Genomic DNA, 144,179 nt, shown 5'->3' with positions numbered 1-144,179 from the left:
CAAAGGGATGGGAAATGAATGGGATTGAGATGCATGATGTGAATACACAAAGAATAAATAAAAAGAAAGTTAAAAAAGGAGTCCCACAAATCCCCATGCTAATAACCATAACATACACGTAGAGGGCCTGGCACAGACCCACGCAGGTTCTGTGCTTGGCATATCAGTCTCTGTGAGCCCATATGTATTCTGTGTGGTTGATTCAGTGGGTCATGCTCTCCTGGTGTCCTCTATCTCCCCTGACTCCTATAATCTTTCCTACCCTGTGCTGTGGTATTCCCTGAACTCCTAGAAGAGGGACTTGATGGAGACCTCTAATTTAGACTCTCTCCTCATAATGCCTGGTTGTGGGTCTCTGCATTCACTCCCATCTGCTGTTGGAGGGAGCTTCTCTGATGATGACTAGACAGATCACCAATGAATATTCGCAGAATATCATTAGGAATCATTTCATTGATTTTTTCTCTCTGTCTCTCTGTTTTTCTTTTTTTAGACCAGCTGTGTTTGGCTCTACTCTAGGTCTCTGGGCTACCCAGTCTCTTGCTCTTGGTCATCCAAGCAGGGTTGGGCATGCGCTCCCTCTCATTGAGAGGACCTCAAGTTCAATCAGACATTGGTTGGCCACTCCCAATGACCACCATTGCCCCACTAGTTTTTTCAAGCAGGGACAGACTGTAGGCCAAAGGCTTTGTAGCTGGGTTGGTGTCCACATTTTTTTAGTTCTCTGATCATGACCTTACACACCAAAGAGACTAGAATGCAGGAGGGAAGGCTCCCTGCAGGCACCCGCTCAGCCTCCCCGTGTTCAATAATGTAGACATCCTCAGCAATGAGGCCTGTTGTCCATTTGTGAAGACAACCCTCTGTTCTAGTATCAGCCTGGGTTGTTTGGAGATCTTCACAGGACTCCCTCGCCCAACCACTCAAGTGAATGCAACCTAGTTCTACCACTGAGAGCCTTGCCTGACTACAAAAGTCACCCAGATCATACTCTATATCCTCCATTACTGAGAGATCTCACTAGGGTCACCTTCATAGATTACAGGAGGTTTCCACTGTATTAGGTTTCCATACTGCCCCTAAACACCTCCCAACTGCATCATCTCTCCCTGTACTAGTACCCTATATCTCATCTCCCCTGCATCCTTATCCCTCCTGCTCCCATCCCAACCTGCCCCCAGTCCACCTGCAAAATCTATTCTATTACTATTTCTCAGGAAGATTCATGCATCCTATCTAGAGACCTCCTCTTTACCTACCCTCTCTGGGTCTATAGATTGTAGCTTAGTTTTCATTTACTTAACATCTAGTATTCACCCTTGAGTGAATACATATTTGTCTCTCTGGATAAGGGTTAACTTACAATGATTTTTTCTACTTGAATCTATTTCTCTGAAAATTTCATCATGCTATTTTAAAATTCATTTAACAGATGTGTAATATTCCATTGTGTAAACATTCTCTTTATCCATGCATGGGTTGAACAACCTCTAGGTTATTTCCAGTTTTGGGCTATTATGAATAAAGTTGCAATGAACATAATTGAGTGAGTGTCCTTGTGGTAGGAGGAGCGTCCTTTGGGTATATGCCCAAAAGTGGTGTAGTTGGATCTTGAGGTAGATTGAGTCCCAATCTTCTGAAGAACTGCTGTATTGGTTTCCATAGTGACCGCACAGGTCTAGCCTCAATGGAGGAGTGTTCCCCTTGCTCTACATCCTCACCAGCATGAGGTGTCACTTGTGTTATTGAACTTAGTCATTCTGACAGGTATAAGATGAAATCTCAAAGGAATTTGATTTGCATGTTCTTGATGGCCAAGGATGTTGAACATTTCTTTTTTTTTTTTTTTTTTTTTTTTTTTTTTTTTTTTTTTTTTTTTGGTTTTTCGAGACAGGGTTTCTCTGTGGCTTTGGAGCCTGTCCTGGAACTAGCTCTTGTAGACCAGGCTGGTCTCGAACTCACAGAGATCCGCCTGCCTCTGCCTCCCAAGTGCTGGGATTAAAGGCGTGCGCCACCACCGCCCGGCTGATGTTGAACATTTCTATAAAGGTTTCTCAGCCATATGAGATTCCTCTACTGAGGATTCTCTGTTTAGATTTGTACCCCATTTTAAAATTGGATTGTCTGGGGAGTTGGTATGGTATCTAGTTTATATATGTTACTATATGACAGTAATCCTCTCCCTGATATGGAGATGGTAAAAATCTTTTCCCATTCTGTAGGCTTCCTCCTTGTCTGGTGATGGTGATTTTTGCATTAGAGAAGGTTTTCAGTTACATGAGGTCCCATTTATTAAATGTGACCTAGTGCCTGTGCTACCAGAGTCTGTTCAGAAAGTTGCTCCTGTGCCAATATGTTAAAGGCTGTTTACTTTTTTATCCTCTATCAGCTTCGGTGTGTTTGGTTTTATGTGGAGGTCTTTGGTCCACTTGGACTTGAGTTTTATACAGAGTGTTACATATGGATCTATTTACATTCTTCTACATGGAGACATTCAGTTTGACCAGCCCCAGAAGATGCTTTTTTCCCAGTGTGTATTTCTACTTTTTTATCATTAACTAAGATAGGTAGTCTGTGCCCGTGCCTTATGTCAAAATGTTTCTACTGTTGAGCCCTCCAAAAAAAATTGAAAATTTTAAACATATTTAGAATATTTCTTAAGGCAATTAGTTGTCAAACTTTAAAAATACAGCCATAAATACTGGAAATTTCCATTTGCTGAATTAATACATAATGGTATTTTTCTTATCAAGCATCACTGGTGGAAGCAGATATTGCTGAATTCAATGAAAGTAGCCAAATTAAATCAAAAAGCTGTTCATGTAATTTCTAGACACAAATTTTGTGTGGGGGACTCAACAGTAGGAGCAGGTATGTCTCTATCTCTTTTGACTGCTCTTGAGACTCTTTTCTTCCTATGGGGTTACCCTGTCCAGCTTAGTTATGACGACTTTTGCCTTGTCTTATTGTATCTTTATTTGTCATGATTTATTGTTGTCTCTTGGAGGCCTACTCCTTTATATAGGGAAACAGAAGGGGAGTGGATCTAGGGGAGAGGGCAGTGGAGGGTAACTGGAGGAGTGAAGTGAAGGAAAACTGTTCAATATATATCGCATGAGAGAATTTATTTTCTATAAATAAGATTTAGTTTGTGTAAAATATTTGGATTAATATTTTTCATGTAGAAAGAACATATACATTAAGATTTTTATCTTTGGGAAAATCTAATGAGAATTAAATTGATTTGTTGGAATTTGATTTATCTTAGTATTTCAATTTTATATGGAAAATCAGACAATTAATTTAGACTAATGGTTTGTAAGTGGCGGTATTGCTAAGCTTGTGCACAGTGTTATGATGTCAAGGAGAACCAGAGGCTCATGCATTTAATAATTTGATTTATGAATTATTTAAGTAGTTACATTGGAGCTGTCTGAAGGCAACTGAAGCATCTAAGAAAGAAATCAAGTATATTAAACATAAATTCAATTTGAAGTGCTGAAGGTGTTTAACTGTTCAGACAGTTCCAAATATTATCCAAAGTTTTCTTAAAAGTAGCTATTAAAAATCCATGTCTAGTGCTGGAAAGATGACTCAGAGGTTTAAAGTAAGTACTGCTTTTGCAGAGGATGCATTTGGTTCCCAGCACCAAAGTAGGGCAGCTCATAAGTACCTGTAATGCCAGCTCCAAGGGGATCTCACATTCATGGGCACCTGTATTTACATACACACAAGCATACTGAATATTGTAATATTCTGAGAGTATCCAATTGAAAGATTTCCTTTGGGAAATAGAAACTCATGTTGTATAAAAAAAGGAGAACAATTTATTACATTTTCTATATATTTAAGCTATCTGAAAGTTCACAGATTTGTTACTGACTATAAATTTTAAAAGCAAAATTTCTTTAATAATGATCATAAAATGTAAAGAAATGATCAGCTTTTCTAAATACAATGTGTCAAAGAACCAGTTCTTCATTAGTCATTATTGGTTTCATCACTTTTAAGAAGTTTTAGAGTAGGTAGAATATGCTAAAAGGAAGCACTGGTGTAGGTGTCTTAGTTGGGGTTTTTATTGCTGTGAAGAGACACCGTGACAATGACAACTCTTATTAAGGAAACACTTAGCTGGGTGGCTCACTTATCATTTCAGAGCTGCAGTCCCTCGTTCTCATGATGGGGAGAATGGCAGCAGGCAGGAAGACATCGTTCTGGAGCAGCTGAAAGTCCTGCATCTTGATGTGCAGGCCACAGGAAGTTGACTGACTCACTGTGCAGCATTTCAAGCATAGGAAACCTCAAAGTCCACCCCCACAGTGACACACTTCCTCCAACAAAGTCATACCCACTCCAACAAAGCCACATCTCCGAATAGTGCCTCTCCCTGTGATATTATGGGGGCCAATTACATTGAAACTACCACAGTCTCCATCTGCTCACTCCTATGTATATGTTAAATGCAGACTGAGTAGTTGTATGGTCTAGGGAGCACAGATAGTAGGGAGATAACTTTTCTAAAAGTTCAGAATCTATTTATCATGCTATGGCTATTATTGATTGTCAATTTGACTACATCTAGAATTAACTAGAATCCAAAAACGGAGGGCACACCTATGATGGGTTTTACTCAATTTGAAGTAAAAAGATCCACTTCTAAACTGGATCTTTGAAGTAATAAGACACAGGCTTTTGGTCCAGATATTGAGATAGGATGACTCACCTTTAATCTGGGCCACACCTTCTGCTGGAAGGCTATATTAGGATAAGGAATAAGGAAACTGTTGCTTGCCCTGGCCTTGCTTGCAAGTCCATTCCTTCACTGGCATTACAGACTACTTCTTTAGTATTCCAGCATCTACTGAGGATTCAGTCTTGAACTGAGCAGTTACTGGATTCTTGGACTTTCCATTCATATTCAGCCATAGTTAGATTAGCTGGACCAAAGCCTGTAATTATTCTAATAAATTCCATATATGTATAGATATAGATAGATAATCATCCTAATACATATGCAACTCATAACATTTGCTTGTTTTCTGCTGAGATGACCTCTACAATATATAAAGGCATTAAGACTAATAGCAGGGTTTATAGACAAAGAAAATCAACTGCAGATTCCTAAAGGGTAAACTGTCACTAACAGGGCTTACTTAACCACAGAATTCCTTGAGAGCTATCTTTAACTTCATAATCGACATTGCAGTTGCTATATGCCATAAAAATTTTTCACCTTGGCCAGAACTGCTGTTTGTCTGGAAAATAACAAAAAGAAATTCAAGCATGTGATAACAATTAGAAATATTCAATATGAAATTTATAGGCGACTGTCCTAGTTTGATTTTCTGTGACTGTGATAAAATATTCCGACCAAATGTAACTTGTGGAAGAAATGGTTTATTTCTGCTTACAAGTTACAGACCCACTTAGGGGAGCCAGGACAGGTGTGTAAGGCAGGAACATGGAAGCAGAAACCAAAGCAGAGGCCATGGAGGAACACTGCTCGGAGGCTTCTAAGCTCACAGTCCTTATATACCCAGGCCTACTTGCCAAGAGGTTGTATTGCCCACCGTGGGCTGGGCCTTCTTACATCAATTAGCAATCAAGACAATGCACTCACAGACATGTTCACTGGATAATGGGGGGTAGTTTTCAATAAAGGTTCCCTCTTCCCAGCTATGACACGTTGACAGCCTAGGTTAGTCATCACAGATATGCTATAAAAATTAGCTTTTGTGGTATTTTAGCCAGCCACAGCAGTATATACCTGTAATTCCAGTACTTAGGAAATAAAGATGGGATGATTGTGATGAGTTGGCTGTCCCCCTGGACTAAATAGTAAGTACCATGTCAAATTTAGACACAGAGAGGGCACTGTCTCAGAAAAAAAAGAATGAATGAATGAATGAAAAATATTCCTAGTATTCTGCCCAAACTAGGCACCTCATTTCTGGGCCAGCCCTCAACTGATAAGGTAATTGCTATGAGACCAAAACTCCTAATTACTAAGATACAGAGATACAAATGGTAAACAAATGTTATTACTCCCTACGGCCCTATGAAGGAGGAAGTGGGGAGGGAGGGTGTTTTAGTGATTCCAACCCAACCCAGAACTAGAAGTTCCAGGCAAAAATAAAATCTATTTGAAGCCACAAGTAAAGCTGCCAAGTGACAGATTTGTCACACTAAGATCCCACGGAGAGTGTTGTGAGAGGTTAACTCAAGAACTGCCAGATCCAATATGACTACAGAAGCTGCAGTGCAAAGGGAGACCATACAGTCTCGGGGAGTAAACAGGCATGCTACATCCCGAGGGCCGCATCTTAGGAACCAAGAGTAGACCAGAAATGAGGCTTCAATCAGTCCCATCTCAGCTGACGTGTGAGATGACTTCGGGTTCAGTGTTACCTTTTCCATTTGGTAAACTATCTGAAACACAATGGAAGGAAGGTGTTGTGGAGATTTGTATACTGGGTGAAAATGTATTGCTGTGATTGATGAATAAAAAGCTGAATGGCCAATAGCTAGGCAGGAGGTACAGGTGGGACTTCTGGGTACAGGCAGAACTCTGGGAAGTAGAAGGCAGAGTCGCCAGCCAGATGTGGAGAAGCAGCATGAGCGGTATGGAGAGATGAGGTACCAAGCCACGAGACAGAATGTAGGTTAAAATAAATGGGTTAATTTAAGTTATACAAGCTAGTGGGACAAGCCTAAGATAAGGCTGAGTATTCATAATTAATAATAAGTCTCCATGTCATTATTTGGGAGCTGGCTGTACAGAGAAAGACTCACTTCAGGAAGGCTTATTTTGGCTCATGGATTGAGGGTGCCATGCATCATGGTGGCGGGAGCTGACATGCTGACTTCACTGCATCCCCAGTCAGCGAGGAGAGAGAGCTGAATACTGCTTTCCCACTCATTTCCTTTTTCTTCAGTCTCAGACCCCAAGGTGCCAACCACAATCAGGTGGGTCCTCCCACCTCAGTAAGACCTTTTGAGGAACGTACTTACAGACTTGCCCAGAGGTTTGTCACCTAGCTAAATCTAAATCCCATCAAGTGTACAAGGCTAAACAAGAGAGGATTATGATTTCTGACATTAAAAATACTACTAGCTATACCAAAACAAATAAACAACAACAAAAAACCTAACATAATACCGAGATCAAAATAACCAGGAGATCCAGAAAATATAGTTATTGGACACAAATTTAGAAATAGCTAGCATTAATATATTCAGTACATTAAAGGACATATCATGGTCATTTTATCAAAGACATACAAACTACAAGGAAACAAAAACTAAACTTTGAGATGAAAAATACGCAACCAAGTTCAAGAACTCAGCGAACAGGTATAACTATAGGTTAAGTACATTTGAAGCAAATAAGTACATTGTAACATAGATCATACAGAAATCTAGACAGAAGTATGGGAGACATAAAAAAAGGAATATACAAAAGGGTTTAGAGAACACTCAATGGGTAAAAGCATTTGCTACATAAGCATGAGGACCCAAGTTCAAATCCCTAGGACCCACATCAAAACCTGGAGATGACTATAATCCTGGGTGTGGGGACAGGCAGACTCCAGGGGCTCACTGACCTGCCAGTTTAGCTGAAATGATAAGTCTCTGGTTTGGTGAGAGACCTTATCTCGAAGGAATAAGAACAATAAAAGATACTTTACAACTGCCTGTGGCCTCCACATGTATATACATGCATGTACCCACACCCTCATGTGCATGCACCCCCACACACACACACCAAATAAAAGAGACATAAAAGAGCACAAGAAACATGACATAATAAATAGTCTATCAGAGAGAGAGAACTGAGCTCTTAGAGCAGAGGAAGGCCACAGACAGATCGATACTTGGAACAATGACGTCTCAGGTACTTCTCCCAAGTGGTTCTCAGCATGAAGTCGAGAACGCTCTTCTTGTGGTTTTGTCAAAGGAAAGGTGGGGCAATTGTGGGAAATGGCCAGCATGTTCTCCATTGCGTGACCTCCTTCACAGAAGAAATGGCTTTAGCAGAGCACTGTGCTGGGAGGCGGGGGGGGGGGGCATTTCACTCCAGTCCCCTGTGGTTTCTCCAGCTCACATAAAGTGCTGTAGGAAAGAGAGGGACAGCCTCAAAACACACAGATAACAATGAACAGATTGCGATTTAGTCGTAAAGTTATTGCACGCTAGCCATTTCTAACAACTACCAACCACCAACAAAGCTCCTTTATATGAATGCAAGGGGAGAGACACAGACTAAATCTAGAGAAGGTAAACTCAAGAATGACCAAACTCCTAGCCCCTCTAAAAATCTGTTTACCTGCTCTATCACAGAAATACAGCATGTCTGGCTTTAACAACATATGACAAAATATACCAAAAAGCAAGTAAATCAGTGAGAAGAGACAAAACAAACATCAGAGATAGATTTAGATAAGACTCTGAAGTTGAAATCATAAGATAAGTTATTTGAGAAAAGCAGGCAATAGGCAATAACAGATGGGTAGAATCTGGAGGAGCTAAAAGCTCTAAGAACCAGTTATGCTGATAAGCTAGGGATCACAAAACTAATAAAAGAAGAAAAAATTCTACTGACAGACTTATTGGTGTACTGGACATGACCCTTGAGCTTAAAGACAACTGATAAACACTCTCCAAAGTAAATGCAAAGAGAATAAAAAATATACAAGCACTGTGGGACAGTATCAAATTGTGAAAGGTGTGGTTGAATAGAATGTCATATGAAGACGAGGGATTGGAATAGAAGAAGTGGTTAAAATAATATAATCCAGGGGTTATTTCCGAAGTACAGACAGAGATCACATGTCCAGACAGCTCAGAAAACACCAACACTCATTTTATGCTCACTTGACAGGATTTGTGTGTGGCAACCCATCAAGCAGGAAGACAGTTTTACAACTACCATTCACTGACTGATTGGACAGTCTCCCAGGTGCTAGGACCACAGTTGTAAGCCCCACACTGCATTTTAAAAATTATTTATTTTACATGGATGAGTGTTTTGCATGCACGTATGTCTGCTGAGAGATAACACTCTTGTACACTATAAAGATTTGTCACTTGTATTAGTTTAATAAAACACTGATTGACTAGTAACCAGGCAGGAAGTATAAGTGGGGCAACCAGACTGAGAAAATTCTGGGAAGAGGAAAAGCAGAGAGTCAGTCACCAGTAAGTATTGGTGCAGGCTGCTCATTTGTTTCCCAGCCACCCAGACTTCCAAAATAATCACACAGGAAATATAATATTTGCAATACTGTTTGGCCAATAGCTTAAGCATATTGCTAACTAGCTGTTATATCTTTGGTTAAGCCATTTCTATTAATCTGTGTATTGCCATGCAGCTGTGGCTTACTGAGTAAAGTTCCATCCAGCATCCAGCATACAGCATCCAGCATCCAGCATCCGGCATCCAGTATCTGACATCTATCTCCAGCAGGGCTACATGGCTTCTTCCTGACTCTGCCTACTCTCTCTCTCTCTCTCTCTCTCTCTCTCTATATATATATATATAGATAGATAGATAGATAGATAGATATAGATATAGATAGATAGATAGATAGATAGATAGATAGATAGATAGATATAGATATAGATAGATAGATAGATATAGATATAGATATAGATGTATGTATATGTATATATCTTCCAGCCTGGCTATATTCTGTTAAGCCATTGGCCGAAAGCAGCTTCTTTATTAACCAATAAAAGCAACACATAGACAGAGGGGCTTCCCACACCATTTCCCCTTTTGTTTAAATAAAAAGGAAGGTTTTAACTTTAACATAGCAAAATTACATATAATAACAAAATAGTTATCAATCAAGAATTACAGTTACAATATTTGTATCTACTTTATTTTTTATCATAACTAAGAAAAACTATAACTATAGCTACCTATTCTTCAACTCTATCAAAGACTCCAGAAGGATATAATATTACCTAAGTAAACAGGAAGTGCATTGTAAGCAACTTCCAAAAGTCTAAAATTGACAGAGATATCTCACTGCCTAAACAGTCACCCAAAGGTCTTCTGTAACATTGGAGCATCCATCTTCAGCCTACAGGCCCATAATATCCAACAGACCTTTCCATGAAACAGGAAATTTCAAAGACAATTCTGCCTATATTGGCAGTTTATCAGTCACTTTCTTCTGTGTCCTGCAGGATATCTGTCACTCTTTCATGAAGTAGGAACCCACAAAGGACTGTCTCACTTTCTTTAGGCAGCTTCAGCAGTTAGTTATCTGTGGGTCCTGCAAGTCCAATCAAACAGTTCAGGCAAGAGCAGTTTCTTGCCCAAATGGCTAACAAATTCCATAAGGAGTCTCTTTGATGCCCATCATCCTTTTTGAAGTAACTGTTGCTGCCAGGAGCAGATGTGTCTCATTGTCATGAAAAGTCTTATGTTCTCAAATATTTTAAATGCCATATTCTGAAGGTCTCTGGAAGATTTGAAGAATATCTATCCATCTAGAAAACCTAGTTAACATGACTACAAGCTTGACTATCATGGATGACTATCTATTAACATATATTTCTTAATTATACATTACATTCTTTAATGAGCTGTACAAACACAATACCTTAATCAAGAGCAGAAATATACATATAACAAAATTGACCTTAAATCAATAAACCAAGATCCCTACCAATACAAAGTATTCATATCTATAGCAAGACAGATGCAGAGGAAGCAAGATGAGAATGCCTTACTGAGAAAAGATATCAAGTCATGTGGCTAAACATAGACAAGAATTATGAGTTAGTTTAAGTTATAAGAGCTGGTAATAAGCCTGAGCTAGTAGGCTAAACAGAGTTTATAATTAATATTAGGCTCTGTGTGTTTCTTTGGGATTGAATGGTTGCAGGATGGGGTGAACAGAAACATCCATTTACATATGTGTGTACCTGATGCCCACAGATGCCAAAACAGGGTATGCAAGGGCTGGAGTTAATATATGTTTGTGCAGCACCATGTGTGGGCTCATGGGTCTACCTCTACTCCCGGGTTTCATCTTGAGGACAGTTTCTGGCCAGCCAGCTTAACATCCTGTTTGTTCCTGTGCTCCCTCTGCCCCCCTGGTGGTTAGCTATAGTCCATTGTTTACTCCACCTTGGGAATGGTAATTTCCCACCTGCCTGGGAGGTATTCCATTGTGCAACAGGTAGGTATTTAAGGTTTTTCCTAAATTTGAATAAATGGCATTAGGCTGATCTCCTTTTGAATGACCCAGGTCTCCTGTGTGTTCTTTCACTCTCCAGGCCCTTGCCTGTTCCTGCTCGTGAACCATACACGCCAACTGTACCAAGAGTAATGCAGGCGTTACAGTTGGAGGCACATCAGCGAGATCGGTTGTTAAAACCATGTAGGTTCTGAGAATTGAACTAGGGACTTCTAGAAGGGCAGCCAGTGCTCTGAACTGCTGAGAAACTCTTTAACCCCTGCACTTACTTTCTAAAGTGATAGCAAAGAAAGAAAACTGAAGGTGGAGGCAGGGGAGGGGGAAACCAAATGTGGTAACATTATGGATTGATCCCAGTGTTCTCCTTCTGTTTTTAGATGAGTCAAAAGTTCCCTACAGGAGGGGAATTCTGTGAAAGAATAGTATCTTCACAGCACAGAGAGATAGAACTATTATTGGAGCACAGATAAATTTAAGTGGGACTTAAATGTATTCATAGCTTATATGACCCAGTTTTAACTAAAGAAGCCCTTAAAATATGTATAAATGACTTCAAAATGCAACAGGAGCCCAAGTTTGAAAGTGATTTTAGTAAACTGAGCCAGGAAGCCATAGGGCAGCTGAGGTGTACAGTTCTGTTTCCAAGTAAGAACTCTAGGTCTGAGGCAATCTGAGAAGACCAAACAAACATGGTTGAGTGATCAGAGATTCAGCAACATGCTTTTATATCCATTGTCCTCCCTGACTTAATGTACTCAAACAGATAATGAACTGCCTATGGCAGACTTCTGTAATATCTCTTTTTCCTCTATCATAGACATCAAAATTGAGTATCAAAATAAAATTTAAGTTAGGTGTGGTGGGATGTACCTGTAACCCCAGCAGAGTGCCCCAGAGGTACAGGCAAGAGAACGGGAAGTTCAAGTTAAAAAAAACAAAACAAAACAAAAAACAAAACCCTACCCAAATGTAAGTAGAGACTACTCATTTGTTTCCTGGCTGCCAAGACCCAAATAATCACATAGAAACTATATGAGGCTGTGGTCTACCAGTAAAGTTTGAGCTTCTTTCTCCTTTGGCATATACATGGCCTCTCTCTGACTCTGCGTATTCTCTGTCTCTATCTCTGTTCATATTTCCTGCCTGTCTTTACTCTGCCAAGCCAAACAGTAGTAGAGACTCTGCTATTGACCAAAACAGCTTTATTCATCAACCAATAAAAGTAACACATATACAAAAGGATATCCCATATCATCTCCCCTTTTCTGTCTAATTAAAACATAAAGTTTAAAATTTAACATAGTGAAATTATATATACAAAACAGTTATCAAGTAAGAATTATAGTTACAATATTTCTTTGTGAGTGTAAAGTTTATTATCTAATATTTATCTTTTTATCATAACTAAGGAAAACTAAAGACCAGAATGATATATTACCTAAGTTAACAGGAAGTACATTGTAAGCAACTTCCAAAACTGTAGAATTGACAGAGACATCTTGCTGTCTGGACAGTCACTTAAAGTTCTCCTGTAATGTTGGGAAATACATCTTCAGCCTAATGGCCCATAGTATCTGGCAGACTTTTCCATGAGCAAAAAATCTGAAGATCGTTCTGCCTTGTACTGACAAAGCTTATCAGTTGCTTTCTTCTGTGTCCTCCAGAATGTCTGGCAGACTCTTTCATGAAGCTGGAATCCTGAAGGCTTCTCTCATCTTCTTTAGGCAAGTTCAGCAATCATTTTTCTATGGGTCCTGAATGTTCAGTTTATACAGCATACCATCAAAAAGTCTAGGCAAGAGCAGTTCCTTGCCCAAATGGCTAGCCTTGTCATGTTGAAGGTAAATTCCATAACGAGTTTACTCAATGCCCATCAACCTCTCTGTAGTGAAGAGGCAAGAAGGCCTGCTTTTTGCCCCGCCTGGCTCCTGTATGGCTAGCTTTGCACCTGAAATAACACACAAATTGTATTCATTTAAACACTGTCTGGCCCATTTGCTCTAGCCTCTTACTGGCTAACTGTCACATCTTGATTAACCCATTTCTATTAATGGGTGTAGCACCACAAAGTGGTGGCTTACCAGGAAGATTCTAACCTATGTCCATCTTGGGCCAGAGCTTCATGGCAACTGCCTCACTGCCTTCTACCCAGCATCCTGTTCTATTTACTCCATCTACCTAATTTTCTGTCCTATCAAAAAGCCAAGGCAGTTTCTTTATTAACCAATGAAAGTAACACATAGACAGATGACCCACCTAATCATTTCCCCTTTTTCTGTTTAAGCAAAAGGCTTTAACTTTAACATAGTAAAATTACATATAACAAAACAGTTATCAAGCAAGAATTACAGTTACAATATTTATATGTATTTTACCTTTTTTCATAACCAAGGAAAACTATAACTATCTATTCATTCTTCAACTCCATTAAAGACTCCAGGAGGATATAAGCTATAATATTACCTAAATAATCAAGAAGTAAGCAACTTCCAAAACTCTAGAAATGACAGAGACATCTCGGTGCCTGTACAGTCACCCAAAGTTTCTCTGTACCATTGGGGCATCCATCTTCAGCCTTCAGGCCCATAGTATCCAGCAGACTTTTCCATGAAGCAGGAAATTTCAAAGACAGTTCAGTCACTTTCTGCTGTGTCCTGCAGAATGTCTCACAGACTCTTTCATGAATCAGGAACCCCGAAAAACCATGTCACCTTTAGGCAAGTTCAACAGTCCTTTCTCTTTCGGTTGTGTCCAGTTTATGCATCAGTCCAGGCAAGAGCAGTTTCTTGCCCAAATGGTTAACAAACTCCATAAGTAGCCTCTTCAATGCCCATCTTCCTCTTGAAGTATATTGGTGCTGCCAGGAGCAGATGTGTCTCGTTGTCCTGAAAAGCCCCAAGTTATTAAAACATTAAATGCCATATTCTGTAGTCTTGGAAAGATATGAAGAATGTCTATCTAATGGAAATATATCTCTATATAGCCAGAAAATCTAACTAACATGACTACAAGCTTGACTATTATCAATGATTATCCATTAACAACCTATATTTCTTAATTATACATTACATTTTTAAATGAACTACATAATAACAATACCTTAAACAATATCAGAAATACGTTTACATATAACAAAATTGACCTTAAAATCCATACCAATGCAAATTATTCATATCTATATCATATCTCCCTTTAAATATAAAAGAACATTTATAAGCAATATTTGGGAATATGGGCACAGTTTTTTTTTCTCTCCAAACTGCTTTATGCTGAATGGGGGTGCTGTTATTCAGGTCTTTCATGGTATAACCTGTCTGCTAGGTTCATCTCAGTTGGCAGTTGAGCAAAGTAATTTTTTGAGGGTGTTCACAGCAACCTTTCAAGAGGGCATGATCTATCATACCATATTGGAATAGAAGCAATCCACAGAGTCTCATCCTCTGTGAAAACAAAAGAAGAACTTTTCCAAAGCATCATAACCTTAGATCCAAATTTTGAAGTCAAGGTATTTTCAAAAATCTATCTTGGATTAGTTCAGCAGCATTTATAAACAAGTATCTTTTAGCAGCTGTTGCTCCTTCTGCTCACCTCATCGCTACAAATGGCTGCCCAACATGGATAACTGAATCCACTGAAAGCGTGAGAAAGCTTGGGAAAGAATAGAGTAAAGCATGTTTTCTTGGTAGCAGCAATTTCTAGGGTCTGCTCTGCTTGCTAGAGGCAAGCAAGCGTTCTCATCTAAGAGAGGTTTCCTGACTCAGTCTTAGCTGCAAAATCCTGCAGCTCTTTTAAGAGGTCCCACCACGAAGCACTTAAACAGTGTTGATGAAAAGCTTTTTGGTTTTCAGCCATAGCAGGAAAAAAAGCTGCACCATTTTAAAATGCTGATTTTTCTGGGCTGTTCTGCCAGGAAAAACTCTGTCTCTTTCAGGCAGGCAGTCCAACTGACTGTGGTCTATGAGCAGAATGCTGCAGCTTGCTTGCTGACAAGGACCTTGAAACACCAAAGAGTTGTGGTGATAAACACAGCTATAGCCGGTACCTCTGACATGAGGCTGGAAAGCTAAGGAATGGGCTGGATCCAGCTGACAAAGCCATGGCTTTAATCCTTCCTATATTGCTTGGTAAATTAAAGACTCGTGTGGTCAGAAAAAGAGAGATATACAGTAAAGAGAGATTCAAAAACAAAGAAAACTTCTAAATGGTTTATAATGTGTTAAAAATATATGCAGGCTAAAGGTTAAAGTCCTTAAAAGTAAAAAAGAAAGAGAGTAGTAGGGTGTGGTGGTACACACCTTTAATCCCAAAGCTTGGGAGGCAGAGGCAGACAGACTCTGTGAATTCAAGGTGTAGTGGCAGACACCTTTAATTGCAGCCCTTGGGAGGCAGAAGCGAGTGGATCTCTATGAGTTCAAGGACAGCCTGGTCTACAGAGATATTCCAGGACAAAGATATATAGAGAACCTGTCTCAAAAAGTAAAAGCAAAAATAAAAGAAATAGAGGTTAAGATAAAGCTGCAGAAAAATGGAAAATACACAGAGAATCTTGATACTGTATGCTATTATGCTCTCTTTGAATTGTTTGAATGCTGAGGAAGGAGCAACATCTGCTAAAAGATATTTGCTTATAAATGCTGCTGAATTAATCCCAGATAGGTATTTTGAAAATACCTTGACTTCAAAATTGAAGTCAAAAGGTATGTTACTTTGGAGAAGAGATTTTGCTTTTGTTTCCACAGGAAATGAGAGTCTGTGGATTCATTCCGAGATAAGAAAAATCCAGTTTGATCAAGGAAGACCACCTGAGAAATCTCTGGTAGGAACAGATGGCCCAGATGTCAGAGTTCTACATCCAGAACAGGTTCAAGACTGCTGCTTGAGATGATCAAGACTCACAGGATACTCCAGCCAGGACTTGATCATAACTCTAAATTTTCCTTAGGTCCCCATAAGATTATCAGCACCCCTAACCAGCCAGAAGTATCCTGGAATACTATGCCCACATTCCCCAAAAAATGGACTATAGGTATTTTCCTTTGTTTAAAATAAAGGGGGAAGTGGTGTGGGAGAATTGTCTGTATTCTGTCAATCATGTATTTTAATAAAACACTGATTGGCCAGGCAGAAAGTATAGGCGGTTCAACCAGACAGGAAGTAGAGGTGGGGCAATAAAAACAGGAGAATGCTGGAAAGGAGGAAGCCCATTTGCCCAGTCCAGCCCAGACCACCGAAGAGGCAATATGTGACCTGCCCAGCTGAGAAAGGTACCGAGCCGTGTGGCTAGCATAGATAAGAATAATGGGTTAATATAAACTACAAGAGCTAATAAGAAGACTGAGCTAATGGGCCAATCAGTTTTATAACTTATGGAGTTCTCTTTGTGATTTTCTTTGGGACTTGCTGGCTATGGGGTACCGGGAGGGACAGAAACACCAACAAGCAGGTCCCTCATTGTTACACCTCTCTGAAGTAACTGGTACTACCAAAGCAGACATGTCTCATTGTCAAGAAAAGTCTAAGTTCTTAAAACATTTTAAATGCCACATGCTATAGGCCTTTGAAGTGTTGAAGATTATCTAACATATCTCTGTATATCTAGAAAACCTAACATAATTAAAAGTTTGATTATTATAGATGACTACCTATTAATCTGTATTTCTTAACTATACATTACAGTTTTAGTGAACTGTATAAAGATAATACCTTAAACAAGAGTATAAATATACATACAATGAAATTGATATTAAATTTGTATCAATAAACCAAAGTTCATACCAATGTAAAGTATTCATCTCTATATCATATCACCCATATTTGTTTTTTTTTTTTTAGAAATTGACTGTGACCATTAAACATTTATAATCAAATCCCTTAATATAAAAACAAACATTTATAAACAATCATTTTGGGGATTTGAACATAGTTTTCTCCAAACTACTTCATGCTGCCAATTGGGTAAAGTATTTTCAGGGTTCACAGAGACCTTTCAGGGAGTCTTGTTCCATCAAACCACATTAACCTAGAAGGAATCCACAGGTTTTCATATTTTATGAAAACAAAAGCAGAACCTCTTTTCCAAAGTAACATATCCTTAGGCTTAAATTTTGAAATATATATGTTGGTTTAGCTGAGCAGCCCATACAATAAAATGTCTCTCTGAAGTTAAGAATTTCAAAGAAAATACAATAATATACATAATCTAGACTCTCTGAATATATTTTATCTTTATGTAGCTTTTTTCTCTATTACTTTTTAATATTTATTATATTCACTCATTTAATTTGTCTTACTTTTTATATTATTTTTACTGTCTCTTTAAAGACTTTGTTTTTTTTAAACTATTTCTTTCTATAACTTCCTATACCCAATTGAACTGCCTATAAAACTGATGAAGGTAAAGTAGTAACCAGGGTCTTTGACAATGCTCAAGAATATTTGTTAATTAACGGCTGTATTACTACTTTTAAAATACATATTTTAAGGAACAGATTCTGGGGACTAGAAAGACTGCTCAAGGGTTGAGAGCATTGACTGTTCTTCCAAAGGTCTTGCATTCAATTTCTAGCAACCACCAGTGGCTCACAACCATCTCTAATGAAATCCGATGCCCTCTTTTGGCATGAGAAATATATTCTGGGTGGTGGTACACACAATTACTCCCAGCACTTGGGGGGCAGAGGCAGGAGGATCTCTGATTTCAAGGGCAGCCTAGTCTATAGATCGAGTTGCAGAATAGCCAGAACTACATAGAGAAACCCTGTTTGGGGGCTGAGGGTGCGTACAAGATTAAACTACCCACATGATTTTTTTATTTTTTTATTTTATTTTATTTATTTATTTATTTATTTATTTATTTTGGTTTTTCGAGACAGGGTTTCTCTGTGGCTTTGGAGCCTGTCCTGGAACTAGCTCTTGTAGACCAGGCTGGTCTCGAACTCACAGAGATCCGCCTGCCTCTGCCTCCCGAGTGCTGAGATTAAAGGCGTGCGCCACCACCGCCCGGCTCCACATGATTTTTTTAAACAGGATTTCTCTTTGTATTCCCAGCTGCCCTGGAACTCATTCTGCAGAATGTCCTGAAACTCAGAGGACCACTTGCCTCTCTGCCTCCTGAGTCCACCACTACACCAGGCTAAAAATTTCTGATACCTGGATTTTCTCAAAATAAGTCAGGAAACAATAGCTAGGTAGAATAAGGGCGTGGAAAAACTTTATGGGGTTTGCATTGTGGACAACCACAATCCCGTACTTTTTAGCACTGAGGCAGGAGGATCTTGAGCTTAACATCATCTTTGGCTACACAGTCAGAACTATCTTAAAGCAACAAGAACAGAACAAGAAAATAGCAAAGATGGCCCTAATCTAATGACTGAAACTGATTAAATACATAGAGGGGTTATTCTGATGTTTCCTGTACTTTTCTCTGTTTTTATTTGTGTATGGTTCTGTGTGTAAAGAGCATGTGTGTGTGTGTGTGTGTGTGTGTGTGTGTGTGTGTGTGTGTATGTATGTATGTGTGTGTATGTGTGTGTGTGTGTGTGTGTGTATGTGTGTGTGTGTGTGTGTGTGTGTGTGTGTGAGAGAGAGAGAGAGACCATGCTCCTCACTGTGTGCTTGAGAAGGTCAGAGGTTGACTCGGGTGTTGCCAGTAAGACAGTAAGATTTCTCTAAAGGAACAGAACTGACAGAGTGAGTATATTTAATGGGATTTATTAGACTGGCTTGCATGCTTGTTCCCTCTCCCTCTCTCTCTCCCTCTCCCTCTCCCTCTCCCTTTCCCCCCCTCTCTCTCTCCTTCTTACCATCCTCCATGTTTCTTTTCCTCCTTCTTAGTTTTAATCAGCACATAAGTTCTTGACTGGATTGCATGACTGGAAATCAGCATCCCCTTTGGGGGAGTCTTAATAAAACAGCTTAAGAAAGCAATCAATCAGAAGTTGAAAGACAGTTTTCCTAAGGCTTTTTTTTTTAATCAGAAAAGAAAATTATAAATATTGACAGCTGCTTGGAGAAGAAAAGCTGAGATGAGAAAGAAAAATCCACACCGTTTGAATGAAGCCATCATGGAGTGGTGGTCAGCCACAAGGCAAACAAGCAGTCACATGGCATGGAGGAGAGCTTCAGAGAAAGAGTAAAAAGCCTACAGTACCCATGACAGCATAGTTAGGCTCTGGGTAGCATCCAAAAGAAAAACACAGAAGCAAAATAAAGTTGTTCCTGGTAGACCCAGTGAAACCCCGTGGTCACACTAGAGTGGCAGCAGGAATTCTAAGAGGGAAAAGCCCATTATCTACTTGTAGGGATAAGAACCCTCCATGCTCTGTAGTGTCGCTTACAGAGCCAACGCCCCTTAGCCAAGCACTTGGTCTACTCAACTGGATTCACTCTTTAGGGAGCAGACAATGTCTTATCTCCTCCTGGGTGTAGGTTCCATTCTTCTCTGTATATACTGGGCTGGAAGTCACTATGTAGCCTAGGCTGATTTACAGAAATCCTCCTGCCTCAGCCCCCAAATACTGAGATTCCAGGAAAGCTCAGCTTAACTAAAAATTTTCTTTGTAAAGGAAAAGAAATTATGTAGTCAATAAGATTAAAACTGTTTCTGTACCACTGAATTTTTAATTTAAAATTTGAATTATACTAATAGCATATTTTATATCAAGTAAAGCTTTATCTAAAATTTGTCAGTCTTGTGTTTATTTTTGTTATAAATTTTAACTCAACATAATACTTCTATAATTAAGTATTTATATAGCATTTATATAATTAAGTAAATGAACCTCTATATCGCGGAGTGTACATATCCAAATTGCTTTCTGATGAAGTGCACATATATTTAAATAAAAGATGGAGACCAATGCCTTGGGAGTTAGCAAGCTACCTTCATGACTCTATCAACTGACACTGAAACAGACTCTAAACCTACATTTAGATTGCATCTTACCTAGTCAGAATTCTAGTCAATGTGAGGATGTGGAAAAATCTAAATCTTTATTCACTGCTCATGGGAATGTAACCAAGAGCAACCTAGATGGATATCATCAGTATGGCAGTCTCCAGGAAAGCTAAAAATGGAACCACCTTATGACTCAAAAACAACAACACCGGGGGTATTTACCTACAGAGTTTGACATTAGCCTGTTGCTGGGATACCTGAACACTGCTGTTTATTAAAGCAATATCCTCAACAGTTACACTATAGAACCTGGCTAGGTGCACAACAGCAAGGGGAGTGTATAAAGAAAACACTGGAAACGTTACAGCTCTGACGGGAAAGGTATCCTGGCAGTCAGGAACTGAGGAAGACCACAAAGCCACACAGCACAACAAGCCTCACACAAGGGATTTATTGGGAAAGATACAAGAGGGTGGCTGCCCACCCCCAACCCCTGCATTGGGAGAGAAGCATCAAAGAACTGAGTAGGAATCAGGGTTTCTATGGCATTTCTTGGGGTGGGGGGGAGCTGCTGATCTTTCCATGGTGGCCTGAGATTGGTGGGATTCTGTGGCCTGATCTTTGGGTAAGTTTAGGGACTAGCCGGGCTTTGTCTTCTAATCTTGGTTTTTTTTCTCTGTAGGATAGAGCTTAGTCACTTGTATCTCAAGCCTCGATGGGCTCACATACACAATAGAATGCTTTTCAACGGGCTTACATACACAATGGAACACTTTTTTTAACTACGAAAAGGAATGAAGTGATTTTGTAGGAAAATGCATGTCATGTGAGACAATCATATCAAACAATTTTAAACCAGTCATACAAAGATTACATGTTTTCTCTCATTTGTGCCTCTTAGATTTTCCATTATCACATAAAAAGTATTCAAAATGAAAGTAGAAGAGAAATTGTCTATGGAAATAATGGGGACAAACAAGAAGCAGAGAGACATTCTCATACAATATATATCTGCATGAAAAAAAAACTGTTTTCAAAAGGAATAATATTCTAGAGGGCTTTGCTTTATTTTGTATTGGTTTTGACAGGGGCTTGCTATGTTCCTGAAATTGGCCTTGAACTTAGGATCCTTCTGCCTCAGCCTCTTGAGTCACTGGGATTATAGGCACCACTCAGCTCAGCTCTGAGAAAGGTTTTAAGCCAAACACCTCATGAAGAAATTGAATATATAGTTGAAATATAGTGCATGCAATAACAGGCCACAGTCTTTTAGCTTGGTACTTCCCAGGTAAAAGGTGAAAACGGTTATTGGTAGGAGGGATACTGCCTCTGTCTGAAGGCCTGATTCAGAAGAATGGAGAAGTGGTTGGCGAAACAGCTCAGTGGAAACGGCACTTGCTGCCAGGCCCGATGGCCTGACTTAATCCTCAGAGCCCACCCACACTGGGGAAGGAGAAAACTGAATCCTAAAAACTTTCCTCTGACCTCCACATAAGACACATGACAATCATACACACGCTTACACCATGTATGCACACAAAATAAATGTAAGTAAAAGAATTTAAAAAGTACTGAGAAGTGAGTTAATAACAGAATGTCAGGGGAAAAAAAACTGTAGAAATGCTGCTGTCTAATGTCATCAGAAACAGGACCATATAGGACAATAAAACTTCTGGGTTAATTAGGCCAAAGTATCTTTCCTTCTCTCTGATATTCATGGATTATACTTCTGGTGATACCGGCACTAACTAATCTACTGATTGGCATCATAGTCTATTTCTGAGAATAAGGGACATATTGGATTTTTGAACACAAGAGAAAATACAATGTTTCTTAAAAGAGCTTTGACTCAATCATCAGTGAATCTCAATAAATCAGGGTGAAAATAGTTCTCTTCCATCCAGCAAACAAACCACAAAACATCTGTTTTGATTGCATCTTTCCCAGATTGGAAATGTTGACAGCTGCTACATTTGCTATTTTGTGAAACCATTCAACTATTGATTGACCTCTGTTTAACTTTGATGTGGCTTTATATTTCGCTTGGAAAAGGAAAATCAATTTTAGTAACTCCAAGACTGACGTACAGTTAATACATGGAAAAATTTGGGTTATTCTGCAAAGTACTATTTAGAAAAGGGATTAGCCCCAGATAACTGAAAATGAACAACCACCACCACACACAACAAAAGCAAGCACAGCAAAGGTGCTGCATGAGTTATCCTGTTGCAGAATATCTGTTAAACTATGCAAAGATGTGTCTAATTATGTAAAGATGTGTTGCATTTAATTATGTAAAGATGTGTTGCATTTAATTATGTAAAGATGTGTTGCATTTAATTATGTAAAGATGTGTGGCTGTTTTGCCTTGCCTGTCTAAGGCACCTGATGGGTCTAATAAAAAGCTGAATGGTCAAGAGTGAGATAGGAGGAGGTATAGGTGGAACTTCTTAGCAGGGAAAGTAAGTAGGGAGAGAAATTTAAGCTAGAGGTAGAAAGAAAAAGAGACACCAGGGAGATGCCACGAGCCAGACAGACAGACACAGAAGGAGCAGGAAAGTAGGACATACAGAATGAAAAACAGGTAAATAGCCTTGAAACAAAATATAGATGAATAGAAATAAGTTAAACTAAGTTAAAAGAGCTAGTGGGACCAGCCTAAACTAAGGCTGAGCATTCATAATAATACATCTCTGTGTCTTTATTTGGGAACTGGTTGGTGTCCCCCCCAATAAAAATCCAACTACGTTATCTTGGGTCCACCTGTGTTGGAGAAGCCCAGATGAACATCATCTTTTTTGGTGACTCTGCCGCCTCCTCCTACGTTCTCATTTAGTTCAGCACAGGTGGGATAGGTGGGTGGTGGCCAGGCTCACAGCCCCAGTTTAAGGACTCTGTGGTGTCTGTAAATGTAGTAACAGGAGAGAGGAGACAGAGAGCCTGGCTTTGCAGGCAGTTGTTGAAGATGACAGACCCAAAGAAGACACAATGTCTAAACTATCCCGAGGAAGCCTGTGTGCAGCTCAGAGACAGTGTGACTCCACCATGAACTGGTCAAACCTAGTCTAAGATAAGATACTAGAGTCCAAAGCTCTGTTCATTTTCCTACCTGGTTTAACTTTTAAATGCGGTCTCCCTCCCTTGCTGGCAGGGACCCGCCGACCAATCAGAATCCCCATGAGCATTCAAATTAACTGACCACATTTATCCCAAGTGGATGCCTAATCTACATATAGATGGGACTAAATTGGACTATTCCCAGGATCTGAGAATCTCTGTATTAGATGTCCATCCTATCCCTCAAACGAATCTTTATTTTAGCCATCTCTGCCCACATTCCCTCCATTGTTAGTTCCCCTCTCCCATAAATCCCTACTTCATCTTCCTGTTCCAGTCCCTGCCCCATCCATCTATAACTATCTATTCTAATTCCCTTGCCTATCAAGATCTATCTGTCGCCACAAGTTCCTTCCTCTGTAACCCAACCTCTGTCTATGGACTTAAGCTTGGTTATTTTTGACTTTACAGCTAACAGCCACATATGAGCTATTACAAACCATATTTGTCTTTCTGGTCAAGGATACCTTACTCACAATGATGGTTTTCTTTTCTTTTCCTTCCTTCCTTCCTTCCTTCCTTCCTTCCTTCCTTCCTTCCTTCCTTCCTTCCTGCCTCCTCCTCCTCCTCCTCCTCCTTCCTTCCTTCCTTCCTTCCTTCCTTCCTTTTTTGTTTATTTTTCTTTCTTTCTTCCTTTCTTTTTCTTGGGGGGGGGGGGGTTTCGAGAAAGGGTTTCTCTGTGTAACAGCTCTGGCTGTCCTGGAACTCACTTTATTGACCAGGCTGGCCTTTAACTCACAGAGGTACGCCTGTCTCTGCCTCCAAAGTGCTAGAATTAAGTGCATGTGCCACCACTGCCTGGCTTCAATGATGGTTTTCTAGGTCCAGCTACTTATTTACCTGCAAGTTTCATAATTTTTTTTCATGAAATACTACAACAAAACTTTTTTGTAAGTACAAAATACAATATTTTGAATACTTTGAAAAAATACAAAAACTGGTTGTTTCTTTAGCTAATTTTAAAGGAATTAGGAACGAAGGGAAAGTTCTTGTATTGGACATGAAAAACAGAAAAAAATGTCTACACTATTGGCTAGTTGAGCCAAGCTGGTTTTTGTAGTAGGGAGCGTGGGGCCCCTTTGTTCCGTCCTGCCCGGCTAGCTTACACCCGAAATAATCACACAGAAACTGTATTCATTTAAACACTGCCTGGCCCATTATTTCTAGCCTGTTATTGGCTAACTATCACATATTAGTTTAACCCATTTCCATTAATGTGTATCACCACTTGACTGTGGCTTACTGGCATGAGTCTAACCAGCATCTGTCTTGGGCAGGAGAATCATGGCTTCTGCCACTCTGCCCTTCTTCCCAGCATCAAGTTCTGTCTACTCCACTTACCTAAGTGATGCCCTATCAAAAGGCCAAGGCAGTTTTTTTATTCAACCAATGAAAGCAACAATAGACAGAAGAACCTCCTACACCAGGATTTTCTTAATTAACGTCACATATGTCTACACTTGTTTGCTAAAACACAGCAAACAATTCACTTGGAAAGGCTTTAAGGCCTCTCTAAATGTAAATTACATTTTGAGCTTTTGTTCTTCTTCTGTAGTGGTAGGGACTAAACTCCAAGACCTGGGCCACCAGGCAACTTCTCTGCTACTAAACACACCCTTACTTCTGAACATGTGAACAAAATATGCTGGAATATTAAGATTGCCCAGCTTAAGACTTTAAGGTAGTGTATTTTGGTTCTGCACTGCAGTCTTTGGCTTGTGCAGGTCACAGGGTTTTTATTAACTCTTGGCACTGGAGTGAGTTAAAAAATAATACAAACATGCAGGTATTCCAAATATGTGGTTTAGACTCTGATGTGAATAAAATGTATGAGTCTAAAGCACATATTTTATTCAGCTTGATAGTAAATAAAGTAAAGCAGAGTACTCATTTTAAGAATTCTTCCTCATTAACTTTGGTTTTGTCAAGCACCTACATGTTGGCTCACAGTCATCTATGACTGTAGTCCCATGGGATCTAATGCCCTTCTGGTGTACAGACATACATGTATACAAAATACCCATATATATATAAAATAAATAAATACTTTGTGTTTTTTATGCTGATTAATACTCCATTGTGTAAATGTACCACATTTTCTTTATATATTTATCTGCCAAGGGACATCTAGATTGTTTCTGATTTCTGGTTCTTATGAAAACAGTAGCAGTAAACACAGCTGAGCAAATGTTTCTGTGGTGGGAGGAAGGATCCTTTGGGCATATATGCAAGAGTGATATAAATGGATTTTGAGGTAGATCAGTTTACAATTAATGTAGACCTCTGTGTATTTCTTTTGGACTTAATGACAATGGGAACTGGGCAGGACAGAAACCTCAGTCAACAGAATGGTGCCCACATGGACAACTGTATCCACATAAAGCCTGAGGGAGCTTGAGAAGTAATTCTAGACAGAAAAGAATAGAGTAAAGCATGGCTTATTGATAGCAGTACTTTCTCAGATGGGCTCTGCTTGCTAGAGGCAAACGCTCTCATTTAAGAGAGGCTTCCTAACTCAGCATTAGCTGCAAAAACCTGCAGCTCTTTTAAGAGGTCCTGCCACAAAACACTTAAATGGTGTTGATGAAAAGCTGACTGGATACTTTTTGGTGGTGACAGGGACCCTGAAACACCATAGAGTTGTGGCAATAAACAGGGCTCCAGTGAGTACCTCTGCCATGAGGTTGGAATCTCAGAAAGCTAAGGAATGGGCTGGAACCAGCCGTCAAAGTCACAGCTTTAATCCTAGACATATTGCTTATCAAATTAAAGACTCATGTGGTCAGAAAAAGAGAGCTATACAGTAAGGAGAGATTCAAAGATGAAGAAAACCTCTAAACAGTTTACAGTGTGTTAAAAATATATGTAGACTTGGAGAAAAAAAGGATAAAGCCCTTAAGCTAAAAAAAAAAAAACAAAAAAAAAGAAGAAGAAGAAGAAAGAGTAGTTGGATGTGGTGGCACACAACTTTAATCCCAACACTTGGGAGACAGAGGCAGACAGATCTCTGTGAGTTCAAGGTGTGGTAGCACTTACCTTTAATACCAACACTTAAGAGGCAGAGGCAGGCAGGTCTCTGTGAGTTCAAGGACAGCCTGGTTTACAAAGTGAGTTATGAAACAGCCAAAGATACACAGAGAAACCCTGTCTCAAAAAGCCAAAAATTAAAAATAAAAATAAAAGAAATTGAGTTTAAAATAAAGCCATGTAAAGATGCTAAACACACAGAGAATCTGGATACTGTGTATTATTATGTTCTCTTTGAATTGAATGCTGAGGAAGGAGAAAAGGCTGCTAAAAGACATTTGATTATAAATGCTTCTGGATTATATATATATGTATATATATATATATATATATATATATATATATATATATATAAAATGCTTTGACTTTAAAATTTAAGTCAAAAGATATGTTACTTTGGAGAACAGGTTTTGCTTTTGTTTCCACAGGAAATGACAGACTGTGAATTCATTCTGTGTTAAGAAAAATCAGGTTTGACCAAGGAAGACCCCTTGAGAAATCTCCGATAGTGTCTGAGTTCTACATCCTGAACAGTTCAAAGACTGCTGCTTGAGATGATCATGCCTCACAGGATACTCCAGTCACAACTTCATCATAATTCTAAATTTTCTTTAGGTCCCCATAAGATTATCAGTACCCCCAAACAGCATAAAGTAGCATGGAAAACTATACCAACATTTCCCCCCAAAAAATGGACTATAGATATTTTCCTTTGTTTAGAATGTTGGTTACAAGTTGCTATGGATAATGGTTAGGCAAAAAGCTAAACAAAGGATGTTAGATTCAGAGTTCTTGTTTTAAAAAGGGGGGAGGTGTTGTGAGACAACGGTCTTTTAATCTGTCACTTGTACTATTTTTTAATAAAACGCTAATTGGCCAGTAGCTAGGCAGAAAGTACAGGCAGGGTGATGACAATTCAGGGAAGAGTGAAGTTCAGTCTGTAGTAGTGACCCAGATGCAGAGGATGCAAGATGTGACTGCCTTACTGAAAAAGGTACCAAGCCATGTGGCTAACACAGACAAGTACTATGGGCTAATATAAGTTATAAGAGTTAATAAGAAGCCTGAGCTATATATAGTTTATAATTTATATATAGTTATATAGTTTATAATTAATGTAGACCTCTGTGTGTTTCTTTGGGGCTTAAGGACTGCGGGAACTGGGCAGAACACAAACCTCAGTCAACAGAAGATCAATTCCCATCTTCCTGAGAACCTGCCAAATCCTAGCACTTGGTGGCAGAGGCAGGTGAATCCTTGAGGCCAGTGTGGTCTACAGAGTAAGTTCCAGGACAACCAGTGGTATGTAGAGAGACCCTGTCTCAAAAGAGCAAAAACAAAAACACTGATTTTCATAATGGCTCAACAAGTTTGCATTCCCACCAGCAATGGAGGAGTGACACATCCTCACCAGCACAGGCTGTCACTTGTTTTACAGATTGTAGCCATCTTACAGGTTTAAGATGAAATCTTAAAGTAATTTTGATTTGCATTTCCCTGATGGCTAATGATGTTGAACATTTCTTTAAGAGTTTCTTAGCCATTTGAAGTTCTTCTTCTGAGAATTCTTTGTTTAGATGTGTACCCCATTTTTATATTGGGCTCTTTGGGTTTCTATATCTAGTTTATTGAGTTCTTTATATATTTTGGCTATTAGCCCTCTATCATATATGTAGTTGGCAAAAACATTTTTCCATTTCCTAATATATATCTAAATGAAATTGCCAAGTAATTGGGGAGGCAGAGCCCCACATGGCCATCTCTTGTCATCAAATGAAACTTCCAATACTGTCATTGTGGTATATCTAATTGAGCTGATGCCTAAACAACCCATGCTTTGGCAACACCATAGTTTACTTTCCACAAACTGAGAGCAAGGCCCCATTGCTTAGGACAACACCTACACAACCTATTGAACCTATGGAGGTGCTGAGCTGGGGCCTACATAGAGCCTTCATCACTTTGTGTTGGTGTCTTGTTATAAAGATGCTCTGCAGACTACCAAAAGTGAAGCATAAACATCAACCCAACCACAAACCCTTTGATCTACCATAGTGTCCTGCCTTCAAGATATGCTAGGACAATGGTCACACAAAGCTTATGGAAATAACCAACCCATATCTGATTTGACTTAAGGCCCACTCCATGAGATGTAACCCACACCTTAAATGAGCAAAAACCAGAAACTTGGTAGCTCAGGGACCTAGGGCAAAACCAAATACTACTGGTATAGAAAAGAAAAATCACTGTAGCAATACAATAACTGCTGATTCCATTCTGCCAGACTCACGGATCAGTGCCCTGCTCAGACATCCTCAGAGAAACTTCCTGTTGCAGGAGACGGGAACAAACACAGAGACCCACAGCTGGCTGTGGTTGTGCTATGGTTGGATCTTGCTGGTCTGACACTGGGCCAGGCTGGAGGGCAGTGTCAGCAGTCACTAAGAGAAACCACGAGGTCTAAAGGGGTCCAGCTCTGTGTGAGTCTCATAAGGGTTCCATTCATAAAGCCAGGAGTGAGTGGATTATGCAGAGAGTGAGAGACCTTGGAAAGCTTGCTCCTAATGGGATGTCTGTATCAAATCTCTCCCTTCAGGGCTCAGGGAACCCTGTGGAAGAGGAAGTAGAAAGAGTGTAAGAGTCAGAGGAGAGGGAGGACACCAAGGAAACAAGGTCCTCCAAGTCTACGTGATCGAAGCTCCTATGACGTCACCGAGACTGAGGCAGCGTGCACAGAACCTGCACAGATCTGCACCAGGTCCTTCTGGTTCCTTGGGAGAACATGTAAATTGAAGCTCATTAATATTAAGCAGCAGTATTTTTTTTTTTATTTTCAGCCACTTTATCCACATTTCAAGTTCTCAGGAGTTAAGTGTGGCTGGTGGGTTTTTCCTTGACCAATAACAGGTATAGGCTAAATCCATACATGCAGAGATTTCAATGGGCAGTGCTAGCTCAGAATATCCTCCTCAGAAAATGGTTCATTCAAATAGGCCATTTGTTTCTACAGTGAAGAGGTGCTCACGTTTAGCACTGAAAAATTCATTTTGTATGTACTTTTTCTTCACGACATTTGGTCAGCAGTGTTAGTTTCTGGAGTTTCCAATAAATACCATGTAACTGTTTCCCACTGGAGTACAGAGCAATCTAGAAGTAAGATTCAGGAGCGTGTGAATGGGGGAATTGCCTTAATTATTGGTAAAACTGCATAGAGCTAGTACACAGATTCGTAATTCCAGTTACTCAGGATGCTGAAGCAGGAGGACAGCAAGTCTGAGCCACCCTGAGTGATCTATCGGGACCCTGCTTCACATGAGAAGGTGGACCATGCTGAAGTTGTTCTCTTGCCTTCATATGCATCTTCTCTGAACACACAGACAAGAACACACACGTATGTACACACAAGAGAATGAACAGGAGGAGGAAGAGACAATCACCATGATTTGATTAGAAAACATGATTTTTAGATCTACAGCAAAATGGCCTTTTTGAGATTAGCCAGACTTCTCTACCTAGTCATCCTACTAGTTAGAATTTTTAAGATTCCTCTGAAGAAATATTTAAAATCTTTTCCGGCTATGTAATCTTGTAAAACTAATTAAAGCTAACTAAGCCTTCTTAAGTTTCAGCTTCCTTATTCATAAAATAGAGATAATAGTTCTATCTAGCTAATATTTGTGGAGAGTAGACTTTTTTTGGTGGTTTTTCAAGACAGGTTTTTCTTTGTAGCTTTGGAGCTTGCCCTGGAACTAACTCTTGTAGACCAGGCTGGCCTCAAACTCACAGAGATCCACCTGCCTCTGCTTTCCAAGTGCTGGGATTAAAGGCGTGCGCCATCACCGCCCCGCTTGAGAGAAGTAAACTTAATGCAATGCTTAGAACAGTGGTGGGCACACAGAAGACTGCTGTCACATACTTGCACTCGTTAGTGTCATATTACATAATGGAGGGGACCTGCAAGGACACAGCTTAAGGAGTGCCCACACGTACCTGGCCAACACGCTCAATTGTTGCTCAAGCTCACCGGATGAGTCATGTGCCACTCTATGGGGTGTTAGAGGAGAGCAGGAAGTTAGCGAGTTACTCCTTTTTTTGAAGTTTAGTGCGTGTGTGTGTGTGTGTGTGTGTGTGTGTGTGTGTGTACATGCATGGAAGTGCTCTCGGATGTCACAGGAGGCCATCAGATCCCCTGGAGCTGGAGTCACAGATAGCTGTGAGCTGCCTGGAGTGGGGTGATAGAAGCTGGGCTCTGGCTCTCTGAAAGGGAAGCAAGCACGCTTAGCCTGTGAGCCTTCAGTGAGTTACTGCTCAGTTTTAGGAACAGAGTGGTAACCTTTCTGTGAAAACATGAGATGGGAACTGATTGAGAGCCACCACCATGTAAGGTTTTCAGAGACCTTTATGGAAAGACAAAAGGAACCTAGTGTTGTAATCTGCTGGCCTGGTCTAACCCCTGGGTACCTGACCCCTTTGAGAGACAAGCACCCACTCCCAACCTCCCCCCTTCCTTTCAGTGAAGCAAGCAAATCTCCTGCCTTCTCTTCAGTCCCTCCCTCCCTCCCTCCCTTTCTTCCTCCCTCCCTCCCTCCCTCCCTCCCTCTCCCCCTCTCTTTCTTTCTCTCCTCTCTGTCAGCCCTTCTTCTGAAGAGGCAGATTCTGCCTCTTTCTTTTCTCTTCCCATTCCTTCCCCCTCCATAACCCACTAAATAAACACAACACCCAAGTTCTTTCTGCATGGTATATCTGTCTGTCTCTCACCCTCAGTGGTCTTCCACCCACCTAGGCCAAGGCCTCGGGTACCACTGGTGGAACTGCTGCCCCTTGTGGCACCAGCCTCAGGCCTGTGTCCTTGCCAGGGGGGCTGCGACTAGACCCGGAAGGAGTTGAGCTTTCAGTTCCTGGGAACTTGGCTTTTCCTCCTGAAGACACTGGAGTTCTCAGTCCCAGGACTGCTGTGTGCCCAGTCTGCAATGGTCTTGAGAGGCCTGTGCTCCCTTTTGTGCGCATTGCTTGACCAGCCTGCTGACTCTGATGTCACCCCGCTGTTGAGAGCTTTCCACTGTCCCTTCTCTCCCCTGGAAATAGTATACTAGTAAGCTAGTGTACAACCTTCTCATCACAAACTTCCCTATCTTCTTATTCCCCGACCCTCCCTGTAGAAGGAGCCCTCCATTCCTTCTACAGATTGGCGCTCCAACATGGTGACTAAATACACGTAAAAACCTGAAAAAGCTTTAAATAAAGGAGAGAGAGAGTTTAACACAGCTTTTTGCTGTTTGCTAGGACGTGCCGTAGAGAGATTTCCTGTTTTGGCAATAGCGGCAGAGAAAAAGCTGAGTCATTTTAAAATGCGGCTTTCTGGTGCTGTGCCGCCAGTGCAAACTCTGGCTTTAAAGCATTTCAATTGCTTTTAAGGGACTGGATGCTTGTGTGCCTGCTTGGGATCAGAAAGAAAGTACTCTGAGACCAGGCCAATGGCTCCCTGCTCCCTGCCTGCACCTGGGCAGACAGCAAAATCAGGCTTAGGTGAGCGGGAGAGCATGGCGGATTTCTGCCGCCATACAGAGAGATGTTTTCAGACTGCGCAGTGCTCTGCATGTCAGATTTGGCTGTAACTTGGAAGAAAAGAATCTCTGTACCGCACGCTCAGTCTCAGAATTAATCTGCTGAGTGCGGTTCTAATGTCGACTGCTGTGTGCCTGGAACTGTGTGCGGCTCAGGGGCACCAAATGACTGAGGCAGGAGGGGCTTTGGCTCTTCTCCGCCATGCTGAATTGTACTGATCTCAAGCAGGATCTATCGTAATTACCATAATAACAGTGCAGTTAAGGTTTAGACTTGGTTGGAAACTTGCGGTACCGTATTACCTCTACATGGCGCAACTTAAGTTTTTAAGAAGTGGTTAACATTTTAAGAAATGCTCCTGGATAGTAAAAAATTACAGATTCACAATAGGAAAGATTCAGACATAGAAGGCCTTTAAATGGCTCACAATGTTAGATGAATATACGTAGGCTTGAGAGAGAGAAAAAATAAATATATAGAGAATAAAGTTAATGCCTTAAAAACGGGTAAAGTCTTTAAAGACACAGAATAAAGTAAGTGATAGAGTAAGAATAAGCCACGTAAAAATGGAAAATTCACAGAGAGTCTGGATGATGTATTTTATTGTGTTTTCTTTGAAATTTTTGACTGTAAAGGAGCTAAATACAGAGAGACATTTCATTATATGGGCTGCCAGTCTAGACCAGAATGGACATCTTAACGGTATGACTTCAAGATTTGGATCTAAGAACATGATGCTTTGGAAAAGAGTTTCTTCTTTTGTTTTCACAGAGGACGAGACTCTGTGGATTGCTTCTATCCCAATATGGTATGATAGACTACGCCCTCCTGAAAGGTTGCTGTGAACATCTTCAAAAAATTACTTCACTCAACTGCCAACTGAGAGGAACCTAGCACACAGGTTACACCATGAAAGACCTAAATAACAGCGCCCCCATTCAGCAGGAAGCAGTTTGGAGAGAAATAACTGCGCCCATTTTCCCAAATATTGTTTATAAATGTTCTTTTACATTTAAAGGGAAATATGATATAGAGATGAATAATTTGCAATGGTATGGATTTTAAGGTCAATTTGTTATATGTATATGTATTTCTGATCTTGATTAAGCTATTTGTGTAGTTCATTTTAAAAACTGTAATGTATAATTAGGAAATATAGGTTGTTAATGGATAATCATTGATAATAGTTAAGCTTGTAGTCATGTTATTAGATTTTCTAGATATGTAGAGATATATTTCAGTTAGATAGACATTCTTCATATCTTTCAAAGACTACAGAACATGGCATTTAATGTTTTAATAACTTAGGGTTTTCATGACAATGAGACACATCTGATCCTGGCAATACCAATCTACTTTGAGAGGAAGATGGGCATTGAAGAGGCTCCTTATGGAGTTTGATAGCCATTTGGGCAAGAAACTGCTCTTGCCTGGACTGTTGCATAAACTGGACACAAAGAACCCGCAGAGAGAGGACTGCTGAACTTGACTAAAGGTGAGATGTTCCTTCTGGGTTCCTGATTCATTAAAGAGTCTGCGAGACATTCTGCAGGACACAGCAGAAAGTGACTGAACTGTCTTTGGAATTTCCTGCTTCATGGAAAAGTCTGCTGGACACTATGGGCCTGAAGGCTGAAGATGGATGCCCCAACGGTACAGAGAAACTTTGGGTGACTGTCCAGGCAGCAAGTTGTCTCTCATTTCTAGAGTTTGAAAGCTGCATATTTCTTGTTTACTTAGGTAATATTATATCCTTCTGGAGTCTTTGATGGAGTTGAAGAATAAGGTAGTTATAGTTTTCCTTAGTTATGATAAAAGATAAAATAGATATAAATATTGTAACTGTAATTATTGCTTGATAACTCTTGTTACATGTAATTTTACTATGTTAAAGTTAAAGCCTTTCTTTTTTGTTTAAACAGAAAAAGGGGAAATGATGGAGGAGTGTCTATGTGTTACTTTCATTATTAATAAAGATACTGCCTTGGCCCTTTAAGAGAACAGAAAATTAGGTAGGCGGAATAGACAGAACAGAATTCTGGGAAAGAGTTGGGGAGATGCTTCAGGCAGTCGCCATAGTGAGTCGCCATGATTCTCCTCTCTGAGATGGACGCAGGTTAAGATCTCTCCTGGTAAGTGACCACCTCGTGGTGCTACACAGATTACTAAATATGGGTTAAAGGAAGTTGTGAGAATTAACCAATAAGAGGCTACAGATAATGGGCCAAGCAGTGTTTAAAAGAATACAGTTTCCGTGTAATTATTTTGGGTAAAGCTAGCCGGGTGGCTGGACACAGCCCTCCATTCCTTCTACACTCCCAATGAGGAGCCTGTGGTGACTGAGTCTGCCAACCTAGTTAAATTGCTCAAGATATCGCCCTCAATATGCGCAGAGGCCATCCCCCAGGTCATCCTAAAGTCTGTGGACAGTAAACACTAATGATCACGGCCAGTAAACTGCTTGGGGAAAAAACACTGACACTTGTGCTTCACTTTCCCCTACTCTACTATTTTGTGTCAAAAATCAGAATTTGACTTCACCTTAGTGATGGAGTCCATCCAAGTACAAACAGTGACACCGCCAAGACATCCCACAGCCTGTTCTTAGCATTAGGTGACAAGGATTAGTGAACGTCTCATGGGCATTAATGACAGCATAGGCTTCAATCTGAACTGCACACATGTCTACTCATGTCCCTATACACAGTGAAATGGACAGGAAGCAATCAGTGTCATCGCCAAATGTTTCTGACTTCAGAAACAATGGAAATTGAAACCAGATCACATGAAACGTCTAGCTATGAACTCAGACATGGACTTGTTCATGCTCTTGCACTTTTGAGATTAAATGCTTGATGCAAATGAAGTATTACTAGAACCCGCAAATACACAGGGAGTCTGGAACCTCAACCTTTTTTTTATCTCCTCCTTGAGGGGTTCCTGAAACATTCCACTGCGTTCATTGAGGCCTGTCCTTGTGGCATCTGTGGGAAACACAGGCTGTCCTGCACTGACATGAATGAGCCGGCACAAAACGACTGACGCCAGCCATCTAAGGACCCTAAGAGCAATCCGTGAAGGAATCGGTTATAGACTGTTTTGGGCAGAATGACTTTTTTGGGGGGGGATTTTGTATAAAAATGACCTTGGGGTCAGAAGCCTTTACTTTTCCAGCCTGCCTGTGTGTGTTTGTCTGAAGGTCTGGTGCCTATTTCCTCGAGCCTGTGTGCCAGCCTGTGTGTGCCATGCCTGCCTGTGCGGAGCATGTGTGCTGACATGTGCATAGGTTCCTTCAGGAGGCTCCTGCCTAGGTGTCAGTTGTGCTGGTGAAGAAAATATGTTTTATCTGTCCAAGGCTCCTCACAATTTCTTCAACCTCTCTGCCTCCCTTGCCTCTAGTCCCTTCCTGGACACTACGGATACCACTCCCTATGTAAAACTGAAAAAGACACCATGAATTCTGGGAGCGCATGAGCTTTTTTATTTACTTAGTCACAGCCTTCCCAGTGTCTAGGTTACACTCCAAAAGGATTTGTTGATTTGCTGACTGAATGACTAAATAGCAGGCAGAGAAAACAAATGGCTCAGAGCAAATCCTTCAGCATACTTGTGAGGCTGGGACTTTGTACATAGTGACTGACTAGAAGGCAGTGGACTCACTGTCAGAATAGGGACCAAAGGAGAAACATGAGCCAGAGATGCTAAACACTTTGGACGTGGAAGTTCGAGGAGCTTATAGCTAACCAAGTAGGTGTGTTAGCCATCAGGAAGACTTTCAGAGCTCTGCTCTCCTCACCGTGTGGGCATCGTCTTCCTTACTGGACAATGATTCTCGCTAGCCTAGATCTTACTGCTCAGAGCTACGCTCCCTGGCAAGTGAGCACAAGGTCTGCCTATATCTTCCTCAGAGAAGTCATTAATGTGTATGATACCAAACATGACTGCCAGTTTTTTCTTTCTCTCTCTTCCTTTTTACTTCCTTCATTTTCTCTATTATTCTTCTCTTTCATTCTTTCTTTCTTCCTTTCTTTCTTTCTTTCTTCCTTTCTTTCTCATCTAGTTTGTTTTTTTATTATTTTTAAGTGGGTTTCAGGGATGGCACTTGGGCCTTTATGCTTGCATGAGCAAGTCCTTTATTGATTGAGCTACTTCCCTAGCCCTGGTTTTTGGTTTTGAAGTAGGTGCTTACCAACGCTACAACAACAACCAGCCTTAAACTCCCTAGGATGCTCCTGCCCTCTTAAACTTCTCCTTAGGATGCTCCTGCCCTCTTAAACTCCTCCCTAGGATGCTCCTGCCCTCTTAAACTCCTCCCTGGGATGCTCCTACTTTATTCTCCTGGTGAATGCTGGGATTACAGGCTGGAGCCTCCACATGAAATTAAAAGGCAGATTTAAGGCAGAAGGTCTGGGGCAAGGCACAAGGTTCTAGCAGTGTTCTGGGACAAGTGCCAACCTCCTTCTACATTTTGAACAGCAACATACACAGTACAGGGAAATGGCCTTTAAAACTAGTTAGGGTTGTTTTGCCTGTGTTTGTTTTCTTTATAATGTAACTTTTCAGTCTAAGCAGTATAGAAAGAATGGCATATCTGATAAACTGTTTTCCTAAATTTTATTTTCACATATTAAAAAATGTGTCATTTTGAAACAGGGTTTGGTCTTTGACCTGTAATTCAACACAAGAAAAAAATCTCTTCTCTAAATTTTACTGTCAGGTACTCAGACTCTAAAAAGTTAGCGTTAGCCTTCGGGCTAAGCACTTCAGGCTAAGTTTAGCAGCTATTAGGAATAATGCAGCAGGCAGGAAGGTTCCGGAAGTACTGGAGGTAAATTCAGGACATTTTGAAACAGTCAAGCACCTAGAAAAAGTACTAATTGTGAAAGAGTGACCTATTTCAAAGACAGGCACAGGTACAGATAGCTACTCTTATACTAAAACCCAGACTGTCCCCACCTCAGAAACTAAAGAGGTGTTTTTTCCCCCAGCAATAGTGGCTTTCTTAGATTTTGCTTTATTAATTTAATGTGAATGGCTGACTGTGGTCTGCTCTCAGGTGTTATCTATGAGCCATCGTTCTTACTGTGATTGTCTAATAACATTTTGTTTCTCTTTCAGTCTTCTATTCAAAAGTCTTTCAGGGGTTGGAAAGAAGGCATAGTGGGTAAACTCCCTCGTTGTCAGGCCTGTTGAGTTGAGTCCAATGCCCAGAATCCACACTGGAAGAAGAGAATGGGTTCTTTCACATTTTCCTCTGCCCTCCATAGGCACCTGCCCGCATACATGTACATGCACACACAACACAGACATTTTTAAAATGCCAGGCATGGTAGTTCATGCCTTTAATTTCAGCACTTCGGAGGTAGAGGCAAGCAGATCTCTGTGAGTTTAAGACCAACCTGGTCTACAGAACAAGTTTCAGAATAGCCACGATTGTTACACAGAGAAATCCTGTCTTATAAGGCCCCCCCCAAAAAAAGATCTTCATAATATTTGTTATAATGTGGACAAGATGTTCTTAGATTCATGAGACTTCATTCTTAAGCAGAAAGGAGACAATAAAGAATAATAAATATAATAAATAATATATAATCTTATATGTATAACTTGAAGATAAGTACGATTTGGTAGAAAATACTGAGCAATAATTTAGGCTCATTTATGACTGATACTTGAGTAGTAAGGCTGAAAGACGAGTCATCTCTTCTGGAATGTTCCATTTACCTGGATAAATTGAGTAACCAATTCTTGTTATTATGCAGAGAAGAGATAGCAGCAAAGAAAAAATTTGGTCATATGTGGAGAATAAATCTGCTAGGCTGAAGGGCTTCCCAACCAGAAACCATGGGGCACAACATGGAGCCGGGGAAGTGGAAGATGAAAATAAGAGAAGTAGCATCTAGATCACATAGAGCCTGAAACCCAAGCTGGGCATTCAGATTTAAAAAAAAAAAAAATGTTAGTGCAAATATCTAGGACTTGAAGCGGGAAACTGTTTGATTCTTTTCAATCCCTCCTTGTTAAATTATCCCAGATTAACATAGCCATGGATCTCTTTAAAGGTCTATCTCACCTCCAAATTCGTGGAAAAGCAGTCTGCAATACTGGGTGGGTGTTGGGAGGTCCTGGGGCTCCCCAACTATCCTGGGGGCCAACTCTTCACTTGGTTTCCATTTCCGTCTAAGATGATCACAGGCACTGATAGGAACTCACCCGTTTTCCCCTGGTCTGCCAAGATGGACAGTATAAGGCTGGGTGCTCAGCTCAGCGGTAGAGTAAATGAGTAAGCAACTATTTGAGGTCCTGCGGTCACTCTCCAGCACTGCGCAGGACACTGGTAGGCCAGAAAGGCACAAGCAGTCAGATGTGTGAGCTAAGGATTAGCCAAGTCCCCACCGGGAGACCACGCCCAGGTTCTTTGATCCTCTCTCCCTTTTCTTACTTTTGAATTTGATGGGGTCAGTTACAAAACGGTGGCTTCACAGAGACAAGTTGAAGCTGTTCTTCGAAGGGTAAAGAAAACTGCATCTTTGAAGAAGAGGTCTTGTTTTCTGGAAATCCCTGAGGTTAGCAATGTCAAAGTGATCTGTAACAAGGATCTTCACAGATGTCTGAGCCAGGTTTCTGGCTCCCATGAATCTTCCCGTCACAGTATTTCCCGAACTGAATATTTCTTCTCTAGTCTCAGTTTCCCCATCTCTGCATTTCTCTGTCACAGTATGCGCATCTACAGTCCCTTCCTCTACTACACGTATGAGTATCTTGCTTTGCTCCTTATCTTTCCAACTGAACCATGAATTCATCATCTTGTGTCATCTCCTATGTTTACATTCCTTCTGCCGTTCTCAGTCGGCTGTGCTGTTTTTCCTCAGACTCAGGTTCACACATTCATTAGCCTTTTCCAGCTTCTCCAGTTTTCTAAACAATACCAACTTTGTTTGTTTGTTGTTTCTGAGACAGGGTTTCTGTGTAGCTTTGGAGCCTGTCCTGGAAGTAGCTCTTGTAGACCAGGCTGGTCTCGAACTCACAGAGATCTGCCCGCCTCTGCCTCCCAAGTGGTGGGATTAAAAGCGTGTGCCACCACTGCTGGGCTGATGATACCAACTTCTTTGTTCTTTCCTAGGTCACAGATTTTACAGCACCTTGTTGCAGTATTAATATTTTGAATTGCCATTTACTCTACCTTCTTTACTTAAACCCTAGTTTAGACCGCCAATATCTAATTTCTGAAAAAATGACATTTTTTTCTGTCTAGAGAGTTATTCTGAGTAAAATTTTCCTTCTAAAATTCAGCTGTATATATCTTCAATATTAATCATTATCAATGATTTATCTTATTCATAAATCCATGTTTTGATGAACCTTGAAGGAATTTCTGCACACTGAATGCATGTTAGATAAGTCATTCTTCTCCGTTCAACCATATTTAATGTTCCATAGGCTAAGTGAGATAGTATTTTTGTCTGTATTTTACAGATAAGAAAACTGAGATTTAGTTACAACAGGCTGCATATTTTAAGAAAAAAATGGTAGAAGGAACACAGCCTACCAGTCATCACTTCCCATTGTTGTGCTCCTGAATCTTCGATGCCGTACTTCAATTATCTCCTAGAGATTTCCTTCTGCTTTGAAATTTTCTATTGGACTGTAAACACTTTACTATACAGGGATGCCTGGGTTCCATCTTCCTTTAATTTAACTGAGGGTCTACTATGGAACGCCCCAAGAAATTGTCAGTAAATAATACATAAAATTTTACATAGTCTTCCATAATATGCATGTCTAGTAAGTTGTTACAATATTGTTATTGACGCATCAGATTGAGACCCTCATGTTTCTCATGCCTCACAATCTGACCAGAAGGCACTAGGTTTGAAGGCTACATCCTACCCTTTCTTTGAAGCGGCATTCAGTATGATAAAGACATTACCATAACATAAACAGAAAGATCCCTTCGCTGCTGCTGTTGTCCTTTTAGTGTCCTGAAGAAAGAAAAGGAAAATAGTTGTGTTTTTTTCTTTCTTTTATGGTGAGAATGTAAATGTGTTTTTCATGCTCATTTAACTTTCAAGAAATCACTAAGAGTGTCTTTTCAAGACTCCCTGGCGAAGATTCTTATGTACAGAAACTAGTACTTGGTTCATACCTATGCCTGGAAATCCTAGCTTTAGCGCGAGTTCATGAGAAGCAGAGGTGGAACCCGGCGGTCTTAGGACCTCGCGGAAGCCAAGCTGTCTAAATTCTTGCACCCTCCAGCTCCCGGAACCCGCCTCTCGTCGCGTGACGTCACCCGCCTTCCGGAAGTTCTGCGCCTGCGCCGGGGGCGTGACCATCCCCTCCGCGTGCAGTTACCTGAGAGACGCGCGAGTTTTGGTGCCGCCGCCGCTGCCGTCGCTGTCGCCGCAGCCCCCGCCTCGGAGGCGAGTGCGTCTGCCAAGGAGGCCCGCGCGGCGTCATGGAGGTGGTGGAGGCCGCCGCGCAGCTGCAGACGCTCAAGTTCGGCAGCTCCGGCCAGGGGCCTGCGGCACCGGCGGCACCGGGGGCACCTGAGGAGCCCCGGGAAGCCGAGCAGGCGGAGCGGGCCCCGCCGGCAGGGGAGCAGCCGCCAGCCCGGAGCGCCGACGCCGACGGAAACCCGCCGCAGCTCGACCGGCCGCCCCTAAGCGAGGCCTGCGTCACCGGCCCGGACGCCGCGGAGCCGCCGCCAGCCCTGCAGGCCTTGGACTCATCGGATTCGGACTCGGATTCGGACAGGTCGAGTGCACGCGCGCCCCGGGGCTGCCGGGACCGGGGGCAGGGGCCTAGGTCATGGTCGGCGCGCGCGCTCTCCGGGGCGGCGCTGCTGGTGCTGGGTGCGCACGTGCGCTCCGGGATCCGGTACCCGGCTGGCAGCATCGCCTTCCCAGGGGTGTCCGCAGTTACAGGAGTTCCCACGTCCTTCCCCGCCTTGACAGTCCTCCAAGGCACAAGTAGAGGGAATAACCTGTTCACCGTGTAGAAAACCCGGTGTTTGTAGATTGTTTTCATAACATCCAAGCTTAGCATGTACTTCAGAGTTATGACCTGAATTTTGTTTCAGTTTGAAATTGCCACTTCTTTTTTTTTTTTTTTTTTTTTTCCACCGAGTCCACTTTTTTCAAATCTTAAGAGTTAGCGGTCAGGAAAAGGATTGCTGTATGTTTCAAAGTTGACTTCTCCTCCAGGAAGGGTCTCATGGAGGCTAGACTGGTCTCACACTGTAGCCTGCGAGGATGACGGTGAACTCCTGCCTCCTCCCAAGTGCAGGGTTGTACATGCGCCCACCACCTTGCTCCTCTCACAGCCGCTTGATAATGTTAAAATTTGCGCACCAGTTTCTTGGTATTTGGGGCTCTATGCTTTCCAGAGAAATTTACTCCATGTGCTCTTCTTGGTGGAAGAAAATCCAAAATATAGAATGTTTTCCAAATACCTTGACCACATGATGAGGGAGGGGGTTCTGAGAGGTGGACAAGGTAGGCACATGATGGGGAGATGTGGCATTTTTAGAAAAACCACTGACTGAGACCAGGTAGAATGGTTTCTGTTATGCCCAAATCCGTGGGGTCCCCACAAAAGCCAACAAGGAGACCGAATCCCATATGTAAAAGCAAAGAGCCTTTATTTTAATCAGGTCCAAAGTATTGGAATAACTGGAGAGCCCCGAGTTCAATTAGAATAGGGTTTTTATAGTAGTAGAGGTGGGGGTGAGGGGGGTCTCTGAGGTTTAGAGCCCCTGATTGGCTGACATTTGTCTGGGGGTGTCCTGTTGAGGTGCGCTGGCAGGTGTCTATCTACAGCTCTTGGAATGCCAGGCTTTTCCTTTGAATGGTCTGCTCTTGGTTGGGGGTCGGGCAATCTTGGCCTGTGGTTCCTCCTGCAGCCAGGCCTGGTCTCAGGGTAAACTGTTGAGACCCTAGACTCCATTTAAATTCATCCATGGCCAGAGTCCCAGGTAATAATGGTTGGAAGTAAAGAATTTCCTTTGGGTGACCTGCCCAGATTTAGATTATCATGGCTGGCCCCCACATTCCACAGTTTCCATTTGAGGGAGAGGTGCTAAAAGTTGAGGAGGGAGCTGAGCTGGTATGAAGAGCTTGGGACAGTTGAAGTTCTAAGATGGTGGTCATCTTGTAATGAGAGCCTGTGCTGCCGGGAAACTGATCAGCAGCCAGACTTGAAGAGAAGCATGGCAGAGCTTAGTGCTGGGAAATGGTTTCTGATCTTTTGTGGCAGAGGGTTCAAATGTTTGAAGAAATGAAAAAAAATTGAAAAAAAATGCAACTCTTTACCTGTGTGCTAGGTAGATAATGGTTTGTTTTTTTACTTTTTTGTTTTTGTTTTTCAAGACGGTTTTCTCTGTATATTCTTGGCTGTCCTGGAATACTATTTGTAGACCAGGCTGACCTTAAACTCGGAGATTTGCCTGCCTCTGCTGGGATTAAAGGCATGCACCACCAGCTGCCCAGCCTAAATAATATTTTTTACCAGAACATTGACGTCAAGTTTTTGGTAATTGTGTGACATTTTCCGAGGAGGCATGAGCAGACGTGTCTTGATCCCAGGTAGTACACCAGTAACAGGCCAAAGAAACAGTTCCACCCAGGTCTAGTTTAGTGAGACATTGTATTTACAGGAGCAAAGGCAGCTGTCTCATGGTAAAGCCCATGCCACCTCGGTGACAAAAGCTGTGTTCCTGGAGCTTCTTGCTGTGGCAGCAGCTCTAGAATCTCTACCCAGCAGTTTACTGCTCTTATAGCTTTAGGGAAAGGGAGGTTTTTACTAGTTTCTTGAATCTTCTAGAACCAAAGAAGTTTTTAGAGTTAATGGTCACCATGGCAACTTGGAAGAATCCCAAAGTGATGATTGAAAATAAACTCATTGAATTAAGTGGTCTCATAGGTTACTCAGACAGGTGCTTTACCTAGACTTACCATTAGTCACTGATTGTCACATGCATAATTGTAGTCATAGAGATTTATAACATGTGACACTCTTAGCCCAGAGAGGGTCCATATGTCTTTATAGTATATATCCAATGTCAAAAATGGCCTCTTTCCACAACTGTTCTTCATCCCACTGGATTTTAAAATGGACGGAATAAACCCAGTGTAGAGGCACACCTTTAATCCTAGGGAGACAGGCAGGAGGATCTTTTGTTCAAGGTCGGCCTGGTCTATGGCGTGAGTTCCAAGACAGCCAGAGCTACAAAGAGAAACCCTGTCTCAAACAATAAAAACAAAGTCATTTTGAAATGTTAATTTTTGAATTAGACAAGCAAGAGGAAGTAAATTGTTTCCTACTTGAAACAAGATTTTATTTTAATTATGATGATACTTGACCAGGTTTTCAACTTTGCCTCTATAGTGAAACGGATTCGGATAGTTCAAGCTCCTCCTCTTCATCCTCATCTTCATCTTCTTCCTGTGTATCACTTCCTCCAGTGCTGTCAGATGGAGAGGAAGATATACAAGGTGAAAAGGAAAACAAGAATTTTCCTCTTAAAACAAAAGATGAGTTGCTGCTTAATGTAAGTGCTTGGGATTGTTACTTATTGATTGCTTATATTTGTTATTTCTATTATTTATTCTGATTGCTCCATAAACTTAGTGCCTCTTCTCAGCTTTTTGTGTGGACTTCTGCCATGCTTTCACAAAGAGTCATACGGAAAATTTCCAAGATTACTGCTAACCCTGACACTTGATACTTAACTCGTACTCTTATAGAGGCATTGCCTTCACTTTCATGACTTCTATGTATTCTTTTCTCTTTTTTTTTTTTTTTGAGGGGGTGGGTTTTTTGTTTTTTTGGGGGGGGTTGTTTGATTTTTTTTGTTTTGTTTTGGTTGGTTGGTTGGTTTTTGTTTTTTTAAGGCAGGGTTTCTCTGTAGTTTTGGAGCCTGTCCTGGAACTAGCACTTGTATACCAGGCTGGCCTCAAACTCACAGAGATCCACCTATTTCTGGCTCCCAAGTGCTGAGATTAAAGGTGTGTGCCACCACCGCCCAGCGACTTCTATGTTTTCAAGTCTTTAGAAGACTTCCCAGGCTGGACACAGGTCAGTAAGTTTTAGGCCCCTTGCTTAGCATGCATGGAAAAACCTGGGACCTGTGTTCATTCTCAACACTACAGAAATATGAGAAAAATGACCTTTGTCAATTGGTGGGCTTCTTTCATTTGTTTATTGCTGTTCTATGCACAGATCAGAAACTTTCTTCCATAGTTGTTGAAACCTTTTTAATTGATTGCTTTTAGAGTGGTAGAAACAAAATTCACTGGCTTTAATGGATTTTAAGCTTTTTAGGATACTTAATCACTTGAAACCTTGTATCATTTAAAAAAAAATTCTGTAAGATAAGGGGACCAGTTGCATTCAAACCACCACACTGATCATCTCTCAAGTTCTCATTATAAAACCAACAAATTTTAGAAATTTATCCATTTCCATATTTTATTTGCCATATTGAGTCTGGATTTCTTAACATTGGTAGTCCTTTGAAATTTATTGCCAAATCTTACTGTATTTTGGTGGGGGGGTGTTTTTCTAAATAGAATCCCCAGCATTCATGAGAAATCTGATAGTCTTTGGCCAGACAGATCAGGAGCCATATTTGAGGACTGGGTTCATAACTGATTTTGCTTCTTTCTGGTATTCAGTGAAGTAATTGACTCTCGTGATAGGTTCATAGTCATCAGTAGTGATGATTACAAAATGAACCTGTGTGAATAGATGTCTTCATTCGTTCTTTTAAGTAATTGTAACACATCTGTAACATGCCAGGTACTTCAAACAAAACCAGTCAGTGTGCTGTTGAAGTGTGTGTGTTTGGCTCAAAAGAAAATTGCATTTTTTGGAAAGTGCATTGTTGTCGTTTAAAACTCAGAACAATGACTGAAGTCCTTTTTATGCTTTTTCTAAGGGATGTTTTGGGAAAGATAGAAAAAGCAATTCCAGGTTCTTTTATGTTTATTGGTGTTTTGTCTTCAAGTATGTCTGTGTGAAGGTGTCAGAAGCCTCAGACCTCGAATTACTGACAGATGTGAGCTGCCATGTGGGTGCTGGGAATTGAATCTTAGTTTTTTGGAAGAACAGCCACCTAGCCGTCTCTCCATCCTGTATTTATTTGGGTTTTTGAGACAGGGTTTCTCTGCATAGCCCTAGCTGTTCTGGAACTTATTATGTAGACCAGACTGGTTTCAAACTCATATAGATCCGCCTGCCTCTGCCTCCCTAGTGCTGGAATTAAAGGTGGACCCCATTACATACAGCAATTTTTAATTTTAAAGTTAATGGATTCATGGTTAGATATAATTTGTTTTTATATTAACAGTATTAGGGAAACAACACTACCGTTTTGTTCCTAGAGATAGTAGAGACATTGTAATTTCTCTGGTTTTTCCTAAAGTCCTTACTCTGGAAGGATCTATTATGACTCAAAGGATTCATTAAGTTCAGGACATAAGAGTAGCTTGGAAAAAGGGAGAGGGAGAAAGGGGGGGGGGTAGCTCGATCCTGAATTCCAAGGATAGTATATGACCTCCGTGTCCATCCTGCTCTGCATTTGTGTTGCTTTTTAAGGGTGGCCAACGATATGCATTTTTATATGAAGGATTTAGCCTGCAACCTCTATCTTGTTACACAGCCTTGAACAAACAGTGGAGCCAATGGGATGCATATTGAATTTGTTTGAGTCAGAGCCTCATGGTCATTCCTGTAGTCTGTAGGTGGTGAGAATGTGTGGGAAGTGAAAGCTTGAAAAGCACCTGGACTAGTGGTGATGATAGTGGGGGTGCCCGTGAGCCAGTTGGCAAGAGGGGGTGCGAATGTGTATTTTGGGGAGGGTGGGGATAGGGTTATTGTGCCATGTGGGATGGTTTTTCTGACAAAAAGGGATGCTGACCATTTGGACTATCAGTATTAACTGATAGAGGCAAGATCTTGGAAGTGAGTGTGGTGCCTGGCTTAAAGTCAAACTCAGTATAGTGAGAAGAAAAGATTCGGGTATCAGGACAACAAAAAGATTTAATGTAAACTTTAGATGGAAAGTGATGGGAGCTAAGGCAGCTGTTAGGTCATTATTTTGCATCTCTCTTGAATACTTCAGGTTCAGTGAATGTCATGTGATTTTTGTCCTTCCATACTGATTTCCCAGGTTCACCTCTGGATTGAACTTCTTTCTGGCTTTATGAACTTCTCTGTCCCTGTCTCTAAATACAGCATTTTCTTGCAGATAACCCTTGAACTAGCTAGTGTTTTATTTCCTTCTTTTGGGACAGTACTATTAGGGTTTTGTTTTGTTTTACTTTGTTTATTAAATAACAGTTCATTCTTCTGGGAAGTGTCCCCTCTTTATTACCACTAATTCTATGAGCTATGGGCTGTTTTGTTAAAACCTTGAATGAGTCACTTGTACTCTTAGGCAATGTTAATTGCATGTCTTAGTGTGAAGCTGCTGGATATATGCAGTTTACTTATAAATTTAATACCTAATGAGATTCTGAAGAAAATCGGTTGCTTTTGCTAAATGCTCTAAACTGTTAATGGCAGCTTTCAGTTTGTGTAGGTCTTAGGGATATCTGGATGATGGACATGCCTTCTTTCTTGCAGTGTCATGTCCTATGTGCTCTTTATGTATTTCATCCTTTAGGGGTGTTCTCTTCAGATGTGCAGAGAGCTTACTCTTTACTTTCTGTTAGTCTGCTTTTAAGCAAGAATGTTTTTTTTTAATTTTTTTATGATTTATTTAACTTTATTTTTTATGTGCATTGGTGTGAAGGTGTCAGATCCCCTGGAACTGGATTTTCAGACAGTTGTGAGCTGCCATGTGGGTGCTGGGAATTGAACCTGAGTCCTCGGGAAGAGCAGTCAGCGCTCTTAACCATTGAGCCATCTCTCCAGCCCCTTAAGCAAGAATGTTGCCTCTGACTCAGTCTTCTTAAGTCTTGCTATTGTTTGAAAACTTGAATGCTGTGTTCTGGCTATAGTTTGAACATTTACTGTGGAAATCTGAAATGTGAAACTTTTGAGTATCGACATGAACTTTTGTTTTATCCACAAAATTATTTAAAATATTGTATAAGATTACATTCAGTTAGTGTGTATAAGGTATGCATTAAACAAATGAATTTCACATTTAGGCTTTAGTTCCATCCCCAGGATATCTCATTATGTGTATGCAATTTGTCAAATCAGAAAGCCAGGGTGTTTCTGTGCCAGGAGTTTCTTGTGAGGGACACTGAGTATTTACTTTGTGGCTTATTAGTTACAGATATCTGGGAATTACAGTGAAGTAGTTTGGAAATTATTCTTCCAAAAGTAAACTTTATTGGGCAGTTTTGGTTTGCTTTGTTTTGTTTTGTTTTTTGATTATAGCCAAATCTTATCACTCAAAGAAAATTAAAAGGAAGCCATGCGTAGTAGTACATGCTTGAATCCCAAAAGTCAGCATGAATTGTATAGATACTGTCTCAAAAACAGAAAAGGGGGGGGGGGTTGTTGGTCAAAGGAACAGGGAAAGCGAGATTAATAATGAGCCATAGAGGAACTGAAAAAGGAGTCCAGTTGGCTCTCTTGATGATGTATCAGTTACAGACTGATGTGTGATTTAATGAATTGCATTTCTTCAGCGTAAACCTTTGAGTGCTGAGCGGTTTCTGTAGAGCCTGCATGACGTAGAGCGCCATGTACACTGCAGCCTTGGAGTTATGTTGAGCCATCGTCTTGTGCTTTGCTGAACTGGAAAATTAGATGCCTTTTGAAAAATTTCTCAGAAACTTATGCTCAGAGTTCTGTTGCAGGAGCTCCCCCTTTTAAGTCAGCGGCTATTGGCTGAAGGAGCGGAAGGAGCTCCTGCAACTGAATTCTTCGTTAAAATAAAACAAATGTCATTGAAAATTTGAATTTTTAAAAACATTAGGGATGGCGATGTTCCAATCTATGAACTAGAAACAAGCTTTATAAATTATTGCTTATTTTCTTGTCCAAAAACCTGAAAGACTTTCACATTTTAAAATTGTGATTTTGGTGCTCATTGGTATAAAAGGTGAACAATGCTCAGTAGGGATAATCATGTGTATTTATGCTTGTGATACAGTATGACCAAGAAAGTGTTAATTGCTGCTCATGAGAAATTTAACTTTCTCATCAAGACTGCCTTTGTTTAAAAAAAGAAAAAAGAAAGAGTGGGTTGAGGACACTTACTCATCTAATATGCTAATGCAGACACATTCAAAACACCACGTGAAGGGAAGAAATACCCAGGCTACTTCAGGTGGGTAGAAGCTTCACTGGAATATTTCATACCTGCTTCATGTCCCAGTTCCTGTGATACTGTTATACTATAGTGTTCACCAATCATTATTAATTGAATATGTTGTTTCTCAAGGACTGATTTATTTGTCATTTTGTCCTAAATATAGGGGAAGGTTCTTTTTTAAGTTTAAGCTTTTTATGACTGGGTAGATTTGAGATTTACTACATTCTAACCTGGATACTAATGAAACTTAACACAATGCCTGGTGTTTAAGTAGTATTTTATACACTTAGAGTAAGATGTAGTTTTTATTAGTATTTGATGTTATACAATACTCAGAATGTTTTTGAGAGGCTTTTGTCTTTCACTATACAAATGATTGCGTAAAGCCCATATGCAGCATAATGCTCCCTGCTAAAGCACCTGCCTTCACACCCACAGGGTTCTGGGTTCCATCTAGCACCATGTACAGTTATTCAAGGTAGTGAATGAATGATTTGTTACGCTTCAAATGAAGATTTTATGCACTGGAGTAGGCATACATTTCCAGTGCATCTTCTTCTGTATGAATATAATCACACAGACCCATTCCATGGTCTTGTTTTCCTGGTAGACTTGAATAAGGAAGTTTGTCTAGCTGAAGTGTGGGAATAGTGACAGAACGCCAGGGGAGCGCCCTGTGTAGCAGGACTGTGGAGCAAGGAGGTGAAGATCACTTGAACTTGCCCAAGGAACAGTGGCTCTGTCACAGTCCAGTTGCACGCTCAAGAGTCAGTAGGAACTCAGAAGATGACAGTTTTGTTCATTTGTCGTACACAAGGCTAATGTTCGTTCTAAGCTAAACCTTTTTTGGCCTTTAAATGTTTCAGAGACATAAACTGTTGCATGCAGTTATTTGACAGTGCCTTTTCTCTTAGTTTTATGTGAGTTTTAGATAAACTAAATATATAATCCTGAAGTAGCAGTGTTTAAGAGTTTAAGATTTTTTTATACTGAAGTATAATTTTAATTCAGTTTTGTATTTCAGTCTTTTGCAGAGTTTTTAATGAAGTCTGGGCTTGTAGGTTTTGTTTGCTTGCTTGCTTGTTTGCTTGATTTTTGTTTGTTTTTGAGACGGGGTCTGACTATGTAGCCCTGCCTAGCCTTAAACTCTGTAGACTGGGCTGGCCTTGAATTCACAGAGATCTGCTGCCTCTCCCTGAGATTAAAGGTGTGTGCCACCATGCCCACACTTTTTTTTTCGTTTTTTTTCTTTTTTTTTTTATTAAAAATTTCCATCTCCTCCCCTCCTCCTCCCCCTTCCCTCCCCTCCCTTCCACCCATACCCCCACTCCGCCCCTCTCCAAGCCAAAGAGCCATCAGGGTTCCCTTCACTATGTTAAGTCCAAGGTCCTCCCAGGTCCCCCTAAGTCCAGGAAGGTGAGCAACCAAACTGACAAGGCTCACAGTGAGCCCGTCCTGCTGTAGAGTTCATGTTCATTGCCGTTGTCCTTGGTTTCTCAGTCCTCCTCCACCGTCAGCCACATTCAGAGAGTCCGGTTTGGTCCCCTGTTCCATCAGTCCCATTCCAACTGGACTTGGTGGTCTCCCGTTAGATCTGTCCCACTGTCTCAATGGGTAAACGCACTCCTCCCGGTCCTGACTTCCTTGCTCATGATCTCCCTCCTTTTGCTCCTCATCAGGACCTTGGTAGCTCAATCCGGTGCTTCTATGTGGGGCTCTGTCATTTTCTCCATCCAATGCCAGGTGAAGGTTCTATGGTGATATGCAAGATATTCATGAGTATGGCAATAGGATCTGGACATTTCTGGCACCCTCTCCTCAGATGCCCAAGGAACTAGCTGGGGCGTCTTCCTGGACACCTGGGAACACCTCTAGAGTCAAGTCTCTGCCAACCCTAGAATGGCTCCCTTAATTAGGATATATAATTCCTTGTTCCCATATCCACCCTTCCTATATCCCAACCATCCTATTTCCCCAAGCTCTTCCCATCCTCCACTTGACACTTTTCTTTCCGCGTCCCCCCATCCTCTCATCCCACCCCACCCCCAAGTTCCCATTTTTTTGTCCGGCAATCTTACTTCCAATATCCAGGAGGATAACTATATGTTTTTCTTTGGATTCACCTTCTTATATATCTTCTCTAGGATTTTTTTTACGAATTATAGGCTCGATGTCCTTTATTTATGGCTAGAAACCAATTATGAGTGAGTACATCCCATGTTCATCTTTTTGGGCCTGGGTTACCTCAGTCAGGATGGTGTTTTCTATTTCCATCCGTTTGCATGCAAAATTCAAGATGTCATTGTTTTTTACCGCCGAGTAGTACTCTAATATGTATATATTCCACACTTTCTTCATCCATTCTTCCACTGAAAGGTATCTAGGCTGTTTCCAGGTTCTGGCTGTTACAAATAATGTTGCTATAAACATAGTTGAACAAATGCTATTGTAATATGATTGGGCATCTCTTGGGTAAATTCCCAAGAATGGGATTGCTGGGTCCTGGATTAGGTTGATCCCAAATTTCCTGAGAAACCTCCACACTGCATTCCAAAGCGGTTGCACAAGTTTGCATTCCCACCAGCAGTGGATGAGTGTACCCCTTACTCCACATCCTCTCCAGCAAAGGCTATCATTGGTGTTTTTGATTTTAGCCAATCTGACAGGTGTAAGATGGTATCTCAATGTTGTTTTGATTTGCATTTCCCTGATTACTAAGGAGGTTGAGCATGCCCTTAAGTGTCTTTTGGCCATTCGAACTTCTTCTGTTGAGAATTCTCTGTTCAGTTCAGTGCCCCATTTTTTAATTGGGTTCATTAGCATTTTAAAGTCTAGTCTCTTGAGTTCCTTATATATTTGGGAGATCAGACCTTTGTCTGTTGCAGGGTTGGTGAAGATCTTTTCCCAGTTAGTAGGCTGCCTTTTTGTCTTAGTGACAGTGTCCTTTGCTTTACAGAAGCTGCTCAGCTTCAGGAGGTCCCATTTATTCAATGTTGCCCTTAATGTCTGTGCTGCTGGGGCTATACGTAGGAAGCGGTCTCCTGTGCCCAAATGTTGTAGAGTACTTCCCACTTTCTCCTCTATCAGGTTCAGTGTGTTCAGATTGATATTGAGGTCTTTAATCCATTTGGACTTGAGTTTCGTGCATGGTGATAGACACGGATCTACTTTCATTCTTCTACAGGTTGACATCCAGTTATGCCAGCACCATTTGTTGAAGATGCTTTCTTTCTTCCATTGTGTGCTTTTAGCTCCTTTATCAAAAATCAGGTGTTCATAGGTTTGTGGGTTAAGATCTGGTTCTTCTATTCGTTTCCATTGGTCGACTTCTCTATTTTTATGCCAATACCAAGCTGTTTTCAATACTGTAGCTCTGTAATAGAGTTTGAAGTCAGGGATGGTAATGCTTCCAGAAGTTCCTTTATTGTATAAGATTGTTTTGGCTATCCTGGGTTTCTTGTTCTTCCATATAAAGTTGATTATTGTCCTCTCAAGATCTGTGAAGAATTTTGATGGGATTTTTAAGGGGATTGCATTAAATCTATAGATTGCCTTTGGTAGTATTGCCATTTTTACTATGTTGATCCTCCCAATCCAAGAGCAAGGGAGATCCTTCCATTTTTTGGTATCCTCTTCAATTTCTTTCTTCAAAGACTTAAAGTTCTTGTCAAATAGGTCTTTTACTTCCTTAGTTAGAGTTACCCCAAGATATTTTATGCTATTTGTGGCTATCGTGAAAGGTGACGCTTCTCTGATTTCCTTCTCTGCTTTCTTATCCTTTGTATATAGGAGGGCAACTGATTTTTTGGAGTTGATCTTGTATCCCGCCACGATACTAAAGTAGTTTATCAGCTGTAGGAGTTCTTTGGTGGAGTTTTTTGGGTCGCTTATGTACACTATCATATCATCTGCAAATAACGAAAGTTTAACTTCTTCCTTTCCAGTTCAATCCCCTTGATCCCCTGTGTTGTCTTATTGCTATTGCTAGAACTTCAAGCACTATAATGAAGAGATAAGGAGAGAGTGGACAGCATTGTTGTGTTCCTGAATTTAGTGGGATGGCCTTGAGTTTCTCTCCATTTAATTTGATGTTAGCTGTCGGCTTGCTGTAAATAGCCTTTATTATATTTAGGAATGACCCTTGTACCCCTAATCTCTCCAAGACCTTTATCATAAAGGGGTGTTGAATTTTGTCAAATGCTTTTTCTGCATCTAATGAGATGATCATATGGTTTTTTTCCTTCAGTTTATTTATATGATGGATTACATTGATAGATTTTCGTATGTTGAACCAGCCCTGCATCTCTGGGATGAAGCCTACTTGATCATAGTGGATAATTTTTCTAATGTGTTCTTGGATTCTGTTTGCCAGTATTTTATTGAGAATTTTTGCATCGATGTTCATGAGTGAGATTGGCATGTAATTCTCTTTCTTGGTTGAGTCTTTGTGTGGTTTAGGTATCAGGGTAATTGTAGCTTCATAAAAGGAATTTGGCAATGACTGTTCTGTTTCTATATTATGAAATACCTTAAGGAGTATAGGTATTAGGTCTTCTTGGAAGTTCTGGTAGAATTCTGCATTGAAACCATCTGGTCCTGGGCTTTTTTGGTAGGGAGGTTTCTGATAACAGTTTCTAATTCTTCGCAACTAACAGGACTATTTAGATTGCTCACCTGGTCCTGGTTTAACTTTGGTATATGGTACTTATCTAAAAAAGTGTCCATTTCTTTTACATTTTCCAATTTTGTGGCATACAGGCTTTTGTAGTAAGATCTAATGATTCTCTGAATTTCCTCTGTGTCTGTGGTTACGTCCCCTTTTTCATTTCTGATCGTATTAATTTGCGTGTTCTCCCTCTGCCGTTTGATTAGTTTGGCTAGGGGTTTGTCAGTCTTGTTGATTTTCTCCAAGAACCAGCTTTTGGTTTCATTGATTCTTTGGATTGTTTTCTGTGTTTCTATTTTGTTGACTTCTGCCCTCAGTTTGATAATTTCCAGTCTTCTGCTCGTCCTAGGTGAGTCTGCTTCTTTCTTTTCTAGAGCTTTCAGGTGTGCTGTTAAGTCTCCAATGTGTGCTTTCTCCGTTTTTTTTAAGTGGGCACTTAGTGCTATGAATTTTCCTCTTAGCACTGCTTTCATAGTGTCCCATAAGTTTGAGTATGTTGTGTCTTTATTTTCATTAAATTCAAGGAAGACTTTAATTTCTTTCTTTATTTCTTCCTTGACCCAGGTGTGGTTCAGTAGTTGACTATTCAGTTTCCATGAGTTTGTAGGCTTTCTGGGGGTGGCATTGTTGTTGAATTCTAATTTTAATCCATGGTGATCCTATAAGACACAGGTGGTTATTAATATGTTTTTGTAACTGTGGAAGTTTGCTTTGTTGCCGAGTATGTGGTCAATTTTGGAAAAGGTTCCATGAGCCGCAGAGAAGAAGGTATATTCTTTCCTGTTTGGGTGGAATGTTCTATAAATGTCTGTTAAGTCCATTTGGTTCATTACCTCTATTAAGTCTCTTAATTCTCTGTTAGGTTTCTGTCGAATTGGCCTGTCTATTGGTGAGAGAGGAGTGTTGAAGTCTCCCACTATCAGTGTGTTTGGTTTGATTGCTGCCTTGAGTTCTAGTAATGTTTCTTTTACATAAATGGGTGCTTTTGTATTAGGGGCATAGATATTCAGGATTGAGACTTCATTCTGATAGATTTTTCCTGTAATGAGTATAAAGTGTCCCTTTCCATCTCTTCTGATTGATTTTAGTTTGAAGTCAACTTTGTTAGAAATTAGTTGGCCACACCCGCTTGTTTCTTAGGTCCATTTGCTTGATAAACCTTTTCCCAACCCTTTACTCTGAGTAGATGTCTGTCTTTGTGGTTGAGGTGTGTTTCTTGTAAACAGCAGAATGTTGGATCCTGTTTTTGTATCCAATCTCTTAGCCTGTGCCTTTGTATAGGTGAATTGAGTCCATTGATATTAAGTGATATTAATGACCAGTGGATGTTAATTCCGGTTGTCATTTTTTATTTGGTAGTAGAGATTGTGTGTTTCCTTTCTTTGCGATGTGCTGGTGAAGGGTCGCTAGATGTCTGAGTTATTTTGGGCAATGCTGGACTCCTTTGTTTGTGAATTTCCTTCTATTACTTTCTGTAAGGTTGGATTTGGGGCTACGTATTGTTTAAATTTGTTTTTATCCTGGAATATTTTGTTTTTTCCATTTATAGTGAATGAAAGCTTGGCTGGGTATAGTAATCTGGGCTTGCATCCATGGTCTCTTAGTTTCTGCAAAACATCTATCCAGGACCTTCTGGCTTTCATGGTTTCCATAGAGAAGTCAGGTGTTAGTCTGATAGGTTTACCCTTATATGTTACTTGGCCTTTTTCCTTTGCAGCTCTTAATATTCTTTCTTTATTCTGTATGTTTTGTGTTTTGATTATATGGCGAGGGGATGATTTTTTTTGATCCAGTCTATTTGAACCTTAATAGGAATATCTTTCTTTAGGTTTGGGAAGTTTTCTTCTATAATTTTATTAAATATATTTTCTGGACCATTGAGCTGTAACTCTTCTCCTTCTATGCCTATTATTCTTAGGTTTGGTCTTTTTATTGTGTCCCAGATTTCCTGAATGTTTTGTGATGAGAATTTGTTGGATTTGCTGTTTTCTTTGATCAGTGCGTTTATTTTCTCTATGGTATCTTCAGAATCTGAGATTCTTCTATCTTGTATTCTGTTGGTTATGCTTGTTTCTGTAGTCTCTGTTCGTTTACATAGATTTTCCATATCCATCTGGCCCTCGGGTTGTGTTTTCTTCCTTGCCTCCATTTCAGTTTTCAAGTCTTGCACTGTTTCCATTATCTGTTTGATTGTTTTTTCTTGGTTTCCTAGGATATCATTTACGGATTTACTCAATTCTTCAAACTTTTTGTTATTCTTCTCGTCCATTTCCTTATGGGAGTTTTTCACCTCCTGTTTAAGGGACTCTATTACTTTCATAAAGTCAATTTTTTTCTACTTCTTCTTGATTAGTGTGTTCAAGTCCTCCTGTTATAAGTTCGCTGGGTTGTTTTTCAAATTGTTGGAGGAATTCTTGCATTGGCGCCTGCCCATTTCTTTCCCTGAATAATCCCCTTTGGGTCTTCTTTTAGAAGTTCAATTCACCCCAATGAATTCGATTCACTCACCCCAATGAATGATGGATCTTCTGGTAAACAGTCAGGTCTCCTTGCTGGCCAAGAGGCTCACTGACAAAGGGCCTACCTTGCTCCAGGCAGGCTATTGGAGCAGGGGACCTCCCACTGGCCTGGGTGCACTCAGTTCTAGGTCCCTGGCACCCAAACAGGCAGAGCTGTGGGATTTTTTGGCCCCAAAGACGGGAGGATGAAGCGGCAGGGGGGGGGGGGGGGGGGCCAGTGCAAGCTGGGAAGGGACAGGAAGTGAGAGGCAGTATCTGGGGAGAATAACCCCTGCTGGAAGAGCAGAAAGTGTGTGTGTGGGGGCGGGGGAGGGTTGGGGAATGTCGGTGGTCCCTCTCCAGGCAGCTGCGCGGTTCAGGCACTCACTCACTGCAATCCATGCCCACTCTTGAGCTTTGGTTTTGTTGACAGTCATTTTAGAGAAAAATAGGACGAAAACATAATCATTGGAAAAGGAAAACTAAAAGATATTTCCAAGAATCATTGACTTTCTTAGTTATTACTATTTAATATGCTGAGCTGAGACTGGTTTGTATCATATAAAAATAATGAATGAGGGCACGAATGGTACAATACAGAAATGGCTGAATTCTACAGAAATCTTGAGCTTCTCCTGGAGACGTTGAAAGATAATAAATGAAATATTAAATTGTCCATAGTGGACACAAACTGTAAGGACCTAATCCATTCTTTTTCCAATATGTTTCACCAGATATAGGAAAAATAAAATTTCAGTCATGGCTCTCAGGACTCCAGAGATTGGATCCTACTTTACAACTATATCTGAAAAGTGAAGGCTCACCTAATAGTATCAGGTAATTGTTGTCCGTGTGCATGCATTCTTTTGGGTATTGAGAGGAAAGTGGTTACATAATTTATCCAACTTTCCCGGCTTTTCTCTCTTCTGCCCAAACTAGTACCAGAAGGGATTGGCTTCTGTTTGGAATGTTTGCTCCTTTTTCCCATAACCCTCTCTGCTTTTACTCCATTTTTGTGAGTAAAACACAAGTAAGGGTCTAGATAATTTTGCCTTTTTTTTTCCTTTTCCAGTAGTAAACCTTAAAAACAGCTAGAAAAGTCAAAGCCATTGTAGAGGATGAGTGTTATCTTCTCGGGGCATGCTTTTGGGACTAGCTCCTTCCAGTTTTGTTCTTGAAGTTTTGTTTTCAATAGGGCACATTTTGAATGTTGTGTGTTGCTCGTTCATTGTCTTGTTGAAGAGCTACACCTTGTGTAACCGGATGTTCCTTAGAGAATCAGAAAACAATGTTCTAACATCTGTTGTTTCAGAGTGTTGTTAGGGTCTGATTTGATTTGCTGTGGGACAGCCTCATTGTTTAGGTTTGGCTAGCCTGGAACCTTTAGTTGTAGACCATGCTGAGCTAGAACTCACAAGAGAACCGCCTGCCTCTGCCTCCTAAGTTATTAATGGCAGGTATCATCACACTGTCCCCGAGTCTTATAATTTTCTTATGACTTGCTTATAAGTAATTTATCAGAAAGTCATAGCAATTTTGTTCCATTCTAGTATGTAGTCTCCAAATTCATTATGCTGCTGCTTTGATGATGACTCCTCAGCATGTTGTAAGATTTGTGCTAAACTTTTGCTCAGTTTCTGCATTGCTCATGGAAAAACACTGGTGAGAGGAGACTTTCCTGAGAATCTGTTAAGTGATAAGATTAATAGCAAAGTGCCTAGCCATGTTGACATCTGTTAGCTAATACTCCTACTTAACTTTTGAATACTAGTAGATTATTTTGTTGTGATGAAGGATCTACGTTGCATGTCAGCTTTCTTAAATTGTGTTGGTATCACCTTTGCCTCAGAAAGCCCTTTGATTAGCTGGGGAGTATGTAGGAAATAAATGACTTGAATTTATTATGTTGAATTTTAGTCATTCCTTTACCAGAAGTGCCTGGTGTATTGTATGTTCAGGTAGCCTTTTGACTGACAATGTCAGTCTTTACTTATCCTTTATTATCAAATACAGAAAGAAGGATTGTGTCTAAGGAAAATATTTTTACTATTCTTTAATTTTGAGGCAGTGGACATTTTATAACATGCTTTAGGTAAGTGACAGCATAACTTTTTAATTGCAAATAATGTACATTTAAAACAAGTTTTTTAAAGTATGGTTTAATCAACAAATCTTGATTTCACAAGTGGATTATTTAGGTTAGTATTATGACATTTCATTAATGTTAGGTACATGCTATTGTGATGTAACTTTAGATTTTTACCTGTGTTAGTGGCTGGAAGTAAACCCATGTTAATGCCTGTGTATGTGCCTTGCAGTTGTGGACTCTTTCTGTGTGAGAAAGTAAAGTGAAATTGTGCAGAAGACTGCGTTGATGAAATTGTCTGTCAATGTCATCTTAACACTAAAGCCGTCATACATCTTAAATGTAGTCAATCTGACTTGAGATTGGCTCATAATTAAATTTAAGTTTAATCAGTTATATTTAAACTTAACCACATATGGTTAGTTTCTTTCTATTTGGGTATGCAAAATGAAAGGTTTGTTTATAGTTGTTCCACAGTGGATGTAGGGCAATATCAGCTCATTTAATTTTCCTAATCTGCAGTTAAGTACCCTTCTTTCTTTTTACTGTCCTGGGATTTTGTTCATTACTTGAAGATCATTCTACCTTGTTTCCCTTTCATTATTTCTGTATTATCTATTGCAGAGATCCTTTCCAAATATTTAAATTGCGTCTGTAATCAAAATAGCCGTACCCATCAGTGTGTATTCCAGTTTGGTTTTCCCTTATTATTGACATTTGTGTATTTTTATTTCTTGGCACTGTATACCTTTTTACCACCTACAAAAAAAATAAATAAAATGATTCTTCTCTGTTTCCTTTAATGAGGATAATATGCCTCTGAGGAGATTTACGTATTATCTGCCCAGGGCAGCTGCTATGTTACCAGGGAAGCCAGGCATTAATTTAATTGTAGTAATGCTTGCTACTGCAAGCTAGAGGTATCTATGCATCATTTTTGGCAGTCAGGTTTTCTAAGCAGCTTTATTTTATTTTGAGGTGGTTTGGTTCAGGTGTTTTTCCTTTCTTAAGGGTTGTATATTAAATTATATATTCATTTTCTGACTTTTCCTGTGACTAGAATGAACCTTGACTTCTGAGATCTTTTCTTAGCTTGGAGTGGTAATATGGATCAGTTCATTTAATTAATTTCTAGTGAATGTGCTAGGCATCATTCTGTGTGCTCCAGCTGGGTCCTACTTACTGGGTTTGTGTTCTCATTAGGAGTGTGATAAATGGAATATTAGTATGTTTTGAAGGAGGAAAAGGAATAGAGTAACTTGGTAAAGAATAACTAGCCTTGGTAGTGGTGTTCTTTAGGTCCAGTAGTTAGGGAAGAGATGGTGGCCCTTGGACAGGGTCTTAATAGTGCTCTATTTGATATGGCAATCCAAAGAACTTCCTGTTAAATTCTCTAAGTGATCTATCCCAAACTACCTTTTCAAAGTTCAGCTTTCTTAAACCACTAAGAATTTTCATGGAAAGAATATCTGTTGGATGAAATCTAGCTGATAGAACTTGAGATATTCTTTTTCTCTTTTCTGTCTCCTACTCTGTTTATTTGAAGGAAATTAGCATCCATCTTCCCTTGATTTTTGTCTTAAAAGTGTCTGCCATTCTGAAAGTGACTTTGAACAGCTTAATTTGGCTAACTTCCAAAGGCATATTTTGTAATAAGTTCACATTGGAATCTTGTGGTGCTAGTTCCATTACTTACCTCTTGCACTTTGTGTACAATATTTAGTTCATTGTGTATGCTCTGTGTTCTGTCGAGTATTGAGAATAGAGACTTTATTTACAGAACTATATAGGTAGGTGTTCTGCTGTCTATAAAGGGTTCACTGGCTCTGTTACTTACTCCACCACTGGGGAGGGAGGGTTTGACTACAGGTCTGGAACTTATAGACCAGTCAGTGTAGCTAAAACTGTGAGCTTTATTGAATATAAAAATATTCAATTCAGTTTATATTTCATAAAACAAGGTGAGAATGATAAAAAACAATTTCAGTCCCTGGCTTCTATAGATACCTGCACACACACACACACACACACACACACACACACACACACACACACACATATAAGCGAATTAATGCATGAATAAAAGTAATTTAATGCTGAGGAAATATACATTTTCATGTTATAGGCCCCTCAGAACTACTCAACTGAAGTTAGAAGTGTGGTGACAGTCACAGATACCAATATTTTTTCTCTGTGTTTCTACAGGAAATCAGATGCCTTGCACATGTTTAGCTGGAATTTCTCATTGTTATAATTATCAGGGGCCAGCCTCGATAGATTACCTTTCTTCCAGAGTGGAGGTGTGAATTACAGTAAGGAGTACCAAGATGCGAACTAAAATAATAAAATGCAGAAACACATAGGGTAGTATCAGGAGGGAATTTCAGTGAGTACTGAAAATTCATCCCTGTTTAATTTCTAACAACTTAATATACCCCTGACTTCAAAAGTTAGGAGTAGAACAAAAAGTCTGCATTAACATACAAATTGAAAGTCATGGGGTACATTCAGCATTCACGTCCTTAACTGCTGTCCTAGACTAAACACCCTGTAGGCAAACCACTTCCTTGGTGGAATTTCCATAAAGGGTACAAGAACCTAGTTGGATCCTTAGACTTTTGTTTTAGGTAGGAGCCAACTACTTCCCTATTTCAGGTGCAGGAGGTCTGTCAACTAGCCACACCTCTTTACAGTAGCCTTGAGAGAGCAGAACTCTGATTTACAACTACGTGGGACCTTTGTTTGAGTTAGAAGCACAATAATCTCAAACTAAAAACAAGTCTCAAAACTCTCTGACCTTTGGCCTCTTTGGACCTCCACAATATAATGATTGAAACAAGGTGATGAGGGGCTCTTCCGACAACAAGAATAGTGCTTGCCTTAGAAAAGTCTGGTACTACATAACTTATTTTCTCCCCTGCAGGTACCCTTTAGAATAGGGTATTAGGACTTCATCATACTGTAGGGCCAGCAAGCTTAGCCTACAAAAATTGTGTTAATACTGATGTCAAACTAATGAAAATACAGTAAAACTTACTAGGTTGCATTTGATTAACCCTAGAAGAATAGTTACTTATTTTCTTAACCTTATTAAAATACATATCAATATGTAATTATTCTTAACATTTGTAACATTCTTAGAATTAGATGTTATGCCCACTGTTATACTTACTTGACACTAAAGAATCCGAAAACATAATGCACTAATATTGTAGAGTAGTGTGTTAGTATGTTCTTGTAAAGAATCCAGAGAAAGTCAGGCACATAGTGGCATACACTACAGTCCCAGCACTTGGGAGGCAGAGGTTAAAGGTTGGCCATCTGAGTTCAAGGTCACCCTGCCTGGTCTACATAGTGAGTTCTAGGACAGCCCTGCCTGTGTAGTGAAATCCCATCTCAAAAGAGGAATGATGGGGGGAGAGAAGAGAGTGCACAGAGAGAGTACTAGGAATTTATGATAGCAAGTAATGGATAAATTGACTTATTTCTTTTCCTTTTTTAAATTGATGTTTATTGAGCACTACAATTTTCTCTGCTCCCCTCCCTTCTTCCCCCTTTTCCCCTTCAGCCATCCCCTAATTTACTCAGGAGATCTTGTCTTTTTCTACTTTCTACTTCCCATGTAGATTTATCTATGTAAGTCTCTCAGTGTCCTCATTGTTGTCTAAATTCTCTGCGATTGTGGTTTGTAGGCTGGCTTTCTTTGCTTTATGTTTAAAAACCACCTATGAGTGAGTATATGTGATAATTGTCTTTCTGTGTATGGGTTACCTCACTCAAATGTTTTCTAGCTCCATTTTCCTGCAAAATTCAAGATGTCATTTTTTTCTGCTGTGTAGTACTCCATTGTGTAAATGTACCACATTTTTTTTTATCCATTCTTCGATCAAAGGGATTTAGGTTGTTTCCAGGTTCTGGCTATGACAAACAAAGCTGCTATGAACACAGTTGAGCACATGTCCTTGTGACACAATTGAGCATCCTTTGTATATATACCCAAAAGTGGTATTACTGAGTCTTAAGGAAAGTTGTTTCCTAATTTCCTGAGAAATTGCCACATTGACATTTCAAGTGGTTGTACCAGCTTTCATTCCCACCAGCAATGCAGAAGCGTTCCCTTTACCCAACAACCTCTCCAGCATAAGTTGTCATCAGTGTTGTTGATCTTGGCCATTCTTACAGGTATAAGATGGAATCTCAGAGTTGTGTTGATTTGCATTTCTCTGATGACTAAGGATGTTGAACATTTCGTTAAGTGTTTTTAGGCCATTTTAGATTTCTCTGTTTAGGTCGGTACTCCATTTTTTATTGGATTATATGATCGTTTGGTGTCCAATTTCTTGAGTTTTTTGTATATTTTGGAGATCAGACCTCTGTCTGATGTGGGGTTAGTGAAGATCTTTTCCCATTCTGTAGGTCCCCCTTTTGTCTAAATAAGACAGAACCAAACCAAATACAACTATATTCAATAGGAACAAATAATAAATATAAAATTACAAACAACAAATAATATTAAGAAGAAACATATAACAAAAGTTTTACTAAGCATTCTATTTCAAGGAATCTAAATAATGTAGAGGGTAACTACAATTATCTAATCTTCAACCCCATCAAAGATCTGAGAAGGGAAGTAATATTACTTAAGCAACCAGGAAGTACAAACAAGAAACTTCCAAAATGTGCAACAAATGACAGAGACAACTAACTACCTGGGCAGTCACCCAAAGTTTCGTTTTGCAATGTTGAGGCAACCAACTTTGGCTAAGGCCTAACACAACTGACATAACATTTTTCAAAGGCAAGGAACTTTTTGTAGAACTGTCCTACCCTGTCTTGGCAAGATAAGACAATCCTGTTTTATCCACTTATGGATATTCTGTATCTTTGTCAGTAGTTGAGGTATGGGCTTTTCTTTGCCCAAAGGCCAGTTCTGCCAAGAAGAAGACAAGCTCCCAGTGGAGTGCCTTTGGTGCTCAACATTTTCTCGGGAGTAGAGTGGTGTTGCCAGGAGTGATTGTGTCTCATAAGTACCAAACTCTAGGTTAGATTAAAGGCCATGTTCTACAGCTCTACAAAGAGGTCGGAGATTATACTATCTATACTAAATATAATTTCTATATAGCTAAAAAACCTGAAAAACAACTGTGCAATAAATGAGGACAATATCCCCAAACGTAAACAATGTCATTATACAAATAATATCAGAGGTAGAAATGTACATTGCAATATGATAAATATCTCAATATAACAGTTGTTTTAAACAGAGGTAGAAGCATACTCTCATACAATAGAGGTAGAAGCATACTCACATACAATGTTCAATATACAAGAATCAACACCAATGCAATTTTCTAATAACAATAATTCACAAATAACAATCATCCCATCAAACCAGGTAATTCCCCCCCCCCCCTTTTTTTTTCATAAACACCCCTGAGTCCATATAATACCTCCCCCATCCCCTCAACCCTATACCAACTACTAAATGATGTCCCTAAACCAGAGGGCAAACTCTGTTGGGAGAGAGGGCATCGTCCTCTAAGATTGCTTCTAGCTGACATGGGGGCGATGTTCTTCTCAGGGGGTCCCATGAAAGCAAATGATGGTAAAATTCCCAGAATAACATTTGGTCGAGGAAATTGTAACTAGCCTCTGAGTGTTTTGAGGAGGTCCGGCCAGAGTGTTGTCAAAATTGTACACCATTTGAAACTGTCTTGTGTAGTTGGTACCAAAAAAACCAAAAAAAAAAAAGGTCTAATTTTAGCGCTATTAAAAACATGATGTCATAGTAACCAGGTGAAATTGATGTTGTGGGGCCCCATCTTCATCCTGGAAACTTCAAAGATTACTGAAGGAAAATTTGTTGTTTGTTACAGGAAAGGTAAACATTATCTACAAAGACATATACAGACATATATATTCGATGGAAGGTATAATAAAGACAGACACAGATATGAGAAAAGGCAAAGAAAGTTTATCAAGTATCATCATCATCATCATCATCATCATCATCATCATTATTATTATTATTCTGTCCCATTTCATGGCTCCTGACCTGAGACAGAAACTCTGAGATATCTTATCAACAGGCTTGGAATTGAAGAGGGACTGAGCCATAGTCCAACTTCAAAACCAGCTCTATATACATATAAATAAAAGCACACTAATGTATATATATATATGTAAAAAATGTTTTATACTTACTAAACATATTCGGGTTCTGTGTTGATCCATATTAGGTTGTAACTAGTGTCCATGCATCAGTATTTAAATATCCAGGGTCCCTTAAGTTCTTTGAAGATGAGTGGTTTCCTGTGGAGATAAGAAAAGAACCCTGCCCCCAACCTGTATGCTTTTCTTACCATCAGTATGATCATCATCCTTGTGAATGAATTATTTTTCTTTTCCAAGGGGCTTCTTCTCTTCAAACCGAACCTTTATTAATTTTGACGGTATCCACAATTTTTCCTCTCCTGTGGAGACAAGAGCAAAACCCCTTCCCCAACGCAGCACATCTCCTGGCTTCCATTGCGAGGTCAGCACATCCTTGAAATAAACTGGTTGATTTAATTCAGCAGACTTTTCCATTATCCAATGTCTTTCTGCAGCCGTTGTCCCCTTCTCATTAGTGTTGAGAAAATTCAAGGTTAATAAAGCACTATGTAACCTATTTCTAGGGGTATTTTCCACCCCTTTCTGTTTGTTTAACATATCCTTTATAGTTCTATTTGATCTTTCTATGACTGCTTGACCTGTAGGATTGTATGGTATACCTGTAACATGCTTAATATTGTAATAAGCAAAAAAACTGTTTCATTTTCCTAGAGACATAAGCTGGACCATTATCCGTCGTTATTTGTGTAGGTATACCCATGATGGCCATAACTTCTAATAAATGAGTGATTACTGAATCAGCTTTTTCTGAGCTTAAAGCAGTTGCCCATTGAAAACCTGAATAAGTGTCAATGGTGTGGTGTACATATTTTAATTTGCCAAATTCTGCAAAGTGAAACACATCCATCTGCCAGATTTCATTCCTTTGAGTGCCCTTTGGATTAGCCCCTGCAGGCAGTGGTGTTTGGTTATAAAAAGAGCAAGTAGGGCATTTCTTTACAATTTCCTTAGCTTGTTGCCATGTAATAGAAAACTCTTTCTTCAAGCCTTTGCTATTGACATGATGTTTTTTATGAAATTCAGAGGCCTGCAGCACATTACCAATCAACAATTGATCAATTTCTGCATTACCTTGTGCTAGAGGACCTGGTAGACCCGTATGGGATCGGATGTGTGATATATACATAGGGCAAAGCCTGTTCCTGATCATGTCTTGTACCTGGATAAACAATGAGGTTAGTTCTGTATCAACAGGTATAAATTCAGCAGTTTCAATATGTAAGATTACTCTTTCTGCATATTGTGAATCAGTAACTATATTAAGCGGTTCTTTAAAATCCCTTACCACCATAAGAATGGCATATAATTCTGCCTTCTGGACAGAATCATAAGGGCTTTGTTCCACCTTACTCAAATCTTCTGATTTGTAACCTGCTTTCCCTGATTTATTAGCATCAGTATAAAATGTACGTGCACCAGTTATCGGAGCATCACGGATGATTCGAGGGAGAATCCAAGAGGTTCTCTTTATAAAGTTAAGCCTCTTGCTTTTCGGATAGTTGTTATTGATTTCTCCCAAAAAAATTAGCGCAAGCTCTTTGCCATGGTTCGTTATCTTCCCACAACGTTTTTAGTTCATCAGCAGTGAAAGGCACTATAATTTTTGCTGGGTCTATGCCTGCTAGTTGACGATCTCAGTTTGCCTTTTATAATTAATTCAGAGACTTTTTCCACATAAGTTTTTATTTTCTTACTTGGTTTATGTGGTAAAAAGATCCATTCTAAGATAATATCATCTCTCTGCATTAAAATTCCTGTAGGAGAAATTTTGGAAGGCAATATGACGAGAATACAACTGAGCTCTGGATTCACCCTGTCCACATGTGTCTCTTGTAATTTCTCCTCAATCATTCTCAGCTCCTTTTCTGCTTCAGCTGTTAATTCTCTGGGACTGTTTAAGTCTTTTTCACCATCCAAGGTTTTATTTAAATGAATTATCATATCAGGTGTTATGCCAACAGCTGGTCGTAAGCTGGAAATGTCTCCTAACAACCTTTGAAAGTCATTGAGAGTCCGTAACCGATCTCTCCTAATTTGTGCTTTTTGTGTCTTAATTTTTTGCAAACCTATTTTATAACCTAGATAATTAACAGAATCTCCTCTCTGAATTTTTTCAGGAGCAATCTGCAATCCCCATTTAGGTAAAAGTATTTTACTTCTTCAAACAGTCTTTCTAAAGTAGCCATGTTTGAATCAGATAACAGAATATCATCCATGTAATGATAAATTATAGACTTGGGAAATTGCTTGCGTATTATTTGCAATGGTTGATTTACAAAATATTGGCACAGGGTGGGAGAGTTCAACATGCCCTGTGGGAGGACGGTCCACTGGTATCTCCTTGTAGGGTGAGAGTTATTATAAGTAGGCACTGTGAAGGCAAACTTTTCTCTGTCTTTTTCTTGTAAAGGTATAGTGAAGAAACAATCCTTTAAATCAATAACTATGAGAGGCCATCCTTTTGGTAATAAAGATGGCAGAGGAATTCCAGATTGCAGAGAGCCCATAGGTTGAATAACCTTATTGATAGCCCTGAGATCGGTCACCATTCTCCACTTACCAGATTTTTTCTTAACAACAAATACAGGAGAATTCCAAGGGCTGGTAGATTCTTCTATATGTCGAGCATCTAATTGCTCTTGTACCAGCTGTTCTAAAGCCTGCAACTTTTCCTCAGCTAAAGGCCATTGCTTTGTCCATATTGGTTTCTTAGTCAACCATTTTAGAGGCAGTGCTGTTTGTATCTCTGAAGGGCCATCAATTGCTTTGCATTCTTGTACAGCCCGAACAGCCGGTTTCTGCCTTCTGTAATATCTTTTAATATTTCCCTCAGTGATATAGGCTCTAGAAGCAGCAGGAATGTTAATTTGGGTATTCCATTGCTGCAACAGGTCACGGCCCCATAAATTCACTGCAATATTGGCTACATATGGCCTTAATTTTCCTATTTGTCCTTCTGTCCCTATGCATTCAACCCATCTCGTGCTCTGCCTTATTTGAGATAGGGTTCCAATTCCCAGGAACTGAACATTTACATCCTGAAGAGGCCAATACGGATGCCAAGATTCTGGAGTAATGATACTTACATCCGTACCTGTGTCCAGTAGGCCAGTAATAAAAACGCCATTTACACACACTCTTAACTTTGGTCTTTGTTCATTTATAAAAGTCTGCCAAAATACACGTAACTCATCTTTCAGGCCATTTTTGCTTTTAACAGCAGGCATGGGGCTTTCTAATTTTCTTGACGAGGCATGTTCTCGGCAGTAACCGGAAATGACTGGACCACATTCGCCATGGGGGCCTGCGAGAGGCCCCCCATTGAGTTTCCCAGTGGCAACAGGTTGCCTTGTCTATCTCTTATTGACCTGCACTCATTTGTCCAGTGTCTGCCTTTTCCACATCTCCTACATATACCTGAAGGCTGAGTCCTCCTACGTCTGTTATTTCTAGAAGAGGCATTATTATTATTATTATTATTATTATTATTATTATTATTATTTATTATTATTATTTCTGAAAATCCGTTGTCTGCAATTCCTTTTAATATGTCCCATCTTGCCACAATTAAAACATTTGGTAACTTGATGTCTCCTTTTTGCATTAGAAATTGCTTCTTCTACCCATGCTTCAGTGCCATAGTCAAATGATTCAACATTCATTGTATGTAAGACCCATTCGTCCAAGGGCGCTGATCTCATCTTTAAAGGCCCCAGGATCCTTTTACACTCCACATTGGCATTCTCATAAGCCAAAGACTCAATTATTATACGTCTTGCTTCTGGGTCAGATATTCCTATTTGTACAGCTTTAGTTAGCCTTTGTAAAAAATCACTAAAGGGTTCTCTCTGACCCTGTTTAACTCTGACATATGATTCCAGTCTCTGTCCTGGGTCTTGAACCCTGTCCCAAGCCTTTAAGGCTGCTGTAGTACATATGGATAAGGTGTGTTCATCATAATTAGCTTGTTCCAGAGGATCGGAGAAAAGTCCTTCACCTAGAATTTGATCTAGGGAGATCTCAATTCCCTTTGCTCTTTCCTGCTGTTCTAAAAGTTTAGCCTCTTGTCTGAACATGCATTTCCAATTTAATTGTGACCCACTCTCTAGAACAGCTGATACTAATTGTACCCAATCATGGGGCGTTGCCTTATTGCTTATAGACCAAGTTTTGAGCATCTCTCTAACAAAGGACGAATGTAGCCCAAAATTCATAATGGCTTGTTTAATTTCTTTGAGATCATTCATACGGACGGGTTCCCATGTATATTCCTTGATGACCCTAGGGTTTTTGGAACCAGTCACCTTTTCTGACGTTATTATTGGAAAGGCAGGTAGAACTTTATGGAAATTATCCCGGAGAGTTTTACTCATTGACGGAGTTAAATTTCGCCTTTCTACAATTTGCTCCTGTTCATCACAGTCTATAATTTCCTCAATCTTTTCTAATCTGCTTACTATTGCCTTCTGTAAGGCCTGGATCTCCTGTCCAGAATTATGCTCCAAGGCCTTCATGGAGGATTCCAAAACATGAAGTTTGTCCAGTAGAGTTAGTATCTCATCCTTGGATAGAATTTTCATGGCATGAATTGTGCCTTCTTGTATTGACAATCTGTCAGCCAATCTGTCATATCCTTTAGACAAAATCCGATTTTCACATTCAGCAGTTTTAATTCTCTCTGATAATGTTTCAGACAGGGACTGAAGTTTACGATCCAAATCAGCTGTTCTCTCCTCTGCAGCAATGAATCTCTCCTTAATATCAGACTGTAGTTTTTCTAAATTTTGCTCATTTGACAGAGTCATATCAGACAAAGCCCTATTCCCTTCCTTGAGACCTTCAAACTCTTTCTTGGTGTCAGTCTGAATTGTTTTTGCAAATACCTTGACCGACTTAAAGTTGTCACTCAAAACAGTTGTGCCCTTTCTTAAGCATTCAACCTCTGTCCTAAGAATCCTGGTTTCATTCTGTAAGGACTTTATCATTTTTCTATTTTCAAACCATGTAAGGGAGAAACCAAATACGAGAAAAATTGCAAGCCCTATAAATATCCAAGTTATGGGAATATCATATGTATCCTGCAATATTTCTACCATAGTATAATTAAATAGACTGCAGAAGCTTTCAATGGTGATATGGTCAGACTTTTTTTTTTTTTTAATCAAAAGAAATTTTACCTGTAATTACCGTTTCCTGCCAGTAGGTGGTGAGGGCAGTAACTGCTCGGCCAAACCGAGTCTGCAGTACCTGTGGAGCTCGAATGCTGGGACACAGGCAGTAACAGCTAGTCTCCTGCAGGTCAGGGCCCAGGCCGAACTCAGCCGGGACTGGTGCTGCCTGAGGTGTTAGCGAGCTCGGACTGAGTCACCCACACACGTCCTTTGCTCCATACAAGCGGGGCTGGGAAGGACTAGTCTGGGAAACTGCGCTGAAGCAATCAAGAGCCCAAGGCCGAGTCCCTGCCACGCAGTGCGGGAACTGGAGCTAAAGGCTCCCAAATGCCCGAGTTGGACGCCAAATGAAGGTGCGTGGTTGATCGGCAGTTATGATTCACCAGACAAGCTTTAATATATATAATTCAGTTTTAATAAAGGAAAGGAAAGGGAACTTACAAATCCAAGGTTCCAGCGAGGAGAGCAGGAAAACAAAGAGCTGGCAGGCCGCAGGCCAGCAAGATTTTATAAGTCAATATTAGCCTAAGGGGGACACGCCTTTAGACCAAGGGGGACTTGCCTTACAAAACAAGGTTTTTGGCTAGGTTTCCCCTTCATGTAGGCTGTCATTTTGTCTTGTTGACCGTGTCCTTTGCTTTACAGAAGCTTTTCAGTTTCAGGAGGTCCCATTTATTAATTGTTTCAATATCTGTGCTGCTGGGGTTATATTTAGGAAGTGGTTCCCTGTGCCAATGCATTCAAGGGTACTTCCCACTTTCTCTTCTATAAGGTTCAGTGTGGCTAGCTTTATTTTTGATCCATTTGGACTTGAGTTTTGTGCATGGTGATAGATATGGGTCTATTTTCATTCTTTTACATGTTGAAAATTACATTACATCCAGTTATGCCAGCACCCCTTGTTAAATATGCTTTCTTTTTTTCCATTTGATATTTTTTGCTTCTTTGTCAAAAATCAGGTGTTTGAAGATGTGTGGATTGATATCCGGGTCTTCAATTTGGTTCCATTGGTCCTCCTGTCTGTTCTTATGCCAATACCAGGCTGTTTTCAATGCTGTAGCTTTGTAGTAGAGTTTGAAGTCAGGGATTGTGATGCCCCCAGAAGTTCTTTTATTGTACAGAATTGTTTTGGCTATCCTGGGTTTTTTTTGATTTTCCATATGAAGTTGAGTACTGTTCTTTCGAGTTCTTTGAAGAATTTTGCTGGGATTTTGATGGGTGTTGTGTTGAATCTGTGAATAAAGTAACATAACAAACCTAAGTGCCTATGTAAATATCAAACTACTAAACCGTGATCTCAGTCAATACTAGTAATTGTAGCGGGCGTGGTCGGCTGGCAATGGGAAGTAACCAAACTAGCCTTATATGAAATATTCAGCTTTAATAAATGGGAGAAACTTACAGAGCCAAAGTTCCAGTGAAGTGCAGGGAACCAAGAGAGGGAGGATCTTTTTTTTTCTTTCGAGACAGGGTTTCTCTGAAGCTTTTTTTAGAGCCTGTCCTGGAACTAGCTCTTGTAGACCAGGCTGGCCTCGAACTCACAGAGGTCCGCCTGCCTCTGCCTCCCAAGTGCTGGGATTAAAGGCGTGCGCTACCACCACCCAGCTGAGGGAGGATCTTTTAAAGGTATTTTGTACCCCGGAGGGGTCACGCCCCTCAGACAAGAGATTGGTCAGCTACCCCATCAAGTAATGCTAACAAGGCAGTTTTGAAGTTTGCCTAGTAAAATAAACATGTAAAAACAGTTAGAAAATGCTGTTAAGGAAAATGTTGATGGAATTGGTAGGAATTAGCTCTTTCTGAATACCGTGTTATGAAAGCCACAGTTGTTAAAATAATGTGGGTACTGACACTATCAGATATCAATGTAACTAAATTGAGATTTTGGTTAAAAAAAAAAAAAAACCTGCAGGGATAAGTATATTTAGTATGTTAAAGTCTAATTTTCAAGTTAGTCTTAAAAGATTGTAATCTCTGAGAATTACTGACTAGTATTTTAGGTAAAGATAAAGCCAATCCCTGTTATACTTCTTTTTATGCAAGGTTAAAATAATGAATTAGTTAAACAAATACTAACTCCTGAAACTAGAGACGTGAAGAAAATGCCAGTGGGCAAGACAGCTCAGACGACCAGATGTGTACCAGACAAACTGCTAGGGGCAAGGCGAGTATATTTGCCACACATTTGAAACAAGGAAAATATCCTTAGAAAGTCCACAGTTTTCATAAAAGTCAGTAAAAGAGGAATCCTCCAAAAGAAAACTATATAAATTACTTACATGTGCAGTTCATAAACACATGCAGATTGCCAAGAAATATGGAAAGGATATTCAGTCATGTTCAAAACAAAAAGTTTTAAAACAAGATACTATTTTATTTTATATCAGCTGGCAGTGATTTTAAATTTGCTTCTCAGTAATGGCACAATGTAGGAAGTGTGAAAGGATAGTGTTTTTTAGAAGAAATTTAGCAAGTATATGTCAAAATATGAAATACTTTTTTAATATGGGAGTTCTACTTACAACAAAAGTCATACAAAGACATGTAAAAACATGTGCCAAAGATTTTTAGAGAGCATGTTACTGTGGTTGATTATGGCATACCTCTACAGGACAGTGCAGTAGGTGTTAAGTACAGTTGGGTAGATACTTACATTTTGGTATAGGAAAATATTCAGGCTGTAAAGGAAATAGCTGGTATGCAACAAGGGCATTTCAGGAGAGTGCTAAGTATCATGTTAAATAAAGTTGTGTTTGCATGGTGAGTGTATTTGAAGGAAGCATGGGCTTGTGATAGTAACCGGTGTGGTTTGTTGGCGATCAGGGGGTTGTTTTTTACTTTGTATTCTGTACTACCAGAGAGTGATTTTTTGTTTTGTTTTGTTTTGGTTTTTGGTTTTTTAGCATGAACCTATATTTTACAATTAGAACTTTGACTTTTTGGTGTCTGTTATACATACTAACACTTTGAAAGCAGGATTTTACCAGAAAACCTCCTTCTGTGTTTATTGTGTTAAGATGGCAAATGGGGGCTGGAGAGATTACTTGGCCCTAAAGAGTTTGAATTCCCAGCACCCAACTGGTGGCTCACTACCATCTGTGTCTCAAGTTCCAGGGACTTCATACTCACTTCTGGCCTTCTTGGGCTCCAAGTATACACACCGTTTACAGATACACATGTAGGTAAAACTTATAACTGCTGAAAAAATTAGTAAATTTAAAAATGACAGGTGGTTGTCTTTTCCCAAAAATACTCAGAAGAAATCTGATAATTGAAACAAAATTATTTTCTTTAATCCTAAGCGTGTTTTAACCATTCTGAGGCAAATTACTACACTGAGTTGGCTGCAACCCTTAACATCTCTTTGTAAGTAATAGTGTGTCCCAGAAGGAAAGTATATTTTAGATAATATGGTTTGATTCTTTTTTATATATAATTTGTTTATTCTTTTCTCATATATTACACCCCCGCTGCAGTTCTCCCCTACCTCCACTTCTGCCTCTCTTCTCTCCCAGATCTACTCCTCCTCCATTTCCCTTTGGAAAAGAGTAGCCCAACAGGGATACCAACCGATCGATAATGCTGCATATCACATATGCACCATAGCACAAGTTACAGAAAGACCAAGCATATACTCTCATAGCAAGGCTGGGTGAACCAACCCAGTAGGAAAAGAGTCCCTAGAGTAGACAAGAGTCAGGGACAACCCCACACCAAGCTGCACAAATACAGTGTGTATGTAAAGGACCTAGAGCAGACCCATGCAGACTCCCTGATTATCACTTTAGTCTCTGTGAGCCCCATGGGCCCTGCTTGTTGATTCTTAGGGTGTCCTTGACCCCTCTGATTCCTACTTGCCGCGGACCGACTCTCTTGGAGATCGAAGACCGAGGTAGAACGGGGTGAAGGCTAGGAGAACCCGGGATTCGGTGAATGACAGACACAACTCTAATGAGTTTTGAATCTGCTGCAAATTTACTAAAATTCAAGCATCACTTTTATGAGATTACAGAAGGAAGTTGGCAGACACAAAAGCTTACATGAAAAAAGAAATGATTACAGGCAATTGATTGTTTTCAGTATGTCTTGTGGTTAGGGCCAGGTGGGCAGAGCTTTTCTTTGAAATTTGTCTCACACCATTAACCAACTGCTAACTTTCTCATGGCCCTAAATCATATCTGTTCTCATGGTAACCCAAACACCATTCTTCAGGATTTCACCCCCAGGGCTTGCTCCAGTATTGAATGGCTGGTTTCATATTTTCAAGAATAGCCTGCCTTTCTTTCCTATCTAAAATGCACCAGGGGTTTCTCATTCTGGCTAGCCTTTCCATAGATGGTAACTCATGTCACTCCATACGTTTTCCTTCATAATTTACTCATCTTCTCCAATCATGAGCTCTTTCTGTTTTAGGGTATCCATAAGTTTCTCCAGAGAGCGAGCCGGAGTCTAAATCATAACATTAATGGCTTGAATCAAGGGAGGGAATTGACGCATCAGTTCCTCTGTATTCAAGGAGCCGTTGGGAATGTTTCCTGGTTCCTTGAACAGATTAAATTTTTTGTAAGAGAAAAATAGGACAGAGAAAGAAAATAGCAGAGCCAACGCAAAGAACCATCACCAGGAACAAAGTGAACGGAGTCGTTGAGGCCGATCAGGCACCACAACTCAAGCAGACTGCCAGGGAGCCGCCGGGGGCCAAGCTCTGGGAAGCATGAGCCCCTCATTTTGAAACGGCCACCACCTGAGAGGCATTTTGTCACACAGGCGAGGCAGCTGTGGATGTGGCACCTACTGTTCTTTCTCCCTTCTTACATAGTATTTCCTAAGCTCTGCCTAATGCTTGGCTGTGGATCTCTGCCTCTGCTCCCATCAGTTGATAGATGAAGCCTCTCTGATGATTGAGCGAGCTACTCTCTAGTTCATAAGAGTAGCAGAGTATCATTCAGAATCATTTCATTGACCCCTCCTTCCATCTTTCCTTTTTTTGCTAGTTATGTTTGGTTCTATCCTAGATCTCTAGGTTATTCAGACTGTAGTTTCTGGCCCTTTAGGCAGTGTCGTGTGGTCTCCCTTTCATGGTTCTCAAGCTGAACCAATCATTGGTTGGCTGCTCTCTCTAGTTCTGTGTCACTGTTAACCCTAGTGCACTTTGCCAGGCAGGACAAGTTATAGGTCGATGGTTTTGTGGCTGGCTTGATATCCCAGTCTTACCACTGGAAGCTTTGTCATAGTTACAGAAGATGGCTGGGTCAGGTTAGTAATATCCCCTATTACTAAGTCTTCACTGGGCTTAATTCCAGGAAGTTTCCATTGCATAGGTTTCCATATAGCCTCAAAATTCCCCTCCTCTAATTCCAAAGTCTCTTCCAGTACTCTCATTCGATTCCCCTCAGTTCACCTGTGAAATGTATTCTGTTTCTCCTTCCCAGGGGAAGATCCCTGTGTCCTCTCTTGAGTCCTCCTTGTTACTTACTTAGCCTTTCTGGGTCTGTGGATTATATCATGGTTATCCTTTAATTAACAGCTAATATTCACTTATAAATGAGTACATATTTGTCTTTTTGGGTCTGGGTTACCTCACTCAGGGTGATTTTGTTTTACTAGTTCCATCCATTTGCCTGCAAATTTCATAATGTAAATTTTAAATTTTTTTAACAGCTGAGTTGGCACAACTGCATTGTATAAATGTACATTTTCTTTATCCATTTTTTGGTTGAGGGACATCTATGTTTTCTGTTTCTGGGTACCATAAATAAAGCTGCTATGAATGATTCTTTTAAAAACTTAAGTTCCCTCAGGGAAAAATGATCACCCATAATTCACTCTTTTGCATTGTACTTGGTATTATTTAGGTTGTTCTCATCTTTCTCAGCATTTCTTCAAGCATTATCCTGCCACTAACGTCATTGACAGGGCCTTTGCACTTTGAAGTCTTCTTCAGGAGGGATATCATTTGGTTAAGGGTCAAGAGCAAAGAGCTCTGTTTATTTAATATGAAAGCTGGGGTCAGTTTTATTCTTAGGTTTTGCTTCATCTATTTCAGTATTTAGTTTCTATAACAACAGTTTGGTCAAAAAAGAAATCTGTAGGTGTTAAGAAACTTATTTTTTTCAACTGGGAAGAGAAGGTATGAGGTAACACCTTTTCAGCTTTTACAGGCCACGTCTGTTTCCAAGAATACTGTATTTGATTGATGTCATTGGCAGGCCTCACTCTTCACCTCCTGCCTGGAAAGGTTGCTGATTGTTTATTCCACTATAATTAATTAATGAGACAAATATAATTAATTAATGAGACAAATTAACAAAATAGCTTGAAGAGAGATCCCTCCTGCTGTGGAAGAATTGTAGTTCTTAGTAGAACTCTTCAATTGGAATGTCTCTGGATAATAAAGCTTTTCTTTAAAGAAAGAGGTCCTCTCTTGTTGACTGTGATTGACAGTACTTAAGTCTGTATTCTTCATCTCACTGGACTTACATGTTAGAGTTACTGAGCCACATAAGTGGCAGAAATGCAACCAGAAGTCCAATCTTCTATACAAAGGAAACATCAAACGAATGCTTTAAACTCTTAATGTTACATCTTTTACAATCCGTGTCACACTGTAAATGGAAAATATTTCTCTCTCTTTTTTTAAAGTTACTGAAGCTGAAAGATGATTAATGCTTTTCCACGTATTACAGGAACTGCCTTCTGTTGAAGAAGTGACTGTTATTTTGCCCGAAGACATTGAACTAAAGCCTCTTGGGAATGTTTCAAGCATTATTGAACAATTAGGTGTGTAAGTAACTTTTATTAACAAAATTTATGTCCAAGCATACAGTGACAATAGCGTAAGGAATTGATGTTGTGAATTTTCTGTGAAACATAGTTTATCTCCTCATTAAACTGGAAAGTATATTTCTCAGATTTTAGGTAGATATGTTTTTCCTAGTCCTTGCTGATATTTTTTTGAGAGTTTGCTCTGATGTGGTTTACTTTATTGGCTGTAGCGAGTTGACAAAAATTTAGAGATGTAAAACAGCATAAATTTCCTATTTAACAGCTTTGTGGACACGTAGTCTGATACATGTCTGGTCTTGGCAGCTAAAACCAGAAGTCCAAGAATGCTGAGCCCCATTCTTAGGCTCTTTGGAGGAGTCCTTTTTCTGCTGTTCTTTTTGGTTTCTAGACTCTGCTCCCATGTTTCCTATCTCATGTCTCTCTTCCTTATTTTTTTTTTTTTTTTTTTTTTTTGAGACATGGTTTCTTTGTTTAGCTCTGTCCTGGAATTCTCTGTAGACCAGGCTAGCCTCAAATTCAGAAATCCACTTGTGTCTGTCTGTGGAATGCTGGGATTAAAGGCAAGTGTCAACACCACCCAGCATCTTCATTCTTAAAGCCAGGGGTTTATTTTCTGCTTGACCTTTCACCACCGTTACATCTTTTTTGCCTATCCTTTGGAAAGGTTCTCTCCATGATCAGCCAAGACAGTACAGTCAGTAGCGCCTCCTGAGGATGGAATCCCCTCATTCACACCACGCCTCTTGTCCTTGACTGTGAGAAAGCATGGGAGCTGTTCTTTGTAAATGCGTATTATGTGTGAAGAATATAGAGATTTGCCTTGAAGAATATGAACTCCATCCTCTCCCATTAACCCTGGATTGACTGAGGACAGAAGTTTGCAGATTTTCATAGAAAGATTAACAACCAAAGGATAAAGTGCTTGACCCTACGAGGACCTGGGCCAAGAGATTTTCCCTTCTACAACCCACTAAATATGGCTTAATTTTTCTGATCCACAAATATAGTATGTAGAGTCTTTGATAATTGGATCTCAGCATCTAGTTACAGTAAAGTCATGGTAATCAACCAAGAACAACTACTGACTACTGAGTCTTACAATAAGATAAATCTGAGACTACAGTTACGAGCAGAGGAAGCCATAAGGATTTTGAATTTGGGAAAGAAAACTAAATTATAAGCTCTCTTAATTTATAAAACCTAGGTAACACAGAATTCAAGTCTTACTCCTGAACAGTTGTTTAAGGGACTGAAATGAAACTTTTACCTTTTGACCTGTTTCTAAACAACAGCTACACCAATATTTTTAAAAGTTAGTATTTACCATAATTTTGTAAAATTTTGATTTAAATTTGGATTAAAGTAAAAATCTTTATTTTTATAAAAGTAATTCTAAAACTTCTATTGCTACATTTACTGCTTTTACATTTACTCCATGATATATTTTTATATTTTATTTATTTACTGTGTGTATGTGTGGGGTCTCCTGAATTTGACATCATGGATTTATATTTAGAATTTAGAGCTACTAATTTCAGCACTAAATTGAAATATAAAAATATTGAATTACTTTTTATAATATGAGCTTCCAGTGACCATGACTATCTGTATAGTGTGGTAATCTGTGTTGCTGTGGTGTATGTTGTACATTACTGTGTAGACCAATTTAAAATCTGTAACATTTACAAGAATTGGGGGTTATGCTAAGCCCTCAGGATACTGTGTGTTTGGATTTAGGGAAGAAAGGTATATACTAGAAACTACAGTGAGCCTGTTGTCACCTTTTTCATTTAAAAGAGGAAGATGTGTTCATGCATCACTCAGCTTTTCGTTTGCCAGTAACCCAGCAGACGTTCTCCATGGTGGAAGTTTGTGACTAGATGCTGATAGATCTTCTTTTTAAATCATAACCTGTACTTTGTTTGTTTTCTAGTAATAATTGAGTCTCTGACTAACATGCCTCCAGTTAATGAGGATACTGTCATTTTCAAAAGTGATCGACAAGCAGCAGGAAAGGTTTGTTAAAACTCATCTTACAAATTAGTGTTCCTTTATCATTTTCTGGTGTCTCCTGTCTGTCTTAAGAGTTTGTTAATTTAAGTAGACAAGTCATCAAGTTTCAGTTCATTCTCATTCGTGTATGTTGTAGATTGGCTTACTATGGCTCAGAATTCTCTGCTGCATGGATCAGTGAATTCACATGTGAAGTTTTTTTCCTCAGTGTCTATCAGAGACTTCAAGGGCAGAAGTTCCCCACAGGTACACAGAGCTGAGTTAGGATTTCCACAGGGTAGTCATAGCTGTCATTTTTGTTTTCTAAGTTAGTGGCTTTGAAACTCTTCAGATTTTGGTTTCTTGAGGTCAAAGTGCAGAGTGGAATCTTTTAAATGGAAAATATTTTAGCAACAAATTCAGTGTTGCTGTATGCTCAAAGTAGGAGGTTATCAGTATAGATTTATTAGCCAAATCCTCTGGAGCCATTTTTCCCTCTTACCGGGTAAGCATGCATGTCCCTTCTTAATCTGAAAACATACACTTTGCTCTGTAAGTAAGGTGATTCTGGATCTCTTAAATCAAGGTTGTAAGTACTAAACAGGTGTTAATTTAAAAATTAAGTGTGCTGGGTATTTGTGTATTTCCTTGAAAACATGAGTAAGAAACCCATGGCGCTCTGCAACAAGCTTTTGGAATTTAATTCTTCCAAGATGAATTTTTTTGTTTTGTTTGTTTGTTATGTTTGTTTTGCTTCAGGAGATCAAAGTAAGTTACACTGAGTCAGTAAGAAGGAATTATTATTGGGCAAGCTCCTATACCTTTCTTGGTTCAGCTGTCCCCACTGTTTTAATTTTAAAACAGCTTAGAAAGGATTACGTTTTACTTTTCACCACACACATTATGTTTAATTTGGCTGACTAGGTACCCACAACTAATTACAAAGCAGTTGGCAGGATTTATTGGCATTGAAAACTATTTTTTATTTGTGAGAAACATGATGAAGGGAGGAAGATTTATGTGTGTAGGATGGTGCTGTTCTTTTCCTCCCTTGAAAACTTAGGCTGGACGTTTATGGTGCCAGTGCACATCTCAGTACACTTGAGGGAAAGCCTTAGACTGGAAAGAGGGAAGGAGTGGGAGAGGCTACATGACTGTCTCTGGGTAGCTTTCCATGCCCACTGTGCTATTTCAGAAGAAAACAGTTTTGCTCCAGCAAGAACAGAATGCGTGCTGGTATCCTTGAGGAAGTGGTAACAGAATGGAGAAGGAAGAAGCAGGGAAATTTCATTTCTTGGTTTTTCTTTTAATTAGAAATAAAATTATGAAAAGTGATTGTTTCTCCAATTCTGATTATTGTTTTTATGACATTTTTTCCTCAAGGTCTTAGGCAATTTTAATTTTAGAATACATGCTTTGCTAATTCAGTCTTTTAAAATGGCGTTTTTATATCCCAGATAATGTGAATTTTTAGACTTTTAAGTGAAACTAATAAGCGTTGATATACATTAGATGAAAGTTATACATGGAGGCAAAAATTACATCTGGGTTTAAATTTTTACTTAGAGAACTTTGTAAATTTGAAAGAGGGAAGGGAAGTTCAATAGTCTGAGCAGGATTGTATGAGACCCTACCTCAAACAAAGAAGAAGGTAGAATATAATTACAACTCTAGAGCCCTTTCTCCATAATAGGGTTGGAGCAAAGGAGGGTAAAGATAATTGTGAAGCAAACCAGTACCCAGAATAGGAAATACAAACTGTTTTAGGTCTGCTTCCTGATAGATTTCTATTTAGAGAAAGTAGAAGTAGAACTCAGATCCCAGATAGAAGGGGTGGTGTAGCTCATACTCCACTAGAGTCTGTGTCGTCCTGCTGGGCCAGAGGTCTCACCCACTGTTGGGCCTTTGCCATGCTGCATTCTAGATGTGTTCCCTCCCTTAGTCTATGTGTAAAGATGCTTTGTGGTGGCTCAAAGTCAGTGTCTGCTCCCAGTCTGTAAACATGACTTTCTGTGCTTTTCTCACAGAGTAAAATTCCCTTTGTTTTAATTTCACATTAGGAGATTTGCAGTTACACACTTTCTGTAGTTGAGTAGAATGTCAGGGCAGGGTGCAGGGCTCCTAGGAGACAGTCTGAGAAGGTGTATTACCCAGAGCCCTGTGTGTAGAGCTGCTTCCCAGTTTCACCCCCAGATGTTCAGCTTCAGATCTGTACTCTTGAGGATCATAAGGTTTTTTCATTTGTTTTGTTTTAAAACAATCTTACTACATCCTTCTTTGTATAATCTTGATTGGGTAAATTACTTAATTTGAATTCAACCCAGTTTTTCTGTGTTTAAGGTAGGACCATGTAGCTACCAGTACTTGTGGATACTAAGTCTGTCATAATCCTCGTTTCACTTGCTACATGATACATTTTTTTTAATTAATTAATTTATTTATTATGTATACAATATTCTGTCTGTGTGTATGCCTGCACGCCAGAAGAGGGCACCAGACCCCATTAGAGATGGTTGTTAGCCACCATGTAGTTGCTGGGAATCGAACTCAGGACCTTTGGAAGAGCAGGCAATGCTCTTAACCTCTGAGCCATCTCTCCAGCCCCATACATGATACATTTTTACCTAAAATTTTATAATGGTTTAAATGTAGCTGTGAAGAACAAACATTTGAGATCCCAAGGAAAGAGTTAATTAAAATGTGTTCAGGAATTTCAGTGTTGCAGTTTTAGTGCAAACCATGCCAGAATTGTCTGGGAAAATCATTCCCACAGTTAAGAAATGGAATCACACTAGCCAGGGAATGAGATCCTGGGAATGAGCCTTACGTACCATGTATTAAATGAGCACATATAATATAATAGCTCCCATGTAGTATTGAAGTCATAGATTATTGCTGTCTTAAACATGTTTATTCAAGAAGTTAAGTTTGTTTAATTGCTAAAGAGGGTAAGATAATTACTTAAGTTTAGGCTAGTAAGAATGGTAGTGCTGACGGTCCCATCCCATACCGCTCTCATTGGGAGAAGTCTACTGTTTTTCTAAACCTTTTCAGACTGTTTATCTTGCTATTTTGTTAGCTATTTTTTTTATTGCTTTATACATAATACCATTCAAAATTTCCACTTTCCCTCCTCCCACTCTCCCCCTCCCCCTCCTCTCCAGTCCTAAGAGAGGGCAGGGTATCTTGCCCTGTGGGAAGTCCAAGGCCCTCCTCCCTCCATCCAGGCCTAGGAAGGTGTGCATCCAAACAGACTAGAATCCCCAAAAAGCCAGTACATGCAGTAGAGCCAAATCCCAATGCCATTACCATTGGCTTCTCAGTCAGCCCCCATTGTCAGCCACATTCAGAGAGTTCAGTTTGATCACATTCTCGTTCAGTCCTAGTCCAGCTGGCTTTAGTGAGCTCCCATTAGATCATGGTCCTGACGTCCTTGCTCATCTTCTCCCTCCTTCTGCTCTTCAACTGGACCTTGGGAGCTCAGTCCAGTGCTCCAATGTGGGTCTCTGTCTCTATCTCCATTCATCGCCAGACAAAGGTTCTATAGTGATATTAAAAATATTCATCGGTGTGACTATGGGACAAGGCCAGTTCAGGTACCCTCTCCTCTACTGCCCAAGGACCTAGCTGACAACATCCCTTTGGACACCTGGGAACCTCTCTAGAGCCAAGTCTCTTGCCAACCCTAAAATGGCTCCCTTAATTAAGATATCTTCTTCCCTGCTCCCATATCCGCCCTTCCTCCATCTCAACCATTCCACTCCCCCAAGCTCTCCCCAATCCTCCCCTTCTTCTTTCTCTCCCCCTCTCCCCTTCTCCCCACCCCCATGCTCCCAACTTTTGCCTGGCTGTCTTGTCTGCTTCCAGTTTCCAGGAGGATCTATGTATGTTTTTCTTTGGGTTCACCTTATTATTTAGCTTCTCTAGGATCGCTATAGGCTCAATGTCCTTTGTTTAAGGCTAGAATCCACTAATGAGTGAGTGCATACCATATTTGTATTTTCGGGTCTGGGTTATCTCTCTCAGGATAGTGTTTTCTATTTCCATCCATTAGCATGCAAAATTCAAGATAAAATTTTTTACCGCTGAGTAGTACTCTAATGTGTATATGTGTCACACTTTCTTTATCCATTCTTCCATTGAGGGGCATCTAGGTTGTTTCCAGGTTCTGGCTGTTACAAATAATGCTGCTATGAACATAGTTGAACAGATGGTTTTATAGTATGATTGGGCATCTCTTGGGTATATTCCCAAGAGTGGTATTGAGGTAGGTTGACTCCCAATTTTCTGAGAAACCGCCACACTGATCTCCAAAGTGAATGCACAAGTTTGCATTCCCACCAGCAATGGATGAGTGTTCCCCTTACTCCATATCCTCTCCAGTGTAGGTTATCTTTGGTGTTTTTGCTTTTAGCCATTCTGACAGGTGTAAGATGGTATACAAAGTTGTTTTGATTTGCATTTCTCCTGATAAGGAAGTTGAACATGACCTTACGTGTCTCTTGGCCATTTGAACTTCTTCTGTTGAGAATTCTCTGTTCATTTCAGTACCCCATTTTTTTTAACTGGGTTATTTAGAATTTTAATTTCTAGTTTCTTGAGTTTTTTATATATTTTGGAGATCAGACCTTTGTCTGATGTGGGGTTGGTGAAGATCTCCCATTCAGTAGGTTGTCTTTTTGTCGTAATGACAGTATTCTTTGCTTTACAGAAGCTTCTCAGTTTCAGGAGGTCCCATTTATTCATTGTTGCTCTTATTGTCTGCTACTGGGGTTATACGTAGGAAGTGGTCTCCTGTGCTCATGTGTTGCAGTCTATTTCCCACTTTCTCTTCTATAAGGTTCAGTGTGGTCAGATTTATATTGAGGTCTTGAATCCATTTGGACTTGTTTGTACATGCCGACAGATATGAATCTGTTTTCATTCTTCTACGGGTTGACATCCAGTTATGCCAGCACCATTTGTTAAAGATGCTTGCTTTCTTCTATTGTATAATTTTAGCTTGTCAAAAGTCAAGTGTTCATAGGTTTGTGGATTAATATCCTGATCTTCGATTTGATTTCATTGGTCAACATCTCTGTTTTTATGTTAATACCAAGCTGTTTTCATTATTGTAGCTCTGTAATAGAGTTTGAAGTCAGGGATGGTAATGCCTCCTGAAGTTCCTTTAATGTATAGGATTGTTTTGGCTATCCTGGGTTGTTTGTTGTTTTTTTGTTTTCCTTTTTTAGCCTAGGCTGGTCTCGAACTCACAGAGATCTGCCTGCTTCTGCCTCTCGAGTGCTGGGATTAAACTACCACTGCCGGGCGTTAAATTATTTTTAATTAAAAGAAGTATTAACATATTTCAGAATGTTTTCATTTTTATTACTTTAATTGAAACTTTATTTTTCAAGTATTTGTAAACTTAAGAGTAGTCTTACCTTGCTAGGTTATTAGTTTTGCTCATTAATGAAGGCAAATAAAAGACTGACTCACAAAATGAGACCACATAACAAAAGCAAGTATCCAAGGGTTGGTGAAGCAGGCACATGAGTACCATTAATAAGCTGGTGAAGGAAGCAATGTAGATCTTTAATCATCATGCTTTTTTGGCTGCGGCAGTTGAGCCTCTTCCAAAATTCCATCATGGCTTCACATATGCTGAGCTATGTGAATCTCCCTGAAACTGCCTTAAACAGAACAAGTTAATGAAGTGAGCTGGATCCCAAAGGACGATTCTGTGTCCACTCGCTGTAGCTGTAGAGAACAAGACAGTCGGTCTCTGACTCGAAGCAGTTCTCCAGCTCCTTGCAGCACTGTGCCAGCTGCTCTGCTTTTAAGCTAAGGAAAACCAGGGCTTCTTTTTACAAAAATGCCAGCATTTTATGAAAACAACATTACTTGACATTTTATCCTTTGATTCAGAAGCTTGCTTTTATATTTTCCATCATATGATTCCAATTTTTTACTCCATCCTGTAATTCAGTGTAGCATGTAACTCATGAACATTGATAGAAAAGTTCAATATTTACATCTAACCGGTACCGCCAAAATTATTTGAATTGGCAAAAAATAAACTTATTTAAGAAAAGAAGCCGGGCAGTGGTGGCGCACGCCTTTAATCACAGCACTCGGGAGGCAGAGGCAGGCAGATCTCTGAGTTCGAGGCCAGCCTGGTCTACAAGAGCTAGTTCCAGGACAGGCTCTAGAAACTACAGGGAAACCCTGTCTCGAAAAACCAAAAAAAAAAAAAAAAAAAAAAAAAAAAAGAAAGTTTTAATTAAACTATTCCATTTATAATCAAAATATAAGAACTCTGAGTGTAAAAAGTAACATGATTTATTGCTATAACATAGAATTGCCTTGTTTTAGCAATTATATTTTAAAAATCTTGCTATCTTTTCAAACCATTATTGAAAGGTACATATTCTGTGTCCTCTGTTTTGTAGATATTTGAGATCTTTGGACCTGTTGCCCATCCATTTTATGTATTACGGTTTAATTCTTCAGACCACATTGAGAGTAAAGGCATCAAAATAAAGGATACTATGTATTTCGCTCCATCTATGAAAGACTTCACTCAGTATATATTCCCAGAAAAACTAAAACAGTAAGTGCTCCTTTGCTGTGTTCTTCATTGTCATTTATATTTTAAGAATCTGACCCTTAAGGATCACATCGGATATTTGCATTACAATTCATAACAGTAGCAAAATTATAGTTAAGAAGTGGCGATGTAGAGAATCACACAACATGAGAAACTGTATTAAATGGTTGCAGCATTAGGGAGGTTGAGAACCACTGCCCTAGATGATAGTTTCTTATAGTTAAATGGTGGCTGTATTCCAGAGACCTTACTTTTCTTTCTATAACATCTTTGAGAGCTGTGATTTCTCATCACTGTTAACAGGCAAAGAATATCCAAAGAAGCCGTGAGGATCACAGCATTCAAAGAACATAGACATCTTTTGAGTTCTAGTTCACTGCGTTTTTTTCCTATCACATACATTATTATTCAAACTACTTCAATATTAGCATTATTACATAATTATTCCCAAATATAAGTAAAAATTTAAAGAACTGTTTTGTTTGGTTTGTTTTGGTTGTTTAAGGCGAAGTGTCATGTATCCCTAGCTGGACTCATCTTTGTCCTCCTGCCTCCATTTCCCAAGTGCTGAGTTTACAAGTTTATTCCATCATAGCCTTATGCAAAATACTCTGAACTCTCCCATGTAAGAAGTTCTCTGTATCATTTTTGTCTTAAATCAGGTTCCTAAAGTTCATTTACTACTTCAGATGTAAAAGTTTTATTTTCATGTGGACAAGTCATGTATAAGAATGTAAAGTAGAACCATTTGGCCTTCATTATTTTTCTAGCTGTGTGTGGTTTTCTACATGAATTGGTGATGGAATAAGTGAATTAAACGGATACTAAGTCATAAAGGTTTGTTTATATTTTAGATAATGCTTGAACAATAGCCATCTCATTCTTCCTTGAATATTAAGATGTATGTGCTCAAAAACGTTTTCTGCAAATGCTTACAAATATAGTTAAATAAAAGCAACTTTTTATTCTTGATTTTTCAGTTCTGAAAAGAAATATGAATAAACCAGAGAAGTGAGTAGTGAGGCTGAACTGTAGCTACCCTGCCCATCCCTTCATTTTGATATCTCCTTGTTTCTACCTTTTGTAGGGCTTGGCTTTTGAAGTATAGTAGTTCAGCCCCTTGGCAGTTCCAGGCCTAGCAAGACCAATTTAATTAGCTTTCTGTCCACTTGCTGTCTTGTTGCTTGATTTTTCTTGGTTTCTTGCAGTAGACATTTTAGCTAATGAGCTTTCCTGTTAGCTCTATAAACCCCCATACCAAGGAGTTTCTTATCACATCATTTCTTATAGTGACTATATTCAAAAGAAGCACTGGATTTATGTGAGGTTAACAGGTTCATGACAGCTGACCAGATTATAAAATAGTCATTTATAATATGCTTATAGAATGTCAAAGATCTCAGTGAAAAATTTAAAGCAATTTAGTTTTTATTTTGTGACAAATAAAATTTTGTCATTGGTAAATGTATTTTAGTGGCATTAATTCCAGAGAATCTCATTTATTTTTAAGATCTAATTTAAAGTACTGAGAACATCTAGTCAGAATAATTTGTATAATGTAGTTGAGTAACAAGGATGGCTGAAACAAAATGGTAAAGATTAAACATTTAAAAAATGAGGTTTCGGAAGTTATAATTATACTGATACTTTTTTCACATTGTAAAACTTCCTACCTGAAGTTACTAATTCCATCTATATGGAATTAAATATATATTATATAATTATATATATATATATATATATATTCCATCTATATGACTCATTTCATATAGGCGTCTGATACACTACACTATCCTTCAGAATATTCAATGTTCCTCCTCCCCAAACTCATCAATCTTTTTTTACATTTTTGATTTGAGAACCACTCATGGAGAATTCTTGGTATTTTTTTTTAGGTGAAGTAAGGAGCAAGAACTTGTGTCTTTGCCTCTGCCTGTTCCTTTGAAACCCTAGAAAGGGAATTGCTCTGTTTTTCATGTCTGCAGCAGCTAAAGCATCTTTTGTGTGTGGGTGTAGAATAGAGTTTTGTACAAAGGTCAGGTATCTTAAAAAGTGAAAATCAAAAGTGCAAAATCACTTCTCTTCACAGTGTAGATGAGATCTCAGTTCCCCAGTGCTGAGTGTTTCTTATAAGATGAACATGTTATGTGAAAACAAAAGATAATCTTTTAGCTTCTTCCCATTTCCATATAAAAGTACAGGTGGAACTTATTTAATTTCCCAAGGTGTTAGGTTCTGTAAATTCTCAACAAAATCTGATCTTTTCTAGGGACAGAGGATCGGATGCCTCTTGGAAGAATGATCAGGAACCACCTCCAGAAGTTAGTATGAGCCTTTATATTTAATATTTCACAAAGCAGCACATGCCTTAGTCATAAACATTGTTAACTAATTCTGACTTATTTACCTTGTAATTCTCAGTTTTATCAACTGGTAGACACAACTTACAATTGAGTTTGTTCTTCAGTTTAGTGAACGTGTGGTACCTGATGGCATTTACTGTGGTGCCTTTGGTATGTCAACCTTTGGGGGCAGGGTAGAGTCATAGCCGCTGCTGACTCTTCCAAGAAATGTCCATTTCCATCTTTGATTTTATGTTTTGTGTCCATGTCACTGGGGCCTTAGTTTTATCTCCTAAGGGTGTGCTAATATTTTAATCTGTCCAGAGATGTATAATTTATTTAGGAATCCCATGCATGCAGATGTGTCATTATTTGGTCCCATTCCAGGTGATGCAAAGTTTGTGGTAAAGATTTTAGTGTTGTGGCTTTGGGTTAATTGAAGATTTAATTTCTGAATACTTCAATTATTTCAAACAGTTCTGAAGATCCTGATATGAGTCAGGTTTGTGCCACTTACAGAGATTTTACAGGAATGAATCACTTAGCTGAGGGAATAATCTATCTGATATCTACCAAAATGTTATCTCATGATCTTGACGTTGGTACTTATTCACATTCTCTGTTGTGCTCAGGGCATCTTTATAATGAAATTGCATGTTTTAAAGTGTTTAGACGTTCATGTGAGTCTTGAGATTGGTCGTATTAAACTCCTCATTTTAGGCCTGAGGATTGAAGTTAATAATTTTGGTAATGTTCTTGTGAAATTGATTTGATTTGATTTGATTTGGTTTTTACAGAATTAAATTTCATGTGCTGTATGATTATGAGTGTTTGTTGGGTTCCAGGGGCCAGGTGTGGCAGTCTAATTAAAAAAAAAAGTTGGAATTTAATTTTATATACTTGTTAATGACATTTTATAGTCCAAATGAATTCTCTATTTTTTTTTAAGATTTATTTATTTATTATGTATACAACATTCCTTCCATGTGTGCCTGCAGTCCAGAAGAGGGCACCGGATCTCATTATAGATGGCTGTGAGCCACCATGTGGTTGCTGGGAATCGAACTCATGACCTCTGGAAGAGCAGCCAGTGCTCTTAACCGCTGAGCCATCTCCAGCCCTGAATTTTCTAATTTTACACTATGGTAAAATGCTGGACATACATAAAAGATGGTGGAGATTTCTTAATTTCTTAAATCTCATCTTTATACAATTATAATGTATATATGAAAAAATTATAGTTGACTTAAATATTTCATGTATACAAAATTGATTTTTTTATAAGAAAAATGATTTTAGGAGAGGATAGCAAAATTTATTCAAAGCAATCTCTAAAGCTGCTTCTGTAAACTTTCCTCCCTCTTCCTCTTGAGTTGCTTGACAGTTACCAATTCTGTAGTAGGAAGAGCAGCTTTGGTTTGGCATCTTTACTTTTATATGTCTGTGCTTTTGGCCGTGTGCATATTATTCCCACTTCCTGTTCTGCCAACGAGTCTTTCTTTTATACTTTTTTTTACTCAGCCCCATACTCTTCTTAACACGAAATCATAGAATTTGTTTTATTGCTTGTTGTAAAGAATGAAATTTGAGATCATGGCAAGATTGATGGAAAGTTACTTATCTGATTTTGATTGACCAAATTATGGAATGGTGTTGTGTAAAAATAGTTTAATCTTCTTACTGTTTTCTTTGGCAGCTGGCATGATGATGAATCTTAAATCTAAACAGGAAGTTAGACTTCTGGCCAGGGAATATGTGTTTCATATCTTGAAATTGCTGATTTTTGGCATTGTAAATTTATCTATCTGAAGCTTTCTAGGAATTCAATAGACAAATTTTTTTAAAAAGGCAAATTTCGAATACCAAGCTTATTATACTCTTTAGGGCTTAAAAACAAACATAAAAGACACGATTTCTTTTCTGTTACTATTTTAGATGTTAATCCACATATTAATAGGTAGTATTAAGTATTAAGTTCAAATGAGCAACCTTCTCATGGTTAGTGGTTAAATGGCAGTTTGAGCCTCATCTGCAAGCACCTGTTTTGTTGGCAAAGAAGTGATAGTTGAATTTCTACTTTTATCTGCAAGGCTTTGGATTTTAGTGATGATGAAAAAGAAAAAGAAGCCAAACAAAGGAAAAAGTCTCAGATTCAAGGGCGGAAAAAACTCAAATCCGAATTGAGTGAGTCAGGTGAGTATATTGTTTCTGTGTAGTCATTTTGGCCTTCTACAAATATGTAAATAAAAATAAAATAAGAATATCTGGGTTCTCTCTATCTCCTGGTGCCCCTCTCATTGTGGGCATTACACAGCATGGGCTATGTTGAGAGCCCCAAGAATACTTGCGTTTGAGCGCAATCTGAAGTTACAAGATATCAAGCTGCATCTTTAGAGGCAACTGTGCTTATAGTGTGGTTTTCTTAGGGGATAGATTCTCTCATTTTAGAATCCAGTGGTGTGGCACCCAAATCAGACTGTTTATTTTGACTTTTTCTTTTTTGAAATTGAACTTTTTGAGATAATTGTAGATTCGCATATATTTATTATATGCCCCTCACGCTATTTCTTTTGATTGCAACATCTTGTAAAACTTGCTGTGTCACATCTGGAGTAAGTGCTGAGGTAATATCCTCAAGGTTTAATCATACTGTGACCAAAACAGAATGTTCCTTAGTTCTTCATTTGCTTTCTAGTCATGACAATTTTAATCTTTTTCACCTCAGTTCATGACAAACATCTGTCTGTCTGTCTGTGTTTCTCTGCTCCATTGTCTGCCTTGTGCAAGTACTCAGCTCCTGGTTGCATTACCAGTGCTGTTCTCCATGTCTTTAATGTGATCATTTCAGGAGTGTTACATAAGTGAAATCCTAGTGTATCACACGAGTGTTTGAAATCACATATTTGCTTTGCTGCTCATCATACTTTCTTGGAAATCCATTCAAGTTTCTATATTTGTAGATTGTTCCTTTCTTTCCAGAGTCCTGTCTTGTTGGGTGAATTAGACCATGCATTGCTTAACTGCTTATCTGTTAAGGAGCATCTGGCTTATTTCCATTTTTTGGTCAGGAATAAATCTTATATAAGTATATATTTTTTTAAATAAAATTTGTATTTCTCAGGACAAATGCTAAGCAGGAATGCAGCCTTCTTTCTCAGCCTTGAGTGTGTGGGGGGGGTTGGTGCTTTTGTTTTGTTTTGTGGTTGGATGCAGTTATTGTTAAATATTTTGTCTTGCCTTTCCTAATCCTTAAGCATTAAGTTGTGCTTTTTTAATTCATTTAAAATTGAGTTTTCAGTCGTGTTAGTAACTTAAGGAATAGAAATTATTCTTTAAGCAATTATCTTGATATATTAAACTGAACTTTAAATTTTGCTTTTATGTGTTTCTGCCATCACAGGTGAAGATTTTGGTGAAGTGCATCAGAATTGGAATGCTTATGGCTCTTCTTCAGAATATTCGAGGGGATATCACAACACGGAATTCACAAGGGGCCTTCCCAGGGGCAGATATTCCCGAGGAAGCCACAGCAGGCCTCCCCCTCAGCAGTTGTATAACTCAGATCAAATGGCATCTCAAGAGACTTTGGGATTTCCACCTCAGAGACAAGATAATCCTGTCATGCCGCACTATCCCTTTGCCCCTCCCATGTTTGATATGCATAACTTTTCACTCCCTCCCCCACCCCCACCCCCTTCTGTAAGTATGGGGTGGGCTTCACCTAACATGGCCTCTCATCCCTTACTTAATTTACCATACTCCCTACCACCACCACCCCCTCCCCCGCCTCCTCCCCCTCCCTCTCCTGGAGAGAATAATTCTTCTCATTTTGGACCTTACTATTAGGTATATGCTTGTATTTCAGAAAAATATGGACTATTAAGATTATATGTTAAAGACTTTTTTTAAAGGAAAATCTATCATGGAACTAGATTTTTTAAAAGATATTGTAAAATAGTAAATGAAATGACTCATTTATATGTTCATATATTTTAAATGACTGTTGTAAGTTCATATATATTTGTGACCTTTGTGAAATGCTGTTCATCTCATTCTTAGAGAAAAATCCAATTTATGTAATATCTAAGTAAAATGTTGAATCATGTCCCACACTACCCCATCACCAAACAGTATGCGTTGTCATGGCTGTTAAATATGCCTCAGTAATGTGCTGAACACTGTCTTCTTAGTATAATCATAAAGTAAGATGTTCAAGTCCTACTAAGTGTCTTTAAAGTATTTTTATAAACTTGACACTTTTGGAATTGATTGTGAGTGCAAGAATTCTTTAAACTTAATTTCTGTAAGCAAGTTCAGTGCGTGAAGAAGGAAGACACCGTAAGCAGAAGTTCTTGTTAGCTGGCGAATATTAACAGTGTTGGCAAACACTCTGTTTTTTTAGGTCTTCATTGCTTATGCGTGTGTAGAAAGCTCTATCATTGAGTCGCTGAGAAATTAATGTCTGCAGGGTGTATATATGTCTTCTGCTCCCAGGCTCTCTGGGTGACCTGTCTAATGCATAGCGAATGACCAAATCAATTTAGAGTGTTTAACTGAATGAGTTTTGTTTTCCAGCACAGTGTAAATGCTAAGAGGAATCAAGGAATTTGGGATCTTGTGTAGGCCTTCATCAAAGTCTCTCCATTCTCATTTATTAACAGAAGCCTGCATGATCAGTCAAGGCTCTTAATTTAGCTGAGGTCACTTAACTGTTACAGTGGCAAAGAGTTGAATCCAGGTGTTTTTTTCCTTCTCAGTACTTTCTGCTCAATTGGTGCTCTTAGTCTTTCATTCCCTTATATTCTTACAATACTGTGTTTGTGCAGCACATGGGGAATTTAGAGATCACTAATTCCAAGCTTGTCCACTCTGTATTTGTACTGAGGTCCTAGTTTGCTCCCTACAGACTAAGACAGCTGCAGCATTTATAGGTGATAGCTGCAGTCTGCCTTGGCATGAAACTTGTGAGACTTGGCATGAAGTCTGTGAAAGTGTGCGTGTCAACTTTATTACATTGGAGTTTCTTCATTGTTCTCTGAAGATTTCTCTTTAGGAATGATTTTTATTGTTGAAAGTGATATCTTTCTGGTTTATAGAATGTTTCTGTTGATAGAATTAAGATGTGACTGGGGGACACTGCTTTAGGCTGCGAAGTCTTCTCTCCTCCACTGTGTGAGGAGTTAAGTCTCTTCCCTTTTAAGAGTTGGGAACAGGTACTGGTTTGGGCACAGAAATAGGCAAACACCAGAGAAGTTGATGCATTTTCTTGCATCCAAAACAAAAACATTAATTTATATTGTTTGTAAATTATCCAGTCCATGGATTTTGGAGCAGTACACAGAACAACAGAACAACAGTCTTTTGGAAGAGAAAAATGATGCAGGATTTTCACTTTAATCTTAAGAGTGCATTCAAAATTACCTTGGCCCTGTGTCTAAACTCCAATCTGAAAAGAATGTAAATGTATTCATTCTTTCTTCAAATAGAAAATTTTTAATCGTTTCCTGCACTAGATCAGGACAGTTACAGGGTTACATGCAGATAATTGTCTCTGCAGTCTATAGTTAGTAAATGTAGTTGAATGAAAGTAGTGTTGTTGACTAAGCTACTGTGTTTGTTTTATTAAGCTGAATTCTGTTTTAGAAAAAAGATAGTGCTGTTCTAGTAATCAGATGTGTACTGATGAGAAATGGGCGATGAGGGCTGATAACACTTGCTGCTCTTCTAGAGGACCAGAGTTTGAGCAGAACCCATGTTTGCTGCCCTCAACCAATTGGAACTCTTATGCATTGCTTCTCTAGGGGAACCGATGCCCTCTTCTGGCCTCTTTTGACATCCACAAACAACATGTTTTTGAACATGTATCTTGAAAGAACTGAGCTGAGGCTGGCTTTTCAACATCTGGAATAAAAAGCAGTTTGAAAATTTACCAAGGGACATGTTTTATTTGGCATTGTACTGCTATAATGGACTACTACAGACTAGGTAACATCAGGAGCCCTATGTCAGGTGCCAACAGCTGCAAGAGCCTTCTTTCTGCTTTATCACATGGTGAAAGTGATTGGAGAATAGGGTCTTTGGTTATCATACCACTTTCTACCATAGTCTTGAGCCCATCTTAAAAGATTCCACTTCCTAGTACTGTGCCGATAACAAATTTCAGCATGAGTTTGGGAGGGGACAGACCATAGCAAAACATTCTATAAAAGTGACAGAATACCAAAATGTGTCACAGTGAGATTGTAACCCTTGCTAGTTAACAATGCTAAGTGGAGAGAGGACAGACTGCTAGGAGCAGTATTGCTTCTTTTCCACGCTGCACTACCCCCACTTTATATGCTTTTTATTCATTACCGTTATGTGTTAACTGTTTTTTTGCTAATTAATACCATTTGATAACAATCTGAGGTCATTTTAACTTCTGATGTGAAGAGGGTTTTAAGACCCCAGGGATTTAAGACCCCATGTAAGCAATATTTTCAAGCACTATGTTTGGAGCACACAAGCTCAGGCATAGCGCATCATTTATATTTCCTTTCAATAGGAATGACTGACTGGTCTTTTATTTGAGTTTATGGATTCATACTTTAATGTTTGACTGGTTTGGATATTGTCATTCTTTTACATAACAAACTTGTTGAGCTTCCACTATTGAGTGCTTTCCTGTTACTTAAAGTCTCCCTCACCTCCAAATGACTAAAATCAGGGAATATAAACTGAGAGAAGTAAGAGCTTTTCAAACTCCGTTCTTCGTTTTCCCCATCTTAGGTAAGGTACTAAAATTTGAGCAAATCCTTTCCATGGGTGCTATCATTACATACTTGGGGTGTTGGTGGAGGTTTCTGTCTCGCCCAGTCCCACAGCCCTTCAGTCCCAAAGAAGCTTATAAAGGTCTACATTAATCATAAACTGGTTGGCCAATAGCTCAGGCTTATTTAACTCTTACATATTAGCCCAGAATTTTTGTCTGTTAAGCCACGTGGCTTAGTACCTTTTATCAGCTAAGCATTCTTATCTTGCTTCCTCTGTGCCTGGGTGACAACTGCAAAATGACCCTTACCTCTTCCCAAAATTCTCGTCACCCTGCCTCTACTTCCTGCTTGGCTACTGGTCAATCAGCATTTTATTAAAGCAATACAAGATCTTTGTTCTACAGCCTTGGGGTGCTTAGAACAATAGTCGAGTACTGCTATAATTATGTGCTAGGGACAATAAACTAATGCTTTCTTAAATAAGAATCCTTAAAATCCGAAACTTAACATTTGCAAAATGAATTAATCTTGTATTCATGCAGTGAGCCTTTCTACAATAAATGGTCAGACACTGCTTGTTTGACGTCAAAAAAACTGAGACCTGAGTATGCCCACGCATGCACAAACACACACACTTAACTTTCATTGCAGTATGAACTTAAAATGTAAAATACTGAAAAGCTTTAAAAAAAACTTTTCAGGTAATGTTAAAGCTGAGTTATTTATGATTTAAGGCCTTCAGAATTCTAATAACAAACAGGATTCTATGTATCCTGGGATGTTAAGAACATACTATAGTTGAAACCAAAGTTGGATATTATCTTAATATTTTCTATCAGATACTTGTTTTAAGCTTCTAACAGCAATAACATCAGATCATATTTTTGGCTATGTCCCTAAGTTGTAGTGAATTAGACATGTACAGCTACTTATTGTTGTACAAGGTGCAAATTTGTATATGGGTTAAGGAGTAATGAAAATAAAGATGAACAAAAATAATATTCTTTTCTTCAAATTTAGTAAAATATCATTGTGTACTCTTTCTATGTTGCTATGCATGTTTATTATTTGGAAGGTAGTGTGAAAAGTGTCACTGACATACTGCTCACTGTTGTGTATTGCCTCTCCTCATTTTTAAGGTTGACAGAAGGCAGACTTTGCACTAAAGTACCTTATAGTTGGTCTCATTACTTTATCTCCCAAATAGAACAGATTGACCTTGTTCATATGGTAAAAGCTTTTATTTATATTGAGGACAGAGGGGCCAAGTGTTTTTTTCTAACAAGAGATGTAACCCCAAAGATAACAAGCTAGAACAGATACAAAGTGATCGAATCTATTAGCAGGTACTGCCCATTGAAATTTGGCAAATAGATGATGGCAGTCTCTAGTGTGACAATGGTAGAGATGGACTAAAATGTTCTCAGTACTAATTGCCAGTCATTGGGCAAACCTTGTTAGCATAACTCTCTAAAGCTTTTATGCCACGCTCCCATGACATTCAGCAGTGCTGGGGACATTTGTTCTTTCCCTCAACAGCTCTTGAAAATACCTGTTTGATAATGTGTCACATGCAGTGTTTTGTTTCAGACATGATTTGGCACCATCAGACTCAATTATGGAAGCTGCCTCAGTGTCCCGAGGCATTTGATATCATTTTATGTTGATAATTTTAATGTTTTGGATTTGACTATGAGTAATTGTTAGTTTATTTTTTGGTAACAATGCAAGTTCAAATGAATTCAGTTCAGAAGTTGGGGAAGCAATAGATTTAAGAAAAAAAATGGCTGAAGGTATTAATATATTCCAACACTGTTACTTTGAGCCATACAAAACTGGCTACAAGGTGGCAGTTGTATAGGCTTCAATCTAATGTGTAGGTTGTGGGGTATATTGCTTTCTGTAGAGATTTTTTTCTTCATAGAACATTTTCTGTTCCAGTGCCCCACAGATTAGAAAGTGCCATTGGGATGGCTGGCAGAAACTCATGGTAGGATGTTTTGGTGGTCTGAATGAGAATGGCCCTCATAGACTCATATGTTTGAATGCGTGTGTTCTGGTTAGTGGAACTATTTGGGAAGGATTAGGAGATATGCCTTTGTTGGGGTAGGTATAACCTTGTTGGATCTGTCTATCCCCATGTACTCTCTCCCTATCTCTGCCTTCAGAGATGTAAGCAAAGCCCAATTGAATCTTTTATAATAGTTGTGCTGGTCATGGCATCCTTTTCACAGCAATAGAACAGTAATAAAACGTGTATCTCAGAAATGCCTCATCCTCCTAAGAAGGTAATTATTAGATTCCAGGCAACCACAATTCTTTGGAGTCCATAGGTTCAAACCTATGGTTTCTGTTACCTAATCTTTTAAGAACTCTTTTAATCATTGTGTTACAAACTTTCTAAAAGAAAAGGTCTGTGGCTCATCTTGTTTCAGAAGAGAGAGGACAAGAAACAGAATCCACAAGGTGTTTAGAGCAGGAGTAACAGAAATTTTCTAAATCTAACTGTACGGATCATCATTACAATTGTGCTTGTCAGTTATCCATATTAACTTCTTTTACATAGTGATAATTTGTACTCTCCCAAATCTGTTTTACCCTTTCCCCCTTTTCCCTTTTGACTTCTTAACCCTTCTCTAATCTACTTTTCACGTCTTTTCATTTTGTGGTTTCCCTAGTTTCACACTGAAGGAAAAAAAATTGCCTTTGGCTTAGCATGGTGACCCCTACTTTACTATTTTTTCCTGCAAATGACCTGATTTTTTTAGCTTAATAACAATGATATCTATTATGATATATATATGTGTGTGTGTGTGTGTGTATACATATATATGTATATTAATACGTAAACACATAAGCATATATAAGTTTTCTATGTCCTTTTAATCAGTTGATAAACACAGGCTGATTTCATGGTGTGGCCGCTGGGAATAATAGTGTTTCAATAAGCCTTGCATGCACAAGTGTCCCTAGTACCTTGACAGTGTTTCCTTTGAATCTTTACCTGTGAGTGCCATGGGTAAATTATATGGTGCTTCTATTTTATTTTAGTGATGGAGCTATATTGTTTTCCATTGTAGATACATTAATGTATATTCTCTCTTCTCCCTCTTCCCTACCCTACCCCCGCAAATTTCATGTGGATTTCTTTTATGCCCTTACATCCTTGTCATTTTTCATTTGTTTCGGGGTTTTGGGGAGTGGTTTCTTTTTTAAAAATTAATAATTTTAAAGAAGTTACTTAACTATTATGTGTGTATACATATGTGGAGATCAGAAAACATTTATGGAGTCACATCTGTACTTCTACCTTTATGTAGGTACCAGGAACTGAGCTTGGGTTACTTGGCTTGTTTTGGAAGGACCTTAACTCATTGAACCATCCCCTTGGCCTGTCTTTGCTTTCTGATGAAGTCATTCTGACAGGACTGAGATGGGACCTCAACTTAGTTTTGGTTTACATTCCTGATGTAGGAGGCTCATCTATCTATGTGTTACTTTCATTGATTAATAAAGAAATTGCCTTGGCCTTTTGATAGGCCAGTCCTCAGGTGGGTGGAGTAGACAACAGAATTCTGGGAGGAAGAAAGCAGAGTCAGGCAGATGCCATGAAGCTCCGGCCCAAGATGGATATAGGTTAGAATCTTCCCAGTAAGCTATCACCTTGTGGTGCTACACACATTAATAGAAATGGGTTAATCGAGATGTGAGTTAGCCAGTAAGAGGCTAGAGCTAATGGGCCAGGCAGTGTTTAAATGAATACAATTTGTGTGTTATTTCGGGTGTAAAGCTAGATGTGCAGGAGCCAGGCGGGCAAAAAAGCAGGCCTGCTCGTCTCATCACTACACATTCCCTTTGTGGTTTTTCTCTCACAGCTAAATGATGTGGGAGGTCCTTCCGTATGTGTTTTGCTTTTATTGGTTAATGAATAAAGATACTGCCTTTGCCTGTGCTAGAGCAGAGTGAAAACTAAGCTGAATACTGGGAGAAAGAATGCGGAGTCACGAGAAGCCATGTAGTCCTGCCATAGACAGGCGCGATTGGAACCTTGCCGGTAAGCCACAGCCATGTGGCAATACACAGATTAATAGATATTGGTTAGATTAAGATGTAAGAGCTAGCCAATAAGAATCTAGAGCGAATAGGCCAAACCGTGATTTAATAAACAGGTTCTGTGTGGATATTTCAAGCCTGGGCAGCCAGGAATAATCAAGAGGCCTACAACAGCTAAATAAAGATATTCAGCATTTTTGTCTTAGCTGTTGGCCCTTTGTGCATGCTTGGCAGTCTGTACCTAGGTTGTACAATTTTTTTCTTCATTCTTCACTCCTTTTTCCTTCCCTCCCCTAAGTCCCTCATCTGGGTAGCAAATTCTAACCCAAGGCCTTCAGAGTGCCAGCAAACTCTCTACCACTGAGCCACGCTTCCAGCTTGAGTTCTTGAGAGATTCTGCATGCTAGCTCTCTACTGGCCAAGACTTTCTACCATTCTGTAGAATTCTTTACACTCTGTTCTTCCTTTTGCCATGCAAACTTTTTACTTTGAAGCAGTTCTAAATGTCAGTTCTTACGTTTACCTTCTGAGCTGTTAAGTGTCCTGCTCAGGAAATCACAGGCTATGCCGGTATCTTGAAGCATTTCCCTTGCGGTCTCCTACCAACTTAAAGTTTTGTATGAAGGCATTTCCTCCATTTTGAGGTGATTTCATACTGCATGAAAGGTATCTAATTTTGATCTTCTATCTGTGCACACTCAGTTTTCCTAACACCATTTATTAAAGAACCTGCCTTTTCTCTAAAAGTTTTGCCACTTTTATACAATAATGATTTAAATATAACTGTTATGGACACCAGATTGTCTGTGAAACCATTTGGAAAACAACTGAATTTTAAAACTTGTTAAAATTATTTTTGTTCTTAAAGAATTTCAAATATTGTATCTTGATTATATTCACTCTCTACTTCTCCCCCTTCCTAACTCCTCCCAGACCTACCCCCCCCCTTTTCTGTCCTCTTCTTAAAGGAACTAAAATTCTATATGGATGGATAGAGAGACATTGACATAGACAGAAAGAGAAAGAAAGGAAAGAGAGGGGAATACTTTAGAAACATTAAGAAACAAGGCTGGGTTTCAAATGAGCAGAGAGAAAGAGAGAAAAATGGATTTTTTTTTGAACATACACAGCCAGAAGCAGAATATTTGACATCTTAGATGTCTAAGAATGCCCAGCACGCATGTTTTTTCCTGTGAGGAACTTAAGTTTAGACTGCAAATGGGAATTCATTCTTACATTACAAGAAAGGAATACCAGCTTCAGCTTGATACATTCAGTTGCCTTTCTCTATTTTTCCCAGGGAAAACTTACGTTCAAAACTTAGAGAAACTGTGGTAAAGGGTAAAATTCATGCAGTTTCCCAAAGTTTATGAACATTTACAGATGAAAGAAAAGGGAAGAAGGATTTGGAGTATGGGAAATCAGGAAATTTCTAGGAAAAAAATGGAGGTGAGTGTAACGCCCGATTCTGTGTTACCCCCTCGGTACAGTTCGCTCGCCACTGTACCTTAACGCCAGTCGGACAAGGGCCTGGAGATTGAAAGAACACACAAGAGACCTGGGTCATTTGAAAGGAGATCAGCCGAATGCCGTTTATTTAGCCTTGGGGAAAATCTTATATACCCCACTCCTGCCCAAGGAATTCCACCCAGGCAGGTGGGAAATTACCATATCTAACTGCTGCACAAGGACTCCCACCTAGGCAGGTGGGAAATTACCATACCAACAATAGAGTCAACAATGCCCTACAACAAATCACCAGGCGGGGCAGAGGGAGCACAGGAACAAACAGGATGCTTAGTCATCTGACCAGAAACTGTCCTCAAGGTGAGCCCCAGGAACAAGGGCAGACCCGGGCCCTACAGGTGAGGACAGATTGAGGCCATTCTCCTGAGCCTGATTGACCAAGGTTTCGTGACCTTTGCATAGAGGATGTGTGAAGTGCTGCCACATAAAAAAAAAAAATTACCCTTGGTGTCATTTACCTAAGAGTGAGTCTGGTTGCAACTGGAAGTTTCTCTCCTGCCTACCAGTTCCTGAGTAACCACTCTGAGGCTTAATATTAATTACAAACTGGCCAAGTATCTCAGGTGTGTTGTTAACTAGCTCTTACAATTTAAATTAACCCATTCCTAGTCTACATTTTACCATGAGGCTCATGGCTTGTTACTTTTCTTGCTTCTCTGCTGGATGCTGGTGTCTCCCTGACTCTGCCTTTTTTCTCCCTGTCTTACTACTTGAATTTCCCTACCTAGTTATAGTCTGTCCTGCCATAGCCAAAGCAGCTTTGTTCATCAACCAAGTGAAAGCAACTTCTTCATCGTTTACAGAAGGGCATCCCACATTACCCGGTTGTTCCAAAGAGTTCTGATTTCTCTGCTCTGATCTCAACAAAGGCATTTTCTCTATTGAATAACCCTGAAAATACAGTATCAAAAGGAATGAGGTATATTTGTCTTAATGGGTCTTACAGGAATTTCAGATGGGAGGAAATTGTTCTCACCATATTGACTCAGAACAGCACACAAAGACACAAGTAGATATTATCAACCTAAATTAATTCTGGGGATAAGGGGGCACATTGTCTCTTGGTGCTTTAATAAATAATCAACAAATCTTTACACACAGATACGTTGTTCTGAGTCAGGCATGAAGAGAAAGGTATTGGATCAAAGCTATGGTGTCAGCTTAGCTACTAGGAGTTAATAACATTGGAAATCCAAAGTATAGAAGAATTGGTTACACTGGTTTTCATCAAGGTCAGTTAATTCTAAACAGGCCAAGTTCACAGTATGGAAGCAGAAAACATGCTGTAAATGATCTCCAAGAAAAGCATTAGCTTGGTTACAGGCACAGTCAAGTTTGTTGGATAAAGAAAAACTACAAGCAGCATCTCTGACAACAGCCTTTCCCATAGACCTACACGATTATGTACAACTCATACAGTAGCAAAGCATGTATTATGGGAAGGCAACATAGGCAATCTTTACAAAAAATCCTTACAAAAAGTGTATTCAATTGTGCTAGACAGCACAGCTAGGCAAACCTTTTTACAAGAAGCTATATGAACTTGGTAAGGCACCATGGCTATCCCCAATGTGGACATACAACTGGTTACAAAAGTTTCATTTCTACTATAAATGTGATGTGTCACAAGACAAGACCAATTCTGTTGATGTGCTGATCTTCCACTGTTGTCTTCATCTGAGAACCAGGGGTTAGTACTGACCTCCTCTTCTGGAGTCTCCTCCAGGGCCAGCATTGTTAGTGAATATCTATTCCTAGGCCTAGATAGCCACTAAACTTCAGTTTCTAGGCGTTATTTGCTGACTGTCACCCTGGGAGTCACCTTTGTGTTTCTAAATACAGAACTTTATATGTGCTGATTCCAGAACATTACCAGAAGCACAGGTGGAGTCTAGTTAATGACTGGATGGTATTTCTAGGGCATAATAAACCTATTTTAGTATAGAATTCAGATCAGTGTTTTCTCAAAAACACTTTTCATTGGCGTAGACAAATGGAAAATGGTTTCACTTTCTCCTTGTTCCTTTCTGCTCTTTGAAAGTTAAAAATTTGCTTTTAAATTATATATGAAATTTGTACATATTTATAGAGGACAGAGTGCAAATATGAACATGTTTATACCTTGTGTAATGGCTGAATTTGTTTCAGATTATCTCCTTGCACATTATTTATGATGAAAGAGCATTTGGGCTCTTTTCTGCCATCCTTTTCACAAAAAACAATAGTTATCTATAAGCACTCTGGAAATTCTTGCCCCTGTCCATAATCTAGGACAAGTTGACCAACCTGTCCTTTCAGCCTACACCTTACTTGCCCCAGCTTCTGGTACCAACTATTCTACTCTCAGCTCTTTTGTGGTCAATTTTTTTCACAGTGTGTTTGGTCTATTTTGCTTAATGCAATGGATTGGAACTGGTTTATGACTCTGACATAGAAATCACCACATCATAATCAATGGATTTTTTTACCCTTTTCATCATGGTAAACTTTGCTTGAAGAGCATCCAGTTGATGCCTTATCCCATCGCTATGACAAAACACCACGGCCAAGGCAAATTATGAAAGAAAGTGTTTATTTGGGGGCTTACCGTTTAAGTGGGTGAGTTCAGGAATGTCATGGCAGCAGACAGGCAGCCATGCCACTGGAGAACTAGCTCACAACTGCAAGCATCCTGACTTGTTGAAATCAGAGAGCGAGGACTAAATGTTGAGACTTCAAAGCCGTAACCACTGACACACTTCCAACCTTTCCTAACAGTTCAATTGTGGACCAAAACATTCAAACATATCAGCCGCTTGGGGCCATTCTCATTCATCCACCACAGATGGTCTCTGTCAAGGCAAGGCTGCCAAGCTCTACCTAAAGAAGATAAAAGTCTGGACGTTTTCAGTTCTCTAGGTTGACATTCCAGTAAGAGTATCCAAGCTGCTCTATTTGTAAGGACACCTCTGGGACATTTGACCTTTAGCAATGCCATCTAGAGCACTGACCTTTATAGTCGGCAAAGAATTATGGATTATATATATATATTAAGGTCTGAGAGAGTTTAAAGGATAAGATGATACATTCCAAGAGATTTCTTTTTCCCTCTGGGTTTTCTCTACTTTGTACAATAGCTTCAGATGAGAAAGAAGCTGGAGGTAATGCACTAGATTTACTTATAAAAATACAAAAAAAATAAATATTAAAAGAACCAATCTGGATCTCTTGGAGCAAGCACTGGAGAAGTACATGTAATCTGTTAGTGTTTTTTGTTGTTGTTGTTGTGGTGGTGGTGGTGGTGGTGGTTGTTTTTAACAAGTCGCTCTAGTGAAAGTGGTTTGGAGCATTTGAACTGCCACCTCCTTGATTCAAAAAAATGTGTGTTTTGTGGTCATTGTCCGATGGTAGGGTACAGCTCTTAGAGTTCACTAATAGGGATTACACACAAAAGGACACCAGGTGCTATCATACAATGTTTGTGCAAGCTACAGTGGCAACACTTCTACCTTGGGGAGGGACAGGAAGAGGAAGAAGGCAGGGGATTAGTTCACAGAGAACAGGCTCCTACTGAAAATAAAAAAAAGTTTGGGAAACATTGTGGAATCAAGAGACTAAGCATCCAGACTTGGTTACGCTGTCATGTAATCTTACTACTCCAGAGGCCATGGCAGATGGACCTTGAGCTCAAGGCTATCCTGGGCTAACTGAGTTCAGACCTACCTGTGGTATATAGCTAAACTCTGTCTCAATAAATAACAAACAAGTAAGAAAGTAAATATATAAGTAAATATATAAGCAAAAAAGTTCATTAAATTTCTAAACAAATTTAAGTATGACTGGAATATAAGTGTATGAAAATGAAGTGCAAAAAACAAATACCTGAATTGGAAAGAACTAAAAACCACATGACAAAGATCTCTGGAGAGCAGTGAAAATTTATTCTGAAGGAATGAGGAACCCCATTGTTGTTGACAAGTCTTATTCCTTGGCCTAGAAATGTTGCTTTCCTAAAGAATGAGAGAGAAAGGAATAAACGAAGGGAGGTCAGTCGGAAATTATTAATGTAAGTCTCATAGAGGCACTGATGAAGACTGACCACAGTGGCTAAGTGGAAGTAACTAGAATCATGGGAGTTTAGGGGCATGGGAAGGTTTGAGTTACTAGATAGGGCATATATCCTTTGTTCATGAAAAAGGATATATATATATATATATATATATATATATATATATATATCATATAGATATAGATATATTGCACAGGTCTTATTTTATCTTCCCAATAATTTTATAAGGTAGAAAATAATTATTAACCTACAAAACAAAGAAAAGGACCTGTAGAGATGATAGGTTCTGTGGTTGTAACTGATGACATCATATTGAACACAGAGTTGAGTGACCTAGGGTCTGAGCTCGTAATCAGTGTTCTAGGTTGTTTTATAAACAATGCGAAATACAAGATTTTCAGGAGTCGAAGTTAAATGATAGAAGAAATGTTACAGCACAGGCTGAGAGAATAACCATTAAATGTGTTTTAAAGGAAACATAACTGTTAGTAAGCTGTATTGAACCTACTAGCATATACTTAACCTCCACATACTCCGATAGAGCTCACACACTTTAAATAGCTCAAAGGCATTTCATTGATATAATTTTCTCTTTATTTATTTAATCACTTGCATTTTTTACCTTTTCTCTCAAGATTCCATAAAACTCTTGTGGGATTTTGATAGTTAAGCTTCACATTTCTAAGAATTTTGTTCACATACACATACTATCGTCTGTCTGGCTGTCTGTCTGGCTGTCTGGCTGTCTGTCATCTTTCTACATTATTGACCTAGTACTTCATAACATTATGGTATGTATTAAGGTAATTAGTTGGAAATTGAGTTTCAAAAAAGTATTTCTAAATTAGTTTCAAAACCTGATGTTAAAGAGTACTGAATATTATTTTAAAATTACTGTAGGAGGATAGGGTTGGAGAGATTGCTCAGTGTTTATGAGTACTTGTTGCTCTTGCAAACAACCTGGGTTTCTTTAGAGCACCCCTCTCAACCATCTGTAACATGAAAGGCCTGCTCGTTGAGGTTTCTGTCCTGCCCTGTTCCCACAGCCAGTAAGCCCTAAAGAAAATGACACAGTCGCCATAAGTTATAAACTGATTGGTCCATTAGCTCAGTCTTCGTATTAGCTCTTTTAACTTATATTAACCCATTATTCTTTTCTATGTTAGTCACATGGCTCGGTACCTTTTTCAGCGTGGCACATCACATGCTGCTTCTTTGGTGATCCGGGAAGAACTCAGGAGGAAAAAGCTTCCTTCTTCCCAGAATACTCCTGTTCTCATCGCCCTTCCTCTACTTCCTGTCTGGTTGACCTGCCTATACTTCCCGCCTGGCCAATCAGCATTTATTTAAAACATGATTGACAGAATACAGACAATTCTCCCTCACCAACCATCTATGTAACTCCAGCCCCAGAAGAGTCTCTACCTTTTGTTTTTGAATCCACAGGCACTGCATGTATGTGGTGCATATAAACTTATATAGGCACACATACATATACACAAATAAATATACAGGCAATAACATTACCCAACTCCAGTATCAAAAACTGGTCATGATGTGTTCATATGTTGTATAATTTTAGGAATTAATTTTGAATATTTTCAGCAACTATTTAAATTTATAAGGTCTGTTGTATTGAATATATCTATTGTGTCTTGATTATTTTTATTATTTTAGAAAAGATAATTTTGCTTTAAGACACAATTTGATGTCATAATGATTTCATTAATTTAGGTGATAATTTGGCAAACATGTAACCTTTTGTTTTACTTTCGAAATGGTTCATTAATCAATTAGTACGGAACAGTCCTGTAAATGACAATATATGAAATTCTATTGCATTTATGTACATTGGAACTATACAACCTGTACTATTTTAAATAAAGAATAAGGCCACCTATAGCAACATCAGCAAGGTCCTGTGTTCAGTCCCTGTTACCACAGTTAAAGAAACAACAAATAGGTACAAAATGTAATCCATAGGGTGCTCACCAATACTACCTGTCCTGTGAACATTAGCCAGAAATGTCTACCTTGTCAGAACTTTTGAAAAACTGTTAAAAAAGAGAATGTTTTTTTCAGCGCATTAAGTGGTCAACAAATAGATGAGAAACAAAAATTATGCTGAGTTTGACAGAAAAGACAGAAATGGCTGTTCTCTAACTCTAAGAGTTTTGAAATTTATAGAGAGTAATTTAGTGAAATATGTACTTTTTCATGCAGTTGGTTTCAATAATTTCATTTTTTAAAATTGATGATGCTATGAGAAAATACCCATGATTAATATATCCATATAGTAAAAAAATTAATTCTGTTTTGTGGATACAAGATGATATTAGCCCTTACAACCCTCCATGCTAATACATTTTCCAAAAAATCAAATTTCTATAAAAACTAAAATATGAAAATGGAAGCACAATGAAACAAAATTTCAGCGAGACCCCTTATTTTTTAAGCAGAAGCAACAAGAAACCTTTGCCACAGTGAATACTTAGGGCCAGAGAATTTCACACATAAATTTTAAGACTAAATATTCACTTTTGTGTAAAATTTACCAGACAGTAGAAAAATAAAATGTCATTCATGAGATCAATATAACTTATACTCAACTCTGACTAAGACACTATAAAAAAGGAAAATTACAGGCTTATTTCCCTTAACAGTATAGACGTAAACATTCTACAGAGTATAGTGAATTAACAACATCAACCTAGGGTATATTTTCAAAAGAAGAAACACTGCCTCCTAGGACTCACACTAGAAATCTTAGTGGGTAAAACATAGCAATAACTCCAATAATTTTCACAAAAAGATGTTCCACTGTACCTTTACAGGCTCTGCAAGTCAGAGCTGCGTCACTCTCTTCCTTGTAACCTGCATGCTTTCTCTATTTCATGTTATCCAGTAACTCATAAGCAATCATTAGCAGTACAATCAGGTTACATTTTCTTCCTAGAGAAGTTGAAGCGATTTGTTTCTTCTTTCTCCAAATAAGTAAGTAACATCTATGTGTAGGTCATCATACAGCCAGTAACCTTCAAGTAACCTACCCACTGGGGCATGGCCTCTTCTACTATTTATGCCAATGTAAAGTGTGCATCTGGCCTCTTTCCTGGCTGTGGGATTCAGTTGCTGTTCTCCGTTCCAGCAGAGGATTCTGATTTGTGAGTCTACCCCTAATAACCATCTGTTTCTCAATTCTGAGCTAGTGTGGGATTTCTTTTAAGCATCCTTCTTCATCTAATGGGTCATCGTTTCAGTGTTGTCAAGCCAGATTATATTTGTATTTCAAAGCATGAGATTAAATATTTGATCTTGAGTTAATTTGTGGCGTGAGTTTCTTATGAAGTCTGTGTTGTCATGAATAATGCAGAGGTAGAAGGGGTTGAGAGGAGAAGACTCTTCTTGAGTTGTATGTGAATGTAGTTCAGTCTGGATGTATTCTCTTATGCCTGTCAAGATTGTTTTTAATGAGGTAGATTTGCTAAAAGGGGAAAAAGTACTGAGCCCTATTCTTTTATGTAGCTTGACTTGGTTTAATGAAAACAGAAATGCTTTCATATGTAAAAGTACAGATAGGGAGTTCTAAATAATTTGTTGTCAGTGCATAGCTAGATATGTAGTGTTATAGGAAGGCCACTTGTTTGTCCCGGCTGCCCAGAACCGAAATAATCACACAAAAACCATATTCATTAAAACACTGCTTGGCCCATAATCTCTATATTCTTATTGGCTAACTCATATTAATTCAACCCATTTCTATTAATCTGTATATTGCTATGTAGCAGTGGCTTACTGGCAAAGATTTGGCATGTCTGTCTTTGGCGGCTCCATGGTGTCTCTTTCTGATGCCACCCTTCTTTCTCCCAGAATTCAGTTCCATCTTCCCTACCTACCTAAGTTCTCTCCTATCAACTGGGCAGGCAGTTTCTTTATTCATTAATACTAATCACAGCACACAGAGGGGACTCCCACATCACCTCCCCTTTTCTGTTTAAATAAAAAGGAAGGTTTTAACTTGAACATAGTAAAATTACATAAAACAAAACAGGTATCAAGCAAGAATTACAGTTACAATATTTATATCTACTTCATCTTTTATCACAACTAAGAAAAACTATAACTATCACTATAAATTCTTCAACTCTATCAAAGACTCCAGAAGGATATATTACCTAAATAAACAACAAGTTCATTGTAAGCAACTTCCAAAATTCTAGAATTGAGAGAGACATATTGCTGCCTATACAGTCACCCAAAGTTCTTCTGTACCATTGAAACATCCATCTTCAGCCTACAGACCCATAGTATCCAGTAGACTTTTCTGTGAAACAGGAAATTTCAAAGACAGTTCAGCCTATATTGGCAGTTTGTCAGTCACATTTTTCTGTGTCTTGTAGAATGTCTAGCAGACTCTTTCATGAAACAGGAATCATGAAGTATCGTCTCACCTTTAGGCAAGTTCAGCAGTCATCTGTGGATCCTGCATGTCTAGTTAAACAGTCCAGGCTATAGCAGTTTTTTGGCCAAATGGCTAACCAACTCCATAAGGAGCCTCTTCAATGCCTATCTTCCTCTTGAAGTAATTGGTGCTGCCAGGAGCAGATGTATCTCATTGTCATGAAAAGTCCTAACTTCTTAAAACATTTAAGTGCCATATTTTGTAGTCTTTGAAAGGTTTGAAGAATGTCTATCAATCTGAACTATATCTCTATACATCTAGAAAATGTAACTAACATGACTACAACCTTGACTATTATAGGTGATTAGCAACCTATATTTCTTAATTATACATTACATTTTTAAAATGAGCTACACATACACAATACCTTAATCAAGATCAGAAATACATATACATATAACAAATTTGACCTTATATTTGTATCAATAAACCAAGATCCATACCAATGCAAATTATTTATATCTATATCATATCCTCCTGTAAATGTAAACAAACATTTATAGACAATATTTGGGAATACAGGCATAGTTTTTCTCTCAAAATTGCTTCCTGCTGTTTATTGGGCAAAATAATTTTTGTGGGTGTTTAGACACGGGATGGGGGGGCATGATCTATCAAACCAGGTCTAAAAACAATCTGCAGGTTCTCATCTTCTGTGAAAACAAAGAATCTCTTTTCCAAAGCAACATATCCTTAGACACAAATTTGGAAGTCATGATTCCTTTATAGCATACATTCTGGTTTAGCTTAGCAGCCCATACAATGAAATATCTCTCTGTACTTAGCTCCTTCACAGTTAAAGAATTCAAAGAAAACACAATAATATACATAATCCAGACTGTCTGTGAATTTTCCATCTTTACGTGGCTTATTTGTCTTTACTCCTTTTAATCTATGACTATCTGTACTCTGTCTCTTTAAATACATCTTTAAATGATTTACTTCTTTTCCAACTCTATTCTTCTTCTCTCTCCCAAGGCTACATACATTTATGCAACACTATGACTCATTTAGAGTTCTTTTATGTCTGAATATGTCCTTATTGCATTATTTGTAATTATTTTCTGATCAGAAGCTTTTTTAAAAATGCTAAACTGCTTTGTCTCAGTGTCCCTGGGTGCTGGCTCTGCCTCTCTCAGGCTTTAAATATGGTGGAGGTAGTTCACCTCAGCTCTAGGACTGCCAGGTGGGAGCCATTCTCACCATCTAAACTCTGGGTAGCACCATGCAGCATATAAACCCCTTTTTCCTGAGTAAAAGCTAAATCCGCCATGCAGCACACTGTATGGCCTGGACATATCTCTGTGTATGATGGTAGGAATCCACCATGCTCTCTTGCATGTGCATGCCTAGTAGACCTGATCAGGTAGGGAGTGCTGAGTCACTGGCATAGTCTCAGCCACTTTCCTCCCAACCCCTAGTAGGCACACAAACACCTGGGCCCACAAATGCCATTGAAATGCTCTATAGTCAGAGTTTGTGCTGGCAAAACATGGCCCAGAAAGCCACATTTTAAAACAGCACGGCTTTTTTTCCTGCTATGGCTGAATCGGGAAAATCTCTCTTAAAGGAGCTGCAGCACATCACTAGCAAACAGCAAGAAGCTGTTTTAAACTCTGTATGTTTGTGTCTAGAATTTCTTTTCAAGCTTTCTCAGCTTTTATGTGGATATAGTTGGCCCTGTGGGTGCCAGTTTGTAGGAGGGAGTGGGCCACTTGTTCTCCCCACCCTCCTGGCTAGCTTACACCCAAAATAATCACACAGGTTTCATTAAAACACTCCTTGGCCCATTAGCTCTAACTTATTACTGGATAATTCTTACATCTTAATTTAACCCATTTCTATTAAAATGTATATTGCCACATGGCAGTGACTTACCAGGTAAAATTCCCAGCATCTGTCTCTGGGGAATCCATGGTGTCTCTCTGACTCCACCCTTCTTTATCCCAGCATTCAGTTCAGTCACTCTGCCTACCTAAGTTCTGTCCTATCAACAGGCCAAGGCAGTTTCTTTATTCGTCAATGAAAATGACAGCACACAAAGGGGACTCCCACATCAATGTGGAAAGAAAGGAGAACATAGGAACCTGTCTTGGGTCCAGTTTCAGTAAGGGACTCTAGTGGGGGCAAAAGCGGCACCAATTCTTCTCTTCTAATGAGCTAGCCTAAATGAGGAAAAAAATCCAAAGGCCACATTGAGTAACTGTTGAATGAATGAATGAATGAATATTAGAACAAATTAGACAGTGTAGTACTGTCTGTGTTATTTTGACTAGCTAAACATTAAGAATATCTCACATGGGGGCTGGAGAGATGGCTCAGAGGTTAAGAGCACTGGCTGCTCTTCCAGAGGTCCTGAGTTCAATTCCCAGCAACCACATGGTGGCTCACAACCATCTGTACTGAGATCTGGCGCCCTCCTCTGGCATGCGGGCATACATCGAGGCAGAATGTTGTATACATAATAAATAAATAAATCTTTAAAAAAAAATCCAAAGGCCACATTGAGTAACTGTTGAATGAATGAATGAATGAATGAATATTAGAACAAATTAGACAGTGTAGTACTGTCTGTGTTATTTTGACTAGATAAACATTAAGAATATCTCACATGGGGGCTGGAGAGATGGCTCAGACATTAAGAGCACTAACTGATCTTCCAGAGGTCCTTAGTTCAATTTCAGTAGCCACATGGTGACTGACAACCATGTATAATGAGATCTAGTGCCCTCTCCAGGCATGTAGACATACATGTAAACAGAATACTGTATACATAATAAATAAATGAATCTTAACAAGAAAAGAATATATCCCATGTCCTCTTGTCCAACAGAGAACAACCACGCTGGCTCCCAGAACCCTAGGTTAGTACCTCCCCACAGACCACCAACACTCCATCCGTGCTTCCCAGCCTATCCCAACCATTCCTCCTCTCCTCATCACCATATCCTGGCCCACAACTCTGGTAGAGTCCCTTTGCCCCACCAGAATGCCAGGATTTTCTCAGTGCCTGCCCAGCCCATCCCCAAGCTGTCCCTCCTCTCATTGTTAGGGTATATCAGCTCCAGCAGAGGTGCTTTGCTTGAACAGAGGCCACAGCAGCCACCAGTACCACAGGTAGCCTGCTCACCCAAACACTGCCCCTACTCATTGCCCACCTAGCCTTCCTCCAACTGCCCTACCCCTCCCTGACATCGTGTCCTGACCCCCAACTCCCTGAGAGGACCTCCCACTGGACTAGAGGCCACATCAGCTGCCAGAACTCCTGCCCCTAACTGAAAGTCTGCTGCTTAACCAGAGGCCACCCAGGCTGTCAGGAGTTTGGCTCCTAACTTGGGTGGATTTTAAGCCCTTTAAGGTTTTATGTGGAGTTAGTTGGTCACATTGGGCTGCCAATTTGTTGCAAGGAAAGGGGCCTTTTGTTTGTTCCGGCTAGCTTACACACAAAACAACCACACAGAAACTGTATTAATTAAATACAGTTGGCCCATTAGCTCTAGTTTCTTATTGGCTAATTCTTACATATTAATTTAACCCTTTTCTATTAATCTGTGTATTGCCACGTGATTGTGGCTTATGGGCAAGATTCTAACCAGTGTCCATCTCAGGCAGGAGATCCATGGTGTCTCTCACTCTGCCCTTCTTCCCAGCATTCAGTTCTGTCTTCTCTGCCTACCTAAGTGCTGCCCTATTGGGCCAAAAGCAGTTTCTTCATTCATTTAACCAATGAAAGCAACTCATAAACAGAAAAACCTCCTATGCCGGTAGAGACCCTCTATTCAACCACAGGCCACTCCTGCCAAAAGACTAGAGAGAAAAAAGAAACCAAGAAATCTAACAATGACAAATTCAGAAATCAGCACCTAGGCCTATAATTACTCCAAACACAGGTGCCTAGATGCCAATGTAAGAACACTATAAATAACAGCCAGAACAATATGTGCTCACCAGAGCCCAGGTATCACAGTACAGCAAACCCTAAGTATTCCAACACAGCTGAAGTACAAGAAAATGACCTTAAAGCCAACGTTATGAAGGTGATAGAGTCCTTAAAGAGGAAATGAATAAATCCCTTCAAAAATCAAAAAAAAATACAAGCAAAAATTGAAGGAGATTATTAAATTCCTTAAAGAAAGGTAAGAAGCCAAAAAACAAAAACAATTGAACAGTTAAAGGAAGAAACTGTTCAATACCTGAAAATGAAAATAGAAGAAGAAGAAGAAGAAGAAGAAGAAGAAGAAGAAGAAGAAGAAGAAGAAGAAGAAGAAGAAGAAGAAAAGAAGAAGAAGAAGAAAAGAAGAAAACACCACCAACAACAAAACCTACCAAACAATAATAACACCTACCCCCAAACCCCCAACTGAGGGAATTCTGGAAATGGAAAATCTAGGTAAGCAAACAGGAAGTATAGACACAAAAATCACCAACAGAATACAAGAGATGTAAGAAAGAATGTCAGGCATTGAAGATACAATAGAAAAAATGGATTCATGAGCCAAAGAAAATGCTAAATCTAAAAAATTCCCAACACATCTAGGAAATTTGGGACACTATGAAAAGACCAAATCTGCGAATAATAGGACTAGAAGAAGGAGAGGGATCCCAGCTCAAAGTCCCAGAAAATATTTTTAACCAAATAAGAAGAGAAATTTTCCCTAACATAAAGAAGGGCATGCCTAGAAAAAATACAAGAAACTCACAGAACACCAAATAGATTAGACCAGAAAAGAAAGTTTCCCTGCTACATAATAATCAAAACATCAAACATACAGAACAATGAAAGAATATTAAAAGCTACAATATAAAAAGAGCAAGTGACATATGAAGATTTATTAGAATTACACCCATCTTCTCAGTAGAGACTCTAAAAGCCAGAAAAGTCTGGAAGGGTGTCCTACAACCTCTAAGAGACCACAGATGCCAGCCCAGACTACTATATCCAGTAAAACTGTCAATCACTATAGATGGAGAAAACAATTCCATGATAAAGTAAAATTTAACAGTGTTTATCCACAAATCCAGCCCTACAGAAGGTACTAGAAGGAAAATTCCAACCCAAAGAGGTTAACTACACCCATGAAAACACAGGAAATAAATAATCTCACAGCACTAAAACCAAAATAAAAGAAGAAACACACACACACATAATCAATACTACCACCAAGACCACCAAACAAAATAACAGGAATTAACAATTATTGAACACTGAACTCAATATCAATGAACTCAATTCCCCAATAAAAAGACAGAGACTAACAAATGGATGTGAAATAAATTTAAATAAAATTGGTTAAATTAATTAAATAAAATTAAAATAATCCCCCACATCTATCAAATCATCATGGATTAAAGCTGTATTTCAACAATAACAGAATTAGCAGAAAGCCTACAGACTCATGGAAACCAAGGATTTCTCTACTGAATCACCGCTGGGTCAAGGCAGAAATAAAGAAAGCAAAGAAAGACTTTCTAGAATTCAGTGAAGATCAATATACAGCGTACCCAAATTTATGGGACACAATGAAAGCAACACTAAGAGGAAAGCTCATAGCACTATTTCCTCATAAAGAATCTGGAGAGATCCCATCCTAGCAACTCAACAGCACATCTGAAAGCTCTAGAACAAAAAGCAGCAAGCTTACCCAATAGGAGTAGATGGCAGGAAATAAACTGAGGGCTGAAATCAATCAAAACAAAAACAAAGAAATGAATACAAAGAATCAATACAAAAAAGGATTGCGTGGTTGAGAAAATCAACAAGGCAGATAAACTGTTAATCCAAGGTAACTAAATGATGAAGAGAGAACCTTCAAATTAGCAAAATTAGAAACAAGAAACAAAAAAAGAAATCCAGAGACTCACTAAATCATATTTTAAAAACTTATACTCCACAAAATTGAAAAAATAAAAGAAATGAATATCTCACATGATAGTTTATGAGCCCATAGTTATTTTTATTAGCTCATTATTCACACAAAGCATAATTAACCAAAATGTCAGTGAAACAGGCATCCTTGCTGCTCTACCTATAACTATTTCTTGGTTGATCAAGAGAGAAAAACTTATGACTAATTGAAAATATAGGTTTATGTAAACCTTTAGCATTTCTTATTTTCTTTTAAATAATTTTAAAGATTCATTTGTGTGTGTGTGTGTGTGTATGAATGCACACACACCAAGGTCAGAAGAGCATGTCCCCTCTCCTTTAACTGGGGACCAATAACTGAGCTCTGCTGCTCTGCAAAAGCAAGCACTCTGAATCGTGGAACCATTTCTGCAGCCCCAGAAACTATTTTAAAACACACTCGATGCTGTCATATTGAATTTACTGATTTAACATCTAAGTAGAACTTTTTTTGGGGGTTTTTTGTTTGGAAATGGTGGGAGATTTTAATCATTGAGACTGGAAAAATAAAAATAATTCTAGAGAGCCAACTTTGAAAGTCGTGTTTTTAAGGAAAAGAAAGGGTAAGTGGTTGGCTAATGCTTTGGGAAAGAATGGCTACTGGAAAATTTAGAATGTACCATGCATGTAGTCCAGTGTCTTCCCTTTTGTTCCCTTTCCTCCTGTGACTTTCATGATCCTCCCTTGATTGTAAGCAGTATCAATGAAAATTTTGGAAAATAATGATATGAACTTGCCTAGATCAAAGTCAAGTGGCTTCAGATACCATAATTTCTCAGAAAGTCCAAAAAGCTATCTCCAAATTAAAACTATTATTATCAGTGTATTCAAATTATGATGTATGCAGAGAAAATATTTTCCTAATTCTTTTCCTTCAAACAAGTGTGGTGCTGTGACGTATGTGATAATACCATGTGACACCTAAAGGCTCCTGAAGATGTAAGCCCTGATTTTTGTAAGAAAGAATTTCTTTATCTTTTTATGTATATAACACATCTAATACAATGATCATATACACACATCATTTTTGGCATATTGAAGTTTTATGGCAAGGGATTAGGAAAAGGTATGTCTGAAGAGACTCTAGGGAGGCTGATGTGGGAGGTCTTCTATTTTGTGTTGATTTCATTGAAATAAAGAAACTGTCTTGGCCCTTTGATAGGACAGAAAATTAGGTAGGTGGAGTAAACAGAACAGAATGCTGGGAAGAAGGGAAGTGAGTCAGTCGCCATGATTCTTTGACCCGAGATGGATGTAGGCTAGAATCTTTCCCGGTAAGACACCACCTCGTGGTGCTACACATATTACTAAATATTGGTTAAAGAATGATGTGAGAATTAGCTAATAAGAGGTGAAACTAATGGGCCAGGCAGTTTTTAAATGAATACAGTTTGTGTGTTGTTATTTCCGGGGCTAAGCTAGCTATGCGGGAGCTGGGTGGGATGAAAAGCAGGCCTGCTCGCCTCATCACTACAGAATGGCCCCAAAGCTAGCTGGTGGCCATGAGCGGGCAGCGGGTGTGGCCCGCCATTCCATCTACACGAGGCACAATACTAGTAACGATGATGATGATGATGGGAGAACATAGAAGCACTATTGTACTTTCTGCTTTTAGTTTATTAAAGATTTTTTTATCCTCTCCCAGGCCCTGGCTAATGGAACAAATGGTAGCGAACTAATAGCTATATGGGGACTAATCTTTTAAGTGGTTGAACCAATATGGGGCTCTGAGATAAAAGCTTGTTTACAACTTGTGCTGAGATCTTAGGCTAAAGTGAGGTCACTCGTGTTTGAATTGAAGTACAGTCATTTCTGCAGGACGATCTAAACCCAAGGCAAAAAGAAGAATTCTGTGTCCTCGATGGAAAATTGTACCTGGACCCCTAGACTGGAGGTCAGCTTCAAGGAGCCAGCTTTGGGCACAGTCTGACCATGGCAAGAGGACACACAGGGTTCCACTTTGGGGTTCAGCCATGACTACTTCTAGACAAAAGGGAACATTTTATTTTACTTTCCTTCTCATGTTTCATTTTGTGGAGACGTTGAAACAAAATTGCCAGCCAGTATATTTGTTGTCTTACTAAATGTGGTTTGCAAACCAAAAAGGTTTCTAAGAAAAATAGTTATTTCTGACAAAACTTTGTAGCAGTATAAATGGTTGTCTTCTAAAGTCCAGAGATAGCATGAGAAAGAATGTTCAGAATATATATTTAATATTAAGTATTGAGCACACAGTTAAGAATAATAGAGAACAGGTTCAAAAGCTAGAAACTTCAGCTTGTAATTATCCTTGTTTTCCTTCAATTTCTCCTCAGTGGTTTAATTATTGGTAACATTTAGTAAGCATTCAAGACTATGCATTTGGTATCCTTCTAACTGCAATTTAATAGAGAATTTCTCAATACTTATTAGAATGCTATTATCAAAGAGCTATTCTTAGCTGTGGCTTATAGTGAATAATTTTCCAGTGCTCACACAGCTAGCAAATTGCAGAGTTGAGCCCTACATTAGCTTTTATCTCAATCCAGATCCCATGGCTCAAATCTGAACCTCAGGAACAACCACCCTGAAGAGCTCCCCATTATGCAACAGTACATGCCAGGAATAGCCACGGGCACTCTGCAAACCAGTGATTAAAGGGAGGGGTAGCAGTGTCTCCGAGGAATCACCCTATAGCACTGCAAGAGCGGAATTCTTACTAATATCAGAATAAAGGCAGATTTGTGTTGAGCCTAATGGAAATCCCAGCTGCTGCCTTTTGTGTTGTTTGGTTCTCCGAGAATGGAATTTCCCAACATAGGCAAAAAAAAAAAAAAAAAAAAAAAAAAAAACTCAAAAATTGGTTGAGCTGAGGACATAATTAAGGTGGATTTATATACAAAAGCTTTTCTGGTTATTTATACCAAATCTCCAGGATTTTCACAAGTCCCAGTTGGTTGCTATTTAATTTGGAATGTATACCCTACCAACATTCTGATAGGAGCCCTCACATTGCTGTTACCCAGAAAGGGAAACGGTTCATCTCCATTATGTTCAAATTGTTTCTTAGTGCCCTTTCATTTTACCTCTAGCTAATAAATCACTGATCTTGAAATGTAGGACGAATAAATCTCCTTAAATAAAAGTGTCCATCCTTGCCACTGTAGTACGGGTGAGTAATTGTAGGAATAAAAGTATCAATATCTTTTATATCTGTCTTTGCAATAACAAAACGAAACCACATTTATGAAATGTAACAAAATGCTGGAGAGTTAGCTATCACAGATGTCTCTACATTCTTTTCTTTTGTGTATGTTTATGGTATATGGACGTATTCACGTGTGCATTCACATGCGTATGTAGGTGCATGCACATGTGCATGAGCATGTCAGCCCGTGTCATCTTTAGCAGTTCTCCATCTCTGTTTTGTAAAGCAGGGTCTCTTTTCTCTCTCACTCTCTCTCCCTCCCTCCCTCCCTCTCTCTCTCCCTCCCTCCCTCTCTCCCTCCTTCCTCCTCTCTCTCTCTCTCTCTCTCCCCCTCTCTTTCTCTCTCCCTCCCTCCCTCTCTGTCTCCCTCTCCCTCTGTCCCTCCCGCTCTCCCTCCTTCCTTCCATCCCCTCTCCCTCCCCCCTCTCTCTCACTGAACTTCCTTGCTAGGCTGACTGGCCTCCTCCGCTGGCCTTCTGAGCAGTGGGTCTACAGGTGTGTGCCACCACACCCAGACTGTCACACATGGGTGCTGAGTATCTGTCTCACCTAGCACTTGCATGGTAGGCACGTTACCAGTGAGCCATTTTTCCAGACCCTCTCCAACAGCGTCACTCTCATTAAAAATAGGCTTCTGCGCTTTCCAGCTTGGGCCCGGCAGAATGACTCCCGCAAAGAAGGGTGGCGAGAAGAAGAAGGGCCGTTCTGCCATCAACGAGGTGGTGACCCGAGAATACACCATCAACATTCACAAGCGCATCCATGGCGTGGGCTTCAAGAAGCGTGCTCCTAGGGCACTCAAAGAAATCCGGAAATTTGCCATGAAGGAGATGGGGACACCAGATGTGCGGATTGATACCAGGCTCAATAAAGCCGTCTGGGCCAAAGGAATAAGGAATGTTCCATACCGTATCCGGGTACGTTTGTCCAGAAAACGTAATGAGGATGAGGACTCACCAAACAAACTCTACACATTGGTAACTTACGTGCCTGTTACCACATTCAAAAATCTACAGACAGTCAATGTGGATGAGAACTAACCTACTGAATCTCAAATAAAGTTGGAGAACTGCCAAAAAAAAAAAAAAAAAAAAAAAATAGGCTTCTGCAAAGTGCAGAGCGCACCAAATGTGGCCGCAGTGGAAACTAATCACTAAGTCTTATGTTTACTCCTACATCAAAGGAGCTTATTCAGTTATCTGTCCGGAGCACATCGCTTGACCTTATCCATGGTCTTCAAGGTACAGTTTCTTCGTGAACAAGTAGCTAAGCAATGATAAGAGGAAAACCCCAAGTAAATACACAAAAGCTGTAAAAGTCACAACTTCCGGAGTTGAGTCAAAGAGGATCAGATGCTGTTTTGGTGGCAGAATAGTTGTCAAAGACCTCAGTGAGCTAGAATTTTGACAAAGAAAAAGAAATACAAAGTTCTAAATAGTTGAGTCATTTTGAAATCTAGATTATTGTAGGTTAGGCTTACAATGGCTGGACCTTTCAGTATCAAAGTCATGTAGATTTTTTTATTTAAATTTTTCTTTGTTCATTATTACCATGTGAGAGTGTGTGATACATGTGGACACAGGTGCCATGGTGCACACGTGGCGGTCAGAGGACAAAGCTGGGATGTCACCTCTCTCCTTTCACTTCCGGAGGGTTCTGGGCGCAGAGCTGATGCTGCCGAGCCAGATCCCTGACCCAGTTACATAACTGGTTCATTCAGTTCACTCTTCTTTTTGCATTGTGCATTGAAAGCAAGACTCTAGAGAGAAATAATCAGAAAGATTCAAGTCGTTTTCTTTCCAAGTTCACCCTGTTACAGATGAGAGGAAAAAACAGAGTTTCAAGTCACAGCCTGCAGTGTGAATAAAACCCCGAGGAACGTACTGTCTCTGGAAGGAGTTGCTCAGTCAGTAAGCTCCTGCAGTGTCAGACAGGTCAGAACTGCAGATCTGCGAGAAATATTTCTCAGAAGCTGGAAAGAAATGTGGTAAACATTGAGAAACACAAACAAAAGCCAAGTGAGGACACACACCCTTCTTATTGGTTTTCAATTTTATTTGTAGTGATGTACCCATGCGCAACTGTGCAATGCCCTCAGGAGGCAGAAGTGGGCCTTGTATCCCTTGGTATTGGAGGTAAAAGTAGTTACGTCATGGGATGTGGGTACTGGGAACCCAACTCTTTGTTTGGGTCCTCCGCTCTGTTTATTTTTAACTGCTGAGCCTTCTATCTAGCCCTTAAAGACAGGCTTTGAGATTTCCTAGTTTGCTTTCCCTGGAAGGTGACTTCAGAAAGACAGGCTCTTTCTGAAAACTGAATGAGAGCCGGGGCTCAATGAAGAGAGTGAAGAGGAAGTCTCCAACTCCAACAGCAGCCAGCTGCAGACAGGAATGCCTGCAAAAATGGCTCAATGTATGCAAATTAATCAACATGATTTAACTTCTTAAAAAACTTCTCTATTGAATCTCTGGGGGTTTCACATCATGCACCCCAATTCTGTTAATTTTGCAGTACCCCCATGTTCCCCCTCATCCCTGTTGCATCCCCCCATGAAAGAAAATAAAACAAAGTAAGCAAGCAAGCAAACAAAAGCAAGAACAAAAACAAAACCCAATAAACCATAACAGTACAAAAGCCACACCCAAAACAGCAAAATCTGTGCTTCTCCTTCTCTCCTGCCTCTCCATCACCTCTTCATCTGTCCTGATAGCATTGGAGGCTTCAGTGAGTCAGTCAGTATATCTCTTTGTCCCATCAGCTTGATTGGCAACTGTTCACTGCAGTGAGTCATGAGTCTGGTTCAAGGCCTCTGGTTTTTGGTACACCATCCTCAGGGTATCCTCACCAGAGCTCTTTCGGGGTATCCTGTGTCTTGGAGATTCTGTGGCTATGGTTCTGCAGGACCAGCCCCTTCACGTGCTCCACCAGGACCTAGATGGGGTAGATGCTAAGGTGGGTCAACCCAAGGCCCAGTTGTGGGCCTGGGTGTTAGCCAGGCAGGTCAGATCCAGCCAATAGGACCACCCTCCTCAGCTATAGCGATGGAGTCAGCTCCCCTATAGGCATACCCTCAGGGTAGGCTCATGCCTGCGGATGGTGAGGGGTGAGGTCTCTCTTTCCTGAGTGCTTTGCTGTAGAGGTAAGGCCAGCTTTCCCAGGGCTTAAGCTATTTGGATAAACTGAGTCAAAGAAATTTTTTCGATACTAAGAGGAACTTCAATTGAAAAATTGTTGTTTTCTAAGGCTCATACTTAACAGAGATAATACTACAAAGTTCTTTTCCCAAAGTCAAGTATTTGGATAAAGCTCCCCTTCCTTCAGGGGGCTTAAAGAAAGTTCTTACTTCTTAAAAAGGGTCACCCTCCTTATCTCTGGGGGCAATGCTAGTCCCTAGGCTCCCTCCTGTTCCCATTTAGCCCTGGGACCTTTTCCTTGCCACCTTTCCTTGCCTTTCCTGGAGACAGCATTATTAGCTGGATACAAACTTGTTCTGTTTTTACCCTTGGGATGACTGATTTAGTTTCTTTATTAGCTTCAATTCAAAATCACTATTGTTAAGGTTAAACCTGACAGAATGTAAACTTCTAGTCTTATGAAAGGGGCTAACTTATTATAGACTGTTAGGAAATACAAGTTAGTAGTCAGTCATCCTTAAAATACCGATATAATTAACCTACAGGGATAAGCCTTATTTAGTCCCCTGTATGTTTTCAAAGTCAAACTTAAAACAAGTAGCTAGAAACAAAGTTTGTCTAATCAGATAAATCTAGGCAGCCCTCATACTTCAGAGATCTGCAGAATATGGCATTTAAAATAATGATTAAAAAGCTTATATTAGACAGAGACTCTGAGATCCTAGCAGCGACCCAAGGTCTCTAAGGAAGATTATGGGACACCATGATGTCTCCACCTGGATTATGATGATGCTGACCACTGGGCGAGATGCCCCAGTGCAACACCTGCTGCCAGGACCCGGCCCAGACAAACAGGACATTGGAGAATTGATTGCACCACTTTTGCTAGACAAAATAAGGTTGGTCTTTTCCATGTCCCTTTTCCACAGGAAAAAAAAATCACCTTATGGGACTGGCTAAGACTGCTGTTTTGATACTTCTGCCTCCAATGCTATGGAGACCTGGGTGTGACTAACTGTATACAGACTGGTCCCTTCATTTTTAGATTTGAAAGCTGCTTGGTCTGTACTCAGGTATAATTTATACTTCTGGGATCTTTGATAATATTAATGGCTAGGCCAGCTATAACTTTGTCAGCTTAGCAGTCTTCTAGATCCTTCCACAAGGCTATAGCCAGCTTGTAAGCTCAATATATCAATGTATCAATGTGTGTGTGAGTGTGTGTGTATATATATATCAAGCCTTGCTTTTTCTAAAGCTACTAGGAGATATTTAAAGGTCTGAGGATATAAAAGCTCATAAGCTTAAGGGTTTCAAAAATGATTTAAGATGTAAATACAGGTTACAATGGTATAAATAGATTATTAAGATATGGAAAATGTTTCAGATTTCTTTCCCCTTATGTGATATAGTTATGATAAGCTGATAGACAATGACTACTTACTGTTTGGTTCATTTATTTTGGTTTTCATCTAGGTATATACTTTAAGTTGTTTCTTGTCAGACCAAAGACATCTCTGTACAATCCATACCTGGCTCTCTGAACAGAAGAAAAAAATATATATACATGCTTCTAACCCAAATCTGTAGTTTTTGCTAGGACTCAAAGGTATGAGTCTATGCCTACTGTATACAGATACCCATTATCTGCTTTTTTCTGATAAGGATTTCAAAATATGAAAGTTTCAAATATATTATTTTCTTTTAAGTATATAAATTTTAGCTTCTGTTCCTAATTTGAACTTGTCTCAACCGGTTTCCACCTAACTGGTAGACACATCCAGCATCAGTTTCTGACTACAACCTACTCTGAATGACTGCGAGCCCTGGACTTGCTGAAAACTGACACGGACAGACTTATCTGAATGTTCCCCGTCTCTTCAACAGTCAACAGATGCGTCTGATGGGTGCCCTGGATTCCCTCCTTACCTTTGACAAACCTTCCAGTGCCCCAGTGTCAGTTCAAAGTAGTTACAGAAAAGAACACATTGCCCTGCGCTCCCTGCCCAAAATAGATTGAACTGCTGAGACAAAGAGGAACTCCCTGGCATGGGAGACAAAATGACCACCTAGAGTGCCCATTGATATACCAGGAAAGTGACCCAGAATTGTCACTTGATGGATTTATTAGCTAAAATAACTCTGCAGTAGGATATGACATGACTTTTATGAAGAACCAAAGAGGTATTAAATAGCCTTAAAAACTATTGTTTCTATATAAACCATTCAGGATTATAATCTGGTTGTACTCAAAGATCAACCTACAGGACCTTAGGAATGCCAATAGATGTAAATGTTACTGCCCTTAAAAAATAAGCAAGCTACTGATACTGAGGTCCCAATACCACCCCACAAAAGGACCCATGATTGGGTTCTAGTACTTGTGAAAAGGGAGAATGTTTTCAGAGTCTGAAGACTATGCTAACACGTGAGTCCTTTGGTGATTAATTATAATTAAGCACTTATTTTGTGCTTAAAATTGCCTTGTAGATTTGCAGTAATGAGGGCAAGAGGAGGCTCTTTTTGTAATTTACCTGCTTTACGGAGGTCAAAATATCCATCTGTCTTGTTCCTTCTAATTTGTAGGAGTCACCAAAGATGTGTATGCCTGAATTATGCTTGAAATCTCAAAAGAACATTGCAGTCGGAGCCTGTTATCTGTTTCCCACTGGCAGTGCGTTCCTTCCAGCACACAGAATTTTTAAAAAGCAAGAGTAGAAATGTATTGTTTTTGCAGAAAGAAATGCACATTACAACTGAAAGACCCCCAGAGTGGGGAGACTCTCACTCCAGTCTCGGGATAACATGACCCTCCAGGAACTCACGAGAGACCGTCCTTGCTGCAATCACACAAGGTTTATTGACAGGACAGGAACCAGTGCACTGTGGCCGAAACTCATTTCCCACACAGGGGTAGAGAGTTCGACTCCGAGTAGCTGAGAGAAGGGGTATTTAAGGGAAGAAGCCATAATTCAATAACCCTAAGGGGGGTAGGGAGGGTGTCATTAGAAAATTCCGAAAATACCAGTGATAATCACAAGGGATAACTCCCTGTTTCTCAAGATTATTCTCAAGATTATAATCTAACTTTATGGTCAGCTAGTTCCTGGAACAGAGTCTCTGAACCGGCTAACCTAGAGTTTTGGTCCTTCTCTCCCTGCTAGATTTTTTTTTGGCTTTACTCTTTGTGCTAGAGGGGTCTGAATTTATTTGGGTCTTTCACAACAAATCTCAGGAAGGAATTCACTGAGAAGCTAACTACATGGAGTGTCTCTCTTCTTTGCCTCCTACATTATATGGAATGGAAAGTAAAGATTACCCATAGTAATCTTTTTTCTTTCAAAGTAGAAAAGCGTTTCTAATGACAAAATTGCATTTCTACATAATATGTTTGGGTTGTCGCCTTAATGAACTTACTAATTTTGTTCTCATTTACTTTTTGAACTGCCATTATGAGTGGAATTCTCAATGGAAATACAAAAGACTGAACTTCAGTTCTCCCATGGCTCACATAAGGTTCCTTTAGAGAGATGCTCTCCTATCAGTCCAGCAGATTATTGTTGCGAGAGAATTGTTCACACTGTTACTCCACTGTGCCAATAAAGTTAAACCTTGGGGGGAAAAAAAGGTCGAGTCAGTGATTGACTGACTGGAATTAGAATAGAGGGGCAGGAAGTGATAAGGAGGAACTTGGGGAAGATTTCAATCTGGGAAATCTGTAGAGTAGGATCAGCCAATTGTTTCTCCACTGTTTTTTGGATTTATCAGGTTTTAAATCTCAATTTCTGACTCCCAAGTTTTTACTAACACTAGAACAGTTATGGTCAATGCACTATCCTGTCTCAGTCCAGGAGATGGAGAACAGTTTGGGGAACCGTTACAGCTAGTCACAGCCAGGATCACTGGGGTGGTAACTATATGACAGTGATTGACATGCACAGAGGCTTATAGGGAGTACTCCTGGGATCAGGAAATATCTAGATGTATGAAAGCAGGGCTGAGTAGAGGTAAGCTCAACAGAGGAGCTGTCCTGCCCTGAAGGGAGCTCTAGACTTAGGATCACTTTTCAGTTCCTCTGAACCTGAGCTGGTGGGTGGGGTCTTTATATGCCTTCTTTGTACCTACTAGCCATGGGCCAAGGGGGAATGGTATGACCTGTGTCAGGTAGTTGCTTTATGATGAAAGCTATGACTTGACCCTAGAGACTGAAGGAACAACGTTTCTGATTTGGTGCAGTGTTGTGGGTGAAAGAGAACCCTGAAGAATCTGTCAAGTTGGACTGATGGAATGTTGGGTTTGTACACTTAACACCAGAGACAGTGGGATCAAAAATATTATTGCCACTCAAGAATTCAATAAAAATATAGATGTTATTGTGGTTGTTCTTGTTTATATATAGAGACATCTTGTCATGCAGATTCTCCTCACCGAGCCAGTCTTCTCATCTGCTCGTTCACTCGTTCACTCACTCCTCACTCACTCGTTCACCAGGCTGTGCTGCGATGATTATGGAAGACAGGTTCTAGAACACTTTTTCTGGTAGATCTTTGATAGGTGAGATTTGTGGGGATATTTAAAAGATATTCTTAATATAATATTATAGATAAAATGAAAAATACCTGATAGGAATGTTTACTGTAAAAGCCAGACTCCCTAGTGTTTGTGGATGAAGTAGATTGTAGATTTCTTTTGATTACTCATCATGGTAAGAAGGCATTTGTCTTTAAACACCAAAATGTGTCTCCTTTTTAGGCTTTGTTTCTCAGAGAAAGGGAGGATAGAGCCTGTGAGAAGTCTTTCAGCTGGAAACGAAATGATGAGAGGACTAACGGCCTCATGCATGAGAAATAATGGACAAAAGCAAAATTAAAACCTTAATGTCAGGTTTTCTGAAAAGCTGAAAAATGTGTACACACAGATAACACACACACACAGACCATACACACATACCACACAGGTTTTGACTTTGAGTTGCAAATCATCAGTTCTCTAATCAACACAGACACAATCTATATAAAGGTTAGACTCCAGTAAGTGGATTCCTAGTAGCAACTGAAGAAAGCAGCAGCCTTTCCAGAATGCTTTCTTTGTGATATATTTTTTAAGACTCTACTCTTTACTGTGTGTCTGGTATAAAAGGAATGGCTATCTGAGGGCAGTACAATAGTCTTGCTTCTTATACATTTTTTTCTTCTTCAGCTTTCTGATTATCTGTACAATATCCTCCAACTGTGTGTGGGCAACACCCATCTGTGCTGAATGTATGAATGGTAGGTTTAGGCTCCCCCCATTTCCTTTTCTTCTTCTTTCTTCTTCTTCTTCTTCTTCTTCTTCTTCTTCTTCTTCTTCTTCTTCTTCTTCTTCTTCTTCTTCTTCTTCTGCTTCTTCTGCTTCTTCTGCTTCTTCTGCTTCTTCTGCTTCCTGCTTCTTCTGCTTCTTCTGCTTCTTCTGCTGCTTCTGCTTCTGCTTCTGCTTCTGCTTCTTCTTCTTCTTCTTCTTCTTCTTCTTCTTCTTCTTCTTCTTCTTCTTCTTCTTCTTCTTCTTCTTCTTCTTCTTCTTCGTCGTCGTCGTCGTCGTCGTCGTCTTCTTTTTTCCTCCTCCTCCTCCTCCTCCTCCTCCTCCTCCTCCTCTTTCTTCTTCTTTTAGGTTACCTTGTTTCTGCTCTCATTGCACCATCTGTCTAGTGAGAAATCAGACCACGTGGTTCCATGAAGTTTTCTTGGCCGTTGTTGTCATAGTTCTACACATCTAAGTCTTTGCCAAGAGCTCACAGTTAGTCTGCCTTGGTTCATGTCCTCTCTAAGAGGACATTTTCAGGTCACAATTGAATCCAGAGGTGCATTCAGCCATGCACACCTCTGCTAATACCATCTCTCCCTGAGAACTAGACTGTTCACAGCATGACCCCTTATCTTGTTCTCCCAAATCTCTTATGTCAAACTCCCTTTAGAATAGCAGTTCTCAACCCATACATCTCAAGTCCTTTTGTGGTCTCAGGTCAGATACCTGCATATCAGATATTTACAGTATAATTCCTAATAATAGCAAAATTGCAGTTATGAAATAGCAATGAAAGAATCTTATGGTTGGGGTGTCACACAACATGTGGTGACACAACATATATTAAAATGTTACAGCATTAGGAAGGTTGAGAACTGCCACTTTAGAGAGACTTTAGGTGCTTTCTTACAAGTAGACTATCTTAATCTACCAGTTACTAATATGCTCCAGCAGAAAAACAACATGGTGTGATGTTTGTTCATATTTCTGCCAGAAGACACTTTCAATCACTTGTGAAAATTCTGCCTGCCACAAGGCTTTAGTGTCACTTACAAAACTCCCCCCTTATCCTTCCCATTGGACAGCAAAGTCTCACTTATCAAGCATTTGTATGAATAGGAGGGTGTGCAGTTCACATTGTGAACCCTGAGATGGCATTATTTACTGGAAAATTCTGTTTCTAGCTGTGGTGTGGTTCAGCCCTCAGACACAACTTTAATCTAAGAGCTTTCTGTCTGAATATTGTAAACAGAATTAAATAAAGTCAACTATAGGTCAAGAGGTGGAGCAAGCAGCCATTTGACAGGAAGTAAATGTAGGAAAAAAACCATAGAGAGTAAGAGAGAATCAAAAGAATGGATAGACAAGCAGGAAGTAGAAGGGAGGGACTTCTCAGTTTGAAGAGGTTTTTGACATGGTCTGGAGAAGAGTGTTGGACATCAGTAGAGGAGGAGGTCAACTGGGTGCACTTCCTGTCTCTCTGAACTAGCAGGTTTTCACCCCAGCATCTGGCTCCTGGGATTTTGAAACAATTGGGATTTTGATAAAAATAACAGGGAGGTAGGGCTTTTCAGATGAGTCCTAAAGGGTGATTTGCTTCTATCCAATTGCATGAAGAAGTAGTTTACTGTAGTTCATGGGGGGGATGTTTGCATTATGCATCTCAGAACATAGTTTGCTGTTTAATCTAGTTATCTGGAAATATTTTAGCTTTGTAAAAGTAGCCTTTTCTATCTCACCATACCTACTGGTGAAAGTAGCAAGAATAAAAGGAATGGAAAGACTCAAGATTAAAGCACAGCCTCCAGTATTGTGATATACATCACATGTTTTGAGGCAGGCAGGCATAGGGACTTGTTTAGTGACTCAGGACTCCACTTGGCTTTGACTGTGCACTTGGAAGACTGAGACACTTATCTAAATGTATTATGTATACACACACCCAACTCTGAACAATTCACTTAGAAACCTGTTGGCAACCTAAGACTACCACCTGCATTGAGCTAAATGCACACCCTTCTCTGAACAATTGGAAAGGTTTCTCCTCACTTGAACAACCATAGACTTAGACAGAGTCTGTCTAGTCAATCACACTCTAGCTATGTTTGAATATAGAAGTAAGAAGGCCAACCCAGGCAAAACTAGCTTTTAGTGTATGCTCAGTAAGACAAATTGTGTTCCCCGGGGAACTTTTAAGGACAATCCCCTATTATTAATTTATGCATAATTGGGAGTGCATCATTATGAGAAGGGGCATGTACAATAAAGAAAAATGTTAAATAACTTAATCTATAAATAATATATATAATTTTCTCCAATATTATCTCAGATTTTAAAATTTGTTCTGATTTTTCATGAGCTGTATAGAAAACATCAAACATAGATTTTACATTTTGAAAATTCTAATTTAGTAATTTTCCTAATATAGTGGGGTTTTAGATTCTTAGAGTTTTATGTGTATAATAATAAAATTATCAAGTGATGATAATTTTATTTTCTCACTTCTTACTTCCTGTTTTATTTCCTATCTGATTGTCCATCTATCATCAATTTATCTACCTACTACATATCTATCAATTCTGCATAAATCAATCTGTCAATTGTCTCCTATCAAGCATTTATATATCACCTATCATCTAATTTCTATTCTTTATCAATCTATGTTTCATCTATTATCTGGCATCTATTTAATATCACCTATTATCTATTTATTATTCATTATTTACTCATTCATCAACCAATCTATTTATATATTTTTCTATTAATCAAGTATCTATTATTAACTTTCTTATTATCCTCTGTAATCTATTTGTCTATCTGTCTGTCTGTCTGTCATCTATCTATCCATCAACCTATGCATCATTTACACACTATTTATTGTTAAGCTATAAGTGAAACCAATAATGAAATTTAGAATAACTGAACAGCAAAATGCTGTCATGTGACTGTTACGATAACAAAGTGTTGGAGGGTTATTAGTAAAAATAGTGACTTGAGTTATGTAATTACTTATTTTCACTTTTAAAAGTTTGTTTGTGTGTGAATGTATGTGTGACATTTATGCATATGCATCTGTGTGCTTTTGGAGGCCTGAGGTTGATGTTAGGTGTCTTCCTTTGTCATCTTCCATCTTATTGAGGCAAGGTCTAGCAACTGAATCCAGAGCTCATAAATACAGCCATTGTGTATTGCCACCTTCCCTTGGTAATCCCATTTCTTTTTTCCAGAGGGTTGGAATTACAGGCAAGCCATCATGCCCACCTAGCTTTTTTTAAATTTTATTTTATTTATTTTTTAAGGGTTCTAGAGATAAGAACTCTAAAACTCTGGTTTTTACACTTGTACTGCAAACGCTATAACTACCAAATCTCCCCAGTCACCCCTGGGGTGATATGAAGTCTTCTTATGCCTCCCTTACTGATCTGGAACCTGATTAGATCAAGCTGACCTTGAACTTTAAGTGATCCTATTGCCCTCTTCTCTTGAGTGCAGGAATAATAGGAATGCTTCACCAGGCACAGCAGAAATTCATAATAATTTATCTTGAGCTGTTCCTAAGGGTGGTGATTAATCGCATAGTAGAGGCAGGCTAACGGAAATCCTGTTTTATGATAATAAATAGCATTTATTCAGCTTTCTATTTATTACAGAAAATGGAAATAAGACATTTATCTAACTTATACAAGATAATATCAAAATATAAAGTTAAAAAGAATGAGGTAGAAATCCGGTCCTAGTTTATTTCTCTGGAATTTAAGACAGATGCTAGCAAGTCCCCAGCATCTCCAGTAAGTCTATTAACCTGTGAAAAGCAAGGACAATCCCAGGAGTTGAAAGCAGGCTTCATTGTTCAAAGTAGTGGAAAAAATAGTACTATGAAGGAAAAGAGTTGAAGAGTCTTTGATACAGATCATGTATACACAAGGCCTGCCTTTGTTGCCTTTTCCTTTTACTCCTGCATTTGAAAGAGCAGCAAATGTCATTCCCAAAATGCCTGAGTATACTTTGAAGCTTGAGTCATGATCCTCGTGGGGTTATACAATAGCCACTGAAATACCACGAGACAAAAGGGAGACAGAGTAAATCAGAATACCATGTTTCTGTTTCTCCATCTTTTGCTTATACATTAAACTGACTTTAAAAAGTCTGTCACCATTTGTAATTACACGGTACTGTACTCTCAGTGCAGGCTTCTTCCCATCCTAATCCTCTCCACTGCTCCTCCTTCCCACAGATGTGGACATGTAGCATAGGAACTACTATCATCTTTACCATGGAAATACATGTAGCTTCATGCCTCTGAGCCTCAGCTAAGAGGAATAATCTTCAGGAGAAAACATGTAGTGGAATATCCTTCTTATATGTCCAGGGCTTCGACGTAGAGTGTTGAGCAAGTGGCTCACAGTGCCTCCAGAAGATTGCAGACTCTTGGGATAATGAGGGACATAGTATTTATCTCTAGTCTAGCCTGGAAAGAAAAGGTGTGCTGTTGGTTTAGTTAGCAACAAATCTTGGGATAAATCTATGAAAATTAACCACTTATAGGTTAGCAAGAATTAACAGCTTAGAGGTTAGCAGGAGAAAGATTAGCTCATGAATAATTTCCAAAGATATGAAGACATAAATAGCGGTTTACAAATGGCCTTTCTCTATTAGTATGTATTAGGTCTACGAGTTAAAAGATACTTTAATTCCCTAATGTAATGCTTTCAAAAGTAAAGGTAATATCACTTATTGTTTCCTTCCTGGTGATATCATTATACACATTAAAGGTAGGTTTTACATATTATAGAGTATGCTAGAAGCATATATAATGAATCTGAGAGACTGTTCTGTAGCAGGCTGCTTTGGACTGCCAGTCCCCAAATAATGACACAGAGAATTATTATTAGTTATGAAATCAGCTTTAACTTATACTTGTTCCTAACTAGCTCTTATAACTTGAATAATCCCACCTTTTAAAATCTATGTTCTTCAATGAACTTGTTACCTCATCTTTGTTATGCCCATCTTTGTTATTCAGAGTCTGGCTATAGCCTCTGCCTTTCTTCTTCACACAGCTCTCACTGTCCAGAAGTCCTGCCTATACCTCCTGTCTGGCTATCGAACATTATCTTTATATTAAACCAATTGCAATGACACATCTTCACACAGTGCAAAGTAATATTCCACAGCAATGTTCATACTTTCTCAAATACCAAATGCCTGAAGCTAGTCTTGGAGAAAAGTCCGATGGCAGCCAATTACTGCATCAGTGATCAAAACGGAGTGAGTGAGCAGAAGGCAGATGCGAGGAAAGGGAATCAGTTTCTCTTTGGCTCCCTGTACCCCTGTTTATCTTTTATTTGGAGATATTTAATCATTCATATCAGTCAAGTTTCAGACAATGGGGCAGTAGTCATTCACTTTCATTTCCTAGTTTGTAGTGTGGAGCTCGGCGGGCAGGCCTGCTTTTCATCCTGCCAGGCTCCCGGCTGCCGGCTAGCTTATGCCCCAAGATAACAACACACAAACTGTATTCTTTTAAACACTGCCTGGCCCATTATTTTCAGCCTCTTACTCACATCTTGACTAACCCATATCTAATAATCTGTTTAACACCACGAGCGGTGTCTTACCGGGAAAGATTCTGCATGTCTGACCAGGCTGCTGGCTTCGTTGCATCTGGTTGTAGAGGCAGGACAATTGTCTGAGCCATCTACCTCACTTCCTTCTTCCTGTTCTGTCTACTCCACCCACCTATTTTCTAACCTATTAGGCCAAGCAGTTTTCTTTATTAATTAACCAATGAAATCAACAGATTGATAGAAGACCCGCCTCCATCACTAGTTGTTCTGTCCTACATGTGACTTGAGGCTCACACTAAAACTGAGAGCAAAGACCATTCTTAGTAGGATTCTTAGTATCTGCCTCATGATGAAACCAACAGAAATGGAAAGTTTAGGCTGATAATGGATTCAGTCATCAACCCTTACTCCCTTCTGCTTCACCTATTGTGGTTTTCTTTGAGCACTCTTATGATAGTTCTCTAATCAATTACCTCACCTTAAACTATTCAAAAGACATTTAGATTTCCTCATAATGGGAAAGCAAGGAGGCCAAGCTATATTTTCTTCTTTTACTTTTAATATATGATACCTATGACAGAGTTAATAAATATGTTAATTTTTACATGGGAATATGCTGGTTATCAAAAATTATTTGAGATCATCAAGGTAATTTATCTAATGGATTAACCTGCCTATGGATTTTAAAACAACAATCCATTTTCAGTGTAAGTAATATTCCAGGCTAATTTATGTGACCATGTAAAACGCATAGTAAAATAGGTCCTCAGGAAAAGTATTCCATGGGGAACTCAAAGATCTGTAATGTTCTTTTAGCATTTGAGACAGGATCATATATCAATGAGAATATCCTAATAAGACCTATGATAACATTTTTGGGTCCTGGCTCAAGTGCTTGTCTGCTAATATATTCTACTTGCTATTTAAGGTGTCATCAAAATACAGGCATTAATCAAACTGTGCAATCTGAGTAGATAATGCTTAGATTTTTTATGTTTTTTTCCTCTTTAGCTATTTTGCCATTTGTATGTTGCCATATAATTGCTTTCTAGTTCTTATTACTTTCATACCATATGCTACCATAGAGTGTCCCGTGAGCAATTAAACTTTACACCATCACACCCCAGTCAGCAAGAAATAAGAACACATGGGGGGCAGGCAATGGGATGACTCAGCAGTTAAACTTGAGTAATAGTCTTACAGAGGACTATGTTTCTGTTCTCATCACCTATATCTTGAGGTTCACTGCCTGTAACTACAGCCCCAGGGAAATCTGATGCCTTCTTCTGGCCTATATGGGCACCTGCATACATGTGTGTATACACATACACACACACATACACACACAACACACACACAAAATAAAAATAATGTAAATAAATGGTGTAGGAGGTTCTTCTGTCTACGTGTTGTTTTCATTGGTTGAATAAAGAAACTGCCTTGACCTTTTGATAGGGCAGCACTTAGGTAGGCAGAGTATACAGAACTGAATGCTGGGAAGAAGGGCAGACAGGCAGATGCCATGGTTTTCCTGCCTGAGACAGACACTGGTTAGAATCTTTCCCAGCAAGCCACAACCTCATGGTGATACACAGATTTATTAGAAATGGGTTAAATCAAGATGTAAGAATTAGCCGATAAGAGGCTAGAGATAATGGGCCAGGCAGTGACTTAATGAATACAGTTTCTATGTGATTATTTCAGGTATAAGCAAGCTGGGCAGTTGGGACAAACAAAGGGCCCACACTCCTCTTGGGCAGCCAGGACCAAAAGCAAGCCCTCTCTCCCTGTAACAAATAAATATTAAAATGAGTATATGCTGAACCCAAATAAAATATATGTTATTTTAAAATGTGTTTATTTATTTTAATTAAGATATGGTTATTTCACTTCCCCCTTCAAACATTTGATGGCTTATTTTTCTTTGATTATTATTGATTCACATACATGAATAAATATATAAATACAACATGTTGAGTCTTTCTGTTGCTTATTTTTTAGCTATTATTATTATTATTTACTTTGTTATTTTCTCTTTTATTAGTATTATTATTATTACAAATTTTCACCTCCTCCCTTTCTCCCATTTCCCTCCCCGTACCTCCACTCCCCCTCCCTCTCCAGTCCAAAGAGCATTCAGGGTTCCCTGCCCTGTGGGAAGTCCAAGGTCCTCCCCCCTCCATCCAGGTCTAGGAAGGTGAGGATCCAAACAGACTAGGTTCCCACAAATCCAGTACATGCAGTAGAATCAAAACCAAGTGCCATGTCCTTGGCTTCTCAGATAGCCCTCCTTGTCAGCCACATTCAGAGAGTCTGGTTTGATCACATGCTCCATCAGTCCCAGTCCAGCTGGCCTTGGTGAGTTCCCATTAGATCAGCCCCACCATCACAGTGGATGGGCGCACCCCTCGTGGCCCTGACTTCCTTGTTCATGTTCTCTCTCCTTCTGCTCCTCATTTGACCTTGGGAGTTCAGTCCAGTGCTCCAATGTGGGTCTCTGTCTCTATCTCCATCCATTGCCAGATGAAGGTTCTATGGTGATATGCAAGATATTCATCAGTGTGGCTATAGTATAGGGCCAGTTCAGGTGCCCTCTCAGCAATACCACTCCTTGGAATATACCCAAGAGATGCCCTATCATACTACAAAAACATTTGTTCAACTATGTTTATAGCATCATTATTTGTAATAGCCAGAACCTGGAAACAACCTAGATGCCCCTCAATAGAAGAATGGATAAAGAGAGTGTGGAATATATACTCATTAGAGTACTACTCAATGGTAAACAAACAATGACACCTTGAATTTTGCATGTAAATGGATGGAAGTAGGAAACACTATCCTGAGTGAGGTAACCCAGACTCAAAAAGGTGAATATGGTATGTACTTACTCATTAGTGGATTCTAGTCATAAATAAAGGACATTAAGCCTATAATTCATGATCCTAGAGAAGCTAAATAGGAAGGTGAACCTAAAGAAAAACATATAGTTATCCTCCTGGATATGGGAAGTAGACAAGATTTCCAGGCAAAAATTGAGAGCTTGGGGGTGGGGGTGGGATGGGGGTAAGGGCAGGTGGGGAGAGTGGAGTGAGAAGGGGAGGATGGGGAGAGATTGGGGGAATGGGATGGTTGGGATGGAGGAAGAGTGGATATGGAAGCAGGGAAGTATATATCTTAATTAAGGGTTTCATTTGAGGGTTGGCAAGAGACTGGACTCCATAGGGGTTCCCAGGTGTCCAAGGAGATGTCGCCAGCTTGTTACCTTGTCATTTTCATTAGATACAAATGTAAGAAATCATTTACTTTTCAATTTTGTCAAACATTCCTAACATATAAGTAAAATAAAATATTTTCCCTACATCATGGAATGTTTTCTTAACCTATACTGTCTTTAATTATTATTATCTGTGTGGTAAGTGCCATGTTATAAATTTTTTATTATGTTTTTCTTTTCTTCTTTAAAATCTTACAGATAAAACATTGAGGAAATTCACTCTCAATGACACACATAATGGAAACAAATGACTCCACTTACCTTTTTTGTGTGCAGCTCATAGGGGAAATATTTCTTCTTATTGGGAGAACAGCACGTAAGTCTTTTTATTGAAAACCGCCATGAATAACTGTTAAGAAGGTAAGTAATGGTGATTCCTCTCTGAGCTGTCATCTCATCAGAGAGGATGCAGGCAGGTGCTCCTGCGTTTGTGTACTTCAAACACAACGGAAAGCATCAAGTCACACCAAGAGCTCTCACTGCTGAATGAAAGACACAAGGGAAGATAAAAGGCTGTAAACACAGCATGTATGATCGTGCAGCTGGGTCTGACAGAAACCATTTGGATGGGGTACCTTTAAAGGATCCAAATAGGAACAAAAACACTGTTCAAAAATACACCCAGCCCTGAGAAAACATGGAACTTCAAATTATGCTTTGTATTTTCCGCCGTGGTAACAAATATTAGTTTGCAACGAATTAAAAAAAAACAAGCTTCACTGGGGCTTCGGGTCCACATTGGTTTATGGCATGGATTGTTTTGTCTACAGCAAAGCATTTCTTAGAAATATTTCAGATGATGCTTTCTCCCACCACCTCATAAGTCACTTCTTGCCTTCATTTACGAAAAGATGTTTTTTAATTGGAAGCCAAGAGGCACTTCTTTTTGTTAATGTTAAGACTAAAATAACAAAAAAATAAACACAAACGAAACAAAACTTGGGCTGGAGTGATGGCTCAGTGGGTTGAGTGCTTGCAACACAAGCATGAGGATCTGAGTTCAGTTCCTCACATCTTCATGAAAAGAAGCCTGCCATGGGGCGATGTGCAATGTCTGTAATCCCTGCACCCCTGCACTGGAGAAGCAGAGATCACCAAGGCTCGGTGGTAGCCAATCTAGCCCAATTTGTTCAGTGAGAGATGGGTCTTATTAGTGAAAACAAAAACCAAAGGCAGTGAATTTGATGGGGGGTTAGGAGGGCTCTCAGGGAAGTAGGAGAGGGACGGATGCTGTAATTATAATCTCAAAACCAAAATAAGATAACGTGAAGAGAGACTGAGGAAGATGCCGGTTGACAATAGGTCTCTACAAACATATGTTACACATGCTCACATATACATATGCACATATAAATGGACAACCCTCTCTACACACATTTTGTTCTAACTTAGGGCTTCTGTATCTTAGCACTGTTGACATTTGGCCTGGGTAATTCTCTGCTGTGGGGGTCTGTCTTTTGCTCTTTAGGACAAGTGGCAACATTTCAGTCTCTACCCATGAGATGCCAAAAATGCCTTCATACCAATTGTGATGAGTAAAATGTTTGCAGATGTGACCAGAAGACTCCTGAGGGCAAAAGTGTCCACTACTGAGAATCATTGCTATTGATTCTGCCCCAACACTAGGAGAGACAGTGGAACCTTAAAAGAAATAGTTGCACTAAATAAAAGGTATTGTATGATGAAATACAGATTTCTGTTAAAGTAAATGTTCCTATCTTTGAGAAATCTAGAAAGAAACAATAGTTTTAAGAAATAATACCTTTAAGAAATTGAAGTTCACAACTTCATCGGCATTGAAAATGCCTCTGTATGAATTACTTAAGCTAGAGGCATCTGGCACTCAATAGAATAATAGCTATAATTCACTGTGTATATATATTTTAACACATCCTATTGTATGTGATAAATATATGCAATTTTAACTGTCGGGTTAAAAATCCATTAGCATGCTGCCTTGAATGCTGGGCCATCATCTTTTATTCATGGGATAATTACTTAGATGGCGTGTTTTACCCTGTGCTTCTAAGTGGGAATGCACTGTAAAAGGCTTTCATTTGCTATTACACATACAAGGTACATCTTTTCAGTTTTCTTTTTACATAGAGAACACTAGCATAGGTTCCAACTTGCAAGACTGGCCATCCTTTTACACATAATAAATGTGCCAGTACCACCTGTTGGGATAAGTACACTCGGTTGGAATGGAACATCACCTGGTATTGTGTCAAGGGCTACCATATCAGGACAAAGAATAGCTTCCCTCTGTGAGAAAGTGCCTAAGCATGTATTTTTTTCACATCCGTTGATTCAGGATTTATTCATATTAAACTCTGTACTACACTCAGCATGCTACCTGCCTTCAAGGTACTTACATCCTAGACAGAAAAGGGAGGAGGATTAACTTTCCTAGAGCCAAAGCACAATCCATAACAAAGGCAGGGGAGTGGTTGAGCACTGATATGTAAAGAACCCTTTTAAAAAACACTCATTTTATGTGTATGGGAGTCTTGTCTGTATGTCTGTCTGGGCACCACATGTGTGTCTTGTGCCCGCAGAGACCAGAAGAGGGTGCAAGACACCCTGGACCTTTTTTCAAAAATTAATTAATGAGTTTATTTATTTATTTATTTTGTGAACATCAGGTGGATGCTGGGAATCTGAGTCCTCTGGGGGAACATCAAATGTTCTTAACCATTGAGCATTTACTCTAGATCTGCAAGGAACTCTTAAAAGTGGACTCCATGTAAGACTCCATGCAACTCTCTTTGATTAGATCCAGGAAAGAGGGCCATTGCAGGATCTTACATTACCCTGTGACTTTTGACCTTGGAAGATAAATAGGAGGATCTTTTCTAATGAGTAGACTGCTCTGACCAAGCTACAGGACCATTAAGAGGACAACTGATGCTATTTTGTTTTAAACATGGGCTTGGTTAACAGAGTAGAAGTAGTCTAGTTTAGAGAATGTTCTTAAAGATATGATTATATATATTATATATAATCATGAAAGGGAAGGAGGAGAGACAGACAGAAACTGAGGAAGGGGCCTCACACACATATGTATGTGTGTGTGTGGATCAACATGCCCCTGTGTGTGTGGAGATCAATGGGGTGTCTTGTGCCCTGCTCTTTCTCTCTACCTTATTGCTTGAGTCAAGGTCTCACTGATTCCAGAACTAGGCTGGTGGCCAGCCAGCTCTAGCAGTCCTATTGTCTCTATCCCTTTACAGATGGGTCACAGATGAGCACAGTCATGCCTGGCTTTTTACATGGTTGCTGGGGATTTGAACCCAGATCCTTATGCTTGCACATCAAATGCTCTTCCCCACTGACCCATTTCTCCAGCCCCCAGATTTTTTATTTTAGTAAGACAGTGATATCTGTGAGGTTCTAGAGGAGGAGGATAACTTACATATAACAGTACTTGAATAAGATGGGTAGCAGCACATGGTGAGAACAAAGAAATGTCAAAACCACAACATATACAGCAGAAAAGGTAGGACATGGCATTTGCAGGAGAGACTCACAAGTGTTATATTTAATTACCATCTTAAGTGAAAAGGAGAAAGAGTAGGTCCAGGTTCTAGCATCTCTTCTCCTGCCTCCTCTCCTCTGGTACTACCTAGCGCAGGCGCAGTAATGTACTGCCCAAATTCACTTTTCCTAGCAACACAGTAGAGAGTCAGACCCAGCTACCCTCAGCTTCCTTTGCTCTCTGAGAGTTTTACTCCGCTGAGAAAAACTGTCTTGGCTAAGGATCCCAGACTTCTGAGTGAAAATAGGTGTGGGGTATTCTTTACCCACTCATCTTAATCCATAACAGTTCTGGAGTGATCTTAGCTTCATCTCCCTTCTGAGCCCATACAAAAATTGACCAAGATCTAGTTATGGAGACATCTTTGGCCACTTCTTTAGGCAAATATTGCTTTCTCTCCTTTTGTGAAAATTGTTCATTCCTAGACCAATCTCTAATATATTTCTTTACCCTAATTCCCCACTGGGAAGCCCAACCTAAAGCAGATGAATGGGGAGCTTTAACACACTACCAAACTGAGGTCCCTATTGTAGTAAGCAGATGGGAAAACTGTAGACCACAGAGAGTTCTTGACAGAATACAGATGTTTTCTTGGCAGTGATTAGGAATGCCATAACATTAAAATGAAATGAATTGAAAATGAGTAAACAATAGATTAGATACTTTAGAAATATGGACAACAGAGCAAATATAAGGATGATAAATGTAACATATTATATCAATATATTAAATATATCATATATAATATTATATAATATGTAGACAAAGTATAAATAGAGTGATGATAATGTTTACTGGGGATATCTGATATAGAGAATTATTAACTATGAACTAAATGCTATCTGTAGAAGTCAAGAAGCCTTTTTTGCCACATAGATACAGCAGACAGGGAGAAAATATGCTAGGGAGTGGTCATAGAACTCAATAAAAGCATGCCATAGGTAAATACATCATTTAATTCCCAGACTAGTCAGTTCTTTCTTCATTCAGGAAAAATGAGATCCTGAAAATCAGGTGTAAATACCCAACTCATTATCTTCTTTAATCTGTTTCATCTAAGTTTTTGAGCTTGTGACATAGCACTCTCTTTACTGTCAACTGTTCTCTGCACCCAAATTCATGACAACCAACTGGAAGGCAATGTCTTCAAAGTTCTGCTAGTTCTCAGAAGTGTTCTTCCTTACGAACTGCTGCTAGACCAAGTGACCGCGTGTCGTGGTTTGAATGATAAATGCTCCCCATAGGCCCAGGCATTTGAGTACTTGGTCCTCAAATTAATTCTTTCCTCTGTAAACTGGAGGTGCTGTTTTGGGGAAGTTTTAGGAGATGTGGCTTTGCTAGGAGAAATTTGTTTCTGGGATGGGCTTTGAGAGTTTAAAGACTTGTGCCATTTCTAGACTGTTCTTTTTGTTTTGTCCTTGTAGTTCAGGATGTGAGCTGTTACCTCTTCCACTACGTCTTCTCTCCATCATTTTAGACTCTCACCCTCTGTAACTGTAAGGTCAAGTAAATACTTTCTTCTTTAAGGTGCCTTTTCCGTGGAGTTTTTGCTCAGCAGCGGAAAATTGACAATACACAATGGTTAAATCATAATGTCTATTCTAAGAGGTGAAGAGACTCTACTTCCAAATCGTGAGCCTTATTTATTTGCTAAAGGATGCAATAATGCAAATTTGGGAGTAGATTCTAGAGTCTTCAGTTATGACTAGTAGAATAAAGCATTTCATGAGAAAAGATTTATCAATATAGAGACATTATTATAAAACATAGCACTCAGCAGCCAGGCAAGAGATGATGTTAACATGCTTATAGAATTAGTCTTACAAACCTAGAGAAGATAGTAGACCATACCAGTAAAGTAAAAATATGGGAATGGTTTTTAATGCAATAGATGTAAATGAAGCTTAGACAAGTGCATATGCCAAAATGGTATATGATATGAAATTATAGTCTCCTGGATATTTTCAAAGTTAGTTCTTCCGCCTATATAGCTTACATTCTGAAAGGAGTGGGGTGAAGGAGGGACATTAGAAACATTTATAGGATCTAATGAGAGTTATCTGAGAGTTAGTGGTAAGAAATACTCTCATTAAAGCAGTTTTTTTTACAGCACAATTGGTGATAGTCTTTGAGTGATATCATGATTGCTAATGGTGTAGGAAGACATAGACCACTGTGAGTGGTACCATTCCTTACGCATGGGCTCTATAAAGAAGCTTCCTGAGCCTGAACCAGAGCAAGCCAGAGAGTAAGCCAGCAAACAGCTTTTCTCCATGGGATACTTGAACTTTCTACTTGAGTTCTGCCGTGATGGATTTTAACAAGGAAGTAAAAGTGAAATAAACGCCTTTCTCCTCTAAGTTGCTTTTGGACAGAGTGTTTCATAACAGCAGCAGAAGGGAAACTAGAGCATCTAGTGTGATCATTCACATCTGTATAAAAGTACTTGGGAGAGTGTGACAGAAGAATTACAATGAGTTTGACGCCAGCATAGACTGTATAGTGAGTTCCAAGCTAGCTTGGGCTACTACAGGTGACATTCTATTTTAAACAGGAAAGAAGGAGACTAAGAAGTCAGCATCCCAATAGAAAATTCTGAGCAATCACATCTGAATCATTTTTCAAACTTAAAACTTATTAACATCCTTTCAGAAACCCAGGAGAAAGAACACACACCACCACAGCAAGCCTACAGCGTAATGATTCTTCTCATCTGTGTTTACTTTCAAAGTGACACATACCAGAAAAGGAGAGCACAGTAGCAGGTAAGTCTCCTTGCTTACAGGTCATGACTTATGCTAAAAGCCTAGGGTCTGCATCACTGTTTTGGCCTCCTTTTGATAAGCCACAATATGAGATAAAACTTACAGCGGATTTCATTGTCATTGAGGCTAAAGTGTCCTTGCAACAGACATTTATTCTGTCTCAAATTGTATCATCAGGACAAGTGGGTTTGTAATCATTACAATGTCCTTACTCTTGATTGGTTCTGTGACTGGAAATATGATAGCTTTAGTGCTAAAATATTATATTGAAGTCCAAAAAGACCACTTATACTCCCCGTTTTATACACCACAAACTTATTATATCAAGTATATCACTGATGTGGGATTCCCCTCTGTACGCTGTGAATATGTTATATTACCATTGGTTAATAAAGAAGCTGCTTTGGGCCTCTGTGAGGGCAGAATATAGGCAGGTGGGAAATATGAACAGAGATATATAGAGAGTAGGTGGAATCAGGGAGACACTATGTAGCTGCTGAAAGAGACAGACTCCAGAAATTTACCCAGTAAGCCACAGCCTTAGGGCAATACACAGAATAATAGAAATGGGCTAATTGAAGATGCAGGAGCTAGTTAATAAGAAGCCTGAGCTAATAGATCAAGCAGTGTTGTAACTAATATAATTTCTGTGTGGTTATTTCGGGGCTTGGTGGCTGGGAACAACTGAACATCCTCTGTGAACACATCATATTTATTAGACAACATTAGAAATTAATGCCTTGAACATAAGGAAGATGCAGGGTAGTAACTCCATTTCCATGATACATTCAATCATGCTGCCCGTCTCACTCTACAAAAGGAGAGAAATCCATAAAACAACACTGAACAAAACAAAAGTTGATATGAGTTCAGATGCTGTAATTAATGTATGAGTTTTTCTGGGGAATTTTAACACAGCCTAATATGCATTGTGTGTAGCCACTGATGTAGTGCATGCAGGAACTGGATGTCACTGATGTGTTGGGGCATCTTTCATCATATAGAGCATATCAGTGTATTTTGTACTTTCCATTACAATGAAGTGCAGGTTCTAGAAGCCTTCTCATGTCTATGAACTTAGTCTACTTCACACGTGGGAATCTTGCTTTGACTCAATACCAGGTTACATGGAAGGTTGCCAATTTTGAAGGAGTTCTAGGGGAAGAAATTTCTCCACATTAATTGAAGTTACAATAGCAACTAATGTAAGGTTTAGATTTCAACCTGGTAGGACCTTTGGTATTATATAATCATAAATAGGAAATGTTGTTCCTTAATGACAAAGCTATAAATGAGATTCCTGGTGTCTGAAGAAAAGCAACATCCCCTTAGCAGAATTATATAATTTAAACAAATAAAACAACAGTTTCCTGGTATTATGTTTATCCTGAAAGAGATGGTTAGCCCAATGTTTGAGCTATAAAACAACCACGAGGCTGGATTCTAAGCATAAGTCTAGTTCTTTCAGACCCAACTCCTTAGGCCACACTGATCTAGCAACACCAGGAGTAAAATAGAAATTATATATCTGGGAATATAAATAGAATTGGAATGAATACAAAGTCTGCGAGAGCAGGTAGGTAGGTAAGGCTTTTGTGTTGTTTTCCATGCTTCTTGGGGGGATGGTTTTTTAGCTCACACCTACATCTACAGAGAAGGGGAATACGTTCATTGAGAGCCAACTGATTAAAAATTTAAATATCATCTATAGATAGATTGTCTTGCTTTGTGGGTATAAATTTAAAAATACTATGGCACTTTTAAAGACAGTCATGAGTGGAAAATACTGCAAATCAAGACTTGTTCTTCTGGCTATATATGAATGCATTGGATAAATGTCATAGATAACTGTTTGCTCTCTATTTGACTTTCTTTATGGGGAACAGGGAAGGGTGTGTGTGTTCTACAGCATTCATGTGGAGGTCAGAGAACAATTTTTAAGAGTCAGCTCTCTCCTTCCGCTATGTAGGTTCTTGAGATCAAACTCAGGTTGTTGGATGTGGTGGTAAGCTCCTTTGCATACCAACCAGCTCTTCTTACTGACATTGAATTGTTTAATGGACTGGTTGTGAGCCTAGCCTTTAACAACTAAGCCATCTCTCCAGGCCTGTTTCGTGGACTGAAAAGGGGAACAGGGGAAGACTGGAGCCATGGAGAGTCAGAATGTGTGGACAGACTGACAGTAAGCACAGTGGTGAAGATACTTGCATTGTACACCATAACCTGTCAGATAACCAAGTGTCAATGACTGAAGAAGTATGAACAGTCAAGTAAACAGAACAGCTCATCAATTTGACCTTAAGCAATGTGAGGTATTGGCTATAATAGCATTGGCCCATGAGCCTAAGAACTGAAACTCAATGGTGGCAGAGAGAAGAGGAGAGAGGAGGGGAGTAATGTATGCATCCAACTGCAAGTGCTGAGGCTAATTACATGTGATGTGGCCACACTCAGGACCAAAATCCACCTTTACCTACAATGGCAACCAAACCCTGAAACACTTCATCTTCAGCAGACCGTAAAGACACATTATTGCACTTCTTCTGTGCTGTGAGCACTGTTGTTGTTTTTGTTTGTGTGTTTGTTTTTTTTGTACGTCTGTCATGTATTTGAGCTATGGGGTTGATTGCTTTTCTTACTCTTAAAGGTTTTAGTCATACTGACAAGAGTTTGATACACTGGTGAAATTCTATATAACACTATATCCAAGAGCTTAGTTTATAATGAAGTAGGAGCAGGCATGAAGATTGGACTCCCTTATGCAATACTTCCCAGAGACAGACAATGTAATAGAACAGAAGAGTGAACAGGAATAGTCTGCTCCCTCTCTGTCATAATTGTTCATTGTGCTGCTATCATGACCAATAACCCAGGTTTTCCATGATTCTTTCATTGTGGATAGATGCTCTATCATCTGGTAGGTATTGGCATGGTCAAAATCTCAGAAAATAATACCCAATGAAAAAAGTACTATCTTGTAAGATCCAGTACATGTGCCAAAACAGGTACTTATTTGGAGGTGTATTTTAAGTAGTTCTGGAATGCTTGGGTTTGGGGACCAGGCATTGGTTGGTTAACTGGCATTTGCACTTTGTCTATAATATTATTTTGCCTACTTAGAGATTCTGACTCTCAGAAAGGGAAAAAATCAATAAAGTATAGAAGAAAGTTGAGTGGAACCCAAAGGAAGAAAGATCCCATCATACAAAAATTTTGCTTCTTCTTTTTCTCTCCTTGCCAAGGCACCCACAGATGGGAGGAGCATTCAGCATCAGAGCAAGGGTCATCAACCTAGATCAGGAGGAGAAAGTAAGGGTTGTCACACAACAGAGCATTCCTTTGGTACCTGGATATGCCCTTGGGCATTTGTACTCTCTTGCCTGATAATTCTCATGGTAAATGGAAAGTGTCACTGAGAAAAGAGTCACAGCCTGAGGCTGAGGAGTCCTGATGAGGAGGACATGGACCATCTGGTAGGCCACTGCATTTATTAGTGGTTGGAGCTGAAGGTCAGCAGAACTTGGAGTGGGAAGCAGGGGCAGGGCATGCCAAGTGCTACTTCTGAGACTAATTGCTTAAGCATCATCTACCACTTAGCACACAGATCTTCCTCTTCTACAGTTTTCCCTAAGAAACATAGATTTCCAGGGTCCCAGAGATCCTGAGGGGCTGCAGTGCTGTGTTCCACCATCATGGTTCATACCATAAGGAGTACCTGCTTCCCCAAATGCAGCAAAGATGTCTGCCTCTCTTAGCAACTTGTCACAATAATACTCCTTCTCCTAGCATGTTGGTGATGAGCTTAGTGCTCGGAGCTGAGTTATAAAAATTCAGTGTCTGTTTTAGTTTAAAAAACAAGCACAGAAACACACTGACCCAACCCCTGTAATAGCCATCTGTTTCTAAAGTCACCACCCCTGTAATGATGTGCCCACCAGACATCTCCCTCTGTACACACTTCTTTCTTCTCACTCTTTCCCATCCCCAAAGCTGACTTTCAGAGTTTATATGCTGTAATGTGCTTCCTAAAACTGTGTGCCCCTAAGCTCGCCTCCTGTGACCCTGTGTGCGGAAGTTGTGCTTATTCTATGGTTCTGTTTGCTTCTGTTATCATAGGCTTAAAATTTTGCAACCCCTCAGTCTTTTCTCTCTTATACCCCTCCATTTAGGTTTTATAATAGATCACATATCAAATAGTCATTCTTCTGTCATGTTAAAAAAGTTAATAAAGGGAACCGACAGCTTTAACATAGTCACCCCAGAATCTGGCACGAGACACTTTACATTCA

The 144,179-nt window shown here is 39.4% G+C and overlaps 2 protein-coding genes across 2 annotated transcripts; both read left to right on the top strand.

Moving 5' to 3' along the window:
- The first annotated feature begins 40,177 nt into the window (after positions 1 to 40,177).
- Naf1 (nuclear assembly factor 1 ribonucleoprotein) lies at positions 40,178 to 90,616 on the top strand. Its single transcript, XM_038329020.1, has 8 exons — positions 40,178 to 40,572; positions 43,204 to 43,366; positions 75,373 to 75,466; positions 77,406 to 77,488; positions 83,896 to 84,056; positions 86,323 to 86,374; positions 88,486 to 88,588; positions 89,796 to 90,616. Exons 1-8 carry the CDS (start codon positions 40,274 to 40,276, stop codon positions 90,239 to 90,241), a joined length of 1,401 nt encoding a protein of 466 aa, XP_038184948.1. The 5' UTR covers positions 40,178 to 40,273; the 3' UTR covers positions 90,242 to 90,616.
- A 26,366-nt stretch (positions 90,617 to 116,982) lies between these two features.
- On the top strand, positions 116,983 to 117,409 carry LOC119813024 (60S ribosomal protein L31-like). The gene has a single exon (XM_038328103.2). The coding sequence runs from the start codon at positions 116,992 to 116,994 to the stop codon at positions 117,367 to 117,369; it is 378 nt and encodes a 125-aa protein (XP_038184031.1). The 5' UTR covers positions 116,983 to 116,991; the 3' UTR covers positions 117,370 to 117,409.
- Positions 117,410 to 144,179: the final 26,770 nt, after the last annotated feature.

The sequence above is a fragment of the Arvicola amphibius genome, chromosome 4, assembly GCF_903992535.2.
Source record: "Arvicola amphibius chromosome 4, mArvAmp1.2, whole genome shotgun sequence".
NCBI lineage: Eukaryota > Metazoa > Chordata > Mammalia > Rodentia > Cricetidae > Arvicola > Arvicola amphibius.
The sequence above is the reverse complement of the archived record's forward strand: the minus strand, read 5'-3'. Positions and strand labels throughout refer to the sequence as shown.

Coding starts and splice junctions, on each gene's coding strand:
- LOC119813024 (XM_038328103.2), top strand. CDS start 116,992: ATGACTCCCGCAAAGAAGGGTGGCGAGAAGAAGAAGGGCCGTTCTGCC.
- Naf1 (XM_038329020.1), top strand. CDS start 40,274: ATGGAGGTGGTGGAGGCCGCCGCGCAGCTGCAGACGCTCAAGTTCGGC. Junction 84,057..86,322: donor TTCCCAGAAAAACTAAAACA/GTAAGTGCTCCT, acceptor GATCTTTTCTAG/GGACAGAGGATCGGATGCCT. Junction 88,589..89,795: donor ATCCGAATTGAGTGAGTCAG/GTGAGTATATTG, acceptor CTGCCATCACAG/GTGAAGATTTTGGTGAAGTG.